Source organism: Taudactylus pleione, unplaced genomic scaffold (assembly GCF_031769625.1).
Source record: "Taudactylus pleione unplaced genomic scaffold, aTauple2 ptg000199l, whole genome shotgun sequence".
Classification (NCBI taxonomy): domain Eukaryota; kingdom Metazoa; phylum Chordata; class Amphibia; order Anura; family Myobatrachidae; genus Taudactylus; species Taudactylus pleione.
Window position 1 is genome coordinate 2,901,114 of NW_028284601.1, and position 144,179 is coordinate 3,045,292.

A 144,179-nucleotide genomic window follows, 5' to 3' on the forward strand; every position below is an offset into this window, starting at 1 on the left:
CAAACTAGACTGTAGAGACCTGACCTTGACTAAAGGGTATTTTTAAACACACTTAGCTGCAGCTGCAATTCACCCATAAATGCCTTATATATTAACGCTAACATGGGAGCAGACAAGTAAACAATAAACTGCTGTGCTGGGGAAGAATACTGATGTGTGGTGGGAACAGTTGTCTAGGGGGGGATGAGGAGTAGCAGAGGGACAGGAGACTTCTGAAGTGACAGGAGATGGGCTCTGGAGGTGATGGTAGGTGATGAGACAGCCCAGCTGTTGTGGATGTACACACAGGAGAGGGGAGGTGTAGAGAGACACAGGTAAAGGACAGACAGCTGGGGGGTGTCACATGGTGACATTCACAGTGCATCGTGCCAGCTATATAATCTGCAGCACAAACAGACTCTGCAAACTCTGGACCAGGCTCCCTGCATCCTTCCTGTGAGCTTACATCTGCAGCCCCCCACCTACATCAGAGCCCCGGTCTGCAGCCTGGGCTGGGATTAGCTGCACATCCAGGATGGGTCCTGTGAAATGTTTACTGCTTGCTGCTGTCTGGATGCAAGGTAAGATGGAATGCAGTGTCAGGCAGGATCTATTACTGCTCTGTTTCAGTCCAGACCCCTTTCCTTAGCCTCACTACAAGGTGAGATCTCCATCAGCAATAGTGCAAAATGAGAGATTCATCAGCAGATGGACTGATTCTTATTTCCCTGTCAATAAGGTCTAATTAATTCCATAATAATTTTTTTCTCTTCATACTGTATTTAATTCTGTAATTACAGATGATGTATGTGACCTCACTATTAATGTGGCTTTTTGGGGGAACCCTCATGATATATTATAGGATCAATGATTCTGTGGGGTCTTACGTACATCTTCTATGATATAATGGAGGTAATATCATTGTGATCTCCCTCTCTGGTATTTACACCCACTTATTTAGGGGATTTGTTAAGGTATAATGTAATTATCAGTTTTATAGCTTCTGTGGCTGTACGATATAAAGCCCCCCCATACATCAGCGGCAGATTGTCACAATTCTCCGATCCCCAGGCATCGGGGTCTTGGCATTAGTGAAATCCAAAATGTTGGATTTCCCTGATTTGCCAATTCCGACCAAAATATGATCGTGATCAGCAAATCATAGATCTTTCACATGAAGGATTTCAGTGATTCCCCAACGGATCAGCAAACATCGATGGCCTTCAATTGGCGGTTTCCGGTCGGATTGAAGGAACTGAAGTCTGATGTATGGGGCCCTTTACACAGTCCTGTCCTATGACCACTTTTACAGCTGGCTGTTTAATGCCCTGTTGTTTCTCTCTTATCATTAGTGTCGGCCATTCCCCTGTCCAGCAAGCTCTCTGAGGAAGAAGAAAAGGTGAGAGGTCTTGTTCTAGATATGTACATGTATTACCTGATGAGGGAGGATACATGGCTGATCTCAGGTGCATAGTATGTACATCAAATATACATATAACTAAAAACAGGGTAGTTCAAAAGGGTTGGGTATGGGATACCGGCACTCAGGATCCCAACACCTACTGGCAAATAAGATAACCCTACTCCTAAACTTAATCCTCCCTGCCTGCAGCCTAAACATAACCCTCCCCTTACTTCCTAACCCCTAAACCGAAGCCTTTCCCCGCAGCCCATCCCTCCCCCTAGTGCCTAACCCCTAAACCTAACCCTCCCCCAAAGCCCAATACTTACCGTCGGGATGTCAGCGGTCTGGATGCTGTGCCCGGATTCTGACGCATGTCGGGATTCCAGCGCCGGTATTCCGACCACCAGGATCATAACTTCATAGAGGTCCCATTCTAGTGAGGATTAGAGACTGTTGTGGTATAAAAAGACAGGTCCAGAGATTGGTGTGGTAATGGGCGGGATGCATCCCGCCACCCTTCCCATGAATGCCGGCGTTAATTACACCGGTATGCATGAAGAAAATCACAAAGGACTGCTCTCTCAGTAGGATCTGTGCTTTGTGAATGAGGGACTTACGTGTCTATGACCCAGAAGTCGTTCTGGTGTAATTCTGCACATGCGCAGAAGGACGCACGGCACAAGGGGTGTTGGGAGGGATCCTCCCAGGGAGGAAGCCGCAAAGAGAAGCCCATAGGCTTCTATTGGGCAACACCATCTGAAGATGGCGTTGCCCACCGCATCAATGCCCCAGAATATATCACATCCTGGGGCTTGATGCATATGAGAAATGCGGTCTGACCCCCGAAAACGGCATTTTCGGGGGTTTCACCGCATTATTTACTTTGTTGCATCCCGCCCATAGTACGACTGGTGTGATAGATTGATGTGGTATAAAGATACTGGTATAGTGAGACTGGTGTGATAGATTGATGTGGTATAAAGACACTGGTATAGTGAGACTGGTGTGATAGATAGAGATTGGTGTGGTATAAAGAGATATGTGGTACAGTGAGATGAGAGTAGTGCGATATAGTGAGACTGGTGTATTAGGGAGGATGGTGTATTAGGGAGGATGTTGTGATATAGAGAGACTGGTGTATTAGGGAGGATGGTGTGATATAGAGAGACTGGTGTATTAGGGAGGATGTTGTGATATAGAGAGACTGGTGTATTAGGGAGGATGGTGTGATATAGAGAGACTGGTGTATTAGGGAGGATGGTGTGGTGTAGTGAGACTGGTGTGGTATAGAGAGACTAGTGTATTAGGGAGGATGGTGCGGTATAGTGAGACTGGTGTATTAGGGAGGATGGTGCGGTATAGAGAGACTGGTGTATTAGGGAGGATGGTGCGGTATAGAGAGACTGGTGTATTAGGGAGGATGGTGCGGTATAGAGAGACTGGTGTATTAGGGAGGATGGTGTGATATAGAAAGACTGGTGTATTAGGGAGGATGGTGCGGTATAGAAACACTGGTGTATTAGGGAGGATGGTGCGGTATAGAAAGACTGGTGTATTAGGGAAGATGGTGCGGTATAGTAGACTGGTTTGGTATAGAGAGACTGGTGTATTAGGGAGGATGGTGTGGTATAGAGAGACTGGTGTATTAGGGAGGATGGTGCGGTATAGTAGACTGGTGGTATAGAGAGACTGGTGTATTAGGGAGGATGGTGTGGTATAGAGAGACAGGTGTATTAGGGAGGATGGTGCGGTATAGAGAGACTGGTGTATTAGGGAGGATGGTGCGGTATAGAAACACTGGTGTATTAGGGAGGATGGTGTTGTATAGAAACACTGGTGTATTAGGGAGGATGGTGCGGTATAGAAAGACTGGTGTATTAGGGAAGATGGTGCGGTATAGTAGACTGGTTTGGTATAGAGAGACTGGTGTATTAGGGAGGATGGTGTGGTATAGAGAGACTGGTGTATTAAGGAGGATGGTGCGGTATAATAGACTGGTTTGGTATAGAAAGACTGGTGTATCAGGGAGGATGGTGCGGTATAGAGAGACTGGTGTATTAGGGAGAATGGTGCGGTATAGTAGACTGGTTTGGTATAGAAAGACTGGTGTAGTAGGGAGGATGGTACGGTATAGAGAGACTGGTGTATTAGGGAGGATGGTGCGGTATAGAAAGACTGGTGTATTAGGGAAGATGGTGCGGTATAGTAGACTGGTTTGGTATAGAAAGACTGGTGTATTAGGGAGGATGGCGCGGTATAGAGAGACTGGTGTATTAAGGAGGATGGTGCGGTATAGTAGACTGGTTTGGTATAGAAAGACTGGTGTATTAGGGAGGATGGTGCGGTATAGAGAGACAGGTGTATTCTGGAGGATGGTGCGGTATAGAGAGACTGGTGTATTAGGGAGAATGGTGCGGTGTAGAAAGACTGGTGTATTAGGGAGGATGGTGCGGTATAGTAGACTGGTTTGGTATAGAAAGAATGGTGTATTAGGGAGAATGGTGCGGTATAGAGAGACTGGTGTATTAAGGAGGATGGTGCGGTATAGTAGACTGGTTTGGTATAGAAAGAATGGTGTATTAGGGAGAATGGTGCGGTATAGAAAGACTGGTGTATTAGGGAGGATGATGCGGTATAGAGGGACTGGTGTGGTATAGACAGACTGGTGTATTAGGGAGGATGGTGCGGTATAGAGAGACTGGTGTATTAGGGAGGATGGTGCGGTATAGTAAACTGGTGTATTAGGGAGGATGGTGCAGTATAGAGAGACTGGTGTATTAGGGAGGATGGTGCAGTATAGAGAGACTGGTGTATTAAGGAGGATGGTGCGGTATAGTAGACTGGTGTGGTATAGAGAGACTTGTATATTAGGGAGGATGGTGTGGTATAGAAAGACTGGTGTATTAGGGAGGATAGTGCGGTATAGAGAGACTGGTGTATTAGGGAGGATGGTGCAGTATAGAGAGACTGGTGTATTAAGGAGGATGGTGCGGTATAGTAGACTGGTTTGGTATAGAAAGACTGGTGTATTAGGGAGGATGGTGCGGTATAGAGAGACAGGTGTATTCGGGAGGATGGTGCAGTATAGAGAGACTGGTGTATTAGGGAGAATGGTGCGGTGTAGAAAGATTGGTGTATTAGGGAGGATGGTGCGATATAGTAGACTGGTTTGGTATAGAGAGACTGGTGTATTAGGGAGGATGGTGTGGTATAGAGAGACTGGTGTATTAAGGAGGATGGTGCGGTATAGTAGACTGGTTTGGTATAGAAAGACTGGTGTATTAGGGAGGATGGTGCGGTATAGAGAGACTGATGTATTAGGGAGGATGGTGTGGTTTAGTAGACTGGTGTGGTATAGAGAGACTGGTGTATTAGGGAAGATGGTGCGGTATATAGTAGACTGGTGTGGTATAGAGAGACTGCTGTATTAGGGAGGACGGTGCGGTATAGTAGACTGGTTTGGTATAGAAAGACTGGTGTATTAGGGAGAATGGTGCGGTATAGTAGACTGGTTTGGTATAGAAAGACTGGTGTATTAGGGAGGATGGTGCGGTATAGAGACACTGGTGTATTAAGGAGGATGGTGCGGTATAGTAGACTGGTTTGGTATAGAAAGACTGGTGTATTAGGGAGGATGGTGCGGTATAGAGAGACAGGTGTATTCGGGAGGATGGTACGGTATAGAGAGACTGGTGTATTAGGGAGGATGGTGCGGTATAGAGAGACTGATGTATTAGGGAGGATGGTGCGGTATAGTAAACTGGTGTATTAGGGAGGATGGTGCAGTATAGAGAGACTGGTGTATTAAGGAGGATGGTGCGGTATAGTAGACTGGTGTGGTATAGAGAGACTTGTATATTAGGGAGGATGGTGTGGTATAGAAAGACTGGTGTATTAGGGAGGATAGTGCGGTATAGAGAGACTGGTGTATTAGGGAGGATGGTGCAGTATAGAGAGACTGGTGTATTAAGGAGGATGGTGCGGTATAGTAGACTGGTTTGGTATAGAAAGACTGGTGTATTAGGGAGGATGGTGCGGTATAGAGAGACAGGTGTATTCGGGAGGATGGTACGGTATAGAGAGACTGGTGTATTAGGGAGAATGGTGCGGTGTAGAAAGATTGGTGTATTAGGGAGGATGGTGCGATATAGTAGACTGGTTTGGTATAGAGAGACTGGTGTATTAGGGAGGATGGTGTGGTATAGAGAGACTGGTGTATTAAGGAGGATGGTGCGGTATAGTAGACTGGTTTGGTATAGAAAGACTGGTGTATTAGGGAGGATGGTGCGGTATAGAGAGACTGATGTATTAGGGAGGATGGTGTGGTTTAGTAGACTGGTGTGGTATAGAGAGACTGGTGTATTAGGGAAGATGGTGCGGTATATAGTAGACTGGTGTGGTATAGAGAGACTGCTGTATTAGGGAGGACGGTGCGGTATAGTAGACTGGTTTGGTATAGAAAGACTGGTGTATTAGGGAGAATGGTGCGGTATAGTAGACTGGTTTGGTATAGAAAGACTGGTGTATTAGGGAGGATGGTGCGGTATAGAGACACTGGTGTATTAAGGAGGATGGTGCGGTATAGTAGACTGGTTTGGTATAGAAAGACTGGTGTATTAGGGAGGATGGTGCGGTATAGAGAGACAGGTGTATTCGGGAGGATGGTACGGTATAGAGAGACTGGTGTATTAGGGAGGATGGTGCGGTATAGAGAGACTGATGTATTAGGGAGGATGGTGCGGTATAGTAAACTGGTGTATTAGGGAGGATGGTGCAGTATAGAGAGACTGGTGTATTAAGGAGGATGGTGCTTTATAGTAGACTGGTGTGGTATAGAGAGACTTGTATATTAGGGAGGATGGTGTGGTATAGGGAGGATGGTGCGGTATAGAAAGACTGGTATATTAGGGAGGATAGTGCGGTATAGAGACACTGGTGTATTAGGGAGGATGGTGCGGTATAGAGAGACAGGTGTATTAAGGAGGATGGTGCGGTATAGTAGACTGGTTTGGTATAGAAAGACTGGTGTATTAGGGAGGATGGTGTGGTTTAGTAGACTGGTGTGGTATAGAGAGACTGGTGTATTAGGGAAGATGGTGCGGTATATAGTAGACTGGTGTGGTATAGAGAGACTGCTGTATTAGGGAGGACGGTGCGGTATAGTAGACTGGTTTGGTATAGAAAGACTGGTGTATTAGGGAGAATGGTGCGGTATAGTAGACTGGTTTGGTATAGAAAGACTGGTGTATTAGGGAGGATGGTGCGGTATAGAGACACTGGTGTATTAAGGAGGATGGTGCGGTATAGTAGACTGGTTTGGTATAGAAAGACTGGTGTATTAGGGAGGATGGTGCGGTATAGAGAGACAGGTGTATTCGGGAGGATGGTACGGTATAGAGAGACTGGTGTATTAGGGAGGATGGTGCGGTATAGAGAGACTGATGTATTAGGGAGGATGGTGCGGTATAGTAAACTGGTGTATTAGGGAGGATGGTGCAGTATAGAGAGACTGGTGTATTAAGGAGGATGGTGCTTTATAGTAGACTGGTGTGGTATAGAGAGACTTGTATATTAGGGAGGATGGTGTGGTATAGGGAGGATGGTGCGGTATAGAAAGACTGGTATATTAGGGAGGATAGTGCGGTATAGAGACACTGGTGTATTAGGGAGGATGGTGCGGTATAGAGAGACAGGTGTATTAAGGAGGATGGTGCGGTATAGTAGACTGGTTTGGTATAGAAAGACTGGTGTATTAGGGAGGATGGTGCGATATAGTAGACTGGTTTGGTATAGAGAGACTGGTGGTATAGAGAAACTGGTGTATTAGGGAGGATGGTGTGGTATAGAGAGACTGGTGTATTAAGGAGGATGGGCGGTATAGTAGACTGGTTTGGTATAGAGAGACTGGTGATATAGAGAAACTGGTGTATTAGGGAGGATGGTGTGGTATAGAAAGACTGGTGTATTAGGGAGGATGGTGCGGTATAGAGACACTGGTGTATTAAGGAGGATGGTGCGGTATAGTAGACTGGTTTGGTATAGAAAGACTGGTGTATTAGGGAGGATGGTGCGGTATAGAGAGACAGGTGTATTCGGGAGGATGGTACGGTATAGAGAGACTGGTGTATTAGGGAGGATGGTGCGGTATAGAGAGACTGATGTATTAGGGAGGATGGTGCGGTATAGTAAACTGGTGTATTAGGGAGTATGGTGCAGTATAGAGAGACTGGTGTATTAAGGAGGATGGTGCGGTATAGTAGACTGGTGTGGTATAGAGAGACTTGTATATTAGGGAGGATGGTGTGGTATAGAAAGACTGGTGTATTAGGGAGGATAGTGCGGTATAGAGAGACTGGTGTATTAGGGAGGATGGTGCAGTATAGAGAGACTGGTGTATTAAGGAGGATGGTGCGGTATAGTAGACTGGTTTGGTATAGAAAGACTGGTGTATTAGGGAGGATGGTGCGGTATAGAGAGACAGGTGTATTCGGGAGGATGGTACGGTATAGAGAGACTGGTGTATTAGGGAGAATGGTGCGGTGTAGAAAGATTGGTGTATTAGGGAGGATGGTGCGATATAGTAGACTGGTTTGGTATAGAGAGACTGGTGTATTAGGGAGGATGGTGTGGTATAGAGAGACTGGTGTATTAAGGAGGATGGTGCGGTATAGTAGACTGGTTTGGTATAGAAAGACTGGTGTATTAGGGAGGATGGTGCGGTATAGAGAGACTGATGTATTAGGGAGGATGGTGTGGTTTAGTAGACTGGTGTGGTATAGAGAGACTGGTGTATTAGGGAAGATGGTGCGGTATATAGTAGACTGGTGTGGTATAGAGAGACTGCTGTATTAGGGAGGACGGTGCGGTATAGTAGACTGGTTTGGTATAGAAAGACTGGTGTATTAAGGAGGATGGTGCGGTATAGTAGACTGGTTTGGTATAGAAAGACTGGTGTATTAGGGAGGATGGTGCGGTATAGAGAGACAGGTGTATTCGGGAGGATGGTACGGTATAGAGAGACTGGTGTATTAGGGAGGATGGTGCGGTATAGAGAGACTGATGTATTAGGGAGGATGGTGCGGTATAGTAAACTGGTGTATTAGGGAGGATGGTGCAGTATAGAGAGACTGGTGTATTAAGGAGGATGGTGCTTTATAGTAGACTGGTGTGGTATAGAGAGACTTGTATATTAGGGAGGATGGTGTGGTATAGGGAGGATGGTGCGGTATAGAAAGACTGGTATATTAGGGAGGATAGTGCGGTATAGAGACACTGGTGTATTAGGGAGGATGGTGCGGTATAGAGAGACAGGTGTATTAAGGAGGATGGTGCGGTATAGTAGACTGGTTTGGTATAGAAAGACTGGTGTATTAGGGAGGATGGTGTGGTTTAGTAGACTGGTGTGGTATAGAGAGACTGGTGTATTAGGGAAGATGGTGCGGTATATAGTAGACTGGTGTGGTATAGAGAGACTGCTGTATTAGGGAGGACGGTGCGGTATAGTAGACTGGTTTGGTATAGAAAAACTGGTGTATTAGGGAGAATGGTGCGGTATAGTAGACTGGTTTGGTATAGAAAGACTGGTGTATTAGGGAGGATGGTGCGGTATAGAGACACTGGTGTATTAAGGAGGATGGTGCGGTATAGTAGACTGGTTTGGTATAGAAAGACTGGTGTATTAGGGAGGATGGTGCGGTATAGAGAGACAGGTGTATTCGGGAGGATGGTACGGTATAGAGAGACTGGTGTATTAGGGAGGATGGTGCGGTATAGAGAGACTGATGTATTAGGGAGGATGGTGCGGTATAGTAAACTGGTGTATTAGGGAGGATGGTGCAGTATAGAGAGACTGGTGTATTAAGGAGGATGGTGCTTTATAGTAGACTGGTGTGGTATAGAGAGACTTGTATATTAGGGAGGATGGTGTGGTATAGGGAGGATGGTGCGGTATAGAAAGACTGGTATATTAGGGAGGATAGTGCGGTATAGAGACACTGGTGTATTAGGGAGGATGGTGCGGTATAGAGAGACAGGTGTATTAAGGAGGATGGTGCGGTATAGTAGACTGGTTTGGTATAGAAAGACTGGTGTATTAGGGAGGATGGTGCGATATAGTAGACTGGTTTGGTATAGAGAGACTGGTGATATAGAGAAACTGGTGTATTAGGGAGGATGGTGTGGTATAGAGAGACTGGTGTATTAAGGAGGATGGTGCGGTATAGTAGACTGGTTTGGTATAGAGAGACTGGTGATATAGAGAAACTGGTGTATTAGGGAGGATGGTGTGGTATAGAGAGACTGGTGTATTAAGGAGGATGGTGCGGTATAGTAGACTGGTTTGGTATAGAGAGACTGGTGATATAGAGAAACTGGTGTATTAGGGAGGATGGTGTGGTATAGAGAGACAGGTGTATTAAGGAGGATGGTGCGGTATAGTAGGCTGGTTTGGTATAGAAAGACTGGTGTATTAGGGAGGATGGTGTGGTATAGAGAGACTGATGTAAGGGAGGATGGTGTGGTATAGAGAGACTGGTGTATTAGGGAGGATGGTGTGGTATAGAGAGACTGGTGTATTAGGGAAGATGGTGCGGTATATAGTAGACTGGTGTGGTATAGAGAGACTGCTGTATTAGGGAGGACGGTGCGTTATAGTAGACTGGTCTGGTCATATCTCCCAACATTACCCTCTCCAGGAGGGACACAATGCTCTGGTCCTGGACTTCCCTGGTAAGAGGCGGGGCTGCAGCGCAGTTTAAAATTCAAATAGGGGAGTCACACCAACTGTCATTTCATACCCTGCCCAACATCACTGGCTGGGACTCACTGGCAGTTAGTGTGACTCCCCTATTTGAATTTTGGACTGTGCTGCAGCCCCACCTCTGGAGCCGCCACCAATCATAAATTACCAGGGAAGTCCAGGACCAGAGCATTGTGTCCCTCCTGGAGAGGGTCATGTTGGGAGGTATGTATTAGGGAGGATGGTGTGGTATAGGGAGACTGGTGTATTAGGGAGGATGATGCGGTATAGTAGACTGGTGGTATAGAGAGAATGGTGTTTTAGGGAGGATGGTGCATTATAGAAAGACTGGTGTGCTATAGAGAAACTGGTGTATTAGGGGGGGATGTAGTCAGGAAGCCGACGGTCTAAATGCCGACCACCGACTTCCTGACTAATCCCGGCAAAGAAGTAATGAAAGGCGTCGAAATCCCGATGCCTGTCATTAGACCTACGCCGGCAAAGCGAACGAAGGTAAGCCGGGCGTGGACAGCTGCTTGCGGGGAGGGTTAGGTTTTAGGGCTCCCAGGGGGACTTAGGGTTGGGCACCCCCCCCGGGAGGGTTAGGCACCCCCCCGGGAGACTTAGGTTTAGGCTGCGGGGACAGGGGGTTACGTTTAGGCACTCAGAGGGGGGAATGGTGCGGTATAGAGAGATGAGTTTGCTATAGAGAGACTGGTGCAGTATAGGAAGACTAGTGTATTAGGGAGGATGGTGACAGCTAATGGACTCTGGTAAGTCTGAAGTTATGGTACAAAGCTTAGCCCCTGGCAATGTGGGCTGCAGGGTAATAATTGCCACTTACCCATATCGATGTGGGCTTTCAGCATATGGTGATGCCAACAGCATTTATCTGGTGTTTAGAGGTAGCACTGTACATTGGTACGTCCTTACGCTCCTTCCTAAGGGTGGAGCCCATCCATCTCTCCGGGGATTCTCTTCTTATTCCCATGTCGGAATTTGGGTGGCTCAGGTGATGAGGTGCTTTCTGATTAGTATGTACATGACATCCCTCTCATAGTGTAGCAGTGCTCTACACAGAGACTGCAGGAGGAGGTGCTTTCTGATAAGTATGTACATGACATCCCTCTCATAGTGTAGCAGTGCTCTACACAGTGACTGCAGGAGGAGGTGCTTTCTGATAAGTATGTACATGACATCCCTCTCATAGTGTAGCAGTGCTCTACACAGTGACTGCAGGAGGTGGTGCTTTCTGATAATTATGTACATGACATCCCTCTCATAGTGTAGCAGTGCTCTACACAGTGACTGCAGGAGGAGGTGCTTTCTGATTAGTATGTACATGACATCCCTCTCATAGTGTAGCAGTGCTCTACACAGTGACTGCAGGAGGAGGTGCTTTCTGATTAGTATGTACATGACATCCCTCTCATAGTGTAACAGTGCTCTACACAGTGACTGCAGGAGGAGGTGCTTCTGATAAGTATGTACATGTCATCCCTCTCATAGTGTAGCAGTGCTCTACACAGTGACTGCAGGAGGAGGTGCTTTCTGATAAGTATGTACATGACATCCCTCTCATAGTGTAGCAGTGCTCTACACAGTGACTGCAGGAGGAGGTGCTTTCTGATAAGTATGTACATGTCATCCCTCATAGTGTAGCAGTGCTCTACACAGTGACTGCAGGTGGAGGTGCTTTCTGATAAGTATGTACATGACATCCCTCTCATAGTGTAGCAGTGCTCTACACAGTGACTGCAGGAGGAGGTGCTTCTGATAAGTCTGTGCATGTCATCCCTCTCATAGTGTAGCAGTGCTCTATACAGTGACTGCAGGAGGAGGTGCTTTCTGATAAATATGTACATGACATCCCTCTCATAGTGTAGCAGTGCTCTACACAGTGACTGCAGGAGGAGGTGCTTTCTGATAAGTATGTACATGACATCCCTCTCATAGTGTAGCAGTGCTCTATACAGTGACTGCAGGAGGAGGTGCTTTCTGATAATTATGTACATGACATCCCTCTCATAGTGTAGCAGTGCTCTATACAGTGACTGCAGGAGGAGGTGCTTTCTGATAAGTATGTACATGACATCCCTCTCATAGTGTAGCAGTGCTCTACACAGTGACTGCAGGAGGAGGTGCTTTCTGATAATTATGTACATGACATCCCTCTCATAGTGTAGCAGTGCTCTATACAGTGACTGCAGGAGGAGGTGCTTTCTGATAAGTATGTACATGACATCCCTCTCATAGTGTAGCAGTGCTCTATACAGTGACTGCAGGAGGAGGTGCTTTCTGATAAATATGTACATGACATCCCTCTCATAGTGTAGCAGTGCTCTATACAGTGACTGCAGGAGGAGGTGCTTTCTGATAAGTATGTACATGACATCCCTCTCATAGTGTAGCAGTGCTCTACACAGTGACTGCAGGAGGAGGTGCTTTCTGATAAGTATTTACATGACATCCCTCTCATAGTGTAGCAGTGCTCTACACAGTGACTGCAGGAGGAGGTGCTTTCTGATAAGTATGTACATGACATCCCTCTCATAGTGTAGCAGTGCTCTATACAGTGACTGCAGGAGGAGGTGCTTTCTGATAAGTATGTACATGTCATCCCTCTCATAGTGTAGCAGTGCTCTACACAGTGACTGCAGGAGGAGGTGCTTTCTGATAATTATGTACATGACATCCCTCTCATAGTGTAGCAGTGCTCTATACAGTGACTGCAGGAGGTGGTGCTTTCTGATAAGTATGTGCATGACATCCCTCTCATAGTGTAGCAGTGTTCTATACAGTGACTGCAGGAGGAGGTGCTTTCTGATAAGTATGTACATGTCATCCCTCTCATAGTGTAGCAGTGCTCTACACAGTGACTGCAGGAGGAGGTGCTTTCTGATAATTATGTACATGACATCCCTCTCATAGTGTAGCAGTGCTCTATACAGTGACTGCAGGAGGAGGTGCTTTCTGATAAGTATGTACATGACATCCCTCTCATAGTGTAGCAGTGCTCTATACAGTGACTGCAGGAGGAGGTGCTTTCTGATAAATATGTACATGACATCCCTCTCATAGTGTAGCAGTGCTCTATACAGTGACTGCAGGAGGAGGTGCTTTCTGATAAGTATGTACATGACATCCCTCTCATAGGGGCATATTCAATTGTGTGCGAGAATTGCAAAAAACCCGCACCTGCAAGGTTTTCCTGCAGGTGCAGGTTTTTTGCTATTCTATTAGGTGAGTGTTTTTTTTTTTAAAAACACGCACAGTGAGGTTTTTTTTCACGCACCTCCTGAGCAAGCGTGATTTAAGGAAAAATCATCGGGACTTGCTCTGACAACCCCCCACGGCACCCCCCTGAGGACTAATTAAGCAATTGGAAGTATCCAATTAGCTTAATTTGTCCTTAATTACTCACCTTCCTCAGCACTGTCTTCTGATTCTTCTTCTGCATCCAGCGTCGGGAGCCGGCTCTTCTGCAGTAGGGTATGTCAGTGTGTGCGGTGTATGTAAGTGTGTGTGTGTGACCCGCGGTGCGGGGTGTGTGCCCCCCCCCGTAATGGGCGCTGGGAGAACTACATCTCCCAGCAGCCCTTGCTCCTCCCAGCAGCCCCCACTCCAGTAACAAGAGAGAGGGGAAGCCACTGGGAGCCGTGGAGACCCCCTTTTTTTATTTTTCATTTTACACGGCACGGGCTTTTCAGAGCTGAAAACCACGCGACCACTATTTTTTTAATTGAAAGCTGCGGGTAGCGGGAGCGCGCATACCCGCGGTATTCCGGAATTGGGCGTGAGGTGCGCAAGGTTTTTAACTCGTAAAGCCTCGTGCCCAATTGTATATACCCCATAGTGTAGCAGCGCTCTATACAGTGACTGTAACTGATAAGTATACATGACATCCCTATCGTAGGTTAGCTCCTCACAGTGACTGTAGGAGGCAGGGGTGTAGTGAGGGTGGTTCCAGTGGAGCATGAGCTCCAGGCGCCAGAATGGACAGAGGGCGCCATCCAGAGTTCCGGAATTCATGGGGCACTACATAGTATGACGGCCACCTGCTCGTTTTATCTCGGTTTGCTCTATATCCTAAATAAGTTACAGATTTTGAAAAATATTAGAAGACCTGGAATAATAATAATAATGGTGGTTGACAGAACATGACATGATTATTAATACTCACCAGTGGTGTATCTATAATGGGTGCAGAGTATGCGGGGCACACGGGCCCTCGGGTCCAGGGGGGCCCCGCACCGCACACCCTGCACCCATATTAGTTTAAACTAGGGGTGAGCGGGTTCGGATTTCTGAAATCCGAACCCCCCCGAGCCCCCCCGATCCGAGTCCGATCCGAGTCAGGCTCGACTTTTCCCGCCTGACTCGGATTCTGAAATCGAGGCAAAACGTCATCTTCCCGCCTTCCTAGTCTCGCGGGTTTTGGATCCTATATAAGGTACCCACGTCGGCGCCATTTTCTCACTCGGCTGTGGACAGTGAAGAGGGAGGGTGGGAGTTAGGGCTGTGTAGTGTAGTGTAGTGTAGTGCTGCTGTTGTCCACTACTTCAAAGTCCATAGGGGCTGGCTGTGTTGTGCTGTGCTGCTGTTGTTAATAGGGGCTGTGTCCACTACTTCAAAGTCCATAGGGGCTGGCTGGACTGTGTTGTGCAGTCAGTTCTCCATAGGGGCTGTGTCCACTCCAAAGTCCTGTGCAGTGGCCCAGTCCTAAAGAGGTGCTGTAGTGTTGTCCAGGGGGTGCTCTGTCCATCAGGGGTGCTCCCCCCAAGTGCTAAAAAAATAATATATTTTCTGTGTTTGTGAATTGTGTGCGCAGTAGCCGCACGTGCATCAACAAAGTAGTGCCAAGCGTGCGCCTGTGTCATAAGTAAAGGGCCGGCTGGCTTGACCGTTAAAGGGTGCTGTAACCCCCGAAAGTACACTCCAGTCCAAACCAAAAAAAAATTATTTTCTGTGTTTGTGAATTGTGTGCGCAGTAGCCGCACGTGCATCAACAAAGTAGTGCCAAGCGTGCGCCTGTGTCATAAGTAAAGGGCCGGCTGGCTTGACCGTTAAGGGTGCTGTAACCCCCGAAAGTACACTCCAGTCCAAACCAAAAAAAAAATTATTTTCTGTGTTTGTGAATTGTGTGCGCAGTAGCCGCACGTGCATCAACAAAGTAGTGCCAAGCGTGCGCCTGTGTCATAAGTAAAGGGCCGGCTGGCTTGACCGTTAAGGGTGCTGTAACCCCCGAAAGTACACTCCAGTCCAAACCAAAAAAAATATTATTTTCTGTGTTTGTGAATTGTGTGCGCAGTAGCCGCACGTGCATCAACAAAGTAGTGCCAAGCGTGCGCCTGTGTCATAAGTAAAGGGCCGGCTGGCTTGACCGTTAAAGGGTGCTGTAACCCCCGAAAGTACACTCCAGTCCAAACCAAAAAAAAATTATTTTCTGTGTTTGTGAATTGTGTGCGCAGTAGCCGCACGTGCATCAACAAAGTAGTGCCAAGCGTGCGCCTGTGTCATAAGTAAAGGGCCGGCTGGCTTGACCGTTAAGGGTGCTGTAACCCCCGAAAGTACACTCCAGTCCAAACCAAAAAAAAAATTATTTTCTGTGTTTGTGAATTGTGTGCGCAGTAGCCGCACGTGCATCAACAAAGTAGTGCCAAGCGTGCGCCTGTGTCATAAGTAAAGGGCCGGCTGGCTTGACCGTTAAGGGTGCTGTAACCCCCGAAAGTACACTCCAGTCCAAACCAAAAAAAATATTATTTTCTGTGTTTGTTGATGCACGTGCGGCTACTGCGCACACAATTCACAAAGTAGTGCCAAGCGTGCGCCTGTGTCATAAGTAAAGGGCCGGCTGGCTTGACCGTTAAAGGGTGCTGTAACCCCCAAAGTACACTCCAGTCCAAACCAAAAAAAAAATTATTTTCTGTGTTTGTGAATTGTGTGCGCAGTAGCCGCACGTGCATCAACAAAGTAGTGCCAAGCGTGCGCCTGTGTCATAAGTAAAGGGCCGGCTGGCTTGACCGTTAAAGGGTGCTGTAACCCCCAAAGTACACTCCAGTCCAAACCAAAAAAAAAATTATTTTCTGTGTTTGTGAATTGTGTGCGCAGTAGCCGCACGTGCATCAACAAAGTAGTGCCAAGAGTGCGCCTGTGTCATAAGTAAAGGGCCGGCTGGCTTGACCGTTAAAGGGTGCTGTAACCCCCGAAAGTACACTCCAGTCCAAACCAAAAAAAAAATTATTTTCTGTGTTTAGCCGCACGTATATATCAAATCGATATAACATAAATGGAGGACCAAACTTTCTCCGATAAAAATAAAATAGAGAAAGATCAAGAACCACTTCCTCCTAGTGCTGAAGCTGCTGCCACTAGTCATGACATAGACGATAACATGCCATCAACGTCGTCTGCCAAGGCCGATGCCCAATGTCATAGTAGAGGGCACATACAATCCCAAATGGCAAAGTTCAGGAAAATGACCTTGAAAAAGACATTTAAATCAGCTGAAGAGAAACGTAAACTTGCCAATATGCCATTTACGACACGGAGTGGCAAGGAACGGCTAAGGTCGATCCCTAGTATGTTCATGACTAGTGGTTCAGCTTCACATGACGATGGAAGCCCTCCTCCCACTAAAAAAATCAAAAGAGTTAAGCTGGCAAAAGCACAGCGAAGAACTGTGCTTTCTAAGAAGATATCACAAATCCCCAAGGAGAGTCCAAGTGTGGTGGTGGTTGCGATGCCTGACCTTCCCAGCACTGGACGGGAAGAGGTGGCTCTTTCCACCATTTGCACGCCCCCTGCAAGTGCTGAAAGGAGCACCCACAGTCCACTTGCTGATATGCAAATTGAAGATGTCACTGTTGAAGTACAACAGGATGAGGATACTGGTGTAGCTGGCGCTGAGGAGGAAGTTGGCGAGGAGGATTCTGATGGTGATGTGGTTTGTTTAAATCAGGCTCCGGGGGAGACAGTTGTTGTCCGTGGGATGAAAAAGCCCATCACGGTCATGCCTGGGCAGAAGACCAAACATTCCACCTCTTTGGTCTGGCAATATTTCTATCCAAATCCGGACAACAACTGTCTTGCCATATGTACCATATGTAAAGGTGAAATAAGTAGGGGTAGGGACGTCAACCACCTAGGAACATCCTCCCTTATACGGCACCTGCAGCGCGTTCATAAAAAGTTACTGTCAAGTTCAGAAACTTTGGCTAAGACCGTAAGCAGTCCAGGGACACCTAAATCCCGTTGTCCTGTTGTATCCAAGCGCCTGCAAACCACACCGTCAACTCCCTCCTCGTCAATTTCCTCCTTAGTCAGGATCGGAAGTAGTCCTGCAGGCCATGTCACTGGCATGACTGACTCTCCTATCCGGGATTCCTCTGGAGGATCCTGCATTGCTACGCCTACTGCTGCCGCTGCTGCTGTTGCTGCTGCTGGGAGTCGTTCATCATCCCAGAGAGGAAGTAGGAACACCACTACTTTTACTAAACAATTGACCCTCCAACAGTCCTTAGCGAGGAGGATGAAGTACGACAGCAGTCATCCTGAAGCAAAACGTATAACTGAGGTCTTGACTGCTATGTTGGTGTTAGACGTGCGTCCGGTATCTGCCATTAGTGCAGTGGGATTTAGACAATTGATGGAGGTAGTGTGTCCCCGGTTCCAAATCCCGTCTAGATTCCACTTCACTAGGCAGGCGATACCGAGACTGTACAGAAACGTCAGAAAAAGTGTCCTCAGTGTCCTGAAAAATGCCGTTGTACACAATGTCCACTTAACCACGGACATGTGGACAAGTGGAACAGGGCAGACTAAGGACTATATGACTGTGACAGCCCACTGGGTAGATGTATCACCTTACGCAGCAACAGCAGCAGCGTCACCAGTAGCAGCATCTCAGAAACGCCAGCTCGTTACAAGGCAGGCTACGCTGTGTATCACCGGTTTCAGTAAGAGGCACACCGCCGACAACCTCTTAGAGAAACTGAGGGAAATCATCGCCCAGTGGCTTACCCCACTTAGACTCTCCTGGGGATTTGTGATATCTGACAACGCCACCAATATTGTGCGGGCATTACATCTGGGCAAATTCCAGCACGTCCCATGTTTTGCTCACACAATAAACTTGGTGGTGCAGAATTTTCTGAAAAGCGACAGGGGCGTGCAGGAGACGCTTTGGGTCGCCCGAAAAATTTCTGGCCACTTTCGCCATTCAGCGACTGCGTGCCGAAGACTGGAGCGCCAGCAAACACTCTTGAACCTGCCCCGCCATCACCTGAAGCAAGAGGTTGTGACGCGGTGGAACTCAACCCTCTATATGCTTCAGAGGATGGAGGAGCAGCAAAAGGCCATACAAGCCTATACATCCACCTATGACATAGGCAAAGGAGGGGGTATGCACCTGACTCAAGCGCAGTGGAGAATGATTTCCGTGTTGTGCAAGGTTCTCCAGCCCTTCGAACTTGCCACACGTGAAGTCAGTTCAGACACAGCCAGCTTGAGTCAGGTCATTCCCCTCATCAGGCTTTTGCAGAAGCAGCTGGAGAAAGTGAAGGAGGAGCTAAGACGGAGCGATTCCGCTCGGCATGTGGGACTTGTGGATGAAGCCCTTCATTCGCTTTGCCAGGATTCCAGGGTGGTCAATCTGTTGAAATCAGACCACTACATTTTGGCCACCGTGCTTGATCCTAGGTTTAAAGCCTATGTGGTGTCTCTCTTTCCGGCCGACACAAGCCTGCAGAAGTGCAAAGACCTGCTGGTGAACACACTGTCAGCTGAAGCGGAACGTGACACGTCAACGGCTCCTTCTTCATTTTCTCCCGCAACTGGGGCTGCCAGGAAAAAACTTAGGTATCCTAAGCAACCCGCTGGCGGTGATGCAGGGCAGGCAGGACCAAGTTTGGACATCTGGTCCGGACTGAAGGACCTGGCAACAATTTCTGACATGTCTACTGTCACTGCATATGATACTGTCACCATTGACAGAATGGTGGAGGATTACATCGGTGACAGCATCCAAGTAGGCATGTCAGACAGTCCATACCTGTACTGGCAGGAAAAAGAGGCAATTTGGAGGCCCCTGTACAAGCTGGCTCTATTTTACCTGAGTTGCCCCCCCTCCAGTGTGTACTCCGAAAGAGAGTTTAGTGCAGCCGGGAACCTTGTCAGCGAAAGGCGTAGGAGGTTGCTTCCACAGAATGTGGAGAAGATGATGTTCATCAAAATGAATTATCAGCTCTTCCAGGGAGACCAGCCTCCAGAAGGTACAGAGGGACCTGTGGTGGTGGATTCAAGTGGGGACGAGTTAATACTTTGTGAGGATGAGGATGTACACACTGAAGAGGGTGAGGAATCGGTGGATGAGGAGGATGAGGATGACATCTTGCCTCCGTAGAGCCAGTTTGTGCAGGGACACATTAATTGCCAGCTTGTTTTGTGGGGGCCCAAACGAACCAATCATTTCAGCCACAGTTGTGTGGCAGACCCTGGCGCTGAAATGATTGATTTGTTAAAGTGTGCATGTCCTGTTTATACAACATAAGGGTGGGTGGGAGGGCCCAAGGACAATTCCATCTTGCACTTCTTTTTTTTTCTTTGCATTATGTACAGTTTGGGGCCTAGTTTTTCTAACTGCCATCCTGTCTGCCACTGCAGTGTCACTCCTAGATGGGTCACGTGTTTGTGCCGCCCACTCGTGTCGCTTAGCATAGTCATCCAGCTACCTCGGTGCAACCTTTTGGACATGAAAACACTATTGTGAGGTGTGAGGTGTTCAGAATAGACTGGAAATGAGTGGAAATTAAGGTTATTGAGGTTAATAATAGCATAGGAGCAGAGAAACCAACAAATTCTGTGATTTTAGCTGTTTTTATGCTTTTTAAAAAAAAAATACAGATCCAAAACACAAAACCCAGAACCCAAAACACGGAAGGGTGGTTTTGGCAAAACCAATCCAGATCCAAAACACGAAGAAAGATCCAGATCCAAAACCAAGACACAAAACACGAAAAGTGGCCGGTGCACACCCCTAGTTTAAACCCACCTGTCCGATGTCCTGCGTCGGGTGTCTGCGCTGCTAAGTACACCGGAAAATGGCCACCGCGGCAATTTTTCCGGCGTTCTGCGAATGCGCAGTAGACTCTGGGCACACTCTAGTGCCTGGAGTCTACTAATGCTCCGGTGGCTGGTCAGTCGGCTGCCGGCCAACGGGGAAAGAGGAGGGGGCCCCGCACAGGGAGTGCACACGAACCCCCTCCTCTTTTAAGACGCCCCTGGTACTCACATTAATATAGGTACAATGTATATTTGTGAAGTAGTAGCATAGCTGAGAAGGGAACTTCCCGTAGGTGTTCCCACTCCAGTGACAGCTGCTTGGGGCAGTAATTGCAGTAATAATCTGTGCACCCTGTGGAATCTCACTCTAGCACATGTATTCTGTCAATTTAAGTTAAATGATTACAATATATAATACAATCTGCTCTATTGACTGATAACAATGATTCAAAGGAGATAAAAGTTAGATCCTAGGTGCTATGCATAAAATAAAGCAGTGTCAAGGCAGCTACTCCTTAATGTCAGATAGTGCATCACTAAAGCATTCCATTCCCCCAATGGGACCTCAATGCCCAGCGTGATACTGCCACTGTTTGCTGTTTTTCTCTTCACTTCAGTATTCCCCTGCAGGCTGGCCATACCCCACTGGCACAGTTCAGTACAGGGAGGGGGCGCTATGACACGCACTTTCTCCGGGCGCCATGGTTCCACGCTACTCCTCTGGTAGGAGGAGATCCTTTCTAATAATTATGTACATGACATCCCTCTCATAGTGCAGCAGTGCTCTACACAGTGACTGTAACTGATAAGTATACATGACATACATACATACATGACATCCCTATCGTAGGTTAGCAGTGCTCCTCACAGTGACTATAGGAGGCGGTGCTCTCTGATAATTATGTACATGACATCCCTCTCATAGTGTAGCAGTGCTCTATACAGTGACTGTAAATGATAAGTCTACATTACATCCCTATCGTAGGTTAGCAGTGCTCCTCACAGTGACTATAGGAGGAGGTGCTCTCTGATAAGTCTGCATGACATAGTTTTGCCAGTGACTGAAGAAAAGTCTCCCTGTGATTATTATGTGTATGCAGGGGCAGAACTATGGGAGACAATGGAGGCGCCTACCGCCGGACTCCATCTCTGAAGGGGCACCTCCTCCATTGTCCACAACATTTTCACCCCATTTAGGGCTGTAACTATGTACCCGGAGTGTACCGTCACGGCCGCCCAATACATGGCACCTCTTCCCAGCACCTGAGAAGCCACCATACGCTAGTGGAGAGCTCTGTGTCAGACCATCAGCTGCTGCCTTTGTCTATCTATAGCCTGTCTGCATGCGAATTGCTACATTACAGTGTCAGTGGCTGTGACGGGGGGCACCAAATTATAACTTGCCTCCTGGCGTCTGGGATGAATTTACGACACTGTGTGTATGATACTGTCATGGAGCAGCAGCATCTATTTAATTTATCTGGATGCCAAGACTCAGATATTTGTGTGGCCATATTGTATCTGTCTTATGAAAAGTAACATGCAGGATGATATAGCTTCTCTCTGTCTCTTTAGGTCACAAAGTGCATCTTGGAGGTTCTAGCAGAGTCATTGGCCACCCCTGGGACAGACAGGGTCAGCAGCAACTGTCTCCGAGTCCTCAGAGAAGGTTCTGTCTCTTTATATTCAGATGCGCAGTACTGGGCTGATTCTGAGTCACATGGATCTCTGATACAGCGCACGCGCGGATAGAAATACGCAGTCTTCTGTATGTCGTTGGCCAAATTGGCTGTTTCAGGGCACCAACAATGCGATGGCACGTAACCATCGTGTCTTGTGGGAGCGTCGTGGGCGTGTACCGAAAGCTGTGTGTGATTGGGTCCTGCATACAGTAAGGGAGGCCTGTGTCTGGCGCATCTCTTGCACATAGCATGGGGCTGGTGCATGTGCCAATACTAATGATGATAGTTGTGGAGGCTGATGTAAAATCAATGGGCGGCACCGGTTCCGTTTACAGACACACGGACCCCCCACATTAGCCCTACGGATGCTGGCATTAGCATAAGGTAGCACATCAGGCTTCCGCATCTACCGGCAACTACACTGTGCGTGTGACTCACAATCAGCCCCGCTGTATACAGCTTCTGCCTGCACACCTATGCACTGTCACTATGTATGTCTCTGCACACCTATGCACTGTCACTATGTATGTCTCTGCACACCTATGCACTGTCACTATGTATGTCTCTGCACACCTATGCACTGTCACTATGTATGTCTCTGCACACCTCTGTACTGTCACTATGTATGTCTCTGCACACCTATGCACTGTCACTATGTATATCTCTGCTGTCTCTGCACACCTATGCACTGTCACTATGTATGTCTCTGCTGTCTCTGCACACCTACACACTGTCACTATGTATGTCTCTGCTGTCTCTGCACACCTATGCACTGTCACTATGTATGTCTCTGCTGTCTCTGCACACCTATGCACTCACTATGTATGTCTCTGCACACCTATGCACTGTCACTATGTATGTCTCTGCACACCTATGCACTGTCACTATGTATGTCTCTGCACACCTATGCACTGTCACTATGTATGTCTCTGCACACCTATGCACTGTCACTATGTATGTCTCTGCTGTCTCTGCACACCTATGCACTGTCACTATGTATGTCTCTGCACACCTATGCACTGTCACTATGTATGTCTCTGCACACCTATCCACTGTCACTATGTATATCTCTGCTGTCTCTGCACACCTATGCACTGTCACTATGTATGTCTCTGCACACCTATGCACTGTCACTATGTATGCCTCTGCACACCTATGTACTGTCACTATGTATATCGCTGCTGTCTCTGCACACCTATGCACTGTCACTATGTATGTCTCTGTTGACCTATGCACTGTCACTATGTATGTCTCTGCACACCTATGCACTGTCACTATGTATATCGCTGCTGTCTCTGCACACCTATGCACTGTCACTTTGTATGTCTCTGCCGTCTCTGCACACCTACGCACTCTCACTATGTATGTCTCTGCACACCTACGCACTGTCACTATGTATGTCTCTGCTGTCGCTCCACACTAATGCACTGTCACTATGTATGTCTCTGCTGTCTTTTCTATGCACTGTCACTATGTACTGTATGTCTCTGCTCACCTATACATTCTTACTATGTATGTCTCTGCTGTCTCTGCACACCTATGCACTGTCACTATGTATGTCTCTGCTGTCTCTCAACACCTATGCACTGTCACTATGTATGCCTCTGCTGTCTCTCAACACCTATGCACTGTCACTATGTATGCCTCTGCTGTCTCTGCACACCTATGCACTGTCACTATGTATGTCTCTGCACACCTATGCACTGTCACTATGTATGTCTCTGCACACCTATGCACTGTCACTATGTATGTCTCTGCACACCTATGCACTGTCACTATGTATGTCTCTGCTGTCTCTGCACACCTATGCACTGTCACTATGTATGTCTCTGCACACCTATGCACTGTCACTATGTATGTCTCTGCACACCTATCCACTGTCACTATGTATATCTCTGCTGTCTCTGCACACCTATGCACTGTCACTATGTATGTCTCTGCACACCTATGCACTGTCACTATGTATGCCTCTGCACACCTATGTACTGTCACTATGTATATCGCTGCTGTCTCTGCACACCTATGCACTGTCACTATGTATGTCTCTGCACACCTATGCACTGTCACTATGTATGTCTCTGCACACCTATCCACTGTCACTATGTATATCTCTGCTGTCTCTGCACACCTATGCACTGTCACTATGTATGTCTCTGCACACCTATGCACTGTCACTATGTATGCCTCTGCACACCTATGTACTGTCACTATGTATATCGCTGCTGTCTCTGCACACCTATGCACTGTCACTATGTATGTCTCTGTTGACCTATGCACTGTCACTATGTATGTCTCTGCACACCTATGCACTGTCACTATGTATGTCTCTGCTGTCTCTGCACACCTATGCACTGTCACTTTGTATGTCTCTGCCGTCTCTGCACACCTACGCACTCTCACTATGTATGTCTCTGCACACCTACGCACTGTCACTATGTATGTCTCTGCTGTCGCTCCACACTAATGCACTGTCACTATGTATGTCTCTGCTGTCTTTTCTATGCACTGTCACTATGTACTGTATGTCTCTGCTCACCTATACATTCTTACTATGTATGTCTCTGCTGTCTCTGCACACCTATGCACTGTCACTATGTATGTCTCTGCTGTCTCTCAACACCTATGCACTGTCACTATGTATGCCTCTGCTGTCTCTGCACACCTATGCACTGTCACTATGTATGCCTCTGCTGTCTCTGCACACCTATGCACTGTCACTATGTATGCCTCTGCTGTCTCTGCACACCTATGCACTGTCACTATGTATGCCTCTGCTGTCTCTGCACACCTATGCACTGTCACTATGTATGCCTCTGCTGTCTCTGCACACCTATGCACTGTCACTATGTATGCCTCTGCTGTCTCTGCACACCTATGCACTGTCACTATGTATGCCTCTGCTGTCTCTGCACACCTATGCACTGTCACTATGTATGCCTCTGCTGTCTCTGCACACCTATGCACTGTCACTATGTATGCCTCTGCTGTCTCTGCACACCTATGCACTGTCACTATGTATGCCTCTGCTGTCTCTGCACACCTATGCACTGTCACTATGTATGCCTCTGCTGTCTCTGCACACCTATGCACTGTCACTACGTATGCCTCTGCTGTCTCTGCACACCTATGCTATGCACTGTCACTACGTATGTCTCTGCTGTCTCTGCACACCTATGCACTGTCACTATGTACTGTATGTCTCTGCTAACCTATACATTCTTACTATGTATGTCTCTGCTGTCTCTACACACCTATGCACTGTCACTATGTATGCCTCTGCTGTCTCTGCACACCTATGCACTGTCACTATGTATGCCTCTGCTGTCTCTGCACACCTATGCACTGTCACTATGTATGCCTCTGCTGTCTCTGCACACCTATGCACTGTCACTACGTATGCCTCTGCTGTCTCTGCACACCTATGCTATGCACTGTCACTACGTATGTCTCTGCTGTCTCTGCACACCTATGCACTGTCACTATGTACTGTATGTCTCTGCTAACCTATACATTCTTACTATGTATGTCTCTGCTGTCTCTACACACCTATGCACTGTCACTATGTATGCCTCTGCTGTCTCTGCACACCTATGCACTGTCACTATGTATGCCTCTGCTGTCTCTGAACACCTATGCTATGCACTGTCACTACGTATGTCTATGCTGTCTCTGCACACCTATGCACTGTCACTATGTACTGTATGTCTCTGCTAACCTATACATTCTTACTATGTATGTCTCTGCTGTCTCTCCATACCTATGCACTATTATTATGTATGTCTCTGCTGTCTCTGCTCACCTATACACTCTTACTATGTATGTCTGTCTCTTCTCACCTATGCACTCCCACTATGTATGTCTCTGCTCACCCATGCACTCCCACTATGTATGCCTCTGCTGTCTCTTCACACCTATGCACTCTCACTATGTATGCCTCTGCTGTCTCTGCACACGTATGCACTCCCACTATGTATGTCTCGGCTCACCTATGCACTGTCACTATGTATGTCTCTGCACACCTATGTACCCTATGTATGTCTCTCCACACCTATGCACTGTCACTATGTATGCCTCTGCTGTCTTTGCTCACCTATGAACTCCCACTATGTATGCCTCTGCTGTTTCTGCACACGTATGCACTCCCACTATGTATGTCTCGGCTCACCTATGCACTGTCACTATGTATGTCTCTGCTGTCTCTGCACACCTATGCACTGTCACTATGTATATCTCTGCTGTCTATGCACACCTATGCACTCTTACTATGTACGTCCCTGCTGTCTCTAAACACCTATGCACTCCCACTATGTATGTCTCTGCACACCTATGTACCCTATGTATGTCTCTGCACACCTATGCACTGTCACTATGTATGCCTCTGCTGTCTTTGCTCACCTATGAACTCCCACTATGTATGTCTCTGCTGTATGCCTCGGGATGTAGTTATGAGACCTCTGAATCCCGACACCGGAATCCCGATAAGGGATTTAACATAGGTGTCGAAATACTGACGCCTATGTTAATCCCGATGCCGGAACGCTGAGGACGCCAGCCAGAACGAAGGTAAGTCCGGGGCGCCCTTAGCATTAGCCACAGGGGGGGAGGGGGAGGATTAGGTTCTCTAGCGGGGCTAGAGTTAGTTTTTTGGTGGGGAAATTAGGGTTAGGCACCCCTAGGGCGAAGGGTTAGAGTTATACACTACCGGAGGGAGGTTAGGGTTAGGCGCCCCCCAGGAGGGTTATGTTTAGGGTGTAGGGAGGGGGCTTAGGTTTAGGCCCCCCGAGGGGAAATTTAGGGTTAGGCACCACCGCGGGAGTTTAGGATTAGGCACCCCTAAGGGAGGGTTAGGGTTAAGGGGGGGAGAGGGGAGGGTTAGGTAACTTATCTGACGCTATCGGGATTTGAGCCGGCGGCATTTTAATCCCATTCTGTATGTCTCTGCTGTCTCTCCACACCTATGCACTCTCACTATGTATGTCTCTGCTTTCTCTCCACACCTATGCACTCTCACTATGTATGTCTCTGCTTTCTCTCCACACCTATGCACGCTCACTATGTATGTCTCTGCTGTCTCTGCTCACCTATGCACGCTCACTATGTATGTCTCTGCTGACCTATGCACTCCCACTATGTATGTCTCTGCTGACCTATGCACGCTCACTATGTATGTCTCTGCTGACCTATGCACTCCCACTATGTATGTCTCTGCTGACCTATGCACGCTCACTATGTATGTCTCTGCTGACCTATGCACTGTCACTATGTATGTCTCTGCTGTCTCTGCACACTTCAGTTTATCAAGCTTGACCCCCCCTGATAGCTAATGTCATGTTTTCACAACATTTTTGCCAGAGAGGGAGATTCAGGACCTTTACCAGCATGTACTTGCACATGCTTGGACCGAAGGACACACGTGCAGTACATAAACTAGGTTCAAAGCCAGTCATAAATTTATGGTGTAAAGTGATAGTGTAAACAATCACTTTACTTTTGACTATTCGTCGGGATGGGCTCTTATCTGATCCACTGTCCCGCGATATACTGATATTTCGGGGCTCCTACTGCCACCACTGATACATAGGTCATAAAGTCTGCTTTTGGAAATAGTCCTTGTAATTACCATAGGGTACAGATAGTGACTTTTAGTTGCGGCATTGTGTATGATAAGCTAAGTCACATGGTCTGCAACCTGTGTGATCCCTAGGGGACCAGTTAGCCAGGGGACTTTTAGATTGTATAGCTTGTCCTATAGAAATCCATTGGTAACAGAACATACAGGGCCTAATCAGAGATCCATGTTATTGCAGCCGTGACTTCGAATTCTCACAGTCGCCATGGCAGTAATATGCGAATGCTAGTTTCAACCGTCCCCTTGTGTACTAGCGAGCGCCAGAGAGTGCAGTCTTTGATATGTCCACATTTAATGCCCATGGATGGTGCAACTCCGCTTGTGGTTCTGAATAATCCACAATCGTCGCACCATCGTAAGCCTATGCAGATGCATGTGTCTCCATCACAACTCTGTATAAACATGGCCTCTGTGGCTGCAACTCTGGAACTGAGGGTCTAATTCAGAGCCGGACGCTATTTGCGCTCGCTCGTTCAGAAAAAGTGGGTGGCTATTTAAATTAACTGTTCACTCTTTGCGGTCTGTTCACGCCTCTAGGTCTGAACGAGCGAACAAAACATGCAGACTTTTTTTGTAAAAAACGCCCCCTTGCCGCTCGCATCATATGTCATGTCCGCTATTTATTATATTAATCGAGTACATCGAACAGCGTATGAACTGCTCGCTATTCTTGTGGTTGGTTTTTCCTACTGCAATCATGCGAGTAGTTCTGGCTAAAAGACACCCAACTGACGTGGTCGATGACGCTGCTTTGTTAATTATGCACACCCTTAAAACGCCCGTTTTGACCTTTAGGCACGCCTGCGTTCGGATCTCCACTCCCCGTTTTTAAGCACCTTCCCCTGTTACCACCCACAAACTCCTCATCCTGTCACTCAAAATAGCAGGCATTCGCTATATTGCGAGCACACGATTTCTGACCGCACTGACTGGTTCGCGCATGCGTACTAATACCTATACGCATGCGCAGATGTGCGAACATCGCTCGGAACGAACGAGTGGCCGCTTACAAGCGGCTCTGAATCAGACCCTGAAAACACAGCCGCGTTCACTGGACATGGCTGCGTCCTTTGGACGCTCCAAGCAGCTCCTCAGTAGCCCCATGCAGGTGCCGTGGGGGAGCAACGGTGCCGCCCCTAGGGCCCTGTGCGATGGCACCTCTCCCACACCCCTAGTTACGTCCCCTGACTGTAGCTCTCCCTTTGTCTCTTCACACCCACATACTGTCATTCTCTGCTTCCAATCACTATCATTATGCCTTTAAGAGCATACTGTGGGGTAAATGTAACAGCCTGTGACTTGCAGGCATCAACGATATTCCGGCGGGTCTGCCCGATATTTTAAAGTGGCAATCATTTAAAAGGCAAAACCTTTTAAATGATTGCCCCTTTAAAACCTCAGGCAGACTTGCCCGGTATCTCGCCGATGCCTGTAAGTCACAGGCGGGTACATGTCCCCCTGTGAGTGTTCACTACACACTGATGGATGTGCCTTGTGTTACAGTCTGCAATGTTTGGATTTTACAGATGAGCGACTGATCTCCATCCTGCGTCACCAACATCTGCTCAGAGAATTGGAGGATCTGACCCATCGAGGTAACCAGAACAGTCGGAGGACACTGGAGGCTTTGTAGCTGAAAGGGACTGGGGAAATTTAGGGATCACTGGTTGCAAGACCAGTGCAGAGGAGCCAAACTTTGCAGAACAGCATATCCCCTGATAGTGTCCCTGTGGTTATGGTGATTGCATCTGTCCCAGCTTTCTGCAGAGGGGACCCATAAGTGGCCCTAGTTACACGTTTGCACTATCCTTAATGCCTTAACTCCAAAATTGACCATGAAAATGGATATAATTGTTTAACAAATCTGATTATTTATGCTTCTGTCCTTCAACTTAATGCACTTTGTCCCCTTATCCTACCTGTATTAGCTTCTACTTTCCCATGGTTTTCATAAACCGCATCCTACAGTATCTAAACTAAACTCTCAATCTAGTATATTACAAAACCACAATCCCTTCTATCTACAGGCTTATTATTGCTTAATATGCTCTTATGTTTTATTCTCATTCCTAATTCTTTAATCAAAGGCATGACTACCATATTGGCAGGGGGTGCAGGTGTACCTAGGTCCGCTGCTGTACAATGCATTATGTTTTTCCACCCTTGGCTGCACATAATGGGCTGGATTCTGAGTTTGGAGCAAAGCAAAGAAAGCAAGTTACTTTGTGTCTCAAGCAAATCATGTTGCAATGTAAGGGGTGCAAATACATTTATTGGTTTTGCATGCAGGGTAAATAACGGCTGCTTTTGCATGTAGCCCATAAATGCTGGGCAGCCTTATTTTTACACTATTATTTAGAGTTAAGTTTTGACACGACGTCCCAAATGTAAATCTCTCAGCACCTTTTACATCTGCCCCCCCCCCCCCCCGCACAGGGCCATAGAGTGCCAGCCAAGGCACGGGGGAAGGGGCGTGGCCTAATCAAGGGAGTTGTGGCCACGCTCATATAGGGGGAAGAAAAACGTTTTACAGTAGTGTGATCTCCCCCCCCCCCCCCCCCCACACAGGCAGAGGAGACTGCTGCTGGTCAGCAGCAGCAAGCAGTCTCTCACGGCAGCCCAGCACACAGCAGCATGTGCTGTACTGCTCATAGGTAAGAGGGAGGGGGGACGGCATCGAACGCGGGCCCCTTCACCAAGCCCGAGTAATTAATAGTGAGAGCGCCTCTGCCCCTACATTGCAGCATGGTTTTGCCAAGGTGTAAAGTTACTTGCTCTTACTGCATTGCTCCCAAATAGCTCCAGAGGCTCTTTAAAAATGCTTTTAATGTTTATTTCATGCTTGCCTTGTGGGAAGGGGCAGCCAGTACAGCTCAGCGGGGAAGGGTTGGCGGGAAAGGTGGGCGGACTTGTGAGCATGATGATGTAATTACGTCATCATGGCCTCGCCCCCGCGACACAAGCGTCATTGTGAAGCAGGGGCAGGGCCACAATAACGCGATTCACTGCATATCGCGTCATCAGCCACCTGGACTACCCACTGTTGCTTGGTAAGTGGGGGGCTGCGGGCAGCTGTGGGATACTTGCCCACTCTTCCTTGTGTCTGGGAGCGCCACACGATTTTCGAGAGCCTCCCATTCCAGGAGAGTATGTTTTGTTTGTTTTTTTGCATTATTTATGTGCATTATTCTATCTACACTTTTATTATGTGCATTTTACCCTCTCATTACACTTTATTATACCAACACCACACCCTATGATCTCTAGCCTCCCCTCCCACTGCAGTTATCTCACCTGTGCTGCACTGTATCCTGCCTGCTGTGCCCTTTAACGACTTTTTATTCTATCTACATTACATGCAGCCCTATTTACTTTTCCCTCTTATTACTTTATTCTACCACAGCTGCCGTGTATAAATACCTTCTGCTCTCAGTGCCCGTATTTCACTTTATATTCCCCTTACATCAGACTTTATCTGAACAACCTTTTATCTAAATTACCTTTTCAGTGTACTTTATGCTCTCAAATGACCATTTATTTCTTATTGCACTCTACAAGTATATACTGCTCACCCCTCTCTGTATTTCCATTCAGCAAACTGCTCACCCCTGGCTCTCATTCCAGTCTCTGTGTCCTCTATTATCTATTGCCCCAGACACCACTCTTTGGGTCTGACATTGAGTTGGACGCAGAGCTGATTTTTACGCAGTTGAGTGATTATCGGTGGTCTGCGCATACATATCGGTCACACGGCGCATGCGTCGAGTTTAATTATCGATGTCGCTCGCAGTGCGGATTTATTCACAAAGTGATTGGCAGTCAGGGAACGTTTGTGGGCGGCAATGGCCGTCAACTCAAACGCAGGCTTGTCACAACCGTTTTGGGGCGTGTTTCTGCCTGCAATGTAGATCCCATAAAATTGTCTCCGGCTTCTCTGATCCTGTGACCATTCTGCGCAACCATAGGGTGCTGCGATCGATGCTGCGTCTTTGTACGCAGTTGCTGGGATTTGTGAAGCCGCCTGTGATCAAATCCCGTGGGTTGCGACATTTGTGTATAAATTTGCGGCTGCAGCGTCAGCATTAGCGTATATCTCTGATATCTCTGAACCAGGCCCCCAACGGCTCATCCTGGCTCTAATTCCAGTCTCTCAGTTTCATCAAATTACTGTTGCCTCAATACACCACTCTTTGGGCCTTATTCAGAGGTGCACGCAAACCGGGCGCAATGCCGATCTTAACGTAATTAAGCGATTATTTTCTACTGCGCATGCACAGAATATTCTGAAAACACCTACGGCACATGCATTACCCTGAGTGTACACACAAAGGCATTGTTGTGTATGCGAGAGAAGGTGTCAAGAACATGGCCGTTCCTGGGAAGTGAACGCAAAAAAATCCGTCACGTGGGCGTTTTAAGGTAAAAACTCCACCTGCTATAGAGCAGGTGCAAGTGGCGATGATGCGCTGATGGTGGATGGGCCAGAACCACCAGCGGTGTTGCAGCTTGCACGGTCAGTGACAGTGGGCATCCAAGGGCCTGCTCATTGCGGCACACGCTAGTACACAAGTGGAGGGCTGAAACTAGCATTTGCATATTAACGCTCCCACATCTCCGGCAAAATACGCAGCCGCGGCCCCAACTGTGTGCACCTCTGAATCAGGCCCTTTGTCTTAAAACCTGATCCAAATATATTTCTGGACGACCTTTGTAGCACAGATGCCCAAATGGAAGTTCTACTGTGCTCTCTATGCTGCCCTACTAGCTGCACAGTGACCAGTGTCACCCTCTTAGAGCTGTCTCTAAACTGTTCACCCTCTCAGAGCAGTCGTATCATTAGAGGGGTGTGGGCCGCACTGAGTGACACCATCCGAGGGGGTAACACCAATAACAGATATTGCTATTGTTATTTTGGTGTCACCCCCTCGAATGGTGTCACCAAGCAGCGGTGTTAGTGGTGATGGGTGAAGCGCATTTACCCGTCATCCACATGTCCCGAGAGGCTGAAGGCTGCCCAGCAGCTCCCGGAGCACTGGGCAAGCCCCCCGTGTGACAAGAACGGGGATGTTCTTTACAGGCATGAGGCCATGCCCTTTTCACAAATGCACGCGCGTAAGGAAACCAGTGCTAATGGGGTGAAAGGGTGAGTAGGCGCACTGGGTGACACCAACCCCAGCAATGCCACTGTCTCACAGCTTCCTGTCTCTGTATTACCTCTATACTTCTCACAGCTTCCTGTCTCTGTATTACCTCTATACTATTCATCCTCTCTGTTGTTCCCGTTTTTGGATTACCTCTTGCCTACATCCTCTCAGTGCTTCCTGTCTCTGGATTGCCCCTATACTATTCACCCTCTCAGTGCTTCCCGTCTCTGGATTACATCAATACTTTTCACCCTCTCTGTGCTTCCTGTCTCTGGATTACCTCTATACTACATCCTCTAAGTGCTTCCCATCTCTGGATTACATCTATACTTTTCACCCTCTCAGTGCTTCCTGTCTCTGGATTACCTCTATACTATTTACCCTCTCAGTGCTTCCCATCTCTTGATTACCTCTATACTATTCACCCTCTCAGTGCTTCCCGTCTCTGGATTACATCTATACTATTCACCCTCTCTGTGCTTCCCGTCTCTGGATTACATCTATACTATTCACCCTCTCTGTGCTTCCCGTCTCTGGATTACATCTATACTATTCACCCTCTCAGTGCTTCCCGTCTCTGGATTGCATCTATACTATTCACCCTCTCAGTACTTCCAGTCTCTGGATTACCTCTATACTATTCACCCTCTCAGTGCTTCCTGTCTCTGGATTACCTCTATACTAGTCACCCTCTCAGTGCTTCCCGTCTCTGGATTACCTCTATAGAATTCACCCTCTCAGTGCTTCCCGTCTCTGGATTACCTCTATAATATTCACCCTCTCAGTGCTTCCCGTCTCTGGATTACCTCTATACTATTAACCCTCTCAGTGCTTCCCGTCTCTGGATTACCTCTATAGAATTCACCCTCTCAGTGCTTCCCATCTCTGGATTACATCTATACTATTCACCCTCTCTGTGCTTCCCGTCTCTGGATTACCTCTATACTATTAACCCTCTCAGTGCTTCCCGTCTCTGGATTACCTCTATACTTGTCACCCTCTCAGAGTTTCCCATCTCTTGATTACCTCTATACTATCCATCCTCTCAGTGCTTCCTGTCTCTGGATTACCTCTATACTATCCATCCTCTCAGTGCTTCCTGTCTCTGGATTACCTCTATACTATCCATCCTCTCAGTGCTTCCTGTCTCTGGATTACCTCTATACTTGTCACCCTCTCAGTGCTTCCTGTCTCTGGAATACCTCTATAGAATTTACCCTCTCAGAGTTTCCCGTCTCTGGAATACCTCTATACTATTCACCCTCTCAGTGCTTCCTGTCTCTGGATTAACTCTATACTATCCATCCTGTAGGTGCTTCCTGTCTCTGGATCACCTTTATATTATCCATCCTCTCAATGCTTCCTGTCTCTGGATTACCTCTATACTATTTACTCTCTCAGTGCTTCCTGTCTCTGGATTACCTCTATACTATCCATCCTCTCAGTTCTTCCTGTCTCTGGATTACCTTTTTTACTATCCATCCTCTCAGTGTTTCCTGTCTCTGGATTACCTCTATACTATTTACCCTTTCAGTGCTTCCTGTCTCTGGATTACCTCTATACTAGTCACCCTCTCAGTGCTTCCTGTCTCTGGATTACCTCTATACTAGTCACCCTCTCAGTGCTTCCCGTCTCTGGATTACCTCTATAGAATTCACCCTCTCAGTGCTTCCCGTCTCTGGATTACCTCTATAATATTCACCCTCTCAGTGCTTCCCGTCTCTGGATTACCTCTATACTATTAACCCTCTCAGTGCTTCCCGTCTCTGGATTACCTCTATAGAATTCACCCTCTCAGTGCTTCCCATCTCTGGATTACATCTATACTATTCACCCTCTCTGTGCTTCCCGTCTCTGGATTACCTCTATACTATTAACCCTCTCAGTGCTTCCCGTCTCTGGATTACCTCTATACTTGTCACCCTCTCAGAGTTTCCCATCTCTTGATTACCTCTATACTATCCATCCTCTCAGAGTTTCCCATCTCTTGATTACCTCTATACTATCCATCCTCTCAGTGCTTCCTGTCTCTGGATTACCTCTATACTATCCATCCTCTCAGTGCTTCCTGTCTCTGGATTACCTCTATACTTGTCACCCTCTCAGTGCTTCCTGTCTCTGGAATACCTCTATAGAATTCACCCTCTCAGAGTTTCCCGTCTCTGGAATACCTCTATACTATTCACCCTCTCAGTGCTTCCTGTCTCTGGATTAACTCTATACTATCCATCCTGTAGGTGCTTCCTGTCTCTGGATCACCTTTATATTATCCATCCTCTCAATGCTTCCTGTCTCTGGATTACCTCTATACTATTTACTCTCTCAGTGCTTCCTGTCTCTGGATTACCTCTATACTATCCATCCTCTCAGTTCTTCCTGTCTCTGGATTACCTTTTTTACTATCCATCCTCTGTGTTTCCTGTCTCTGGATTACCTCTATACTATTTACCCTTTCAGTGCTTCCTGTCTCTGGATTAACTCTGTACTATCCATCCTCTCTTGGGAATTAGAAGCAGTAAATGGCAGCCGGGATGAGTACTAATATAATGATTATAATCACTGCACCATTACTGCAATGACCGGTTGCTTATCACAGGGCACTGCTAATATTTTATTTAGACTTAGATTATTTTATCACAGACTGGTGTAGGCACGGTGCCTGTATAGTCTACATGTAATATTTCATGGCAGAACCTTTTTCATGTGTTTCTGCTGTCTCTAGAAAAGTCACAGCAGCACGGAGGACAAGAGAGCAGCGAAGAGGAAGAACTTAGAAAGAGAACCAATGAGACGCCGATTTCTGCACCCAAACGGGAGACAGGAACTAAAAGGTCAGAGAGTGGGGAATCAAAAGAGTTTGAGAAAATAGAGAAGGTTGAGGTCAAGGAGAAAGAACATGGTGCATCAGCTGAGGAGAAAGCCAAGGAACTGCTTGAGGAAGAGGAGGAGGAGAAGAGAAATGTTCCCATGAAGAGAGCTGAAGGTCAAGAGAAAAGAGCCGGGAAGGAGGTCCGAGGTGATGCTGCCACAAAGAGGAAAGAGAAAAAAAACTTTAATGATGAGAGTGAAGAAGACAGCTCAGAGGAAGGCGAGCATGACCGGGGATACCACGGGAACAGCAACGGGTGGTACCACAGGGACCACGAAGGGTGGGAAGAGAAGAAACGAGGATCACAGAGGAGGATGGCAGAGGATCCCAGTCAGGAGGAAACCGCCCAGTTTGAGTCTGAAGATAAAGGCATGAAATACTTCAACACCAAGACTCACATGCAGGGTTACCATGGGGAAGAGAAGAGGCATAGTCACCACCCAGAAGGTGAGGTGGACAGAGAGAGGAACTACTACGGTCCAGAGGAAGAGGAGATAGGGAGGGAGAGGCACCACCACAATGGGAGGCCAGAAGACCATGAGCACAGAGAGGAGGAAGAAGAACGGGAGCTGGAGGAAATGGAGGAACACAGATCTCAGGTGAGGTCATGACATTGTAGACATGATGTGTACATTGAGTTTAGTAGTAAGTGGTGGAGGCATTACATGGAGGAGTAATAGGCAGTACTCACATGCTGTAATTGGGGTTATCTGTGAATGTAACTGTAATGATAGGAACATATTGTACCAGAAAGATATATAAGAGCATACTTATGATATTACCCTGTCGATAATCTGCACTTTGGAGGTGTGAGTTTAGATTTATTACAGCGTAAGGATAATAACAATATCTCTGTGTTCATTATACTTCTGTCTGTTTGTTATAACCCCAATTTATGGCTGTAGTTTAGAGAGACTGTTGGACTTTAGTAAATTCATAGTCATGAAAAGGTCACCCACCATAAACCTTCTAATCACAAACACTTTGCACCGTGAGCTCTGAATTCTGGCGTCAACCGTAAATTAGCCAAGATCATGTTCTTGATTAGCCCTATTGCACTCATAATACAAAACAGTGCGATCAATTAAAGTGTACCTTTCACTTACTGACTCAGCTTGGATCGCAATTGAAAACATCAACGCAGCAGATCAATTTTTATCCTGTGCGCATGCTTGTATGCAGAATAGCGATCGCATTGCGATGGCACTCTCAAGCCAGAGAACACGCGGAAATGATTGACAGCTAGCAAGACTTTGGGGTGGTCTTAAAAACACAGGTGTGTCTTACCGTTTGGTCGCCGTTTAATGGGCATCCATAATTTAGCCAGCGCGATCACCCCCGCAGCACACAAGCTCTCTGCATGTGCAGAGACTCGCAGAATTAGAGACAGGTCGGACTAGCCGCGAGTGGTCGATGGTGGCCGATGTCCCAGATGTGTACGCTGGTCCGCTTGTGCGCTTGCAGAAGAGAAGGCAGCAGTGGGCGGCTTTGTGCACGGATAATGTTGTGGCTGCATCTGCATATATTAGCAGCTGCGTTCCATTAGGATTCACAGGTGCAATTGCGATCCAAACAGAATCAGGCCCTTGGTTACAATAGAGGACGGAATAAAATGTGGGATGGACCAATATTCAGTTGACATGATGACCTTGGTGCCTCTTACCATGGAGAGGTAATTAGGTCCTAGTGAGTTGATAGGCTCAAGGATCTACAAAATGGCTTTTTTATGGCTTTTAAGAAGCTAGAAAATACCTGTCGTGATCTATGGAGCTCATTCAGACCCGGACGGTAAGCTGCGCTATCTCGCAGCTAAAAGGGGCCGGGTATGCAAATGCCACGATCACACTGTCTGGTGAATGGACGCCCTCTATGCCTTAGAGAGCGACAGCGGTGAGCGCACGCCGGAGTATAAAGATGCCCGTTTTTCCCTCTTAGCACACGTCATCTCCAGGAAGTGTATGAACAATCGGAACCATCGAGAGCCATCGTAGCGGCACGCAGCGCTTGAGGTAGACCTTACCCTGCCTCAAGCACTGTGATCACTGTAGGCTGAAAAACAACCAAGTGACGTCTACAATGACGCCTCCATGCTAATTATGCACACCCATAAAACTCCGTTTGGACGACCAGACACGCCTGCGTTCGCAGCACCACTCCCCCGTTCACAAGCACCTTCCCCTGTTACCACCCACAAACGGCGCTATCTACCACTCAAAGTATCGTCCAGTCTGTGTACTACGAGCGCACGATTCCCGGCCGCAGTGACTGGTTCGCGCATGCATACTTTGACGCATATGCATGAGCAAATGTGTGATAATCGCCCATAGCGTGCGTCCGCAGCTTAGCGAACGGGTCTGAATCAGGCCCTATATCTCAAATCTAAAGTCTATGATGGACAATAACATTGTTTGCCTATTTTGGTGTATCGTTCAGGAACGGGACATCCAGGAGGTAGAGGAAGAACTTCGGAAGGCAGCAGAGCGACTGCAGGAGATTCACCAGGGCTAAGAGAAGAGGAAGGAGATTTTACCCTCTGTCTTCCAGACTATAACCTGCACACGCCTTGCACGTTTTCTTGTATCCTGTATATACACAATCCCTTGGTATTCTCCCACTACTGGCTGTATACTGTTTTGAAGATAGAGGGTTGTATTGTTGTGGCTTTACTACAGTGAAGCTTTAACCTGCTGGGAACAGATCCTGGCTTCAGGGTATCCAGGAATCAATATGTCCGTATATTACATTAGTTTCCGTAACGCAGTGAATGTGGTTCTTCAGAAGTGTCCGTCATTGCGATGGGCCTCCAAGAAGATACAGTGGAGTTGAGTTGTCATAGTCTACCGATCATCGCTAATAATAATGTTACACTTGTTTTGTCTTACACAAATGCTCTTTACAGAAATGTTTTGTTCATTAATTAAGTTACAATTACTAAGGGAGGAAATGTCAGATGAGGACAGAGGAATGGGGTCTTTGGGAGTCACCTACAAATGTACATACGCGTATTTCAATGGGCAAAGATGTCATTTCAGTGTCTGCTTTGTGATCGTTTTCATATCTTGCTTTGAGAAACAGAATAAAAATGAAAAATTCCAGTCCACGTTCTTTATGTATTGGCGATCGGTGCGAGTCTGGATTAATAGAGGTTCCGATTTCTCAGGTATCGTCCGCTGGCAGTCAGTAGAAGAAGTGACTCTGCTATCTGACACGGTCTCCGTGCAATAGGAGTAATCCCAGAAAAGCTAAAAGGTTGTCCATGTTGAGATTAATAGACCACTAAAAAAAAATCCACGGAGGTGGATGACTTATTTGTCACAGATCAGCTGACAAGGCCGCTGTACGCATAGTGAAATAAGATTTGCTGCTAATCTGTCTCTTACAAGCCTCTGGCAGTGATCTCCGTTTTATTGACCGCTCTTCGCACTGGGCGACATCGGCTGGGTGATCTGAATTGGAGGTAGGTTCCTCCTGCAGGATTTTGTCCACATGTGAAAGCAAAGCTGGGAAAAACTCAGTGACCCCTTCGTACCCTGAAAAAGAAATGCAGACAGCAAGGCATTTTATGAGAACATGTAAGGAAATATAGGTCACACTGCAGGACACTTGGGTAGTGGGAACAGAAAGTGGAAGGAGGTAAAGTACCAACCAACAGCACCTAGCTACAATTTTTCAAACATAGCCTGAAAAGTGACAGGAACTGATTGGTTGGTACTTTATCTCCGTCCACTTTATCTCTCTCCAAGGCTACCCCATTATCCTAGGCATTCTAACCCCAGCCTTATGTGATATAGTTGGGGTAGGGGGTCCCTCTCCTGGGGTAGATGGACACCTCCTTACACACAGCAGTCAGGAAACAGCACACCAGTCCAGGGTTTTCGTGCAAGCTGGTCGGAACCAGTTTTATCGTGCAATATAAGCAACAAAATAAACAAAACATAAAAATAAATCCTAGTCCGTCTGGGCACTAACTAGACAGGTTATTCCATCTCTACAAGTGGCAGCGCCTACTGCCTTACCACAAACACAGCACTTTCAAATATCACAGTGTCTCTGAACAAACCTCAGTGTCTCCCCAGGGTATGTGAGACACTCAACCAAAACCTAACACAGCTTATCTGAGCCACTCCAGGTGCAACTACTAATCAGCCTGCTCTCAGACTGAAAGGCCCAACACCTGGATTGGCCTGTGGATGGAGCCCTCCCTTCTCTTCTCACATCCACACCCCTAGGACCCATTTTCCGGCTTTTACCATAAGCCGACACTTCTGGTCTGTTTGGCATTACAGACTTTTCCTGGGGTTTTTAAAACACATATGATAGGAATCTGGGACACACATATGTGCCATCCCAGACTTCTCCAGTGCTTCTACCACATATCCCCCCCCCCCGACCTGTGGGGCGGAACAACTGCAGCCCCCAAACAATGAACACGCGACAAAGCACCTGCATTGGCCAGCTGGCTTCCTGGCCTGTGTTCAACTGTAAACTTAAAGTTCTGCAATGCCAAGAACCACCTAGTTATTCTCCCATTGTTCACTTTGTTCTCTGATATCCATTTCAAAGGGCATGGTCAGTGATCAGCCTGAACTTCCTTCCCATCAAGTAGTACCTGAGAGTTTCTAATGCCCACTTTATGGCCAACGCTTCTTTCTCGACCGTAACATAGTTTCTCTCATGTACATTCAACTTCCTGCTTAAGTAACAAATAGGGTGTTCTTCACCTTCTTTACTCTGGAACAGGATCGCTCCTATGCCTACATCTGATGCATCAGTTTGCACAACAAACTCCCTGTCAAAATCAGGGGGTCATCAGAACTGGTTGGGTACACAATGCAATTTTTAACCCCTGAAAAGCCTTCTCTGCTTCAGGACTCCATTTAATCATGACTTCCTGTTTGCCTTTGGTAAGGTCAGTTAGTGGGACTGGAATGATGGTAACACTGGGTATAAATCTCCTATAATACCCAGTGATCCCTAAGAAGGCTCTCACCTGCTTCTTATTCAGGGGTCGTGGCCAGTTTTGCATTGCCTCAATTTTATTAAGCTGTGGCTTTATCAAACCTCTGCCAATGGCGTATCCAAGTTACTTTACTTCCATCCCTAGGCAACATTTTTTTGGGTTGGCTGTCAATCCTGCCCTAGAGATGGAGTCCAACACTGCTTGCACTCTGGGCAAGTGAGACTGCCAATCAGGACTATGAATGACCACACCATCTAGATAAGCAGCATACTGTCTATGGGGCCTTAGAATTCTATCCATCATCCTTTGAAAGGTAGCCGGTGCCCCATGTAACCCAAAGGGCAACACCTTGTATTGGAACAACCCTTCTGGTGCAGAAAAGGCTGTCTTTTCTTTGGCATTCTCAGTTAACGGCACTTGCCAATACCCTTTGGTTAAGTCTAGAGTGGTTAAATACCTGGCTGTTCCTAGTTTTTCAATTAGTTCATTCACCCTAGGCATAGGGTAGGCATCGAACTTTGACACACTGTTCAATTTTCGGAAATAATTGCAGAAACTCACACTCCCGTCAGGCTTTGGAATAAGCACAATGGGACTTGACCACTCACTAGGTGATTCTTCAATTACACCCAATTCCAAATTTTTTAAAATATCTTTAGATACTGATTCTCTTTGGGCTTCTGGTAACCTATAGGGCTTTAGGTTAATCTTAACCCCTGGGTCAGTGATTATGTCATGTTTAATGACTGTGGTTTTGCCTGGTTTATCTGAAAACAAAACTCAATTTCTGCTAAGAAATTCCTTAACTTCCTGCTGTTGAACTGTCGACAGGGTTTTAGCTACTGTCACTTCGGGAACCAAGGGCCTGGGTTTACTGGAGGGGCTGGGACGGCTGACAGAGCTGCTCTATCCTTCCAAGGTTTTATAAGATTTACATGGTATATCGGTTCTGGCTTTCTTTTCCCAGGCTGGTAAACTTTATAATTAACCTCCCCCACTTTTTCCCTGGCTTTTACCAGAGTAGGGTCATTTAACTGCTCCACGGCAAAGACCTCTTTTCTGACTTCAAGATCAGGCAGACGACCAACTGGCTCAATAATGTTTCCCATCTCAGTAGGACGCACATCACTTGGTGAGCCACCATCATTCTCAGACACTGAAGAAACTTCCTCTGCTACTGCATCAGTAACCTTCTCAAATGGGTCGGGATTATTTACTTCTATAACAAATCGGCTTTCCCTCAACTTCCAGAAGTGAGCAAAGTCTCTCCCCAATATTGCCTCATACATCAAGCCATGCACCACACCCACAGAGACTATCGCGGAACCACATTGTGTTTCTATGTTCACCTCTGCAGTAACATAATAGCGAGTATCCCCATGTATGCAGGTCACACCAACAGTTTTTCCCATGCTTCAAGGGGTTCACCAATTCAGCTTTCACAAGTGTAACCAGGCTACCAGAATATAACAGAGCCTCTACTCGGTTGGCTTCTACAGTATGTATACACATTTGCTTATCTGTCCCAGCCTGTCGATCAGCAGTACAGGCTGGCTGAGCAAAGAAAGACATTCTGCAATCGACGTAAGCATTATCACATTGCACAGATTCAGAGGTAAGTGAACAATTAGCAGAAATATGGCCCAAATCACCACATCGGAAACACTGAATCATACTATTACCAAGTCTATTAGGGGGTAGGAACCTTCCTGGCCTGGCTGGGCTCTCCATGTTCTAAACCCTCAGTCTTAAGTACATTCCACCGCCCAGCACCCTTCTCCCCTGGAACAGTCTTACCAGTTGTCAAAGTCAGATATATATTAAATACAAAGTAATAATGTCTCATAGGCCAAATCCTATGCAATAAATGGCATAGTCTCACAGATTCCAAATGCAATAGATAATTATAAGTTAGCCAATAACCTCCAAGGAAGATGAAATCGTGTTTGCTGGCCCAGGTTGAATAGGTCTACTCAAACAAGCATGGTGTCATAAAATGTAGAATTTCTATTCACCAACATTTCCCTGTATTTGATGTACAAACAAGCATGTGATTATAATGCAAATGGTGAAATTCACCGTGATAGACTCTGCAGCGCTGTGTTAAATGTTTAAATCTAATATTATGTAGCAGATCACTATACACATAAACCACATAAAAAAAACAAAGAGAAAGAATCATGTGTCCATAAAGTCAAAAAAATGTTCCTTGTAATGAACAATAGTGAAAGGTATTCTTTATAAACAACACTACATAGCGTCTGATGATGTTTTATGGATACTGTCCGAATGAGTGGTAACTTCTGTATACCACTTTAACGTTATCCTGGATGGTTTTATAGTCACAAAAACAACGTGAGACTCTGTTCCTTAAAACAATATTCTAGCAGGTGAATCGAATGATTGCAGTTCACCCAAGACAAAGATTTTAAAAGTGTCGATGTTCTCCCAAAACAAATACTTTTAATAAAACTTCAAAGACAGTCACAGTAAAAACAAAAAACAGATTCCAAAATAGATCTTCTTTAGAAAGAGTATATCTCTTTCAAAATACACTAATGTCATTCAATGATGTTAGCTCCGTGTACGACAGGACTTGGAGTAGCTTACCGGACCTGCAGGGACCCACCGAATAGCAGCGTTATGAGCTCCGTCTACGATAGTAGGGATATCCCAGAGGAAATCCTATATCACCTGATGATGTCAGATTGGTAGATCCTCTGGGCAGTAGATGATATTCAGGGCTCGGCTCTCACCCGGTACCTGTCTGCTCTCCCCACTATCTCCGACGTGCTGTTCTCGGCTCTCACCCGCGGCTCATGCGCTGTGTATTACCGTCTAAGCGTGTGGGTTCTAAACTGCTCCGGCATCCAGCAAACATCTGCCCCCTGTCGGCTGGGTTCTCCTAATCCCGCGTAACTGCAATGGCTAATGTAATTAGAATCTCCGTCTCCAAATCAGCTTACCAACGCGTTTCTACCCTGTATGGGTCTTTTTCAAGGCATCATTGAATGACATTAGTGTATTTTGAAAGAGATATACTCTTTCTAAAGAAGATCTATTTTGGAATCTGTTTTTTGTTTTTACTGTGACTGTCTTTGAAGTTTTATTAAAAGTATTTGTTTTGGGAGAACATCGACACTTTTAAAATCTTTGTCTTGGGTGAACTGCAATCATTTGATTCACCTGCTAGAATATTGTTTTAAGGAACAGAGTCTCACGTTGTTTTTGTGACTATAAAACCATCCAGGATAACGTTAAAGTGGTATACAGAAGTTACCACTCATTCGGACAGTATCCATAAAACATCATCAGACGCTATGTAGTGTTGTTTATAAAGAATACCTTTCACTATTGTTCATTACAAGGAACATTTTTTTGACTTTATGGACACATGATTCTTTCTCTTTGTTTTTTTTATGTGGTTTATGTGTATAGTGATCTGCTACATAATATTAGATTTAAACATTTAACACAGCGCTGCAGAGTCTATCACGGTGAATTTCACCATTTGCATTATAGTCATTATTCACACCCAGCTGACGGGTGTTAGTGCTAGATGCAGCAGCAGTGTGAAGCGCTCTATTGATTATTCTTTGTACATTTTCCAAACAAGCATGTGATGCCTGAGGTCTCTTGGCACCAATATATGCATATAACTCCTTATCGGACCCTCACTGGACAATGGATGAACTGGTTTAATGACCTCCCCAGGTCTGCTGCACTGAGATTTGATCTTAATTATACGTATCGCCTACACACATCTGTGCAAAGAGTGGCTAAGCCCATTGTTCTGTAACATAGACAGAAAAAACCTGTTCAAACTGCCTTCCTAACAAACTAATATATTTGATGTACATTAAATTCAAGAAATTCCCTATTTGATACATGTATACCTACAAACACATATGAACTCCTTGCTAAGAAATATATATACTGTATAAACTCGAGTATAAGCCGAGTTTTTCAGCATATTTTTTGTGCTGAAAAAGCCCCCCCTCGGCATATACTCGAGTCATGCCCGCATGGTACACAGCTGAGTAGCGTACCATGCGGGGCGCGGTGCAGACTGTGTCTCTGTGACACAGCTGCACCGTGTGTGTAGCGCTGACCGCACGGAGTTCGGTCATCACTACACACTGCCAAACACACAGCCACCAGAGCCGGCAGCTGTGTGTTTGTTGTAATCAGCAGCCGATGAGAGTCTGTCAGACTCTCATCGGCTGCTGCTGCTCCCACTGCGGGAGCCATCTTCCAGCTCCCACAGTGGGTAATGGGAGAGACGTCATCATGACGACGTCTCTCCCATAATGCAAAGCGGCCGGAGGAGCCAGTAGCAGCGTCGGGACCAGGAGCGGGGTTTCAGGTAAGTGTTTTTTTTTTATTATTACATCTCTCTACTGGGGGGGCTACTACTGGGGGCACTACCAGGGGGGATATTGCTACTGGGGGCACTACCGGGGGGGTATTACTACTGGGGGCACTACCAGAGGGGGAATATTACTACTGGGGGCAGTACCAGGGGGGGATTACTACTGGGGGCACTACCAGGGGGGGATATTGCTACTGGGGGCACTACCAGGGGAGGTATTACTACTGGGGGCACTACCAGGGGGGGATTACTACTGGGGGCATTATCAGGGGGGCATTAACACTGGGGGCACTACCAGGGGGGGGTATTACTACTGGGGGCACTACCAGAGGGGGAATATTACTACTGGGGGCAGTACCAGGGGAGGGGTTACTACCAGTAGCTGCTGGATTTCCCACCCTAGGCTTATACTCGAGTCAATAAGTTTTCCCAGTTTTTTGTGGTAAAATTAGGTACCTCGGCCTATATTCGGGTCGACTTATACTCGAGTATATACGGTACTTGGTGAAAACTACTTTTTATCATTATGGTCTATTAATTTAAACAATTTCCCTTTTAAATCCTAGGGTTATTCAAGTATATTTGGGTTTGTATTTGATTGCTAGCTGCAGTGACAAGGCTCCCCCCTTGTGGCCGTAATTGGACACACATTAATCTTCTAACGTAGTTATATTCAAAATAGACTTCCCTTAGTTTACCCTTTAGTAATTTCAGTATATATGTATATAGGAAGAATTAGACATTTATATTACATTTATATTATATATCCCAGCGTTCGGGGCTCATACAATACATATAGTCCAGGAACGGGATCACATATTAATATCGTGTTTAGTATCATATTGTGCAGAATTGTGTTAGCAGTATTCCGGTGATTGCGAATAGATTGTCGCACATTGCGGCAAGCAGATATTAGCAATGTCAGATTTATGTTTAATATAGCATATGATTTGAACTAAGCTTTTTGTATTGGGACCCAGAGGTGAACTACTGTAACTGCATCATGAGCCTAGACTTCACCCACTGTTTGAAACAACCAATGACCCCCAGTGAACTGTAAACATCCCACCCCTGGACCAATGGAATACGACACAACTTGCCAATATACACACCCATAATTTAACTGTATAAAATAAGGCTCCCTTGATCCAGAGGGCAGTAGTTGAAATTCTACCAGTCATCTGGTGACGACTGTACTCTCTGGATCCAGGGCGCGCATGCGAACATATGTATACTGGTTTGTAACTATGACTCTTTCTTGAACTGTATTCTACCACTGTATTACTTGTAATAATAATGTTATATATTCATTCAATACAATAATTACTTTTGTGTGTTGGACCACAGAAGCTGTGTGTGTGTGTGTTCACCTGCTTTCACATAAGGTTAATATACTGTGATATATATTACACTGTAATTCACATTGTATTTTGATATGGAGGTAGCAATTATTATGCATACTGTTAGTGTTACAGTAGAGGAAGGCATTGCGTATGCATCACACGTTGTGTACACTGTTCATTTGCGTATCAGCATACGCCAGGTGCATCCACTTGGCGCCAAAAGCCGTAGGGAGATTTAAATGGAATTTCACACAGTGATCACGGGAGATCGCCGTTACAGAATCGGGGCATGTAGAGACCGCAGATATTGATCCATAATAACCCTTTCCACGATCTGTGGTCCTGTTAGAGTCTCTGGCTGCAGCCGTTTTGTGGTAAGATGGACAAGGTCATGCATTTGCAAGCATGGAGGCTTTTCTTTTTGGAACTCCCAGCGGTGGACTCGTTGGGCGCGAACAAATACTGTGACTCCCAATTAAGTTAAGATTTCCTGTTTCAATTTAACATCCTTCGCATCAGCCAGGCACAAGTCATAGTATGCTTTCTGTGGTTCTCCAGACAGGAAGGGTGCCACAAGACTTGCTCACTGCTCTTTAGGCCAATTCTCTCTTTCTGCGGTTCTTTCAAAGGCCATAAGATACGCTTCCACATCACAATTCTGGGTCATCTTTTGCAGAAAGTGACTGGCCCGTATGGTGTGAGTGTGAGTTGGAAGAGCAGGGGAAGCATCTCCAGACCGGACTACTAGCTGTTGTACCACCTCTCTTAAGGCCTGGCGGGTTTCCTCTATGACGACTTGCTGAGTTCTGGTAGCTTCCTGCTGAGCCCTGTTAGTTTCCTACTGAGCTCTGATAGCTTCTTGCAGTGCTTTGTTAGTTACCTGCTGTTAGCTTGGAGCAAGGCCTTAACATTGTCCTCCATGTTGTCATTAGGTGTAGGTTGGAAGTGGAATCTTGCTGCTCTAAGCATCTACCAATGCCACCTATGTGGATTCCACAAAACACAGGTTGACATCCAAACAACAAATTGGTTTCTGTCTCTTCTTTAAATTTTCAATGCAAAACTTTTCCTCTTGCTGCAGTTTTCAGTGTGTCTGCCCGCATTCTCCACCACTTGTGAGATAGTCTGGGTAGGGGGTCCCTCTCCTGGGGTAGATGGACACCTCCTTACACACAGCAGCCAGGAAACAGCACACCAGTCCAGGGTTTTCGTGCAAGCTGGTCGGAACCAGTTTTATTGTGCAATATAAACAACAAAATAAACAATACATAAAAATAAATCCTAGCCCGTCTGGGCACTAACTAGACAGGTTATTCCCTCACTACAAGTGGCAAGCCTACTGCCTTAATACAAACACAGCACTTTCAAATATCACAGTGTCTCTGAACAAACCTCAGTGTCTGTTCTCCCCAGGGTATGTGAGACACTCAACCAAAACCTAACACAGCTTATCTGAGCCACTTCCAGGTGCAACTACTAATCAGCCTGCTCTCAGACTGAAAGGCCGAACACTGGAATGGCCTGTGGATGGAGCCCTCCCTTCTCTTCTCACATCCACACCCCTAGGACCCATTATCCGGCTTTTACCATAAGCCGACACTTCTGGTCTGTTTGGCATTACAGACTTTTCCTGGGGTTTTTAAAACACATATGATAGGAATCTGGGACACACATACAGTCAGGTGCATAAATATTGGGACATTGACAGAATTTTCATATTTTGGCCTCTATTCATCACCACAATGGCTTTGAAATGAAACAAACAAGATGTGATTTAACTGCAGACTTTCAGATTTAATTTGAGGGTAATTACATCCAAATCAGGTGAACTGTGTAGGAATTACAACGGTTTCTATATGTGCCTCCCACTTTTTAAGGGGCCAAAAGTAATGGGACAAACTAAACAATCCTAAATCTAACTTTCACTTTTTAATAGTTTGTTGCAAATCCTTTGCAGGCAATTACAGCCGGAAGTCTGGAACGCATAGACATCACCAGACGCTGGGTTTCATCCCTGGTAATGCTCTGCCAGGCCTCTACTGCAAATGTCTTCAGTTCCTGCTTGTTCTTGGGGCATTTTCCCTTCAGTTTTGTCTTCATCAAGTGAAATGCATGCTCAATCGGATTCAGGTCAGGGGATTGACTTGGCCATTGCATAACATTCCACTTTTTAGCCTTAAAAAACTCTTTAGTTGCTTTTACAGTATGCTTCGGGTCATTGTCCATCTGCACTGTGAAGCGCCGTCCAATGAGTTCTGAAGCATTTGACTGAATATGAGCATATAATATTGCCCGAAACACTTCAGAATTCATTCTGCTGCTTTTGTCAGCAGTCACATCATCAATAAATACAAGGGAACCAGTTCCATTGGCAGCCATACATGCCCACGCCATGACACTACCACCACCATGCTTCACTGATGAGGTGGTATGTTTTGGATCATGAGCAGTTCCTTTCCTTCTCCATACTCTTCTCTTCCCATCACTCTGGTACATGTTGATCTTTGTCTCATCTGTCCATAGGATGTTGTTCCAGAACTGTAATGTTTTTTTTTAGATGTTGTTTGGCAAACTCTAATCTGGTCTTCCTGTTTTTGTGGCTCACCAATGGTTTACATCTTGTGGTGAACCCTCTATATTCACTCTTGTGAAGTCTTTTCTTGATTGTTGACTTTGACACATATACACCTACCTCCTGGAGAGTGTTCTTGATGTGGCCAACTGTTGTGAAGGGGTTTTTCTTCACCAGGGAAATAATTCTTCTGTCATCCACCACAGTTGTTTTCCATGGTCTTCCGGGTCTTTTGGTGTTGCTGAGCTCTCCGGTGCGTTCTTTCTTTTTAAGAATGTTCCAAACAGTTGATTTGGCCACACCTAATGTTTTTGCTATCTCTCTGATGGGTGTTTTGATTTTTCAGCCTAATGATAACTTGCTTCACTGATAGTGACAGCTCTTTGGATCTCATATTGAGAGTCGACAGCAACTGATTCCAAATGCAAATGTCACACCTAGAATCAACTCCAGACCTTTTACCTGCTTAATTGATAATGAAATAACGAGGGAATAGCCCACACCTGTCCATGAAATAGCTTTTGAGTTGATATTCCCATTACTTTTGGCCCCTTAAAAAGTGGGAGGCACATATAGAAACAGTTATAATTCCTACACCGTTAACCTGATTTGGATGTAATTACCCTCAAATTAAATCTGAAAGTCTGCAGTTAAAGCACATCTTGTTTGTTTCATTTCAAAGCCATTGTGGTGGTGAATAGAGGCCAAAATATGAAAATTCTGTCAATGTCCCAATATTTATACACCTGACTGTATATGCCATCCCAGACTTCTCCAGTGCTTCTACCACACTTATTATTTTATATTGTATTTCGCACAACTTGTAGGAAAACCCTGTTATGTTTTGTCTTTGTCTAGCGGATAAGCACAATATGGTAAGGTGCTATTTTATATTGTTATAGTTCGGGCCTTGCCTTATTGTTTGTGTTACCACCACCACATCACAACAGTGTGACATTCTCCTGCAGCACTCGGCTCCTTCCACAGAGAAGGCACAGTCTCCAGGGGAGGCAGCCCAGCATTTCCGGGGATGCTGGACACGCCCCCAGAGTGATGAATTTTGGGGATTCTGTGAGACCATGCCCCTTTATTTCAGTCAGGGGCGGATTGGGCCGCCGGGACACCGGGCCATTTCCCGCTGGGCCGGTCCCTATGTTCCCTGTAGTGGCTGGTGGCCCTCCTTTACTCACCCCTCCTGCCGGCTGCCACGATCGGAGCTCAGCTCCGATCGGGCAGAAATAGTACACTTTAAATAAAAAAAAAATGGCCGTCGGGGGAGCTACTGCGCATGCCCAGCAGCAGCAGCTCCTCCCATAAGCCTTTGCGGAGCCAGTCAGTCACCACTGGTGGCTCCGCCTCCAGCCCGACCGAAGGCCCGCCTCCAGGACATCTCCATTTGCACTGCAGTGTGGTGTGACTGATCTGCAAGCAGCCATCCCAGCAGCGCAGCCTAGACAGAAGGTAGGTAATCAAAATATACTGTATATGTTGAAATAATACCCAGCTCTCTCCCCCTATCCCACACAGCTCCAAAAACAACCCCCCCAATCGCGGCACCCCCTCCCCCCCACACACAAAGGTCTTCTTTCCTGCTCCTCATAGCTCCAGACACTTCCCCTACCCCCAATAGCGGCACCCCGACCCCCCCCCTCCCCCACACACACAGGACCTCTTACCTGCTCCTCACCTCATTGCTACAGACACTTCCCCCCCCCCAATCGTGGCACCCCCGACCCCCCCCTTCCCCACACACAGGTCTCCTTTCCTGCTCCTCATAGCTCCAGACACTTCCCCTACCCCCAATAGCGGCACCCCCGACTCCCCCACAGACACAGGACCTCTGACCTACTCCTCACCTCAGCTCCAGACACTCCCCCCCCCCCCCCCCCCAATCGCGGCACCCCCTCCCCCACACACACAGGACCTCTTCCCTGCTCCTCAGCTCCAGACACTTCCCCCCCCCAATCGCGGCACCCCCGACCCCCCCCTCCCCCACACACACAGGACCTCTTACATGCTCCTCACCTCATTGCTCCAGACACTCCCCCCCCCCCCCCCAATCGCGGCACCCCGACCCCCCCCTCCCCCACACACAGGACCTTTTACCTGCTCCTCAACTCATTGCTCCAGACACTTGCCCCCCCCAAAAGCGGCACCCCCTCCCCCACACACACAGGACCTCTTACCTGCTCCTCACCTCATAGCTCCAGACACTTCTCCCCCCCCCCAATCACGGCATTCCCCTCCCCCACACACACAGGTCCTCTTTCCTGCTCCTCACCTCATAGCTCCAAACATTTCCCCCACCCCCATCCGCAGCTTCCCCTCCCCTCCACACACACACACACAGGACCCCTTTCCTGCTCTCTCCTTATAGTTCCAAACACTCCCCCGCCCCATCCACGGCACCTCCGACTCCCCACACAGGTCCCCTTTCCTGCTCTCTCTTCATAGCTCCAAACACTTCCCCCACACCCAGGTCCCCTTTGCTGCTCATAGCTGCAAATATTCCCCACCCCCAATCACAGCACCCCCCTACACACACACACAGGTCCCCTAGCCTCACAGATCCAAACACTTTCCCCACTCCCATCTGTGGCACCCCTGACAACCCTCCTCCCCCACACGTCCCCTTTCCTGCTCTCTCCTCACAGCTCCAAACACTTCACCCACCCTCATCCTCGGCACCCCCCCATCCCCCTCCCCCACACAGGTCCGCTTAACTGGTAGAATAGTGTAAGTGACTAGGGTCCTCATTTATTAATGAGTGATGAAACTCGTTGCGTATGATAATAGTTCTCCAGCCAATCACCCTCCCAACTGTCTTCTGTTTGAAAAATTACAGTTGGGAGCTGATTGGCCGGAGCACCATTATCATACACAATGAGTTGTATCACTTGTTGTGAATGATAGAACTCGTTAATAAATGAGGCCCTTAAAAAGATTAACTTTTTCTGAAATGTGTACAGTATGTCCGTCAGTGAGGCGGTGATGTGCTGTTATTTTGTCAGTAGTGTCTCTCTGGGGGCGATTCAATTCAGCGTGATGTTGAATAGCCCGGAAAGGAGCTATTCAATTTACCGTTCTGTTAAGTCCGACTGAGAGGATTTCTGCTTGCACCCTCCTGAGGTGAGAGCAGAAATCCTACAGCATTGTGGCCGTTACTTTGGTCGGAGGATGCCAGTTAGCACGACTAAATACCCAGCTTAAGGCGCGGTCACTGGCATTCCCGACTTAAGTGGTTTTAGTGAGACTTAACAGTGCGGTCAATTGAATAGCTCAAGTAACTAAATCCCGGGGCTATTCAACATCGCACTGAATTGAATCGCCCCCTGTGCTAGTGTATACAGGTGGATCTGTTTACAGGTTATGCTTGAAACTGCGGTCGGGGAATAATGTGCAGTCATGTGATCTAGCGTTCCTACTAGACTGTTTCAGCCGTGCTCTGTGCCCTGCCCTATTTCTAAAGGGCAGAAAGCACCCTGCCCTCCGGCGCAGCGCCCTTCTGAAACAAGCCTGGGGGTACTGTCCCCACCCGCGGGCCGCAGTGTCCCGCGGGTGGGGTAAATGGTGGTGCAGCGGTCAGCGTCGGTGAGTGGATGCCGGGCGCATGCTCCCGGCATCCATTCACAGTGACCGCAGCGCTTGGGGGCACGCCCCAAAGACTGACATAAAGCGGATGTGTCATAAAGACACGCCCCCTTTTCCTTGACTATGGCTCTTTTCGGACGCGCGCCTTAGGCACGCGCAGAAGTGCCCTTTCTCTAGGTCCGGCACCGGATCTAGGGCCTGATTCAGACCCGGTCGCAAGCGCTGTGTGCTTGCAAGCAGCCCGATGTTTTAGGCACTGCGCATGCGCTGAGTCCAGCGTGCGCGAGCCCCGCCGAGCGACTGAAGTTCAGTCGCTATGGGGCTCGCAACAACATGGGGCGGCTGTCGATGGTGAGTGACAGCTCGCCCCGTTTTGTGGGCGGTTAGGGGGGGTGGCTGGACAAACGAAGGCGTTCCCTTAGGAATGCCTGGCATTTGTAGGGAGGCCTTACTGACATCACTACTGATGTCAATAGTGGACTTCCTGCTCTGTTAGAGCAGGAAGTCCACTCGGCCTTGCAGCAGCCTAGACCCTACCGTAGGGTCTCGTCGCAAGGTCGATGGTCGCGATTATCGCGATTGTCTCCTGGCCGATCGCACAAGCTGTGTAGGAATTGGTATGATATCCCGGCTGCTGCATGGCTGGGAGCTCGAATCCCAGCAGCGGCAGCCCGACAAACCAGCAGAGCCCGGCAGCGGAAGCCCGACAGCCCTGGAAATTCCCGATCGTCCTAAGGTAAGTATCTACTAACCTAACCTCCCTAACCCTAACCCTCCTTAGGGGTGCCTAACCCTAACCTCCCCCCAATGTGCCTAACCCTAATCCCCCCTCTAAGTGCCTAACCCTAACCCCCCCCCTTCTCCGCTGCCTAAACCTAAGTTCCCCGGGGGGTGCCTAACCCTAACCTCCCCCCGGGGGGTGCCTAACCCTAACCCTCCCTCCCCCTAGCCTGACCCTAATACTCCCGGGGGGGTGCCTAACCCTAAGTCCCCCCCGGGTGCCCTAAACCTAACCCTCCCCCCCCCCCGCAGCTGTCCGCTCGCGGCGCCCGGCATCCCTTCGATCGGGATGCCGGGCGCCTGTCTCCCGGCGTCGGGGAAATGACAGGCGTCTAGATATAGACGCCCGGCATTTCACCCTCGCCGGGATATGATAGGCGGGAAGCCGGCTGCCGGTAGTAAGGCAGCCGGCTTCCCAATTGTATACCGCTGTGGGTGGTCTCCCACAGCTTTGCGAGCGCCTGGAGAACAAAAAAAAAAAAACCGCCCACAATCCCAGCGTGCGGGCAGCAGCAGAGAGCGGGTCTGAATCAGGCCCTTAGAGTGAACACAGGGCCTGATTCAGACCCGCTCGCAAGCGCTATGCCTGCCGTTTGGGGGCGGCCCCACTGACATCACGAGTGATGTCAGTGGTGAGCTTCCGGCTCTATTAAGAGCCAGAAGCTCACTGGGGCTTGCTGGAACGAGACCCTACCGCAAGGGTCTCGTCGCAAGCCCCGATGGTCGAGACCTTCGCGACCATCATCTGGCCGCTCGCAATAGCTGTGGGTGGTCACCCACAGCTATGCCAGTGGCCAGGAGGCCGCACAAAAAAAAAATGCCCTGATTCAGAGCGAGCGCTCTTTCAGAGTGTCCGGCTCTGAATCAGGGCCACTATGATCCAACCATGTTAGTGAGTATTAGTAAATATGAATGTCCCTTTTGTAGTTATATTATATAGCAAGCACCAGTATGACATAGTATACAGCATTGTGGGCCTTATTCTGAGTCAGACGCAGCAGCAATGTTGGACGCAGTGGAGTGGTGTTTGTTGTCTGAGTTACACCACACATACATACTGAAGGTATTTGTACAGATATGCAGTACAGATTTGGACACACACAAAGAAGTGCATCAGAAATGTGTTGGCCGTTCCTGTTTGGTTACACAGGATTGGCTAATCAGATGCAGATGTAACGATGGGCGTGTTATTGGAGTGACACAGGAGTGCTGAGGAAAGTGGTTGTGTACAGAGACGCTGAATCGCTCACATTGGAGGCCATACTTATTTGGATGATCTGCCCCTAGCATAGGGCTGGTGCAAGTTTCAATGGCGCGACTGACGTTGGCGTCTGAAGCTGCACAAAGCATGATTGCAGCATCCGTGCACACTGACAGTGGGTGTCTTTGTCCTTGCACATTCAGATGCATGGATGTACACCAGGGAAGGGCTTTGTTGGCATTGGCATTAAGTCGCGGACGCAACTGCATCAAAAGATGCATGGACGGCCTCTACGGGAGGGAGTATCCCGCTCCCCTCAACAGTCCCCGCCCCCTCAGCAGACCCACCCCCATTAGGGCTGCTACCAGAATTTTCCCGGGCTGGTTTTTCATCCCAATCCGCCCCTGATTTCAGTACACGCCCCCTTTTTGAGCACATGCGGCTTTCAGGGGGAGTTTGCAGCAGGTGTCACGAGACCCGGTGACGCCACTGCAAGCATACACACTAGGGTTTTGTCAGAAGCCAATTAACCAACCTGTACGTTTTTGTACTGTGGGAGGATTCCTGAGCACGGGGAGGAAACCCAGATAAACCACACAGACGGTGCTTTGATCAGAAATTGAACTCATGACCTTAGGGCTATGAGGCAGTATTGCTAACCACTACAAAATCAATGTCAATTTAATAAGTGAGTAAAAAAGATTAAAACAAGCATAAAAAACCAAAATAAATGAATACAGGTAAATACTGATATGCCATCCGTGCTTTGATTTTTTTTTTTTTTTTTTACATGAAATCTAGTGACAAGAACATTTGAAACCAAGAGTCCCACCAAATCCACACAAATATTTCCCCAGTAAGCAGAGAGTATTGCTTGATGCTTTCTTCTCACACCATGCTCATAATGATGGGTTTGGGGTTCTCAAAGCATTTTTTATACTCCTGTCAGTGGAACATGTGAATAACCAATGCTAAAACATACCTGGAAAAGCGTTAACATCAATAACAGCGCAACGACCAGACTGTGTGTCCACAATTAAGTCCACGCCAAAGAGGGACATTCCTAGAGCTTCCTGCAGTCCTTTAACCACCTGTCGGACAACATCATCCGATGGAGGAGGTGCTTCTGGGTACATGGGTGTCTGGAAAGAGAGAAGAGCATAATTGAAACTAGCCCTCCTGTACTTAATGCCAATGTGTTGCCAGCAAGCCATGTCTTCAGGATGTCCAGAGGAACGGTGTCATCGGGGGATCCAGTCCCTATCCACAAATCCTAGGGAGTCACATCCTGTAGTTCCATGTTGTCTAAGTATTTATACAAAAATTAACAAACATTTGTTTTACTGAATTGTTGCTGGCCGAATGCTATTCAAAGAATACTGTCACACAATATACATTTTTATTAAAAGTAGTGAAAATTGCTATATTTAGCAATCTTTCTACACGACGGGACACACCTGATTGCCTGCTTTTCTAAAGAATTCTTCATTTATATTAGAAGTTCCCAAACTCTGGGCCTGATTCAGAGCCGGACGCTCTGACAGTGCGCTCGCTCTGAATCAGGGCCGGCCTTCTGTTTTTTTAGAGCGGCCTCCTGGCCGCTCGCATAGCTGTGGGTTACCACCCACAGCTATAGCCAGCGGCCAGGAAGATGGTCGCGATGGTCAAGACCATCGCGACCATCGGGCTTGCGACAAGACCCTTGTGGTAGGGTCTCATTCATCGCAAGCCCCAGAGAGATTTCGGCTCTGACAGAGCCGAAATCTCTACCACTGACATCACTTGTGATGTCAGTGGGGCCGGCCCCAGACGGAGGCGTTCTCATGGGAACGCCTCCGTTTGGGCAGCCACTCCCCCGGGCCGCCCACCAAAGGGGGCGTGCTGTCACTCAACATCGACAGCACGCCCCCTTTGGTACGAGACACGGAGCGATGGTTTGCCCGTCGCTATCCGGGTCTCACGCATGACTGAGCCGTCTCAGTCATGCGCATGCGCACTGGGCCACCATCGACCCGCTTGCGAGCTCATAGCGCTCGCGAGCGGGTCTCAATCAGGCCCTCAGTCCTCAAGGCACCTTAAGCTGGCCACACATCAGACCAACTTTCCTCCAACCAACCAAAAGACCAACCGTCCAACCTGTCTGTCCAACTAAAATGCTTCCCCACACACCTAACCAACTATTCATCCAACCAGCCAACCTGCCAACTTTTTCTTTTATCAGACAAGCCAACTTCTGTCCAACTTGTGATGTCACAGAAGTAGGCGGAGAGTGCCTGCCTACTTCTGCATGTTTTGAATAAATATATTGATTGCACATATATATCTGTATATATATACTGAATGTACTGGAAATATACTGTGTATATATATATATATATATATATATATAATTGAAACTGGACAGCGCCGAGTGTGGGGAGGAGAATCGGGATGGATCGATGGGTGCGGAGCTGTGATGATCGGGGGGAGGGTGGCCAGATGCAGTAGAAGTCAGGATGGTCATTGAAAATATATAGGGGCCCATTTATCATTCAAGATTTGCGGTGTATTTCTTGAAAACACCCGTTTTCGGGGGATAGCCACAGATATTAAGTAGTCTCTGATATCTGCTGCTGTCCCGTCATTTCCGCCGGCAACGCAGGCCCCATAAGTATCTATTGCGGATGCGATGCAGTCAGATTAATCAAGTTTCAGAATGCAAAACATTCCGGCCTTGATGCGCACAGCCGGCGCCATCTGAAGATTGTAGCCTATGGACTACACATCACAAATCTGTACGGTAGAGGGTACCATAGGAAACCTCCCTCGGCAATGGCCGCAGCGCATATGTGGTCTGTAGACCGTGCATGTGCAGGATCCCTTGCACATGAGTGAAGTGATTGCGGTTTCTGTGGGTGCAAATTCATACATCCAGGTGGTATGATCGCATTCTGCAATGTGATCATGGGTGTTAATATGGCACCTAGATCGTATTGCAAATATGATCATTGATAAATGGGCCATATATATATATATATATATATATATATATATATATATATATATATATGTGAGACCAGATCCCCTTCATCAAAGAAGGGGGAACCAACCTCTGAAGCCAGCACACCAGACAGTTAATCAATAAAAAAAAACATGTATTTGAAGTACAGCCAAATTACATCGGGAAAAAATTGCATGTCACATCTGCGATGCAGTAGATACTCAACAGTGCCTGGTGACCAAATGCAGTATGCTAGGTGAAGCGCCCGACCGCCGTTTCGGTGGTACAACCACCTTCATCATGAGCACAAGCTGAATACAGTAACCTGGCCTAAAAATAGGAAAAAAGGGCGCCGAATCAGACATATAATTAACACTCTCACCTGATGCCGGGGAGCCAAGACTCGTTCTGGGCTTCACATACCGGACTTGGACGGCTGTTCATACCAGACCGCGGGATACAGGCACTCCCCGCAGGACATCATGCCGCAAAAAGACCAATGCCGGCGCGTGATGCGAGGGGCGTGTGGCAGGCACAAAGCCCGTGCAGTGGACAACCGGAGACACGTGGTGCAAATGCATCACGTGTCCCAAGAACCCGGAAGACCAGTCCTACAGCGGTTACCAAGGTAACCGGAATACAAACACAAATCTGTGGAGAGTGAAACTAAACGTCTGACAGGCCCCCTTTAATCCCTCAATTCAGCAACAAATCACTAAAGGACACAAACATATAAAAGATACATGAACAAAATAGCATAGGAAAAAATTATTACCTTAACAAAAACATCTCTCATTAAATGTCCTGCTAAATACCAATCTTAGAAAAAAAATAAAAAAAAGCAAAAAAGAAAAATATTTTTTTATATATACAACCTAGAAAAAAAAGAAACATGAATCAAAAAAATTCTGACAAAAAATAGCATAATATTACCATCCTGTAAATATCAAATAAGACGGGATTAATTAATCATATTACCTAACCAAAAACAATAGCCAAATCCATTAACTATGCCAAGCAGTCCCCAAAATGATCCATCCTGCAAGCTGGTTACAAAAATACATTAAAGGATAGTTCATCGTTGAGGCCAAATGGACGAAGAGTACCCAACTGATATATTAGTTCACATTCCTTTTGCAACAGCTTTTTACCCCGGTCACCTCCCCTTCTCAGGGGTTTAATTTGATGTATAGGCATAAAGTGGAAATCACCCATATTATGTCCTTTATCAACAAAATGTCTTGCCACTGGTGGCGTGTTGACATCAACAACTGAAAAAGCTTTTTTGATCGATGATCGGTGCATGGCAATGCGTTCCTTTAACATTCTAATTGTCTTGCCAACATAAATCATTGGACAAGAACATTGTATGACGTACACAATATAACGGCTTTCACAATTCATCCTCTGATGTAGATAATATTTATAGCCATTAATTGGATGGACAAAAGTGTCACCAGTCAAAATGTATTTACAATTGACACAGCCACTACACCGAAAGGCACCATTCTTTGGCATAAGCCAATTATCTGTCCCACCTCCAGGTCGTATATCAGCATTGGTCACCAGGTCTTTTAAATTGTTGCTCCGTTTGTAGGCAAATAGTGGCTTATTTTCACATGCATGTTTGAGGATGGGGTCTGAGCTGATGATATGCCAATGTTTGAGGATTGATTCTCTTAGCCTGCTTGATGAAATAGAATAGGTCGTGGGAAAAATCAACCTTTCAGGTGTCAGTGTAGGCTCACTGTTGGTTTTTAATAAATCATGTCTATCCAAAGCAAGACATCTTTTGATGGCATTGTCAACCTCAGACAGATGACACATAAGGGTGGGGGAACTGTTGTAATGAACAGAACAGATTATGTTAATGAGATATACAGGCAATTAGCTGATGTTTCTTGCTATAAGGAACTCAGGTTTGACCCCACGAGTTCTTTCAAAAAAGAAATCGATTCGATTATTTCCCTAGGAGCGGCGAATGGTTGGCTGGATGACAATACTGTGGTCTTTTTGACACAGGATTTTCCAGTTATACCACTCCTTTATGTATTGCCAAAGATACATAAATCTTTGTCCAAGCCACCAGGAAGAACCATAATCTCTTCCAGGGGCTCCCTATGTCAATCACTGTCGCAGTTTGTGGATTATTTTCTCCAGCCCATCGTCGCTAATATTCCCTGTATATTAAAAGACACCACAGATTTTCTTCTTAAACTTCAGAGTTTCGGGGCCCCTCCCCCTGACTGTTTGTTGGTGACTCTTGATATTGTAAGTCTCTATACAAACATTGAGCATGATGGGGGGCTATCAGCTATTAAAAAAGCGATTATAGACAATGCAGTCTATATAGGTCCACCATGTTATTTTCTGCTTCTTTTGATTGATGTAATTTTGCATAAAAATTATTTTCTTTTTGAAAATCATTTTTATTTGCAGCTACGTGGAACAGCAATGGGGTCGAACATGGCCCCATGCTACGCCAATTTGTACATGCATGAATATGAACAAGAACACATTTTTTCCAATCTGAGGTTTTCAAATCACATAAAGTTCTATACCAGGTTTATTGACGACATCTTTTTAATTTGGGCGGGGGGTCCGTTTGCCTTAGACCAATTTGTCGATTTTTTTGAACAACTTGGCGAGTTCCATTAGAGTAACATGCTCTAGCAGTCCCCAATGTTTACAATTTTTGGATGTTTCAGTTTCCATTGACCAGGAGAGATTTGTGACTGATATTTTTAAAAAACCCACTGATTTAAACACAGTACTCATGGCAGATAGTTTTCATCTGACCCCACTCAAAAGAGGTTTGCCGTTTTCCCAATTATTACGGGTGACGAGAATTACTTCTGAAGTCAAGAAGCTACCCCAAGCACTCCATAAAATGGGCAAGGACTTCATTGATAGGGGCTATAATCAGTCTGAGGTGGACGATGCCATCAAAAGATGTCTTGCTTTGGATAGACATGATTTATTAAAAACCAACAGTGAGCCTACACCGATACCAGAAAGGTTGATTTTTCCCACGACCTATTCTATTTCATCAAGCAGGCTAAGAGAATCAATCCTCAAACATTGGCATATCATCAGCTCAGACCCCATCCTCAAACATGCATGTGAAAATAAGCCACTATTTGCCTACAAACGGAGCAACAATTTAAAAGACCTGGTGACCAATGCTGATATACGACCTGGAGGTGAGGCAGATAATTGACTTATGCCGAAGAATGGTGCCTTTCGGTGTAGTGGCTGTGTCAATTGTAAATACATTTTGACTGGTGACACTTTTGTCCATCCAATTAATGGCTATAAATATTATCTACATCAGAGGATGAATTGTGAAAGCCGTTATATTGTGTACGTCATACAATGTTCTTGTCCAATGATTTATGTTGGCAAGACAATTGGAATGTTAAAGGAACGCATTGCCATGCACCGATCATCGATCAAAAAAGCTTTTTCAGTTGTTGATGTCAACACGCCACCAGTGGCAAGACATTTTGTTGATAAAGGACATAATATGGGTGACTTCCACTTTATGCCTATACATCAAATTAAACCCCTGAGAAGGGGAGGTGACCGGGGTAAAAAGCTGTTGCAAAAAGAATGTGAACTAATATATCAGTTGGGTACTCTTCGTCCATTTGGCCTCAACGATGAACTATCCTTTAATGTATTTTTGTAACCAGCTTACAGGACGGATCATTTTGGGGACTGCTTGGCATAGTTAATGGATTTGGCTATTGTTTTTGGTTAGTTAATATGATTAATTAATCCTGTTTTATTTGATATTTACAGGATGGTAATATTATGCTATTTTTTGTCAGAATTTTTTTTGATTCATGTTTCTTTTTTTTCTAGGTTGTGTATATACATTTTTTTTTTCTTTTTTGCTTTTTTTTCTTTTTTTAATTTTTTTCTAAGATTGGTATTTAGCAGGACATTTAATGAGAGATGTTTTTGTTAAGGTAATAATTTTTTCCTATGCTATTTTGTTCATGTATCTTTTATATGTTTGTGTCCTTTAGTGATTTGTTGCTGAATTGAGGGATTAAAGGGGGCCTGTCAGACGTTTAGTTTCACTCTCCATGGATTTGTGTTTGTATTCCGGTTACCTTGGTAACTTCTGTAGGACTGGTCTTCCGGGTTCTTGGGACACGTGATGCATTTGCACCACGTGTCTCCGGCTGTCCACTGCACAAGCTTTGTGCCTGCCACACGCCCCTCGCATCACGCGCCGACATTGGTCTCTTTGCGGCATGACGTCCTGCGGGGAGTGCCTGTATCCCGCGGTCTGGTATGAACAGCCATCCATGTCCGGTATGTGAAGCCCAGAACGAGTCTTGGTTCCCCGGCATCAGGTGAGAGTGTTAATTATATGTCTGATTCGGCGCCCTTTTTTCCTATTTCTAGGCCAGGTTACTGTATTCAGCTTGTGCTCATGATGAAGGTGGTTGTACCACCAAAACGGCCGTCGAGCACTTCACCTAGCATACTACATTTGGTCACCAGGCACTGTTGAGTATCTACTGCATCGCAGATGTGACATGCAATTTTTTCCCGATGTAATTTGGCTGTACTTCAAAATACATGTTTTTTTTCATTGATTAACTGTCTGGTGTGCTGGCTTCAGAGGTTGGTTCCCCCTTCTTTGATGAAGGGGATCTGGTCTCACTTTTATATATATGCTATTAAGTAGCACCCTGTGTTGTTCACCAAAGTGTGTGCGGTTCTATCTTGGAGTTTCATATATATATATATATATATATATATATATATATATATATATCCAGCGTATCTTCTACAAATAGAAGCAGGCGGCACTCATCCGGACTTCTTTCAAAGAAAGCAAATTTATTGTGCCATACAAGCCGACGTTTCAAGGCCTGAACGGCCTTGTCATCAGGGTATATATACACTCATTTATTTATATATATATATATATAAATACTAGCACAGTCTGCCGGCACTCTGTAAATAACAGAACAACTTGCTCCGGTGCACATGAACGATCACTATCCAAAATCCAGAAAAAATGGCACTCAGGAGACAGCTTCAATGGCAAATAATTAGTGTATTCACATCAAACGTTTTCAGGGTCTCAGCCCCGTCATCAGGACAATACACACATACAAACACAAAACACTTACCACACCTCTATATACCCCACAAAAAGCCATCAGCTGTGCACCTGTTGCTTTGGACGCTAGGGCCTCCCACCGGAGCCGGCTACTGACGCACTTCCGGAACCTGCTTCAGCCGTCACTATGGGAACGACCCGCTTGCGTTCCACCAGCCGACCATCTGCATTCCATCACCCTGCAGCCAATCTCCTGAAACCGGGGGTCGCCATGGCGTCCAAAGCAACAGGTGCACAGCTGATGGCTTTTTGTGGGGTATATAGAGGTGTGGTAAGTGTTTTGTGTTTGTATGTGTGTATTGTCCTGATGACGGGGCTGAGACCCTGAAAACGTTTGATGTGAATACACGAATTATTTGCCATTGAAGCTGTCTCCTGAGTGCCATTTTTTCTGGATTTTATATATATATATATATATATATATATATATATATATATATAGGTACAGGTGGTTCCCTGAGGAAGGCAATACGAAACGGCTGTTGAAACCAGCTGGGTTCAGAGCATGGCTCCCCGGGTCTTTTGCAACTCATTTGATATGTGCTAAGTATCTAAATACCTTTATGGCTTGTTTTTTACCCTATTGGTGATACACTAAAATATTTTTTCAATGTGAAAGGTGTTCTGGATTTTTGTCTGGATTGGACACTTTGCTTTATATACATATATATATATATATATATATATATATATATATATATATATATATATACATATATATACACACAAACCTCAGTTAATTTGATTTAACCACCTGTGCTCAACCGTGGATATCTTTAAATTCTGAACTGTTGGGGAGCCTTGAGGACCGTGTTTGGAAACATCTGATTTATATTCTACTACCTTAGTGGTTCTCAAACTCGGCCCTCAGGACCCCACACAGGTTATGTTTTCCAGGTGCACAGGTGTATTAATTACTCACTGACACATTTTAAAATATCCACAGGTGGAGCTAATTATTTCACTTGTGATTCTGTGAGGAGACCTGAAAAACATGTACTGTTTGGGGTCCTGAGGACTGAGTTTGAGAACCTGTGAACTACCTGTAACAGCTGTTATCACACTATTCCAGTGTTTCCCAACTCCGGTCCTCAAGGAACTCCAGTCAAGGTTTTCCATACTGCTTCAGCACAGGTGTATTCATTACTGACTGACACACATTTTAAAAGATACACAGATGGCTCTAATTATTTCCTTTATGATTCTCTGAGGAGACCTAGAAAACATGTACTGTCAAGATTTCCATGGGGAATGGAGTTGGGAAACGCTGCACTATTCTCACATGGACTCTCACGTGTGGTAGGTAAGGCGGTGTATTTATTAACCTTCCATATACATTTACCAGTACTAGATGTAATCACACTTATTCACCTCACATGGACAATCAGGTGACCATATTAATCTTATACAGGCAGAGAGTAATGGCCCCCATACATCAGCAATTGATTGCAGCAATTGTGCAATTTGCAATCGATTGTGTATAAAAATCTTTCCCTTTTCAATCGATTGCAGAATTGCCACAATCGATTGAAATAGGGAAAGATTTTTTATACACAATCGATTGCAAATCTCAGAATTTCTGCAATCAATTGCTGACGTATGGGGGCCTTAACCTGCAGTAGCTGTGACCAGATTCATTCACCTCATCCAGGGGCAGATGTGTCAAAGCTTGGAGAGAGATAACGTACCAGCCAATCGGCTTCCTAGCTGTCATTTTTCAAACACAGCCTGTAAAAAGGCAGCAACAGTGATTAGTTGGTACTTTATCCACTTTACCTCTCTCCAAGTTTTGATGCCTCCCCCCCTCCAGTCAATCACCTGTAACAGGTATGATCATATTAACTTACCTCCAATAAAAACTCACCTATGTTAGCTATTATCTCACCTAGACACTCACTCATAATAGTTTTGACAAACTATTCACCTCAGCTAACAACTAAAGTGACAGGTGGGGCCAAATGTAATAGGGTGAGAGTTTAGCAGTAAACTCTCACATTGGTCAAGTTTTTTCTTCAAAATGGTAAAACATCTGGATGAGAGTTTAAATCGTGAGAGTTTTTTGAATCTGAAAACATGCGACTGTGCACGTTCTCGGACATTGGCCGAGTTTAAGAAGTGTGATAGTTTACTACTAAACTCTCTCATTTTCTAAACTTTCCCCTTATTACATTTGGCTCGTGGTGTCATAAATTCACTTCAACTATACAGACCCCCCCTTCTGCATGTAACAGACGTTTATGTGGAGCGTACATGCCTATGCACCTGGGTTATTATTAGCAGTGTCACAAACCTGTTTTGAAAGCTACACACAGAACAACAAGGTGACAACATCTCAGCCTCACACACTCACCTGTGACAGGTGCGAACAGGATTCTGCTTTGGAAACCTGGTGACTGTTGAAGAAGATTGTTGCTTGATCTGGGGATAGAAAGGACAGGAGGGAAAGAATGTTTCAACGTTCATGACCTTGGGCTCTATTTATCAACATTATTTTTACTAAAATAATGTGAAAAAGGGTGTTTTCACACCCTTTTCACATTATTTTAGTATCACCTATAGTTATTACAGGGCAATTGGAGTAGAATTCGTAAAATTCTACTCCAAGCCCTAAGTATCACTTATTTTTAGGAAAGCAGATCGCATTTCCCATAACTGTAATGGGAAATGTGATCCGACCATAGTTACTAAAAATAAATGTGAAAAAAATATCGGGGAAAGCCCTGTGATAATAACGCCAGCTGGAGGTGGCGTTATCCAGGGTCTCCCCCGGTTACCGGACTCCTGGCCTGCTCTAACGAGGAGAGCAGAGCCGGGAGTCGGTCCCTGTAATCAGCTGTGTGGTCTAAACAGACCGCAAGCTGATCACTGTAAAAAAAAAATTACTTACCTGACTCCAGGGACCGGTGATCGGGCCTCTGGTGATGTCTCCCCTCCGGTCAGCTGGTCTCCCATAGTACACTGCTGCCCGGTCATCAGGTGATCGGGCACCAGTGCAGTATGGGAGATCACCTGACCGGAGAAATGGAGAACATCACCGGAGGCCCGGAGCACACAGGTAAGTGTAAGTAAGGGAGAGGAGGGGTCGCGTGGGGTGGGGTGGGGCGGGGCTTAGTGCCAGGGGGCGGGGCTTAGCGCCGGAGGGGGGGTAGCAGCGGCGACCGGTCGGCGCATGCGCGGGCACTTAATCACGGTATTTTTTGCAAAAATACCGTGATAAGGCTCCGAAGGGGATTTGCAGGGACAGAGCTTTATCGCAAGCGCTGTCCCTGCAAGGGATTTGTAGTAAATCCCTGTGATATTGCCTGAATTCGCAATGCGAATTCACTCGGTAATATCACACTACAATCTGCATTCAATATGCGGATTGTAGTAAATAGAGCCCAAAATAATGAGTCATTCTTCCCTATAACTGGCATACAGGTAATAACAAGATACATCTACTTCCTCATTATTGCTGCTGTATAAAGAGGATTTTACTGCATTGGTATACTGTAGGGTCATGTTTTCTAAAGTTTACATAATACAAGGACAATGCGAAGATTAGATTTCCGTTTTGACAAGTCATATGGGGCCTATTCATCTCACCTAATATGGCCCGTTAACCATGTAGAAACGCTAGCTTACGCATATTTAAGTCAACGGACCATTCAGCATCAGGGTTTTCCGATAGGACTACCTGATATTCAGCAAACTCCAAAAACTGAAAGATGGTCTTCAGATGGCATTTGTTCTCGTAGCCCCACTCCTTCCTATGGGAAGGAGTTCCGGGGATGCGAAGAGGGATCCGAGCAATCCCTCTGCCGCTACCTCACTGTCTCCCCGGTGGCTTTGCGCAACCTCCGGTCACAATTGCGAAGAAGCCAGCGTCGGGGACAGGTAAATGACGCTGATTTTTGGAGCAGCTGTCCAAAAATAAATTGCTCCGTTGTTAAATATCCCCCAATGCGAGGTGGATAAGGGGGTCTATGTATTAATAATCATGGACCAGCCTCGATTATTATCTATCCATATCGCTTGGGATATTTTCATTTTTAATGAAAATATTCCTGCTATGTACAAAGGGGAACTCACAGGGACAGCGGTGGCAGTAACCACTGTCCCTGCAAGTTATATCCCCGCCATTTAGTAGAAGTCTTTTGCAGAATTGAAAGAAGCTTACAGTGCACAGTGTCAGCTTCCGCTGCTGGCCAGGGGGCTGCGCGAGAGAGATCGAAATATCTCTCTTCTGCTCCTGGAGCATCCATAGGCTTACAGCAGGTTACATCATCTGAAGATGGTGTAAACTACTGGGGCTAAACTCCGAAAAGCATCACTTTTTGGAATTTAGTACACAGGGGTCAGGTCGTAGTCCCCATTGATAATAATGGGGACTGCAATCTAAAGTGCTAAGCACTTTGCCAGAGATTTCTGTGAAATCTCCTGCATTGTGCTTTTAGTACATAACAACAATAACTAGAGTTCACGCAGGTGGACAAAGCCCCGGCATCTGGCGGAAGGAGCTGGACAGGAGCGGAGGGATCCAAAAGGAGCTTGGTGAATATAGGTCCCCATACTAGTGTATGGGGACAGTGGGCCACTTCAGTAGAGCAGGAGATATCTGTGATACTAGTGTATGGGGACAGCGGGCCACATCGAGAGAGAAAGGTAAGCAGGAGATATCTGTGATACTAGTGTATGGGGACAGAAGGCAACTTCGGGAGAGGAAGGTAAGCAGGAGATATCTGTGATATTAGTGTATGGGGACAGCGGGCCACATCGGGAGAGAAAGGTAAGCAGGAGATCTCTGTGATATTAGTGTATGGGGACAGCGGGCCACATCAGGAGAGAAAGGTAAGCAGGAGATCTCTGTGATATTAGTGTATGGGGACAGCGGGCCACATCGGGAGAGAAAGGTAAGCAGGAGATCTCTGTGATATTAGTGTATGGGGACAGCGGGCCACATCAGGAGAGAAAGGTAAGCAGGAGATCTCTGTGATATTAGTGTATAGGGACAGCAGCTCACTTCAGGAGAGGAAGGTAAGCAGGATATCTCTGTGATATTAGTGTATGGGGACAGCGGGCCACATCAGGAGAGAAAGGTAAGCAGGAGATCTCTGTGATATTAGTGTATGGGGACAGCGGGCCACATCGGGAGAGAAAGGTAAGCAGGAGATCTCTGTGATATTAGTGTATGGGGACAGCGGGCCATTCCGCCAGAGGAAGGTAAGTAGGAGATATCTGTGATACTAGTGTATGGGGACAGCAAGCAACTTCGGGAGAGGAAGGTAAGCAGGAGATATCTGTGATACTAGTGTATGGGGACAGCGGGCCACATCGGGAGAGGAAAGTAAGTAGGAGATATCTCCTGCGTTACATTTTTGATGAATGGCCCAATAACTTCATTTCTACAAAAATAGGTGAAAATTTTCATTTTCACCTGCTTTTGTAGAAATTAATTGATAATGAATAGACCCCTCAGGGAGAAGTAAAGCAACTTCTGTTTTGGGAGTTTTTTTAACACCAATAATTATATTCTGCCTAGTTTGTTGGAATTCTTAAAACAAAAAACAAATACATGGACACATCGTTGTGTAAAATGGGTCACATTCGGACATATTCTGTATATTTTAATGAATTCCAGCTACATTTGTTTTAGTTTCCTTGAACTCATGAGCAGTTGTCCCAGGCTAGTGCCACATAAATCAACAAAATAAACCCTAGCGCAAACCTAAGCCAAGAACCTATATATGTCCACCGAAATTAAATAGATGCAACTCCCAGCTTGGCAATACTGTTTTGCCAAATGCACCAAAGAACAAACAAGATAGGTAAAGTTATGTTCACACGAATATATATATATATATATATATATATATATATATATATATATATACATAAGTCGATAAAGTGAATGGTGAGTAAAGCGCCTATAGCCTTAATTTCACTCCGCTGTTGGGATCAAGATATTTGTCATACTGGGGAAAGTTCAAAGTCACCAGTAAAAGGTGCAAAGTGCTGTATTGTAAACAACCTTGATTATATGTCCTGTAGCACTTGTCGGAAAGTAGAGGGAGGTAGCTTGACTTCACTGCAATTATTAGTCTCTATCCTGTGCTTGATCTCCAAATTATAGGTTGTCAGTACGGGGGGGGGGGTAGAGTGACGGACCAAATGCATAATGGACCCGGCACTATTCTCAACCTCATGCAGTCTCGTATAATGCAATAAGCCGGAAAGAGGGGAGGGGTGATTAGATCCTCTCTTATGCTGGCCATGCACGGGACGATTGATCACACGATTTGGGCAGTTTTTACAGGTTGGGCAGACCAATCTTATGAAAATAGTTGTATTTTGAGTCTTCTGCGACCCCGCCCTCATCTAGTTGGATCGCAGATCAGATGGTTTTGCAGAGAGATCTCAACTGATCGTGTAGGAGTTGACACACATTATGTGATGTGATTGAGCAAATCGTATGGTCTTACGTGAAATAGTTGCATTTTAAATACAAATCGTCCTGTATCTGAAGGGAATAATTTCAAGGGAAATCGTACAACTGATCTGACCAACTTTTGAATCTCACCGTGTATGGCCACCTTTACCCTCCTTTTAGAAGCTGGCGTTCACGTATTATGCAGCCACGGCAGTGCCAGTGTGGTAGGTATAGCGCTTGGTCTCACAGTGTTTTAAAGGACAAATCAAGGTACCATATGCTGGAGCCCTGGAGGGTAGTAGTCCTAACCGGTTTCTCTGCCAATATTCAGGGGCAGTTTCATCAGAGGGTCATATTCTGTATATTTTAATGACGTCCAGCTACATTTGTTTTGGTTTCCTTGAACTCATGAGCAGTTGTCCCAGGCTAGTGCCACATAAATGTCTCTGTGCTCCAGCAAAATCTTGCAATAAACATCAAATATGACTAAAATAAGTGCTTGATTGTGTCCCTCTAAAGTCTAGAAGGACTTGTATCTCCTCTGTAGACATACACCCCAACACCGAGGCTCGTGATCTGTCTAAACTCCTGTCCACATCCAACCAAAAACCAGCCAAACCATCTAGACTGTATATGCGTAGTTACTATCATTTTAAAGGTATTTCCTGGGATACTTGCCATTGAGCCAGTGGGACAAATGTTCAAGAGCAATGTACTGCCCTTAATGTTACATAGATTACTTGCATTTGATTATGATGTGCATATTCAAAAGAAATAATCCCGCACCAGTTTGGTTATATGTTTGTTATGCTCTTCGGTCTTTTTCTCATCTAATAATTTTTTATACGGTATTTAAACCGGAATCAGTATGAATGACCACCGGCCCTCTGGCAGGGGATTAGGTAAGTATAACTAACACTACGCCCCCCGCCTAACCCTAAACCTCCCTTAGGGGGTGCCTAACCCCCCTAAGTGCCTAAACCTAACCCCCCCCTTTCCCCGCAGCCTAAACCTAAGTCTCCTGGGGGGGTGCCTAACCCTAACCTCCCCCCGGGGGTGCCTAACTCTATCCCCCCCCTTCCCCTAGCCTAACCCTAGCCCTCCCAGGGGGGTGCCTAACCCTAAATCCCCCCTGGGAGACCCTAACCTAACCCTCCCCCTCCCATGGCTGTCTGCGCCCGCCACCCGGCTTACCTTCGTTCGGTATGCCGGGTATCGCGCTCCCGGCGTGGGTGTAATGATAGTCGTAAGGATTTCGATGCCTGTCATTAGTACCCTGCCGGGATTTGACAGTCGGGGAGCCGGCGGTCGGCATTTCGACCCTTGGCTTCCTGACTGCATCCATTTAAACCATTCTTAGATATTGATGAGGTGCTACCCACTACTCCACCGAGACCATAAACACCAACACAAGAAAAAGGTGCACTAAAGGCCTAATTAATAATAATAATTAATGAATCTTTATTAGTATACGTTAAATTAATCTTATATATAAATTCATTGGTCTGTTTGTCTGTCTATCCAGTTGTGCATTTGGACACCCCTACACCGATTGGGGTGAAACCAATGCAAGGTGGCCCAGTTGGATCCTGGCCAGGTTTTAGGGGTTTAGGGTCCCAGTCAGACCATCTGCTGGCGTAAGCTGGACAGAACGTTGAACCGGGGAGTCTGTTCTGAGCCTTCCACTGGATGAATTTGTACGATATCACATAATAAAACTAAATAACTTGAAGATTTAAAGCCAGACAATGTCGGGAACTTCAGCTATTAAAAAAAATATATATATATATATATATATATATATATATATATATATATGAGAGAGAGAGACACAGATTTCCAAATGGTGGCGCTCAAAGAAAAAAATGAGACTCAGTCACATAGGTAGGCCAGCGTTTCAAAACTCTATGGCGGTATTTTCATCAGGGTGCAAGTGAGGAAAATACCGCAATAGAGTATTGAAACGTTGGTCTACCTATGTGACTGAGTCTCATTTTTTTCTTCCAGCGCCACCATTTGGAAATCTTTATTTAGGCTATATATATATATATGTATATGTCCATAAAAGAAAGTAATGGTACTCGGTCTTTTTTAAATGCAAAAAATACTATATTTCAAGTACGGTTCATAAATGCATATAGTCGACGTTTCGGTGCTCGGTGGCACCTTTGTCAAGACAATTAGCAATAATAAAAATCCTACAGCTTTTTTATTACTGCTAACTGTCTTGACAAAGGTTTATTTAAAAAAGACCCTGAGTGTCGTTCCTTTCTTTTATGAACATTGTATGTGGGTGTCTCACACCACTCTTGGTTCAGGACACCTGGGCATATTGGGACCATCGATATGTGAGTGCCGGAATTTTTTGCAGTTATATATATACATATATATATATATATATATATATGGAATTGAATTGCCGGCGGCCGACAGTGGATGGCCGACAGTGGATGGCCGACAGGATCAAGATCTCGACAGGGGTAGGTAAGTACCCTAAGCTCCCCTGTCCTCCCCTAACCCTCCCTTAGTGGTGCCTACACCTAATCTCCCCCCTAGTGCCTAACCTACCCCCGCGGGTGCCTAACCCTAATCCCCCCTAACCGCTCCCTAAACCTAACCCTCCCGAGGGGGTGCCTAGCCCTAATCTCCCACCCCCCAAACCTAACCCCAACCCCGCTAGACTCCCTAATCCTAACTCTCCCCGGTATTTTGACGCCTATCATAAATCTCTAGCCGGCATTCCACTGTCGGGATTGTGACCGGCCGGACATAACTACATCCCATATATATATTATATATATATATATATGTGTGTGTGTGTTTCACTGCTGCATATGGCTTCTACTGGAGATCACTTCTCCCTGTTTCCAGCTGCGTGACACAGATGTGTGTTTAGAATGACAATTAGAATAAACAGAGTTGTATTGCTGCAGCCACAGGGATGCTAACGTACGTTTCACCTGCAGCTGCTTTCTCAAGGCACCAGATGATCTTATGATGACTTGAGAAAGCAGCCGACGGTGAAACGTACATTGGCATCTCTGTTATTATTATCAGGAACAAGTAAATATTTGTTTAAGCTATACTAGATTTTTCTCTCTCACCCATAAATAACAAGTGGTCTGGGAATGAAATAGGCAGTTTTTATAATGACTGTATTGCTGCATTGTAACAATTCAGTGTATCTTTATAAATAAACTGCTACATTAAGATCATAGGTAAAATCATATTCTGTTTCCCAGTATCCCTTGGTGTGGGATATTATATTTTAACTACTATTCTAATACCATAATAAATATCCTGAACACAACACACAGGGAACAGGGTCCTTTGAAAACTAAAACAAATTTTCCTCATTGAGAATATATTCTATGTGAATGTCAAAAGGAGACTAAATATTAAGAGCTATTTAAGTTTTACTATAAAACAGAGACAAAAGGCACAAGCCACAGGTTTTTCATATATTTGAATACAGGTTAAGTCTCCCATATCCAAATATTCCAAAATACGGAATTGTTTTAGCATGACTGAGATAGTGACACCTTTGCTTTTTGATGGCTCAATGCACACAAACTTTGTTTAAGGCACAAAATTATTAAAAATATTCTATAAAATTACCTTCAGGCTGTGTGTATAAGTGTATATAAAACATACATGAAATTCATGTATGTACACAAGAGCCACAAGATGATTGAAAATACTGTAGAAAATTGCCTGCAGACTGTGTGTATAAGGTGTATATAAAACATAAATGCATTCTGGGCCTGATTCAGAGCCGGATGCTCTGACCAGAGCGCTCGATCTGAATCAGGGCCCTCTTCCCTAAAAATGGAGCGGCCTCGGGCTTGCGAGGAGACCCTGCGGTAGGGTCTCGGTGACTGCAAGCCCTGGAGTGATTTTGGCTCTATCAGAGCCAAAATCACTCCCACTGAAATGACTAGTGATATCAGTGGGGCCGGATCCAGACGGTAGGCGTTCCCATGGGAACGCCTCTGTCTGGCAGCCACGCCCCCGGCACGCCCACCAAAGGGGGCGTGCTGTCAGTCACCATCGACAGCACGCCCCCTTTGGTGCGAGACCCCGAGCGACGTATTTCTTGTCGCTCGCCGGGTCTCGCGCATGCGCACGACGGAGCTCCCTCCATTGTGCGCATGCGCATTTGCCCAACATCGACCCGCTTGCGAGCGACCTTCGCTCGCGAGCGGGTCTGAATGACCCCCTCTGTGTTTAGATTTGGGTCCCATTCCCAAGATATTTAATTATGGTATGCAAATTTTCCAAATTACGGAATATTCCGATATCCAAAATACCACTTGTCCCAAGCATTTTGGATATGGGAGACTCAACCTGTATACACATTCTATTTTTTCGACACCATCTATATTTTAATATTTCACCATTTTGCAATTATCTATATATTATTTTAAAGTATAATAATAATAAAGATTCATTAAGTTTTATTATTATTTTTATTTAGGTCTTTAGTGCACCTACACAAACACATATCAATGGGGACAACGAGCTGACCCCTATGTACCAGACTCCAAAAAGTGAAGCTTTTCGGCGTTTAGCCCCAGGAGTTAACACCATCTTCAGGTGTGTAAACTACTGTAAGCTTACGGAGGCTCCAGGTGCAGGAGAGAGATCTTTCAATCTCTCTCTCGCAGCCTCCAGCCAGTTCCGGAAGCTGACACTGTGCGCATGTGTAGTGTCAGCTTCCCCCAGGGAAGTCTTTAACTTCTTCTAAATGCTGGGAATATAACTCTCGTGGACACTGATTACCGCAACCGCTGTCCCTGCGAGTTCCCCTTTGTACATAATGGGGATATTTTCAATAAGCGGTCTATTCATTATCACTTAATTTCTACAAAAGTAGGTGAAAATTAAAATTTTTACCTGCTTTTGTAGAAATTAAGTTTTGGGGCCATTCATCAAAAATCCTTCTAGCCTTTCTCTCATGACATGGCACGCTGTCCCCATACAATAGTATGGGGACAGAAATTCATCAAGCTCTGAAAATACAATATCTTCAGTGCTAAGTTTCACTGCTCTGAAAGGAGCAGCGAATACGTTTGAGGAGTCAGCTGATTTTCAGATCAGCTATCTCCGCGCTGGAGCAATGATGAATTGCTCCGACGCTCACCGTGAGTAGGAACGTTAATTATCGGGGTCCGACCCCGATAATTAACATAATGAACAGACCGCTAAATATGAATATATCCCCGGCGATATGGATAGATAATAATGGCGGCTGGTCTTTGTTTATTAGTACCTAGACCCCTTTTTCTAGTGTTGGTGTTTTTGATTATGATGCTTTTGCATTTTAACTACTGAATACCTTTAATAACTACGAATGTACATATTAACTTTTATAGTCAAAATAATTAGAACATACGGCAAAAATTGACTATTCTGTGTGTGCAATTGGTCAGTATTGAAAAATAGGGACATTCCCGGGGACAGCCATTTCTAGTGACACGTTTAAACTCGGGACAGTCTCTGGTATAGTTGGCTTCTATGCATAAAGAATACACAACACACCCACATCCCTTACAGAATTAACACCAATCTTACTGACCTGTCTCCCCAAGAGGGAAATTGCGTATGGAAGGTCTCTGCACCACAAAACGCTGCGATCCCACCACAAACACCTTATAAAGAGTGGCACTGTGGTTAATGAAGCTCTGTAGGAGGCAGGGAGGAGTCACTTCATTTAGGCCCTGCTCATTAAATATCAGGGACATCTGCAATATAAGAGCACAGTGGTCACACAGACCCTCGGAAAGGATTGGCAAAAGCAACCTCAACACCTGAAGCGGGTTAAAGAGCCATTTAACCTAATATACAAACTGTTACGTGAAAGTGAAAGAGCTACTAATAGCATTCACATTAGACTATTCAACATTTGAGAGTAGCATTAATATTCAATAACACACAAAGTTAATAAAATAACTCAATCATAGTAGTCTGTGAAGGAAGTTATGCAAAGGAATTCCTAGGTGTAGCCTATGGGGCCCATTTATCAACGTGCATTTGAGGTCAATTCCCCGAAAACACCTGTTTTCGGGGGTTTACCTCAACTACTTAGTATCCCCGAATGTATGAAGGAGGGACCGCAGCAGGTATCTCCGATACCTGCTGCGATCCCTCCATTGCCGCCGGCAGCCGCCTCCCCCATAGGTTCTATGGGGGATGCGATGCTGCCAAATGTATCAATATCGGGAATGCGAAGCATTCCCGATATTGACCCCAGCAGCTAACGCTATCTGAAGATAGCGTTAGCCGCTGTGTCCTATGGACACTTACCGCATTTCAGCCGGCGGAGGGATCTTCCAGATCCCTCCGCCGGCAATGGGCGCCGCTCATGTGCAGTCCTCGGGACTGCGCATGCGCAGTAGCCCGGAATGCGCTCCGGCCACATCGCAGGGACGGGCTCTTTTCGGAGCCCGTCTACCTGCATGTGCCGGGTCATACATTCGGCCGGTATGATCGCATTTTGCAATGCGATCATGGGCGATACTGCATGCCCTGATCGCATTGCAAAATGCGATCCTTAATAAATGGGCCCCTATATCCGACAATGACTGGCCTCTAACTACATTCCCCTTTTGGGTCATTACCTAATCTACAAAATGTCTGAGGGGTCTCTTTACTAAGCTGTGTTAGGAGACAGAGTGAAAAGTGATAAGGTGCCAGCCAATCAGCTCCCAACTGTCATTTCACAGGCTGTGTTTGAAAAATGACAGTTGGGAGCTGATTGGCTGGCACCTTATCACTTCCTTATCACTTTTCACTCTGTCTCCTAACACTGCTTAGTAAATAGACTCCTGAGTTCCAAATGACCTGCTCTAATTCCATGTATCATATTAGTTTACTTATCTTAATTATCTTCTCTTTAGCATTGAACGCCTGGGGGCTGTTACCATTGGTTATTCTACTTTTGTGCTGCATCGGTAAACCAGGAGTGTTCTCAGTATGTGATCTACTTGATATCACCTTGTTCTTTCTATTGTATAACCTTCCACCATATTCCCACCATAGGTGTTTTTGTTTGCTGAGGTTGTAGCGCATGAGGTGGTGCCTGCTTCCCTGTCTGCGTAATTTGCTGGTCGCACGCCTGAGACTTAGTTTATGCAAATACCGCTACAATGCCCTTCCCTGGTGTACACCCGTGAGTCTGAATGTGAAAGACTGAGACGACCACTTTCATTGTCTATAGATGCTGCAATCCTGCTTTCATCATCTTTAGTCTCCACCATCGGTCTGAGACGACCACTGTCAGCATCCATACATGCTGTAGTACCAATTGGTGTGTCTAAAGACCCCACCATCGGTCGCACCAACTAAACTTGCACAAGCACTATGGAAGGGGCAGATTTTCTATCTGACAATGGCCTCCCATGTGAGTGATTAAGGGGTCTATTTACTAAGCAGTGTTAGGAGACAGAGTGAAAAGTGATAAGAAAGTGATAAGGTGCCAGCCAATCAGCTCCCAACTGTCATTTTTCAAACACAGCCTGTGAGATGACAGTTGGGAGCTGATTGCCTGGCATCTTATCACTTTCTTATCACTTTTCACTCTGTCTCCTAACACTGCTTAGTAAATAGACCCCTAAGCCTCTGTGTTCGCAAGCACTTCAGCGTCATGCCTGCAACACTTCCATAACACGCCCATAAGACTGACAAGCTCTCTGCGTCTGAATAGCCTCCCCCCAGTTAGCGCCCAGGAATGCAGAATACATTTTCTATGTACTCCTCCGTGCATGCACCTGACATTGCAGCTGCGATATTGTAGGGTTACAGTCGGGCGCATTAGCCTTAGTGTCTGTATGAGAAATTGCTCTGCTGGAGCCTGGATGAGTCTTCGGGCTGGTATCCTGGTAGTCTGATACTACCTCCGTGCTATTTTACTCTTGCCATGGCTTGTCTTCTCATGGGAACCCCAGATTCTGCCTGCAGTGCCTTAGATGCCAAACACACTGCATTCGCACACTGCAGCCCTAATAGCAATTCAATACACGAGATGGCTTTAAATTAAAATAAATTCCTATCACTCACGCAAAGCGTTTTTTGTGTTTCTGCCTGAGACCTAATTCTCAAACTTCTTTTAAATATATACAGCACCCAAATATTGTGCATAAATGTATTTATCCAACTGAGACACCCAAACCAAAGGAGCACCGGTCATTCTGCATAACATATGCAATTTGATTTATACATTCCAAATATATTCACCCTAACAGGCCCCATATTATCTTGGTAGGAGAACCATATAGCCAGAAAGTCAGATTTGCCTCAGCCTCTCCAATACAGTATTTTAGAACATATTTTCTTACGCCTGCACATATTTCGAGAAAGTCGCATTATCGTAGGAGACTGTAACAGGACATTGCACATTAGATAAAACTCCATTCCTACTCAATTAATGGTTAACTGACTCCAAGGCTCGGCTAAATCACCTACAACATAATGGCTTAGCTCACATCTCTTGGACAATGACATTACTTTGTACTTACATCCTCACCAAGCCTATTCCATAATGGATTTGATGTTTGCGGACTGACAGTGTACACATTACATCAGATGCTATAATTCAGTACGCTTTTATGCATCCCATATTCTGGCTGTGTGGACACTGCCTGGCACTGAGCGATGCTATTCAGCTTCTTTCAACTACAGAGTCCTAACAGTTTTTCCCAATCGTGCTCAATTTAATGTGCACATAGCCCTACAGGATCTTACATCAGCAGATATGGACACCTTATGTTCTAGGCCTGAACTAAGGCCATTCATAAAAAAAGATTGAAAATACTGATCTTTTTGGTTCAAGCTAATGATAGTAGCCCAGTGTAAATGTGTAAAGTATATAACTATCCATTGTCTTCTATACCTCAGTCAGTTCTCTCTCCATGTACATACCCTTGTCTTATGAAACGCTTTTGGAAAACTTAAATCTATAACATCAACAGATCCAACAAAGCTCTAGTTTGAACCTTACTTCCTTATAAAAGTAAATCATATTTGTCTGGCAGACTGGATGCACCATAAGCCATGCTGGCATTCATTATGCAGCGGACTCTGGGGAAAGCTTCCCCATGCCAGAGGCGGATGAAGCCTTCAGGGGGCCCGGGACACTTAAGAAAGGGAGGACCACCTCCACTCCTCTGGCCCTCCCCCTTTAGTCAGCACTGCCAGTACTTGTCATACGGCCCGCCCCCACTTGTCATCCAGCTCACCCCCACTTATCGTACGGCCCACTCCCACTCATCAACCGCCCTGCCCCCACTTGTCATCCAGCCCACCCCCACTTATCGTCCGGCCCTCCCCCACACGTCATCTGGCCCTTAGAAAATGCATGGGAGTGCAGCAATGTGTTCTGGAGCACCGTGTCCCACGTACCCCATTAATCTGGCTCTGACTGAGGCAGTACAAGGGGATGGTAATAGCAGCAAATAATCATATGAAGCATTTGTTCTTTTCTGAATGGCAGCAGATTCATGCATGCACAGAGACTTTCAGGACAGGCTGGTGAAGAAATAAGAGTCCAGCTATTATTAACACACAGTCCCAATTTGAGGGGCTTCTGGTGTATGTGCAATAAAATGGTGAAATGCATTATTACAGTACTTTATGGTGAAGAGACGACTTCCATATAGTATTGATTTATTCCATTTGTTCTGTTCTATTAGTGATGTTTTTCGTTTTTTTCTGTTACTTTGTTTATTTGCAAAATGTAAAGTATATGCAATCTTTTATCTGACAGAGCCATGGGCACGCCCACTAAGATGCAGCGACACCCCTATTATGCCACAGCCACGCCCCCATGCCCCAATCCAAACTTCCAAATGGTGGGGTATGTGTAACATGAATTAGTCTATGTAGGCTATATCCCCACAACCTTTTCCTGGCATTAATTCCCGCTGTGATTACAGAAGAGTATAACATCAGCTATTTCTGTATTTCCTACAGTTATTGTACTTTATCATTTAATGGCTAATTATTATTAGTTTCTTACACTTTTTTTGCTGTGTATGCACTGGAAATACATATTGTCACTTGAGATGGATTAACCATTTCCAGACACCACACGTTATTGTAAAATAATACATGAAGATACAAACCTCGTGTGAGCTTGGCCCGTGAGCTACTTGAGTTTTGCAGACTGCAAGAGAGATAATGGCATATTATTTATATGCTGGATAAAGTGGCTATACATGTCAGTATTTGTTCTTATCCTGTATTTCTGAACAACTCCACTGCATCTCTTTACATGCTTTTATTTTCTATGTGCATGTATAAATGCATAGTACTACTTTTCTTAATCAGCATGTTGGGTGCAACTCTCACTCTCTGGGCCTGATTCAGAGCCGGACGCTCTGACAGAGCGCTCGCTCTGAATCAGGGTCAGGCATTCTTTTTTTCAGAACGGCCTCCTGGCCGCTCGCATAGCTGTGGGTGACCACCCCAGCTATAGCGAGCGGCCAGGAAGATGGTCGCGATGGTCTTGACCATCGCGACCATCGGGCTTGCGACGAGACCCTTGTGGTAGGGTCTCATTGCCGTAAAAGGCCCAGAGAGATTTCGGCTCAAAGAGAGCCGAAATCTCTCCCACTGTGTCAGTGGGGCCGGCCCCAAATGGAGGCTTTCACATGGGAACGCCTCCGTTTGGGCAGCCACTCCCCCGACCCGCCCACCAAAGGGGGCGTGCTGTCACTCAACATTGACAGCACGCCCCCTTTGGTACGAGACCCAGAGCAACGGAGTGCCCGTCGCTATCCGGGTCTCCCGCATGCGCACGACGGAGCCGGCTCCGTCGTGTGCATGCCTACTGGCCTACCATCGACCCAGTTGCGAGCGCACAGCGCTTGTGACCGGGTCTGAATCAGGCCCTCTGTCATTAGTTTACATATAGTAGGCGCTGCACAGTTAACTTTCCCTTCGGCTTCTATGCTGGGTGTAATTCTCAGTGTTTTCCATCAAACATAGGAACTGGAGAAGAGCAAATATAACAAGGCTGTATTATGATCATGCTGTATTGTGTCACATTCATGGGCTCATTGTCCTGTCTGACACATGGGATTTATAGAGATCCACCTGCCGGGCAGCAAATAATGCACTAGGAGCACAAATAACAATTGTCCACCCACAGAAGCAGGTGATGTACTGCAGAATAACTTGCTGCGCACACAGTAACACACCTCAAGAACTTTGCCCTCTTAAGTCTATGTTACTCAGATCCCCACCCCTCACCTGAGATAAGGAGTCATTAAGCCAGGGAGGGAGCTGCCACCTCCCTGTGCCCACAGACAGGTGACTGTACACACTCACCTGGAAGCCTAGAGGACCTCTCTTGGGATCACTGTACATGTCATTTTATAAATAGGTGTAAATTATAAGGGCACAGACGTGCCCTTATATTAAGGCTGAATCAAAAAAAAACTGAATTCTCCCATAGAGAACTCCCGAGGGGGGCATGGTGTTTAAAGGGCTACACCTCAAAAGCTATTGGAGGTAGCAAGCTGAAATTTGGCATGGGCGGGTAGAACTGTCACTGGGTGCTGCCTGCCAAATTTCAGTGCAAAAACTTTAAAAATTGGGATTTGGGAGTAATCTAAATTTCCAACTGTCAGTTTTTTCTGACACTCAATCAGGACCACTTTTCTGCTGTTCTCTATGGGGCATTTTTGGGAAGACATAACTCATGGTAGGGGGCGAATTTAGACTTGGGGTTTGTTTTATTAGGTAGCTATTGTTCCAGGGTAGGTGCTTTTGGGGTTTAGGTAATTGAGAAAGTTACAGTTTTTAAACTATTACCTCACAAATCTGCCGTTATAGAGATAGGAAGTTTCAACTTGTTGCACAGCCTCAGTAGAAGCATCCAGCAGGTGTGCACACTGTGGCTTCACTTGGGTGCACCAAGATGACTGCCTTTTGGGGGTGATAGAGGTGGAGCGACCCGGCAATGGCAGTGGGTGGAAGCGGGGACACGGCAGCGGTGGAGCGGGCAGTGGTGGTGGATCGGGCGGCTGCATGGTTCGAGCTACAGTGGTGGTGGTGATGGTGTGGCCTGCGGGACCCGGCAGCGGTGGCGGGACCCGGCGTCTGTGCCGGTGTTGGCAGCGGGCCTGGATCCGAGAGGATCTAGTCCCTGCCAGCCATTCTTAAAAGGGTTAAGTTAAAAAAAGAAATTATGTAGTGTCCCCTTCCCAAAAGCATAACCAGCCCCGGGCTGCTCAGCCAGTCCTGGTTCCTAAAATTACAGGGAAATCTACATGTAGGGTTCCCCCATAATTTAGGAACCAGCACCTGGCTGTAGGGTCAGTACTGGGTTTAAATATAGAGGGGAATAAATGTGTAGGGGGTCCCCCTATATTTAAAAACAGCACAGGACCCAAACCGACTGGGGTGTAATGTAACAGCCAGGAGTCTCTATCATTGGGTCTCCAGGGCCAAAACATTAACACCCCAAGCTGGTCAGCCCAAGCCGGGGATCTCAGGGGAAGTGGAGAAGAGGACCCCCTCTCTGAAACCTCAGGCTTAGGCTGAAGCCCGGGGCTCTTCCCCACACCCCTGGCCTGTGGGTAAGGGGGTAATAATGTGGAAAATAGTTCAAAACTATTGTATTTTACAGTGGAACTACAGGTGCCAGCATGCCTGCCCTTTTGCACTTGTGGAACTACAAGTGCCAGCAGGCAGCCGGCACCCATACCTCCACTGTAAAATAAATAGTTAAAAAAACACCCATCTGCATCACTTTGGCTCCCCCCCTCTGTACTGCTTAATCTTCCCCCCTCTACATGCCTTTGTCTCACCCATCCACGCCGCTCTGTCTCTTCCCCCATCCACACCACTCTTATCCCATCTGCGCAGCTCTATCTTCTGCTCAGACCTCAATTCAATAGACTGCATGTGTGTATTCCAATGAGCACACAATTCTGTGAAATAGCAGCTCCACCATTTTGTGAGTGACAGCACAGTGATGTGTATTCTGATTAAGATGGATGTATGGAGTGAGAAGGATGTTGGAACCTACTGAGATTGTTGTGGTGATCCAATGGGAAGATTGTGGGCACTGAGTGGGATGTGGGAGCCACATAACTGCTCAGACCTCAGTTGCATAGACTGCATATGGGTATTCCAATGAGCACACAATTCTATAAATATGCAGCTCCACCATTTTGTGAGTGACAACAATCTCACACTGTGAGAGTGCTGAAACTGCCGGCAGTGGCCGGCAGTGCACTGAGCTGTGCGCGGCCAGCGCCGGAGTTATAGACTCTGGGCACTAGAGTGTGCCCAGAGTCTATAGTGTCTGCACACGTCACCGGGAAAATGGCTGCGGCTGCCATTTTCCCTGTACTGCGCCGCGGCCATTTTCCAGACGTTTTACAGCACCGGACCCAAGCCGACGTGGGACTCCGGAGAGGTAAGTAATATTATGGATGCAGGGTGTGCGGTGCGGGGGCCCCCTTGACCCAGGGGCATGTGTTCCCCGCACACCCTGCACCCATTATATATACGCCCCTGTTTTCAATGTACAATGTTATAGGTCACAAACACACGGCATAAATGTGTACACATGTTTATATGGGTTCCATACAAAAGGTCGACAATGAAAAGGTTGACAATGATTTGGTCGGCACCAGAAGGTCGACACGGAAGAAGGTCAACATGACAAAAGGTCAACATAACAGAAGGTAAACAGGATCAAAAGGTTGACAGTTTCAAAAGGTCGACATAAAAATGGTCGACACAGAAATGGTTGACATTTTTTTTATTGTTTGGGTTAGGGTTAGGCACTTTTCCATGATGACCTTTTGGTGTCAACCAAATTATTGCTGACCTTTTGTATCACACCCACTTATATAACGGTGCGGAGGCCAGATATCCTTACTGATGGGGAAGGTGAGATGGGCTCTGGCTAGTGCTACCACATCACTACGTTTGGTCTTCAGCTCCACACATGGAGGGGAGAACACACTGACCCCTGCAGGACACAAAAAATAAAACAATTAGCGATGAATGATTATCATGCCTGGGTTCATCCAACTGCCACCTTGCACTGCTGCCCTGGCTCGCCGATCTGTCATGAAGGATTGTGCTACAGATGCCCTGGCTCAATGAACTGCCATCTTGCATAGCCCCACAGATGCCATGACTTAAGAGATAACTATCTTCGTGTGGTTTAGAATTTGTTGGGTCTTGGCCAGTTGTGTGGCCTTGAATCAACTAGCAGAGAGTTCACTTATAATTGCTAATGCTAATAAAATAAAATACTAGTTTTACATTTTGGTTTTGGACACCGACATCTCAAAAGAAAAAAAAATTACAAAAATTAGTTTATATAATTTTGCACCATAAACAATTTTTTTTTAATGCTAAGAACTTCTTAAAAGAAATGTGGATCAATTTGGTAGGAATACACCTACTGGCCCAATATAGCAAATAATAGCAACTGTAATTGTAACTGTTCTCCTGACCTTGGTTGTGGGTCTCCAGGCTGCGCAGTAGGTGGTATGACTGGAAGCGGTCAAGCAGTGTGTGCAGAGCAGGTAAAGGATCCAGGAGGATGGTATAGGGGTGTGTGTCCAGATAGACCTATGGAACCCAAATAATAATTGGCACTGTAAGGCAGCAGTTGTTACTAGAGAAGTGCGAGCAAATGGTATTTCAGCGGCATCACTAGACAAGTAAGGGCAGAAGGCATAACTAGATGAATAAGAATGGCTGGCACCACTAGGCAAGTAAGAGCAGCAAGCATTACGTGACGAGTAACGATAGCAGGCTTCACTAGGCAAGTAATGGCAGTAAGCATTAATAGTGGATTTATTACCGATCGCAACTGTGATCACACACGCAATTGGTCAATTGTTGAGTACTGCTCATGCATCGCAGTGTGCGTGTGCAAACCGGCCACTGCGATCTGGACAGTGTTCACAAAGACCCATCGAAGTGATTGACAGGAAGTGCCGTTTGTGGGAGGTGACGGAGGGAGGGGTGTTCAGTGAGATGCAGGAAGCCAGTGACGTTGCAGGGGCGTGCATAAATTAGCCACTGCGATGCCCTTCGCAGCCTGTAGACTCATAGCGTGCGATGAAGTTAGCAATTTCTGAGTAAGGTCAGACCTTGTGCAAGTGTGCGTGAAGCTGCGATGGTACTCGATTGTACCAATGGTTTTGCAGTCTTGCTAAACATTACGGATGTGTGCTAAGTAAAGTGGGTATCCTTATGTTATGCTGCGGCGGCATAGAGATCGCAATGGATTAGCATACTATCGCAGCTGAACTGCGTGCGTAATCGCTATTGCATTTGTAGTTGCGATCGGTAATGTTAAATCAGGCCCTGAGACAGCTACTTATTGGAGCCACTGTCCTGGTATTAATACATAGCCTCCAAAAAACCATTCCCTATAGCTGCGATATGCGTCACTAAGGAATGATATTTTGGGGCCCTCACTGCCCCCAGAAATAAATAGGCTCCTCAAAGTTTTTAGATACACTTAGATTTTGTACCATAAAATGTCGCAACTCCTTTATATGTCATTCATGCTTCTGTATTTCAATCATTTATTTGTTGCGGTTTCTAGTGTTCGGCAAAGACAGGGGAAAAACATTTTTAATGTATGGTGACCATCACTGTCCTTGAGGTTCAATTAAGGACGTTTATTAATTACAGATTGGGATTTACTTAGTGCACAGCAGTAGTAAGTTGCACATGAATGCGCTTGTATTCTATACTCAGGACGAGGCCTTTGTGTGCGTTAAGACGTTACTTATGAGAGTGCCACCGATAAAATCATCTACTGGATCCAATGATATCACTACAGCACAAAGGAACTGCCTCATTGATACCCTGGCTCCTTGTGGACTGGGGCCTGATTCAGAGCCGCTCGTAAGCGGCCGCTCGTTCGCTCTGAGCGATGTTCGCACATCTGCGCATGTGTATGGGTCATAATGCGCATGCGCAAACCAGTCATTGCGGTCGGAAATCGTGCGCTCGCAAAACAGCGAGGGGCTGCTAATTTGATTGACAGAATGTACCGTTTGTGGGTGGTAACAGGGGAAGGTGCTTGAAAACGGGAGAGTAGAAATCCGAACGCAGGCGTGCCTAACGGTCAAAAGGGCGTTTAATGGGAGTGTATAATTAGTAAAGGAGCGTCATCGACCACGTCACTTGGTTGTCTTTTAGCCTGAACTGCTCGCAGTGATAGCGGTAAGAAAAACCTACCACAAGCACTGCGGGCAGTTCAGATGCCTTTCGATGTACCCGATTAATCTAATAAATACCGGAGATGACGTGTGATGCGAACGGCAAAGGGGCGTCTTTACAAAATAGCGAGCGAATGACAGACATAGAGGCGTCAACAAACCGCAAAGAGCGAGCGCTCAATTTAAATAGCCGGACCCTTTTTTGGAACGACCGTCCGCAAATAGCGTCCGGCTCTGAATCAGGCTCTGATATTCTGCATACAGATGAATATTGGTCTATCTCACCAGTATGCAAACTGGGGGCCCATTATCTGACATGTGAGTCCACTGGGAATGTCTCTGCAGTGTCCTAATTCCCATCTTAAATAAAGGTGTGCATAGGCAAACGCAGGGGGATTTCCATCTGCCTGGAAACCCCCCTCCCTAGCACATACTATGACCACAATAGAAATAGTAATATAATAGAATGTTACTAGTGCTGCATGTTCTTCTCAGTGTCACAAATTAACTGATTAGCACCAACTGTGGATCTTTCAAAATGTGTCAGCCAGTAATAAATATACCTGTGCACCAACTAGGAGATGTGGAAAACATGCACTGTTAGGGGTGCCATGCTATAGACCATAAATAGGGTTAATTATTAATACTGTATAATACACTATACAGTACATAAGGAGACCAATATGTACATATATGTCCAGGGCAGTGCTAGGTTATTCTGCTGCTCCCCCAGACTTGCTCCAATGCTCTGGAATGGTGCCCACATCTGAAAAAAAACACACTGTGCTCAGACAGGATGGACCTACAGCCGCATCTAATGGCTTACTGTGATCGCTGGTCCTGTATATGCTGGGATTATGACACACAATACACTTTGTATGTAACATATTAAAGCTGTATAAGTGCTAATTCTGCCCTCTTCATGGACTGGCCACACTCGCTCTAAAATCAAGAATTTGGAAACCCCCCTCTAGAAATCCTGCATTTGCCACTGGTGTGTACATGAGAGATGCACTTTAACAATCTAATACACATTTATGTTTAACTTCAATATTTACACATTTAACTTACTGCAAGTAATGTACACACCACTAAGGTATACATAAAGAGATTGCAAGGGAGTGAGGTTGTGTCTGCTGAAAGGACAATGGACCTCATTCAGAGTCTGTCGAAGCGGCCGCACGGTCGTACGCCACCGATGTTCGCTATACTGCGCATGCGTAAAGTTCGCAATGCGCGTGCGCAAACTAGCCGCTACGATCAGAAATTTCTCTCTCCTTGAACACAGCCAGGTCGGTAGTTTGAGTGACAGATTGAGGCGTTTGTGGGTGGTAACAGGGGAAGGTGCTTGAAAACGGGGGAGTGGAGATCCGAACGCAGGCGTGCCTAATTATGCGAACAGCGTTTTGTGGGAGTGCATACGGGTTATGGGAGTGCATAATTTACAAAGTAGCGTCATGGCACATGTGACATGGGAGGTTTTTATACTGACATGATCGTAGAGCTTAAGAGAGGGTATGGTCAACCTTAAGCTCTACGACCAGTTCCGATGGTATCCGATGGTCTTGATTAATCCTTATATGCCCAGAGATGACGTGTAATGCGTACGAGAAGGGGGCGTATTTTTTTGTCTTCCGACCGCTTCCTCCCCTTGGTCGGCCAGCTACCGATCCGAACTTAGGGACGCAACTTGCGAGGGAATCATTTGCATATACGGTCCCTTTTCCCATACGACCGAGCGGCCGCTTCGACTGACTCTGAATGAGGTCCAATATTCCCCTGAATCACAGTGCAGGGAGTATATAAACCCTTTACTGTGTCTCTCTCCGCTGTCCCACTGCGCTTGGCGAATGTGGATCGGTTACTGTGTACCTGATTTTCAAAGTCATATAAACATATGATACTGAAAAAAACGGGGACGACAGGCAACTTAAGGCATTCTCCTCTACAAATGTATGTGTTCCCTCTCAATGTAGGACAGGTATCAGCTAAATATGTCAAACATATAGATTATACTTACTGAATATACATTTAAAGGGGATTAAAAGTCCATGGGAACATCCTAGTATTTACCATGATTGGCCGGACAACTTGTCAGCAGTCGGGTGTACCTGGCTGTAGAGGGTTACAAAAGATTGTATGTGATCGTCTTACATCCTAACCTGGGACACCCTCTTCATCCAGGTATGCTCCACTGCTGCTGGGACAACCAGAAATCAATGAAGCCTCCCCCCTCTAAATTACAGAGAAATCAAGAAGATGACATAATAAATTTGAGTGCTGCAGGTCTTATCAGGCGTTTGACAGCAGACCGTGACATTTAGGTTTAGACATCAATAATAAAGTAGGAGCATTAGACGTTACTACATGTTTATTTTTTATTTTAGTGTTACCTGAAGTTTTTGGACGAGGTGGTGGGAAGCCAGGTCTTGACCAGCTTCCACCAGGAGATCTGACAACTTGTGGATGATCAGATCAAATGGTCCTTGGCTATTGAGGCATTTGGTGAGGTCAACCTGAAGAAGACATGACAAAGACTAGTCCCAGGAGAATCTTGTAGAATGGAAGAATGAAAAGAATTGCAGATTAATATGGCCACAGACAGTCCAGGCAATTTGCTAAATTTTAACCATAATGGTCAACCATTGCCCCACCCTAAACTATCAATACCCAATTTTTGATCCAGATGGATGGAAATCCGATATGACTGGTGATCATATAAGCAAGTGTTTGCCATCACTGACTGATCTAGCTGTGGTAGGGTATTGGTGGTATACATCTAGGTTCTACTGGTGTTTGAAATATGATCAGACCTGAGAATGTTAACCACTCACACAAACATGTGTCTGGCCAATCTCAGCAGATTGCCGTGATACAATCCAAATAGATTGTGAAGTGTGTGGCCTGTAATGAGTTATGTCAGAAGGTAAACCAAAGACCCTTGCTCTAGAGTGGTGGGATAACCAGACTCGTACTACAAGACCAATGGCAAAGCCTGCTGTGTATACCTCCCCCCACATACACATACATTTCTTCACAACCCTACTGAGCAGTTTAAAGGTAGTGATGACAGGGGGTCAATACAATTACAATAGCAGTGATAGCAGTCTGGACCACTAAGCCACAAGGACCCATAGTAGTATGCTCTGTGGGTTACAAGCTTGGTTTAGAGCCATCAGGAATTCTGCGTGTCAGCCTATTGGAAAACAGATTATATTATGAGTGTCCAAGGCTCTTTTATTCCCAAGAATATGGCTAAATGAATATGGGCAGTTTATCAGCAGTATCGGCATTGTCATCTCTTGTAGTCGTCTCTCAGTTATCTGTCATTGTTAAATTATGTCACCTGAAAACACCTCATGACACTACAGTCATCACAGATCCTCTGTTACTGTCTACAGTATGTGCTAGCAGCACTCACGGGGGAATTGGTATGATTTACCGCCGGACCCATGCCCGGCGGTTGGAATCCCGACAGCGGCATCCCGGCAGAGGAGGAAATCCCGATTGTCCAAGGTAAGTATTCTATTTTCTAACCTAATTCTACCCCTTAACCCTCCCTTAGGGGTGCCTAACCCTAACCTTCCCCCCCCAGTGCCTAACCCTAATCCCCCCTCTAAGTGCCTAAACCTAACTCCCCCCTTCCCCGCCGCCCAAAACCTAAGTCCTTTGGGGGGGTGACTAACCCTAAGTCCCCCCCGGGGGTGCCTAACGCTAACCCGCCCTTCCCCTAGCCTAAACCTAAGCTCCCAGAGGGGTGCCTAACCTTATGCCCCCCCCCCGGGAACCCTAAACCTAAGCCTCCCCCCCGCGGCTATCTGCGTTCGGCGCCCGGCGTCCCTTCGATCGGGATGCCGGACACCGGTCTCCCGGCGTCGGTAAAATGACGGGCGTCTAGATCTAGACGCCTATCATTTAACCCTCGCTGGGATTAAGCAGTAGGGAAGCCAGCTGTCGGGATTAGGTCCGCCAGCTTCCTGACTGCATACCCTCACGGGTAAAGGTGTGACCCTCACCATGAGGATACAGGCCTGAACGTCAGATTGCCACAGGTCTCATAAAGAGGAAAGAAATACCGGGACTTACCTCTGTTACATCATAGCCATGATTCCTAGAAAACAAACACAAGGAACCAGATCATTAACCTCAAATGAACATAAATAGAAGGGCAGAGAATTCTCTGAAATAACAAAATAAATGCCACACACTTAAATGAAATAATACTGTATATACAATTATACAAAATAGATTACACTTAATGGAATTCTAATATCATCAACTAAAAGGACTAAACTAGATAGACACCTGGGGCCAAATGTAATAGGGTGAGAATTTAGAAAATGTGAGAGTTTAGCAGTAAAACTCTCACACTAATACACTGATTTAGTTGTATTTTCAATACAGGAAACACCTGGATGAGAGTTTAAATCTTGAGAATTGTTTAAATCTGAAAAACATGCAGGTTTCCATGTTCTGAGACTTTCTTACATTGGCTCAGTTTTCTCTCACATTTTCTAAACTCTCACCTTATTAAATTTGGCTCCAGATGTTAGACAGACAATGGGTCGACATGGACAAAAGGTCGACAATGACAAAAGGACGACACGCTAAAGGTCGGTGTGTAAGAAGGTCGACAGGTACAAATGGTAGACATGGTCAAAATTTCGATGCAAAAATGGTTGACATGAGTTTTTTACACCGCACACCCTGCACCCGTTATAGATACGCTCCTGATTGACAGGCTGAGGTCTCTTGGTGGTGGTGAAGGCGTGTCGGCCCCAATTTTTGGCCATGCCGATGCCTGTGTCTGCGTCTGCAGTTGCCTAGACCGTCAATATTCAAGGGGCATTTAAAACACCGAATGAGTGGACATTACATCCCCGATTTAGGTGGCGATGTATCATATCTTCTAAATAGGACAAGTGGAGTCACACATAGCAACCAGTCAGCTTATAGCTATTGTTTATCAAGTACATTCTAAAAAATGAGAGCTAGAAGCTGATTAGTTGCTATGGGTAACGTCTCCAACTCTTCTCTTTAGAAGGTTTGATACTCTCCCCTGTAGTGTTTTTATTTTTCCTGGCATCCCTGCACTGATTGCCAGCTGTCTTGGACATTACAATTAAACAAAGTCCCTTCCTCATTGGCTGACAATGCAAAAAGGGGAGGTATTTAATTGTATAAATTAACTGGTGTCCCACCAATGGGAGGAGAGGGCATTTTAAGGGGAAGGGGCACCTAGATGTAAAGTTGGGTACACACCAATAGAATCGTTGGGCCGTTCTTTCCATTTTGACCCGTTCATGCGATATCGCAAGATGCTATACGCACCTTCGATCATATTTTTTTGGATATTATGTGAAGTTTAATATTCATCCAATTCAACCGGGTGAGATCGGACCGCAGTGTGTACGCACCCCAGACCGTTCTTACGATTCTACACCAGCAGCGGCGCCGCCTCTGTGGGTGGTACAATCATTTTCTTTTGATATTTTAGCAGTTGGGGATCGAAGGTCGGCAGTATGAATGTGTAGGACGGTGTGTACTCGCGTATCGGCACCGTGGGACTATCGTCTGGGAGTGAAACATCACATCGAAAGAGTGACTGCAAAGGTGTGTACCCAGCTTTAGTCTGCTCTGCTATTCTCAGATGAACATACACATTACTTTACACAACAAGAGTCTCTACACAGCACTGAAATTTTATAAATTATAGGATAGATACATTTATTAAGCAAACAAACATCATTGGTAATCAATAAAGAAGTTTGCCCATCAGATTAAAAAGAGGGACACTTAAGAAGAAATGGGGGATTAGCGTCCAAAAAAGAACGGTGAACTTGTTAAGCAACTGCATAGGGAGCTGGCAATTTATAAAGACCCATGCCACAATGGGTCTGGAACTGAGATGGCCTCCACTACAGTCGTGTTGTGATATTTGGGAGTGTCATATCGGCGGTAATATGCAAATGCTAACCAGAGAGTGCTAGCCCTGAGACGTCCACGTTCAATGCCTGTGGACGATGAAACCCAATTGGTGGTTCCAAACACTCCACCACCGGAGCACCATCATGTCCACCATAGACACTTGCACCAGCCCATGGCAGCCGCGTGTCTCCTTCTCAACGCCATATAAATATGGCCTCTGTTATTGTGATTGCATAGACACGCACTTGACACTCCCATAACACGCCCCTGAGACGGACGTTTTATGCGCACACTTCAGGCCACCTCCCAGTCACCACCCGGGAACACCCATGGGTTTGACTTGCAGTTCCTAATGCCAGTAATCCCATATGCAAAAACGCATTTGTGCGTACACTCAGGGTAACGCCTGCACCATGGGGGTTCTCAGAATATTTTGCGCATGTGCTGTAGCAAATAATGGCTCAACTCCGCCAACATCGGCATTGCGTTCAACATGCGTCCATCCCTGTATATATCTACACTAAGGGGCTAAGGGGGGAGATTTAATAAAGCTTGGAGAGAGATAAAATTGGAGATAAATAGCACCAACCAATCATACAGTGACTACGCAGACCCATTTTAGAGTGATCGACAGGAAGTAACGTTTGGGGGAGGTGACGGGGGTGACAGGGGGGTAGTCGGCGAAATGCAGGCGTGCCAGTGCGCTTGAACGCTGTTGCAGGGGCGCCACTGTGATGCCATATGCAGCTCGGGCTTTCACTGTGTGCGATGAAGTTAGCATTTCCTGAGTAAGGTCAGAGCTTGTGTAAGTGTGCGTGAGGCTGCGATGATTCTCGATGTTGCCGATGGTTTTGCAGACTTGAAAAGTATTACGGATGTGTGTAAGGTAAGGTGGGTGTCCTTATGTTGTGCTGCGGCCTCACAGCGATCGCAGAGTATTAGTATATCATCGCAGTGAGACTGCGTGCGGAATCACTATTGCAGTTGCGATCCGTACTGAATCAGGGCCTCTGTCTATGTCTGTGGACTGGCCAAACTTGCTCTAAAAACAAGCATTTGGATATTCCCCTCTGGAAATCCTGTGATTAACATTATTGTGACCATGTATGTGCCATCGTGCTCTTTATAGCACACAAGATGGAACCTACTAAATAACCAAACCTATATGAATGTCGGGCATGTGGGTTTTATATTCACTGAAGGAGTGAAAGGGAAAACCTATGGGTGTGTCTTAACTGTGGGCATAACCACGGGGATGGGTGTGTCTTAGCTGTGGGCATAACCACGGGGATAGCACAAATAGGATCATACATGTAGTTACTCTAGGGCAAAGGTACTATAAATACAGTAAATCTAACAAGTGGATGAAAGGCAATAATGCTCTCCTTCCACAAGTGTGTGTGTGTATATATATATAGATATATATGTATATATATATATATATATATTAGGGATGTTTGCCAACCCCCATGTTTTGGTTTTGGATCTGGAACTCCCCTGGTTTTGGATCTGGATTGGTTTTGCCAAAACCTCACCTCCGTGTTTTGTTTTCGGTAGAGATGTGCGCCGAGTCGACCCCCTTGTTTTGGTTTTGGATCTGGATCTCCCCTGGTTTGGGATCTGAATCTGGTTTTGGATTTTTTCCTTGGTGTTTTGTTTTTAGGTTTTGGATCTGTATTTTTTCCAAAAAATATATATAAACAACTAAAACCACATAATCTGGCCCTGTTTTTGTTCCTACATTATTATTAACCTTAATAACAATAACTTTCAATCATTTCTAGGCATGTTTAACCACCTCACAGCTCACAATATTGATTTCACTATTTTTCACCCATATAGGCCAAAGGCTGCAGCGAGCTGGCTGGCTAAAGTAAGCGACAGAGCAGCGGCAGAAACACACGGCAGTTTAACAAAATATAGGAAATCTATGAAACATTGCCACACAGCAGTGGCAGACAGGATGGCAGTTTAATAAACTATAATAATGTCAGTCGGCAATGCCCCAAATTGTGCCAAATGTAAAGGAAAAAGGTGCAAGATGGAATTGTCCCTCCCACCCACTCTTATGTGGGATATTACAAAGGACATGCACAGTTTAGCAAACCAAGCACTTTAGCCACTTATTAAGGAGGAGGTTGATGATGAGGGTGTTGGTGGTGGAGATTGCATGTGCTGGTCCAAACTGCTGGTAGCTGATACTGGACTGCTTGTTATTAATTTACAAATTATAATTTTGTTAAACAAATTGCATGAACTCGCTGCAAATGATGTAACAGGGAGGATGTGCCTAGATGGTTAACGTACCTTCCTCTGCTAACTTTGGCTTTACAAATGGAACAGATGCCTTCACAACTGTTGTCAGAATTTAGATTAAAATAATTCCACACCCAAGAAATTGCTTTTCTGGCTTTCTTTTTATCAAGAGCAAGAACTGCTGCCACTGGTGGCTGATTTACACAAACCACATCCTTATCATCAACATCCACATTAGCGTCAGATAGGACACAAATTTCCCCCTCATCCTCCTTTTGCACTTCCTCCACACTATCATCCTCATTTTTTATTATTTCACCATCTAATACTAGCACAGCCGTCATGGCATCAGTGATCCGCTGTGAAACTGGGTGACCGTTGTTATACTTACTTCCTCTATCAAAGGACTGTTTAATAGTCAATTGTTTTTTTAAATTACTTCCGATCACGAATGAGGATGTTGGATGCAGGTGTTGGTGATCGAAGGCGCTTGGATCCCACAGAGAGGGAGCAGGTAGGTGACACTGGACTTGTTACATTTTGAGTTTTGGAACTTTGCGACATACACTCTGATATTTGATGAATGTGCTCCAAGTGACGTAACAAGGATGAGGTTCTTAGGTGGTTTAGGTCCCTCCCTCTACTCACTCTTGCTTTGCAATGGTTACATATGGCTTGACAACTGTTGTCCGGATTGGGGTGGAAATAATTCCACATGTGAGAAGTGGATTTTTTTGTCTTTTGCCCCGGCATGACAACAATGGGCTTTGGCAATTTCAATCCATGGGCAACAGCTGTTGCCTTACAAAGGCATGCTTGGCATTAACAACCTCATCACCAACATCTTCGTCATCGACATCCTCATCATCCTTAGCACCTTCAACTACCAAAATATCCTCCTCCTCCATGTTCAATTCCACAGAAGTATCCTCACTGACTATGTGTGCAAGATGTTGACTGCCCCCAGCAGAATGAATTCTGAAGTGTTTCGGGCAATATTATATGCTCATATTCAGTCAAATGCTTCAGAACTCATTGGACGGCGCTTCACAGTGTAGATGGACAATGACCCGAAGCATACTGCAAAAGCAACCAAAGAGTTTTTTAAGGCTAAAAAGTGGAATGTTATGCAATGGCCAAGTCAATCCCCTGACCTGAATCCGATTGAGCATGCATTTCACTTAATGAAGATAAATCTGAAGGGAAAATACCCCAAGAACAAGCAGGAACTGAAGACATTTGCAGTAGAGGCCTGGCAGAGCATCACCAGGGATGAAGCCTGCACATCCCTAATATAAATATACATATGTGTGTGTCAAGGGGGAGGAAGACTTTTACAGACTATTTACTAGACCATATAGTAATAATCATTATAATCATAATACTGAAAACATTTAGAAAAACTTAAATCTAATTATTACATGAAGCTATATAATCCTCATATATTATCCGCAGTATATATGTTTTCATCCATACATATATCCTAATTTGGATTAAATGCAAGTGTACTCATTTTTGGATTATAAAATCTAATTTTTGGACTCTAAGGGGACCATTCAATTGTCCCTGATGTGCTGTGGCATGCTGCCGGTATACTACTCCATGGCAATGTATCTAATCATATTTCCTTGCTGCAAAAAGCGGTAATGTGCGCAGTCGGATACATAGCAGTGTTGAATGATTTGCTAATGCTCCACCACTCAAGTATACATAGGCAGCTCTCCATCACCCAAACATGAGGTGTCTCATTGATAAGAGCATATAGCACTGTTTTCACTCACAAGAAGGTAGTAACCAATAGTAATCTAGTAATAATCCTTTAAACTTAACATGTTCATTGTCATAATTTTTTTTTTACTGTTATGATAACCTAAATTACACACAACACACATACAGTAATAATAATATACTATTTATACGAATAATACAAACAACACACATACAGTAATAATAATATACTATTTATACACATAATACACACAACACACATACAGTAATAATAATATACTATTAATACGAATAATACAAACAACACACATACAGTAATAATAATATACTATTTATACACATAATACATACAACACACATACAGTAATAATAATATACTATTTATACACATAATACACACAACACACATACAGTAATAATAATATACTATTTATACACATAATACACACAACACACATACGGTAATAATAATATACTATTTACACACATAATATACACAACACACATACAGTAATAATATTATACTATTTATACACATAATACATACAACACACATACAGTAATAATAATATACTATTTATACACATAATACACACAACACACATACAGTAATAATAATATTATACTATTTATAGACATAATACACACAACACACATACAGTAATAATAATATACTATTTATACACATAATAACACACAAACACATGTACAGTAATGCTAAACACACACACAGAGTAATAGTGTATGTATATATACTTTATGATACAGAAATACACGCGTGTACAGTAATGCTATATATACTGTGTGGTACACAAACACAATATAGTAATACTGTATTGTGTGGTACTAAACATATTAATTAATACTATACATACAGTCATATGGTTACATACATGTGCAGCAATACAATATATATACAGTATATATATATATATATATATATGCTGTGTGATACAGTAACACACATACAGTAATACTATATGAGTATACAAAGAGTAATATAATCTACACTTTTTGATACAGAAACACACACATGTACAGTAATGTACAGTAATTCTATATATACTGTGTCACACACATGTACGGTAATACAGTGTATATACTGTGTAATACCGAAACACACAGTTGTACAGTACCACTATATATACTTTGTAATACAGAAACAGACACATCTACAGTAATGTACAGTAATATTATATATACTGTGTCACACACATGTACAGTAATACAGTATATATACTGTGTAGTACCGAAACACACAGATGTACAGTAGTACTATATACTGTGTGATACAGACACATGTGTACAGTAATTCAGTATATACTGTGTAATACCAAAGACACACAGATGTACAGTACTACTATATACTGTGTGATACAGTAACTGACACAAATATAATAATACCATATACCTGTGTTGTACAATCATGTATATGTACAGTAATACTATAAATATATCATTTGTTATACATAAACATACATACAGGTAGTAGGCTTGTTTACAATGCATCATCATATCATGTAATATACAAGCACACTCAATAATAGCATACCCGCCTGTACATATAACAATAAACCGAGAGTGAAATACACCTGTGAAGAGAAAGATTTACCTGCATAGCTCCTCAAATATATGAAAATTAAGTTTTCTTTTCTTTTTCTCATTCAAACAGACACCAATCCTCTTCCTGGTCTGCAGTGCAGGCATGATCACTGTGCCTGCTACCAGTCCCTATACTGGAAACCAGTCTGCTCAGTTAGCACCAGCCAGTTCCAGTCACCTTTGACCCCCCCAACATCATTCCGAATTTCCGCCTGTCCTGTGCTGAGCAGGGATGGTTCTGGCAGTGGATGACGAGGACTAGAGCTGGGCACAATGCACACACTTCGCTATCAGCTGATTGCCATAAATATTGATTAGGTAACAGTAACCAGGGATATTGTGAGTGACACTCCTTGTAGTGACAGCAACAGTAAGGGCTGAGCTAGGGGATAATGAACTGAGATGGGACTGGATGAATGTCGTACACACTGTATAATGTGTGCGCTCATGGTATAAGCTGAACATATTATAACAGCAAATAAGTTTTTGTGTAATGTGGATTTAAGTAGAAATAAAACAGGTACTTGGGAAAAAGAAGGCGGTGTGGACCAGACATATGGTATAGCTTGCAAAATAGTACTGGGGAGAGAAATATAACACTTGTTATTTAGAAATAAAGCCACTTAATTCTCTGGAAAACATTTGTCTGCACCTTAGCTGCCTGCTGAACCACTATAGTATATACAGCTAAATAAATACATTTAAAAACCACAAGAACGTTAAGAGAGGATGTCACAAAGAATGGGCTATATTTACGAAGCGGCTCAGACATTCAGTGTAAAGCACGCCGGTCAGCGTCACATTAAATTTTCCCCTAAAACACACCGAGCTCAGTATCTTATAAAAGTTGCTGCTTCGTAAATGTAGCCCAATATGTCAGTTAATCAACACAGAATTATACCTTAGAGTCTATAGTAGGGCTGGATTTGGGGGAGGGGGCAATGGGGTTGTTCCTACAGGACCCCTGTACAGTAGGGGCCCCCACAATTTTTTCTCACTACTGGCAACTCCATTTTGCATTTCAGCGTGACGCTCGCTTGATTAAAAGGCCAGTGCCAGCGCTCTTTTTACTCACCCATATCCCTGTTAAAAGATAAGATATAGGGAACCCTTTTCACTATGTGTATGTGGCTCTTGGAAGGAGCTAAGCGAATGTATAACTGGGCGTTTCAGGGCTGCTGCAGTCACATCATTAGTCAATGTTATGATAGGAGTCTCCGACGTGACTTGTTCTGACTACAAGCTCTTGAGGCCTCCATAAACCATAATCCAGCCCTATAGTGTGAAAAAAAAACTTGGAAACTTGGGTTCAAATGAGGCGTGGTCCATCCATGAGAAGGCCATTAGAAGACATACATGTATTTACTAGAGATGAGCGGGTTCGGATTTCAGAGATCCGAACCCACCCGAACTTAGGGGATCCGAGTCGACTCGGGTTTTCCCCCCTCACTCAGATCTGAAAACGAGGCAAAACATCATCATCCCGCTGTCGTTTTCTCACGGGTTTTGGATTCTATAAAGGTCCCGCGATCGCCGCCATTTTTAATTCCGGCTGTGGAGAGTGAAGAGGCAGGGAGTGGGGAGCTGTGCTGTGCTGTGCTGCTGTGCATAGGGCTGGCTACAGTTGTGTTGCTTAGGGGTCTATTTACTAAGCAGTGTTAGGAGACAGAGTGAAAAGTGATTAGAAAGTGATAAGGTGCCAGCCAATCAGCTTCCAACTGTCATCTCACAGGCTGTGTTTGAAAAATGACAGTTGGGAGCTGATTGGCTGGCACCTTATCACTTTCTTATTACTTTTCACTCTGTCTCCTAACACTGCTTAGTAAATAGACCTATTAATGTCAATAGGGGCTAGCTGTTGTCCATATAGGGGCTTGCTGTTGTTGTGACTGAGGTTGTCCTGTCCATCCATAGGGGCTGTCTGTCTGTTGTCCATGTATAGGGGCTGGCAGGCTGTTGTCCTGTTCATAGGGGCTGACTGGCTGTAGTCCATAGGGGCTGGCTGTTGTCCATAGAGACTGGCTGCTCTGCTGTGTTGTCCAGGGGTGCTCTGTCCATAAGGGGTGCTCTTCACCCCCAGTGTGAAAAAACAATTTTATTTGTGTGCGTGATAGCCTGCCACATACTACCAGCGTTAAAATAATAACAATTTTTTTTGTGTGTGTGGTTGTGTGCGCTAGCCGCAACTTAGCTACACTATAATTGCTTGGTGACACTGCTGTAAGACTGCAGTGAGTATGGAGGACAGTCACATGACAGGAGAGCAGGGTCCACATACCAGTCTTGTAGCTGCCGGCAGCAGTCATGATGACGATGCAAGGCCGTCAACATCATCTATGAAGGCCGATGTACCAGGGCTCAAGTCAGGCCAAAAAGTCAGGCTAAAAAAATCAACTTTTATCTTGTTAAAGAAAAAAAAAATCGAAAGCCAAGTCAGCTTTAGAGAAAGAAAAATTGGCAAAATGCCATTCACTACACGAAGTGGCAAGGAAAGAATAAGGCCTTGGCCTTTGTTATTTATGACTGGTGGTTCAAGTGATGATTTAAGCCCCTCTGCTTGTAGGAGAGGTACAAAAGAAATGTAAATTGTTAAGACAAGTAAGACACCGAAACCAACTGTGTGCTCCGAAAAATCACAAATTCCCGAGGAGAGTCCAAGTGTGTCCGCGGTTGCCATGTGTGAGCCTGATCTTTCTAATACATTACTTGAAGAGGATCCTCCTTCCACCATTTGTGTGCCCTCTGCAAATGTGGGGATGAGCAGCACAAATCAACATGCTGATGTAGAAATCGAGGATGCTTCTGTGGAATTGCACCAGGAGGATGATGAGGATATTTATGTAGTTGGTGATAACAACAAGGATGATGAGGATGTTGATGGCGAGGATGTAAATTAGGCAACAGTTGTTGCCCATGGTGGGAAAAATACCATTGTTAGCCTGGGCAAATTACCAAAAAATCTACATCTCGTGTGGAGTAATTTCCACCCAAATCCGGACAATTTCTGCCAAGCCATTTGTAACCATTGCCATGTAACAGTGAGTAGAGTTAAAGACCTTAAGCATCTTGGAGCCTCCTCCCTGTTACGTCACTTGCAGCGCATTCATCAACTTGGAAAAGGTATTGAAACTTTGAGGACAAAAAAACGAACAACAATCAGTCCAGTGTCACCTAGCTGCTCCCTTCTATCTGCATCCAAGCGCCTGCAATCTCCACCACCAACACCGGGATCATCATCAACATCCTCATTCGTGATTCAGCAACTGCGTGTCAAAGATTGCAGCACCAGCAAGAACTGTTGAATTTGCCCTGCCATCAGCTGAAGCAAGAGGTAGTAACTAGGTGGAATTCTAACCTCTATATGCTTCAGTGGATGGAGGAGCAGAAAAAGGCGATCCAAGGCTACACTGCGGCCTATGACATAGGGAGAGGAGCGGGAATGCACCTTAGTCAAGCGCAATGGAGAATAATTTCAGTGTTGTGCAAGGTTCTCAAACCCTTTGAACTTGCCACATGTGAAGTTAGTTCAGACACTGCCAGCTTGAGTCAGGTCATTCCCCTAATCAGACTTTTGCAAAAGCAGCTGGAGAAAGTGAATGAGGAGCTGAAACAGAGTGATTCCGCTAAGTATCCAAGCCCTTCATTCGCTTCGACAGGATCTAAGGGTTGTCAATCTCTTGAAATCAGGGGGTCATTCAGACCTGCTTGCGAGCGCAGGACGCTCGCAAGCGGGTCGATGGTGCGCTACTGCGCATGCGCGAGACCCGGCTAGCGACGGGATAGCCGTCACTCCGGGTCTCGCACCAAAGGGGGCGTGCTGTCGATGTTGATTGACAGCACGTCCCCTTTGGTGGGCATGGCTGCCAGACGGAGGCGTTCCCATGGGAACGCCTACCATCTGAAGCCGGCCCCACTGACATCAGTAGCGATGTCAGTGGGAGTGATTTTGGCTCTGATAGAGCCAAAATCACTCCAGGGCTTGCGGTAGGGAGACCCTACCGCAGGGTCTCTGTCGCAAGCCCGATGGTCGCGATAGTCTTGGTCACCCACAGCTATGCGAGCGTCCAAGAGGCCGCTCCATTTTCATGTAGTAGGGCCCTGATTCAGAGCGAGCACTCTGGTCAGAGCGTCCGGCTCTGAATCAGGCCCACAGATCACTATATTTTGGCGAGCATACTTGATCCTATGTTTAAGGCATACCTTGTGTCTTTCCGACGGACCTAAATCTGAAAAGATGCAAAGAGCTGGTGGTGAAAAAATTGTCAGCTCAAGCGGAACGTGACACGGCAGCATCTCCTTAATTTTCTACAGCTGCCAGGAAAAAATTACATTTTCCTAAGAGACCCACTGCTGGTGAAGCAGATCAGTCAGCAAAACCTCATGACATCTGGTTGGGTCTGAAAGAACTGGCTACAATGAGTGACATGTCTACCGTGACTTTGTCTGATGCGGTCACCATTCAGAGAATGGTGGATGACTATTTTAGGGATAGCATCCAAATAGGGATGTCAGACAGTCAGTTTCATTACTGGCAGGAAAAAGAGGCAATTTGGAGTCCCTTACACAAACTGGCTTTGCTGTACTTAAGTTGCCCACCCTCCAGTGTGTACTCTGAAAGAGTTTTCAGCGCAGCCAGGAACCTTGTCAGTGATCGTCATAGGAGGTTACTTCCCCAAAATGTGGAAAAGTAGATGTTCATCAAAATGAATTACAAATTCCACGAGGAAGACCTTTACCAGCACTTACGTCCAAAAAATACAGAAGCATCTGTAATGGTGGATTCCAGCGGGGACAGTGGGGCAGTTGCGTAACTAGGGCAGGGCGAGCGGGGTACGATCCCTGGGCGCCGTGGGACTGGTGGTGCGGGGGGGGGGGTGCCGCCGGCCACGGTACCAGCTCGCCCTAGTTAGCCAGTGTAGCGCCGACCACAGTGTGGGCCTGATTCAGAGCCGAACGCTCTGACCAGAGCACTCGCTCTGAATCAGGGCCCTCCTCCATGAAAATGGAGTGTCCTCCTAGACGCTCGCATAGCTGTGGGTGACCACCCACAGCTTATGCGAGCATCCATGATGATGGTCGCGATGGTCAAGACCATCGCGACCATCGGGCTTGCGACGGAGACCCTGCGGTAGGGTCTCACTGCCGCAAGCCCAGGAGTGATTTTGGCTCTATCAGAGCCAAAATCACTTCCACTGACATCACTAGTGATGTCAGTGGGGCCGGCTTCAGACGGTAGGGGTTCCCATGGGAACGCCTCCGTCTGGCAGCCACACCCCCGGCACGCCCACCAAAGGGGGCGTGCTGTCAATCAACATCGAGGAGAGAGCCCGTCGCTATCCGGGTCTCGCGCATGCGCATGACGGAGCTCCCTCCATCGTGCGCATGCGCAGTGGGGCAACATCGACCCGCTTGCGAGCGTCCTGCGCTCACGAGCGGGTCTGATTGACCCCCAGTGTGCGGTCAGCGCTACACATTTACACAGGACCGGCGCTAGGCTTCCAGCGCCGGTCCTGTGCTGCACAGCTGAGCCCCTTCCCTCCCCCTGAGCGCTTGCCCAATAGTGCCAGGAGGAGGGTGGCAGGCGGGCTCAAGCTGTGCTAACACACACATTGCCGCCAGCAATTGGCTGCTGCTGCACACACATCCTCCGCCAGCGCTGGCGGAGATGTGAGTGAATCAGCAGCCAATGAGAGTCAGATAGACTCTCATTGACTGCTGCGCGCCCACTGCAAGAGCCGGGCTTCCGTCCGGCTCCTGCAGTGGGTAATGGGAGAGACGTCATGAGGTCATGATGTCTCTCCCATAATGCATAGCGCGCCAGCGCGGGAGGACTGACGTGCGGCGGCGGGAGCGGTGGCCTGAGCAGGAGCGTGGATTCAGGTAAGTGTATTTGTTTTATTTATGTTTTTTGTAACTTGTGTGTCTGCACTACGGGAGGGGGGGGCTACTACTACTGCGGACACTATCACTTGGGGGGGCTGCTACTACTGGGGACACTATCACTTGGGGCTACTACTACTGGGGACACTATCACTTGGGGGGGGCTTCTACTACTGGGGACACTATCACTTGGGGGGGGCTACTACTACTGGGGACACTATCACTTGGGGGGGCTACTACTACTGGGGACACTATCACTTGGGGGGGCTACTACTACTGGGGACACTATCACTTGGGGGGGCTACTACTACTGGGGACACTCACTTGGCGGGGCTACTACTACTGGGGACACTATCACTTGGGGGGGCTACTACTACTGGGGACACTATCACTTGGGGGGGCTACTACTACTGGGGACACTATCACTTGGGGGGACTACTACTACTGGGGACACTATCACTTGGGGGCCTGCTACTACTGGGGACACTATCACTTGGGGCTACTACTACTGGGGACACTATCACTTGGGGGGGCTGCTACTACTGGGGACACTATCACTTGGGGGGGCTACAACTACTGGGGACACTATCACTTGGGGGGGCTACTACTACTGGGGACACTATCACTTGGGGGGGCTACTACTACTGGGGACACTCACTTGGCGGGGCTACTACTACTGGGGACACTATCACTTGGGGGAGCTACTACTACTGGGGACACTATCACTTGGGGGGGCTACTACTACTGGGGACACTATCACTTGGGGGGACTACTACTACTAGGGACACTATCACTTGGGGGGGGCTACTACTACTGGGGACACTCACTTGGGGGGGCTACTACTACTGGGGACACTATAACTTGGGGGGCTACTACTACTGGGGACACTATCACTTCGGGGGCTGCTACTACTGGGGATACTATCACTTGGGGGGGCTACTACTACTGGGGACACTATCACTTGGGGGGGCTACTACTACTGGGGACACTATCACTTGGGGGCCTGCTACTACTGGGGACACTATCACTTGGGGGGGCTACTACTACTGGGGACACTATCACTTGGGAGGGGGCTACTACTACTGGGGACACTATTACTTGGGGGGGCTACTACTACTGGGGACACTCACTTGGTGGGTCTACTACTACTGGGGACACTATCACTTGGGCTACTACTACTGGGGATCCTATCACTTGGGGGGCTGCTACTACTGGGGACACTATTACTGGGGGGGCTGCTACTACTGGGGACACTATCACTTGGGGGGCTGCTACTACTGGGGACACCATTACTGGGGAGGCTACTACTACTGGGGACACTATTACTGGGAGGGGCTGCTACTACTGGGGACACTATTACTGGGGGGGCTACTACTACTGGGGGGCTGCTACTACTAGGGACACCATTACTGGGGGGAGCTACTACTACTGGGGACACTATTACTGGGGGGCTACTACTACTAGGTACACTTTAACTAGGGGGAGCTACTTACTACTAGGGGACCACTACTGGGGGCACTATCACTTGGGGGGGCTACTACTACTGGGGACACTATCACTTGGGGGCCTGCTACTACTGGGGACACTATCACTTGGGGGGGCTACTACTACTGGGGACACTATCACTTGGGAGGGGGCTACTACTACTGGGGACACTATTACTTGGGGGGGCTACTACTACTGGGGACACTCACTTGGTGGGGCTACTACTACTGGGGACACTATCACTTGGGCTACTACTACTGGGGATCCTATTACTTGGGGGGCTGCTACTACTGGGGACACTATTACTGGGGGGGCTGCTACTACTGGGGACACTATCACTTGGGGGGCTGCTACTACTGGGGACACCATTACTGGGGAGGCTACTACTACTGGGGACACTATTACTGGGAGGGGCTGCTACTACTGGGGACACTATTACTGGGGGGGCTACTACTGGGGGGCTGCTACTACTAGGGACACCATTACTGGGGGGAGCTACTACTACTGGGGACACTATTACTGGGGGGCTACTACTACTAGGTACACTTTAACTAGGGGGAGCTACTTACTACTAGGGGACCACTACTGGGGGCACTAAATAGGGAGGACCACTACAGGGGGGCCTGTATAGGGGCACTGGATAGGGGGGATCACTGCTGGGGGCCTGCATAAGGGGGACCACTACTGGGGGAACTGCATTGGGGGGCTACTGCTGAGGGCACTATATAAGGGGTTTACTACTAGGGGACCACTACTGGGGGCACTAAATAGGGAGGACCACTACAGGGGGCACTGTATAAGGGGCACTGGATAGGGGGGGATCACTGCTGGGTGCCTGCATAAGGGGAACCACTGCTGGAGGCACTGAATAAGGGGAACTAATGAGGGGCTGCATAAGGGGGACCACTACTGGGGGTACTGTATAAGGGGCACTACTATGGGCCTGCATAAGAGGGACCACAACTAGGGACATTGCATACTGGGGGTACTGTATAAGGGGCACTACTGGGGTTATGGTACATATGGTAAGTAATGTGATGATAAAGGGGTGTGTCATGTTGACGCCACATTTTTAGGTGACCACGCCCATTTTTCACAGCGCGCGCTTAAGGCACGCGCACATAGGGGGCTCCATTTTTACATTTGCCCTGGGCTCCAAATACCCTAGTTACGCCACTGCAGCGGGGACAAATTAATATTGTGTGAAGAAGAGGAGTATGCACACACTTATGGGGGTGACAATGACCTGTTAGGATCTGCGGTTTAGGAGATCATTTTAGTTGCTACTGAGACACTGCATGCATTCCTGTTTGTCTGTGTGCTGATCCCAAATGTTAATTAATTGCTCTCTGTCTCAGTCAATTAGTGTGCAGCTGATATTGTACAATCTTGTCTGTGTGCACAGGTCAGATGCAGGAGTCTGTCATTAGGGAGGCTTACAGGGTGTGCTCGGATTGGGCCCAGTGTGTGTGTTAAACTGCAGCCAGTCCTTCACTCCATGCCGGTGATAAAGTTTTTCATACTTCCGGTTGTTCTAGTTTCTTGATTCTCAGTCGAGTTCCTGTGTCAGTTTACTGTGTTTGTCTACTGCCGTTCGTACCATCTAGGTGGTGCAGTCTGCATTCCTCCTGCTCATGCTGCTCGTGTCATCCAGGCGGCACGGTGTGCTTCCTCCTCCGGAAGAAGCACCAGTCTAGCCAGGCGGCTTGTGTCAACCCGGCGACATTGGCCACAACCCAGCATTCCGAGTGCGCAATTCTGTGTACCGTCGCCAATGTCATCCCGGCGGCATTGGTAGCAACTTAGCGTCCTCAGGGGGTCATTCAGACCCGCTCGCGAGCAAAGTTCGCTCGCAAGCGGGTCGATGTTGTGAGAATGCGCATGCGCATGACGGAGGGAGCTCCGTCGTGCACATGCGCGAGACCCGGCGAGCGACTAGGGGGTCGGGGTCTCGCACCAAAGGGGGCGTGCTGTCAATGGTGACTGACAGCACGCCCCCTTTGGTGGGCGTGCCGGGGGCGTGGCGGCCAGACGGAGGTGTTCCCGTGGCAACGCCTACCGTCTGAGTCCGGCCCCACTGACATCAGTAATGATGTCAGTGGGAGTGACTTTGGCTCTGATAGAGCCAAAATCACTCCTGGGCTTGCGGCAGTGAGACCCTACCGCAAGGGTCTCGTCGCAAGCCCGATGGTCGCGATGGTCTTAACCATCGCGACCATCATCATGGACGCTCGCTTAAGCTGTGGGTGGTAACCCACAGCTATGCGAGCTTCCATAAGGCCGTTCCACATTTAAATAGGATGGTCCTGATTCAGAGCGAGCTTTCTGTTCAGAGCGTTCAGCTCTGAATCAGGGCCTCAGTGCGCAAGCCAGCCCACCGTTGCCAGTGTCATTGGTAGCAACTTAGCATCCCCTGTGCACAAGCCAGCGCACCATCGCCAGTGTCATCCCGGCGGCACTGGTAACCACTCAGCGTTCCCTGTGCGCAAAGCAGCACACTGTCGCCAGTGTCATTCAGGCGACATGGTAGCAGCGCTGTGTCTTTGAACTTCCACCACCTAAGACTCATCAGTCCAAATGCTACATCTAACCCTGGGGCTCCAGATCATAACTTGCCAAGACAAACCAGCCCTCAAGGCTGCATCACCAGCCCAAAGGCTGCATCTTGTCCCATGCCCTCAGGCCACTACCAGCCAAGGCAAATCAGCCCTCAAGGCTGCTTCACCAGCCCAAAGGCTGCATCTTGCTCCAGGCCCTCAGGCCACTACTAGCCAAGGCAAATCAGCCCTCAAGGCTGCTTCACCATCCCAAAGGCTGCATCTTGCTCCAGGCCCTCAGGCCACTACCAGCCAAGGCAAACCAGCCCTCAATGCTGCTTCACCAGCCCAAAGGCTGCATCTTGCTCCAGGCCCTCAGGCCACTGCCAGCCGAGGCACTCCAGCCCTCAAGGCTGCTTCAACAGCCCATTGGCTGCTTCACACCTTTGGTCCTCTGGCCGTCACCACTTACAGCTAAATTGGCCCTCAAGGCTGTTTACCAACTAGGTCCAACCAAGACTAACCCTCAGCTCTTAACATGACCATGGCGACATCTAATCTAATGTATTGTAATACAGTTTGTGTATGGGATCATTGCCACCAATGTCCACTGTGCATTGGCAGCTTGTTTTGTGGGGGGATCCAAACAAACCAATCATTTCAGCCACAAGTGGCAGTCCCTGTCACTGAAGTGATTGGTTTGTTAAACTGTGAATGTCCTGTTTCATATATACAACATAAGGCTGGGTTGGAGGGCCCAAGGACAATTCCACAATTCCATCTTGCACCTTTTTCCTTTCCATTATGTGCTGTTTAGGGCATTGCTGCCTGACATTTGTAATGTTATGGTTTATGAATGTCCAGAAATTGTAATGGCCACAGACAGCATCTCCTGCATGCCCCTTTCATTTTTTTAAAGAAACTTCTGAACCAACTGCTGCTTGTTGTTTCAACCTGGCGGCACAAGTTGCACAACAGTGACATTCAGGCAAAGGTTCTCAGTCCTCAAAGCTGCTACATGGCCTAAGGGCCGCATCCTGCTTCACAGCCCAAAGGCCACCTGTTGTCACTCCTCACCAGCCCTCAAGGCTGTAACGGCCGCCACTTGCCAGGAGTTCCAGCCTTCAAGGCTGTTGCAGGACTGGTTCATTCCAAATCTGTATTCCACTACTACTCAGCCCGGAGGCTGCATCAACAGTTAACTATCAACTATCAATTCTTCAGCCAATGGCTGCACCAATTATCAAGTATAAACTCTTCTTTCTTCAGCCAGTTGCTGCAAGAATCATCAAGTATCAACTCTTCTTACTTCATTCCAGTGTCTGCGCCAACTAGCAATTCTTCAGCCAGCGGCTGCACCAGTTATCAAGTATCAACTCGCCTTACTTCAGCCAGTGGCTGCACCAATTATTAAGCATCAACTCTTCTTACTTCAGCCAGTGGCTGTACCAATTATCAACTATTCTTACTTCAGCCAGTGGCTGCACCAACTATCAACTATCAATTCTTCAATCCTCAAGCGGTACCCCAACCATCATCTTTGCACAGTCCTTTACTCTATTTATCACTCAGTTTTGAGTCAGCAAGCTGGATGCAACCTTTTGTCCCATAACTACATGAACAAATCAATATTGTGAGCTGTGAGGTGGTCAAAATTTACTGGAAACGAGTGGAAATAAATGTTAAGGAGCATAATAATGCAAAAACAGACCCATTTTAAGTGATTTTAACTGTTTTTATGATTTAAAAAAAAAATCCAGATCCAAAACCAAAACCGAAAAACAAAACACGGAGGTGAGATTTTGGCAAAACCAATCCAAATCCAAAACCAGGGTAGATCCAGATCCAAAACCAAAACATGGGGGTCGGCGCACATCTCTAGTATTTACTGGCATGAATTCGCTCTATGCATGCCAGAAGTTGCCGAGCACACACATGCACCAATGTAGATTTTCATGACTCCTGCATGTATATCTCCCTGACAAGGCGGGATGGGAGAGGGAAGAGACGTTTTGATGAGCTGGATTACAGTACGGGTGTGCTTGTCACATTTAAGGTTTTTAGATCCGAGTCAGAACCCGTGGACTAGGCTGATGGACTGTAGCAGAATGATAGTTGTGGAATCAGCGGTCTACTCATGGATGAGACCCATGTGGTAAATGCCTGGTGCCTTCAGGAAGGTCAATGATACCTGCAAGGCTCCTAGTCTGCCCCTGGAACCAATTGAGTGGAACTCACCCCCTTTCAGGGGCATTTCTATAATGGGAGGCCCACACCGCACACCCATATTTTTAATACTTACCTCCGGAGTCCCACGTCGGATCCGGTATCAACGCTGTTAAAATTGCCTGGAAAATGGCTGCCACATCTTGTGTATGCGCATTAGGGAAAACACAGGGAAAATGGCTGCGGTGCCATTTTCCCGGTGACCTGCGCATGTGCTTTAGACTCTGGGCACACTCTAGTGCCCAGAGTCTACTGGTACAGCACTGTGCTGCTGACCACCAGAGTTAGAGGAGGGGGCCCCGGACAGAGACTCCACACACGCCCCTTTCTCTCTTAAAATGCCTCTGCCCCCTTACCATGAATATAGCGAAAGGGGGCTGAAACCAGTGTTTGAGAACTCAGGAGACAGAGCAGTGAGTAATTCGGGTATTCGGTAGCCCGCCTGGAATCTGCAGACCAGAACAGATGTGGCAGACCAATTATCAGAGCTGGATTATTGAAGCCTAAATCCGCAAGGATGTCCTGACACCAGACATTATATCCCACTAGACCCTCAGAACTCCACCCCCTCCTTTTCTGGACCACCCCACCCCATCCATCTAACCAACTCTGTTATTCTTCTCCTCTGTATCTGGAGGGGAAGTCATGGCTCTCATCTAGTCCTCCCCCCCTTAAACCTTCCTGCTTTCCCTTCCTGCCTCCACTGCTACCTCTCTCCTGATGTCTGTTAACATCTTGACCACCCGCTCAATCTCTCCCTCTCATCTGGCTCTGTCTCTTCTCCATTCAAACATGCCCTTGTCTCCTCCATTCTTAAAAAACTTACCCTCGATCCTGTCGAAGCTGGATTATTGGCTGAGACAAGATCAGTTTAAAATTAAATCGCAGCGACACCATCTTGCGACTGACCGCAAGACGCCATTTTGCGAATGGCAGCTTAAGCACCATTTTAGATAAACTCACTCATTAGTACATGTGGCGCTATTACTAATAGCATCATGCGATTGCATCTGTGACCATCACCATAAGTTACAGTGATTCACCAAAAGCCCATTTCATGACTTTACGTAGTTTGGGTGCTCTGGATAAAGTGTATATTATTATAATTCCCCTAAAGGATATATTTTCAAAATTGGATTGCATTAGCTAAACAGAGCAAATGGCCACGTGACAACTAGCCTGTGTAGACAAGCTTTCTGGATATAACGTCTGCTCTCACTCCAGGTGGCCCTGCTCGAATACACACCTTACATTAGCAGGCTTCCTGCAATAAAATATCTTCAAAGCCAAGAGTGTTATCTTAGGTTTTGGGTCTTGTAGCTGTGCTAATTTGCATTTACACAAGAGCCTGGGAGAACAAAGGACTTTACTTTTGAGCCTGGGAAGGGTGGGGGCTGCTGAGAGAGGGGGCGTGTGGAACTATAAGGCTCAGCATTCCACACTGCTAGGTGTTCACTTAGTTTAAGTGAGATTTAAGTTAGGGGTGAGCGGGTTCGGATTTCTGAAATCCGAACCCCCCCGAGCCCCCCGATCCGAGGCCGATCCGAGTCAGGCTCGACTTTTCCCGCCTGACTTGGATCTGAAATTGAGGCAAAACGTCATCATCCCGCTTTCCGGGTCTCGCGGGTTTTGGATCCTATATAAGGTACCCGCATCGGTGCTATTTTCTCACTCGACTGTGGTCAGTGAAGAGGGAGGGTGGGAGTTAGGGCTGGCTGGGCTGTGTAGTGCAGAGTAGTGTCGTGCTGTGCTGTGCTGCGCTCTGCTGCTGTTGTCCATAGGGGCTGTGTCCACTACTTCAAAGTCCATAGGGGCTGGCTGGACTGTGTTGTGCAGTCAGTTCTCCATAGGGGCTGTGTCCACTCCAAAGTCCTGTGCAGTGTCCCAGTCCTAAAGGAGTGCTGTAGTGTTGTCCAGGGGGTGCTCTGTCCGTCAGGGGTGCTCCCCCCAAGTGCTAAAAAAAAAATATTTTTTCTGTGTTTGTGAATTGTGTGCGCAGTAGCAGCACGTGCATCAACAAAGTAGTGCCAAGCGTGCGCCTGTGTCATAAGTAAAGGGCCGGCTGGCTTGACCGTTAAAGGGTGCTGTAACCCCCAAAGTACACTCCAAACCAAATAAAAAAATATTTTCTGTGTTTGTGAATTGTGTGCGCAGTAGCCGCACGTGCATCAAAAAAGTAGTGCCAAGCGTGCGCCTGTGTCATAAGTAAAGGGCCGGCTGGCTTGACCATTAAAGGGTGCTGTAACCCCCAAAGTACACTTCAAACCAAATAAAAAAATATTTTCTGTGTTTGTGAATTGTGTGCGCAGTAGCCGCACGTGCATCAACAAAGTAGAGCCAAGCGTGCGCCTGTGTCATAAGTAAAGGGCCGGCTGGCTTGACCGTTAAAGGGTGCTGTAACCCCCAAAGTACACTCCAAACCAAATAAAAAAATATTTTCTGTGTTTGTGAATTGTGTGCGCAGTAGCCGCACGTGCATCAACAAAGTAGTGCCAAGCGTGCGCCTGTGTCATAAGTAAAGGGCCAGCTGGCTTGACCGTTAAAGGGTGCTGTAACCCCCAAAGTACACTCTAAACCAAATAAAAAAATATTTTCTGTGTTTGTGAATTGTGTGCGCAGTAGCCGCACGTGCATCAACAAAGTAGTGCCACGCGTGCGCCTGTGTCATAAGTAAAGGGCCGGCTGGCTTGACCATTAAAGGGTGCTGTAACCCCCAAAGTACACTCCAAACCAAATAAAAAATATTTTCTGTGTTTGTGAATTGTGTGCACTGTGGCTGCACGTGCATCAACAAAGGAGCAGCGCCAAGCGTGCGCCTGTGTCCCATAAGTAAAGAGCCGGCTGGCTAATTTCTTAAAGGGTGGTGTAACCCACAAAGTGCACTACTCTCCAGCAAAAATAAAAAATATTTTCTGTGTTTGTGTGCGCCTTAGCCGCACGTATATATCAATATAACATAAATGGAGGACCAAACTTTCTCCGATAAAAATAAAATAGGGAAAGATCAAGAACCACTTCCTCCTAGTGCTGTTGCTGCTGCTGGGAGTTGTTCATCGTCCCAGAGAGGAAGTAGGAACACCACTACTTTTACTAAACAATTGACCCTCCAACAGTCCCTAGCAATGAGGATGAAGTACGACAGCAGTCATCCTGAAGCAAAACGTATAACTGAGGCCTTGACTGCTATGTTGGTGTTAGACGTGCGTCCGGTATCCGCCATTGATGCAGTGGGATTTAGACAATTGATGGAGGTAGTGTGTCCCCGGTTCCAAATCCCGTCTAGATTTCACCTGCATCCTCAAAGCAGCAGCGACAAGCGTGCGTCTGTCTGTTAAAGGGTGGTGTAACCCTCAAAGTGCACTCCACAAACAATAAAAAAATTCTTTTTTTTTCTCTTTGTGAAATGTGTGGGCTGTAGCCGCACCTGCATCCTTAAAGCAGCAGCAACAAGCGTGCGTCTGTCTGTTAAAGGGTGGTGTAACCCTCAAAGTGCGCTCCACAAACAATAAAAAAATTATTTCTTTTTCTCTTTGTGAAATGTGTGGGCTGTTGCCGCACCTGCATCCTTAAAGCAGCAGCGACAAGCGTGCGTCTGTCTGTTAAAGGGTGGTGTAACCCTCAAAGTGCGCTCCACAAACAATAAAAAAATTCTTCTTTTTTTTTCTGTCTCTGTGAAATGTGTGGGCTGTTGCCGCACCTGCATCCTTAAAGCAGCAGCGACAAGCGTGCGTCTGTCTGTTAAAGGATTACATCGGTGACAGCATCCAAGTAGGCATGTCAGACAGTCCGTACCTGTACTGGCAGGAAAAAGAAGCAATTTGGAGGTCCCTGTACAAACTGGCTCTATTTTACCTGAGTTGCCCCCCCTCCAGTGTGTACTATGAAAGAGTGTTTAGTGCAGCCGGGAACCTTGTCAGCGAAAGGCGTAGGAGGTTGCTTCCACAAAATGTGGAGAAGATGATGTTCATAAAAATGAATTATCAACTCTTCCAGGGAGACCAGCCTCCAGAACGTACAAAGGGACCTGTGGTTGTATATTCCAGCGGGGACGAATGAATACTCTGTGAGGATGAGGATGTACACAACACTGAAGAGGGTGAGGAATCGGTGGATGAGGAGGATGAGGACGACATCTTGCCTCCGTAGAGCCAGTTTGTGCAGGGACAGATTAATTGCCAGCTTGTTTTGTGGGGGCCCAAACGAACCAATCATTTCAGCCACAGTCGTGTGGCAGACTCTGGCGCTGAAATGTTTGGTTTGTTAAAGTGTGCATGTCCTGTTTATACAACATAAGGGTGGGTGGGAGGGCCCAAGGACAATTCCATCTTGCACCTCTTTTTTTTCTTTGAATTATGTACTGTTTGGGGCCTAGTTTTTCAAACTGCCATCCTGTCTGCCACTGCAGTATCACTCCTAGATGGACCACGTGTTTGTGCCACCCACTCGTATCTCTTAGCATAGTCATCCAGCTACCTCGGTGCAACCTTTTGGATATAAAAACACTATTGTGAGGTGTTCAGAATAGACTGGAAATGAGTGGAAATTAAGGTTATTGAGGTTAATAATAGCATAGGAGCAGAAAAACCCACAAATTCTGTGATTTTAGCTGTTTTTATGCTTTTTAAAAAAAAAATACAGATACAAAACCCAAAACATGGAAGGGTGGTTTTGGCAAAACCAATCCAGATCCAAAACACGAAGAAAGATCCAGATCCAAAACCAAAACACAAAACACGAAAAGTGGCCGGTGCACACCCCTAATTTAAGTGCACCATTTCTCATACACACATTAATACGCACAATTGTGCTGGTAACTAATCGCATATTAGCGAATGCATAAGATCCTATATTAAAACGCTGTTCATTAGCTTTATGCGCACGCATCTGCTCCAAGTTAACTAGCATCTTTATATCAAACCTTGCATACTCACACATTACATATTTCCATACAACGTTCCATAAGCTTTAAGGTATAAGATTTAAGTTTGTTCATTTAGTATAAATGCTGTGAAATAAAGATTATTTGGTAACTAAGGTTTTATACATGCTAAGTAAGCCGTGTTTGGTTTTGTACTGATGCGTACTCTTTCAACAGAATTCCGGTATTATCGTGTGGAGATCGCATCATGCATTCTCAACTTATGGACCGCAGAGACTTCAAGCAACAAAATGTATATTACGAACAACTGTTAGGATGTTGCATGGGGCGGGAAACCAGAGACCCTCAGTTGTTGGAGGCTGGGTTGTGTCTATTTGAATCAGCCTGTTAAATGCTCTGTAACAGATACATCCCCTTGAGGACCAATGGCATCAGCAACAAACATCTCTATTGTTTTGTCTATTTCTGGGGGGTATAAATATGTGTGCTCCAACACTGGGTCTTAGTCTTCTTGCTGAATGCTGACTGACAGGGGTTTCTTGCTGATGCCTAACATCTGGACCAGAGAGCGCTACGTATGTATACTGTACTTGGGACTGTATAATTCCTTTGCGCTGAATTGTGTATGGATCAATAGCGTGTAACTGACTGTACTTTTACTTGAATAATACTTTGTGCTTTGGAACAACACGTTCCAAGTCTGGAGTCTTTATTTACTGTATGACTGCGTACGCAAAATAGTGTCATCCTTAGAGGTTTATAGGTAGGATATTAGAAGGTATAGGCAGGGGTATATAGAGGTTCAAATATAGATTCCTTAATCCTAACACTCTCTCCAACTACCTGCCCATCTTTCTCCTCCTTTTGTCTCCAAACTCCTTGAGTCTATTGTTTACAACCACCTTACCGCCTTTCTTTCCTCCCACTCCCTTCTTGACCCTTCTCAGTCTGTCTTCCATTCTCTCCACTCCACTGAAACTGCACTCGTGAAAGTCAGCAATGACCTTCTTGCTGCCACATCAGAGGTGCACTACTCTCTGCTTATTCTCCTTGACCTCTCTGCTACTTTTGACACTGTGGACGATCCTCTCTTCCTGTAAATCCTTCATTCCCTTGGTCTACGTGACACTGTCCTATCCAGGATATCCTCATATCTCTCAATGTTCCCTGTCTGCTTTCTTGACTCCTCTTCCCCTCTACTTCCACTTACAGTAGAAGTCCCCCAGGTTTCTGTTCTTGGACCTCTCCTATAGTCCTGTCTAGGTAAACTCATCAGCTTTTTTGACCTCCAATATCATCTCTATACTGATGATACTCAGATTTGCCTTTCCTCCCCTGACCTCTCCCCCTCTCTCTTAACTTGTATCTCCACCTGTCTCTCTGCTATCTCTTCCTGTATGTCCCAGCGATTTCTTAAACTTAATATGTCTAAGATTGAGCTGTTTATCTTCCCACCCTCCTGCAAAACCTCAATTCCCACAATTTCATTATCAATTGACAGCACAACTATCTCCTCTAGCCCCAAAAGTGCACTGTCTTGGAGTTATCCTGGACTCCTCCCTCTCATTCAAACCACACATTCAGCACCTCTTGCAGTCCTGCCATTTCCATCTCAAAAATATTTCCAGGATCAGACCCTTTCTCACCCAGGATGCTCATATAAGCCTCATTCACTTACTCGTCATATCCATATTGGACTACTGTAACCTCCTCCTATCTGGCCTCCCCAACTCCATCTCTCTCCTCCCCAGTCTGTCCTCAATGCTACTGCTTGATTCATCTTTCTCTGCAAGCATTCTACATCTGCCTCCATTCTCCTACAATCCCTCCACTGGCTCTCCTTCCCCTTCAGAACCCAATTCAATGTTCTTATACTCATTTAAAAAGCTCTCACCCAATCCTCTCCTATTTACATCTCTGATCTGATCTCCCTTCACACTCCTGCCCGCCCACCCTCTTCACCATATGATTACTTCCTCCCACTCCCGCCTCCAAGATTTTGCTGCTCCTTACCTCTGGAATCCTCTCCCTCTCTCCATCAGCCTCTCCAACTCTCTACAAATCTTTAAACGGGCTCACTACTTCATCAAAGCCTTCCAGCTCTCACCCTAACCCGCTGCTACATGCTTCTTCCTCCTGGTCTACCCCACCTGTATCAAACCTGTTTGTCTGCTCCTCCTGTTTAGAATGTAAGCTCTCACAAGCAGGACCCTCTACCCTCTTGTGTTTCCCTTATTATGACCGATAATGCAGCAATGTGTATACACCGTGTCCTTGACCTGCATTGTATTGTACTGTAAGTTGCTGGTCTCTAGTTCATTTAGTTGTTTATGTACTTTGTGAGGCACTGCGGAACACTTGTTGCGCCATATAAATAAAGGATAATAATAATAGGTCCAGCACCCAGTGCCCAACAACAGGAATGAATGCTGTAGCAGAAACTCAGCAGGAACCCCAACACTCTAGGAGAGGACCCACAGAGCAATAACCACCGCACCATTCATAGTGGTACCAATCAATGGTATAGTGAGTAGTGAGTCCCAAAGTAGACCAGGTGCTGCAATGCTGAGTATAAGCAATATAATGCAGGGACAGAAGTAAATTGAAGTGCAGCGAGGATAAAGTCCACTTGAACTTGTAATGAGCCAGTCAGATGTACTCAGGGGACTTGCTAGTAGATGAGGTCACTGTGGCAGAAGACATGGCACTGGAAGCACTAGAAAAGTCTTTGTAATGCCCAGGAGACTTTAGAATACAAGCAGGCCGGAATCACAGAATAACTCACAGACTTCGACGGTAGAAGAACCGGAGGTTGCGGGGGGCGTGGCCTGACCACCAATGGAGGAAGCTGTGTCTCATCGGAGCTCCGGGCCAGCTTAGCGTGAAACCAGCTTCTATAGCCCCATCCCGGCCAGCAGAGACCTCCAGACACCTACTTACCCCCCCCTTGCTTGCCTCTGGTCCAGCGGGTGAGAGCTGCGGAATTGGGAAGCGCAATAGGCGCTTCCTCGGGTTGCAGCTGGCCTGCCTCCCTTTGAGCCGGGGACTGGAGTGCTCGGACTGGCGGCCGCGGGCTTCCGGTGGCGACATCTCCATGGTGGGCGCCCGACGGAGTCCTCCCTGCCGCACTCTGCGTGACCTCTCTCCGGCCCTCTAGCTTCGGCTGCCCCGCTGCTGTATCAGGGCTGGTGTTTCTGCTCCTGGGGACTCCCGGGAGACAACTCTGGGCAGAAGCCCCAGCGTCCTGAAGCCTCCGGTGGCCATCTTTAAATCTGCCCACACGCTGCTGCTGGTCATCTCAGCCGGGCTGTTAGCTGTGAGCCCCGCTTGCTGACAGGAACATCGGCCGCATGTGACTCCCTGGAGTAAGGGGAGGGTGGTGAGTCCCTGAGGGGAGATTATATTGCATCTCCACATACCACTGCTTTTCCTGCTCCACTGTCACGTGACCTGTTGGCCCTTTTCTCTGTGTCTGGAATTCCTGTATAACGATCTGCACATACCCAGTTTTTCTTTCACTAGCCTAACAGGATTAACTTTTCTCAGCTACTTTGCTTACTCTTGCCCTGACATTTTTTACTTTTGTGCTGGTGGATATTTGCCATTTACTCAGTACTGGCCCCCTCTTGTGGTCTTTTGTGATAATTGCATCAAGCATATAAGTATCTCCTGGATGGTGCATCTCTGGAGTTAAAGATGTTCGCTTAATATTATCACCCAGCTTGCCTGGATTATTATTGTAGAGCCCTGTGTCTCACTTTTTATACCGTGGTTGTTTTTTTTTTTTTTCTCTCTATTTTTATCATTTCACTATGTCGCAGAGAGGTAAGAAACCTCCACAATCTTCTGCGAATTTCTTCGGATCTAAATCCAAGGGCTCTCAGAGTTCGTCATTACTCCCAGAATCCCCCCCCCCTCCCCTTGCTTATCTGAAGCTGGCATTGATCCCCAAATTCAAGCGGTTATGACTGGTTTGTTGGAGGGAGTTCAATCCGCATTCAAGCAAGAACTGTCAAAAGCTATAACAGAATTTAAATCAGAATTGACATCTCTCGGCAACAGAACGGACGCGCTGGAATCTAAATCGGACGACTTATGCCGTTCCCAAAATCGTCTTGATAAAGAACTCTCTAGACTTCATGACGAGGTGGAGGCACTCAAAGAAAGACAAGAGGACCAAGAGAATCGCTCTCGTCGCAACAACTTACGCATCCGTAATATAGCAGAATCAGTCCTTAGCTCCTCCTTACCGTCATTTCTAAAAGACTTTTTTCAACACTTAGTTCCAGCTCTTACCAATGAAGATTGTTTATGTAATAGAGCCCATAGAGCACTCCGATCGAAGCCTTCTCCTACTCAACCTCCTAGGGACTTTATAGTTCGCCTGCACTATTTTCGTTCAAAGGAACAGATTTTGTTAGCTACTCGGGACTCTCCAGTGATACCATTCCAAGATATGCAGTTACAAATCTTCCAGGACCTGGCCCCTTCTACTATTCAGAAACGGCGGGATCTTCAGCCAGTCACTAAGATTCTACGGCAGCATCAAATCCGATATCGCTGGGGATTCCCCTTTATGCTTCATGTTTCAGCAAACAACACTGTGCATAGTGTCAAGACTCTCACTCAAGGTCAAGATTTATTAGCCAAGCTTAACCTTCTTCCGACACCGACTTCTGATCCGGTGACTGCTGCAGCCTCTCCCAAACCTCAACGCTCCCAACCTCCTTCACCAGACTGGACCAGGGTGTCCCGTCACCATGTTAAGGATGGTGACCCCACTTGAACTGTTCGGTCACTCCCTGATGTTTATTCTCTTTATAATAGGGTTTAAAGCTCCCTACAATGTTCTTTTTGAAGTTTGCTAGGAGGAACAGTCCTCCCCTCTTGGTTCTTTGCGACATATGTAGTTATTATTTTCATGAATATTACGATGTTTAGATAGTATTTCTCTCTGTCCCTTGTCTTTCCCATTCTCCCCCCTCCCTCTTTTTGTTTGTTTTGTTTCTATATATTGACACAGGTTTATGATCCCTGTACTACAGGGATTTTTGTTTGATTTGGTTATAGCTGATCTTGTATTTAAGGGTCCAGGCAGTCCTGATTCTATTGGACGGTCATTCCACTACCCCCCATGCTCCCTTTAATATATTTGAATAATGTTATGCTGATTGATATTATTGCGGTCCTTGTTTGGGACCCAACTTACCAGGGTTGTTACCCAAATGGGTTCTCTGTTTCTTTCTTTTTTTTGTTTGCTTTTCTTTCTCTGTGGCTCTATTATGCTTTTCTTCCCCATTTCTTTCCTTTCTGTCCCCAAGGGTGGCTCTACTTGGGCCAAATTTTTTAATTATTATATTTGTGTGTTATGTCTGTAGTACTTCCCTATATATTTTTCCATGTCTCTTAAATTGTTATCCATTAATGTAAACGGTCTTAACTCTCCTAAGAAACGTACCGTTTTCTTGGGGGCTTGCAGAAGGGAGAAAGCCGATGTTGCATTTGTACAAGAGACTCATCTTACGGGCCCGCATTCCCAGCTTCGAGGTAGGTGGTTCACCCAGACCTTCTTTGCTTCAGCGAATTGTAAAAAGCGTGGGGTAGCCATTTTAATTAGGCGTAATATCCCTTTTGTCCACATTAAAACTGTGACAGACCCAGAGGGTCGATTTCTTATAGTGATCGGTACCTTCCGTACTGAGATTTTCACTCTGGTGTTAGTGTACGCTCCTAATCAAGACCAACCCCAATTTTTTGATTCTCTGTTCAGGCGTATCAGCAGAGTTGCGCAGGGCCATATTATTTTGTGTGGGGATTTCAATACCATTATTGACCCCCTGTTAGATAGATCTAACACACCTTCACACTCCTCCGGGATGTCTCTTCCAAGAGCTTCTCGTACTCTCCTGGCTTCCCTTAAACACTATGGCCTTTGTAATTCCTGGCGTCTTAAACATCCTCACATTAAGGACTTTACTCATTTTTCAGCTCCACATCAACATTATTCCAGGATAGATATGATCCACATTTCCTCCACTATTACCTCTCTGGTTACGGAAGCAGGTATTTCCCCCTTTACATGGACAGATCATGCAGCTGTCTATATTCTTTTAGATGTACAGCGTTCTCCTCGTGGGAAGCGTAACTGGCGTCTTGATGACTCCCTTTTACAACATCCCTCCGCTCTGCTAGAAATAAAATTGGCGGTGACCCGCTACTTTGAGGAGAATACCTCTCCTGATATTACCTCTGGTATCCTCTGGGAAGCCCATAAGGCTACGATACAGGGTTTTCTCATTTCTAAAACCTCAGCGGTTAGGAAAGCGGCTGCACAGGAAATCCATTCCCTTGAGTCACAAATTTCAGTGCTATTGATTCAACATAAGGCATCCCCTAGCGTCTCTGTGTTAACCCAAATTGAGAAACTACGGTCAGCTTAATGCCCTTCTGTCTCGCCGCGCTGCGCTTATCTTGCAAAAACTTTGTCAACGCTTTTATGATAAATCTGACAAAATCAATTCTTTATTAGCCAATAAACTGCGTCGCAGACAAGCATCAGGTGCGATAGACAAATTACACTCTCCGTTCTCTGGTTCTCTTACCTATGAGGGCTGAGGAATTTCTGACCTTTTATAGTTCCCTTTATAATTTATCAGACTCTTCCTACCCCACTTCTGCTGGAGCCGAGGGAGTGCGCTCATATTTGTCCTCTACTTCCCTACCCAGTCTCTCAGAATCCCAATTATCTACTCTCAATGACCGTATTTCAGATGAAGAGACAATAGCTGCTATTAGATCAATGCATTCCTCTGCCGCCCCAGGCCCCGATACGTTTACAGCACAATATTATAAACTGTTTACAAAAGAACTTGCCCCACATCTTACATCTTTATTTAATGATATCTTGGAAGGCGCTTCTTTTGTTCCTGATACAACTCGGGCCGACATTGTCGTGATTCCTAAACCTGATCGTGATCCTACTCATTATATTAACTATAGACCGATTTCATTATTAAACGTCGACCTGAAAATTTATGCTAAAATCCTAGCGACTCGGTTAGCTCCTTTGCTTTCTTATTTGATACATCCGGATCAGGTCGGGTTTATACCTGGACGTCAGGCATCGGACAACACCAGACGTGCCATTGATCTGATACATTCTATTCATAAAAGGAAACTTCCTTCCCTGATTTTAGCTCTAGACGCGGAGAAAGCCTTCGACCGTATTTCCTGGCCCTTCATATTTGCTGTCCTAGACAAAATGGGATTTTCAGGCAAATTTTTAGATGGCGTTGTGGCACTTTACCGTTCTCCCACAGCACGGGTTTCGGTTAATGGTGTTTACTCCTCCAGTTTTGGGATCACTAACGGTACTCGGCAGGGTTGTCCCCTCTCCCCCTTAATATTTGCTCTTATTATGGAGCCCCTGGCGGCAAGGATCCATTGTAATAGAGCTATCTCGGGAGTATCCACTGGCCCCTCTGAATATAAAATCGCATTATATGCCGACGATATTTTAGTTTCCCTCACTGATCCAGCCCAATCCCTAAATTCACTTTTAGAGGAAATAAATTCATATTCCCAACACTCGGGTTATAAAATTAATGTTACCAAGACTGAAGTTCTCGATTTCTATATCCCTGCTACCCTAAAGCAAACCCTAGAGGCCATGCTCCCTTGTACCTGGCATAAAAAAAAAGATCAAATATCTTGGTGTTTTTTTTAACTCATCATCATCATCATCATCAGCTGTTTCAGGCAAATTTTCCCCGCCTTCTAGATTGTATTAGGTCTGATTTGCATGAATGGTCCAATTATTTTATTTCTTGGATAGGTAGAATACATTCAGTTAAGATGAGCGTTCTCCCTCGGCTCTTGTATCTATTTCAGACCCTTCCGATTTACATCCCTCCATACGTGTTCAAATTTCTTCAGTACCAAACCTCATATGGAACCGGAAACGCCCGCGGATCAGTCTAAAGTTGCTTCAGCGGCCCTCCAGGGGTGGGGGTTTGGGTATTCCTGATTTTAAAAAATATTATTATGCTGCGCAGCTCTCTCATTGTGCTCAGTGGTGTAACTTCAATGCGGGGAAGGTCTGGGTTGCTATCGAGGCTGAGGAGCTGGGACTGGCTACTGTATCCCCCCTCTTATGGTTACCTAAGATTCATCGCCCCCGGACAGTTTCTTCCCACCCTGTAATTTCCCGTTCTTTAGCAATTTGGGATTTAACCAATAGATGTTTTAAATTAGCTCCTGCCCCGTCCCCTTTGATACCACTACTTCATAATCCATCTTTTCCTCCTGGTTTATGCAAATCATCTTTTACTGCCTGGGCATTGGGTAATATCTATTATGTAAATGATATCACTATAGATACTAATTTCCCACAATTTTCTGAAATCTGGGATAGAGTAGCAATTCCACCCAAAGACTTTTTCCGGTTCTTACAAATTAGACACTTCCACTCCAAAATTAGCTCGAGTCTGATTAGCAGACCTTTGACTTCTATTGAGTCTATATGTTGGAGACGACCCTCCACTAAGGGTCTTATTTCTACTATTTATTCCTTACTAGGGGATGAAGTAAGCTCCAATCGGGATTCTCATGAGTTGGCGTGGGAACGAGATTTGGGGCACTCTATAGATGCTGAGGATTGGACGGAGATCTGGGACAACGCTGCCGCCAGTTCTATTTGCGTCAAAATCAAGGAAAATATCTATAAATTGCTATATAGATGGTACTATGTACCATCGCGGCTACAAGTAATGTTTTCCGATGCTTCAGATAGATGCTGGAGGGGTTGTGGTGGCGAGGGCAATTTTTTGCACATCTGGTGGACTTGTCCCAAACTGGCTAGTATATGGCAGGAGGTTTTCAATCTCCTCTCGCGCCTCTTTGAGATCACGATCCCCTCTGATCCTCAGCATTTTCTACTTCCCTTAAATTTACCCTCTCTATCCCGATTTCAGAATAAGTTATTCCGACATATAGTATCTGCTATGACCTGCCAAATTGCAGCGGACTGGAAAAACCCTCATCCCTCTCCAATGCAGGCAATATTATCACGTATCTGGTATATATACAAGATGGAATACATGACCGCTTTATTACATAATACATCCAAAACTTTTGATAAAACATGGTCCCCTTGGCTGACATACCAAAATATTTCCTCTCCATTCAACAATTAAATTTTCCATTTATGGTTTTCTTTTTTTTTTCTACTATATCTAGATTAAAAGAGAGTGATTCTATATAGAGTCCACCCATCCTTTTCTCCTCTTATTCTCCTTTGTCTTTCTTAAAGTTTTTTCTTTTCCTTTTATCTCTTTATTCTTTTTTGTTTCTCTTCTATTTTTAAACGGATTGCCACACCGTTGCAGCAAGATACTTCTCTTGCTTCTATATTCTTTCTTTTATTATACTGAGAAAATCTACTATTATATTATATTATTGTTCTGAAATAGTACAGTTCCTATTATGAAAGTATGTTATGTGCTGTATTTTATTTTTGTTTTTTGGAATGTACTGTTCTTATGTGATTTGCTCAATAAAAAGAGTTTATAAAAAAAAAAAAAAAATACTAAATAAATCATTGTCATGTTAATTTGAAAAAAAAAAAAAAAAAGAACCGGAGGTTGCAGATGTGGAACTGGAATGGGACCGGAGACTTGAACTGGATTGGGACCGTAGGTAGCAGCAGAGTAGCCGGAGTGGTACTGAAGACTTGAACCAGAATGGGACCAGAGGTAATAGCAGAGTAGTCGTAATGGAACCGGAGACTTGAGCCAGAATGGGTCCGGATGTAGCAGCAGCCAGTTGGAGTGGAACAGCATGCTTGAACCAGAATAGAACCGGAGAGAGCAGCAACCAGCCGGAGTGGGACCGCAGGCTTGTACCGGAGTGGAACCAGCCAGCTGGAGTGGGACTGCATGCTTGTACCGGAGTGGAACCAGCCAGCTAGAGTGGGACCACAGGCTTGTACCGTAGTGGAACCAGCCAGCTGGAGTGGGACCGCAGGCTTGAACAGGATTGAAACCTGAGAGAACAGCTGCCAGCCGAGTGGGACCACTTGTACCGAAATGGGACCGGTGAGAGTAACAGTAGCTGAGCGGGACTGAGTGCCAGCACAAGTGAACCATTTCTGAATGAAAACAAGGGTAGTAGGTGGCGCTTATCACACACAGCAAGGGATGGTATATAGAAATTTATTTAAAAAAAAAAGTTTTGTTCATAAATAATAAATAAACATTGAACACTGATAAAACTCCCGGGAGTGGGATTATATATACATTAATATAATTGCAATAAAAAGAAAAAACATTTACATCAAATAAAATCCACAAATATGAATAAACTTGTTGCAGACAGCTTTCAAAGTGACATCAACCACTATGAATGCACTGTAACTATCCAACAGTCTTTGACAAATAGCAATGTTATTGTGTAACAGTTCTCACTAGAGACATAAATATTGCTGATAGATGGCAACAGTTGTAGGAAGTTGCTATTGCTGTTAGATGCTCCCAGCCAGAGCTCAATATTTCCAATCTTCAACGATGTTCCAATAATAAGATTCAAGATAGTCAGAGTATGTATTGTCAAACCCGGATAATCAGCTGAGACAGAATCTGTTTACAGTCAGAATCTGCGCGATGCCATCTCACGAATGGCGACAAGACTCCATCTTAGAAATAGATCACAACGCCATTTTGTCAAAACCACAGAGTAACAATCTTCTCCAAACACATACCGACAGTGTTTAACATACATAAAAAATGACTTATTAGCATTAGAACACTTTTTAGTAATCCTTCCAGAAATCATGCCCTGATGTGCACAAAGCCCATTCTGGGGACAACCTTGATACCATAACAAACACAGTATACTAGGAAAACAACTAACAATACACCAGAATACTGTGAGAATTTTACATATAGTGTATGAGCTGCGGCAATTGTAATATAACCCAGACATTGATCTACACAATTGAATTTGTCTGACAGGTTTTAGTCTCACTATCAGACAGAATGGCCCCAGCTTCACAGCTGGGGGTCTCCACCCTGTTTGAGAGTGAAGCTCACTGCCCATAACACATTTGCATTGCAGTTTGAAAATGTTAGTAAGAAATTATATATATATGTGTGTGTATATATGTATATATATATATATATATATAAATATATATGTATTAAATCCATCATAAATAGAATCACATGACGCACATTAGCGAATGCACAATATCCTGCATGCGAACGCTGTTTATTAGCTGCATGCGTGCATATGAGCCACAGTATATTGTAAAATGTTTATATTATCATTAAGACTGACATTGTACCCTCAGTTTATATAAGATGTTGCTTTATGATATATACTAGTTTGATGATATTGGTATAAGTGTATACTAATGTGTTTTCTATTTATATACTGTCTGATATTGTTTGGAATTGCTTTAGATAGTTATGCACTCTGGGTGCTTTGGCATATAAGATGGTATTTATTTGTTTGGCACACATATATGTGTGTTTGAATATATGAACACCTGTTTGGTAGATATATAGGTTTATGTATTTTCAGATTCACATCAGGTGCTTGCATGACCATGTATGTATGTGTTCACATATATGGGTATATACATGTACATTTATATTTGCATATATCTTCATTTGTTCTTTATAGGTGATGTTAACACGTCCATATCCTCATTGTGCCAGGCAGCGATTCTGATACAGTATGTTGAACATACATATGATTTCGACGTATGTAATGATTATTTGCTCATTATCTTGTAGGATGGGGCCAGATAGACATTGTCACCATTTCACTTATTATGTTTATTTGTTTATTCATTTGTAGATCTATAAACTTGTGATTTGAAAGACAATAGTCTTGAAAAAGGTCATAAATTGGACCGAAACGTCGATACAACCAAATATGGTGTCTGACTTTAACATCTAAAAGTTTTTTGAAGAAAAATGTCTCAATAAAATCAATAATTTTTAAGTGAGTGCCTTCATCTGAGAAATTCACAGATATTTCTTATATATATATATATATATGTGTATATATGTATATATATATGTATTAAATCCATCATAAATAGAATCACATGACGCACATTAGTGAATGCACAATATCCTGCATGCGAACGCTGTTTATTAGCTGCATGCGTGCACATGTGCCCCAAATCAGATAAACCTAACTAGCATCTTTTCCCAAACCCCTAATACTTACATAATGCACACTCACACAAAAGGTTCCATAGCTTTAAAGTATAAGATCCAAGTTTTATTCATTTATTACAAATGCTGTGAAATAAAGACTATTTTGGTATCTAAGGTGTAATACATGATAAGTAAGCCATGCTTGGTATTATACTGATCTGCACTTTCTCAACAGCTTCCCGGTATCATCGGTGTGAAGATCACAACATGCATTCGCAACTTATGGACCGTAGTTTTGTGAAACCAACAGCCTAGATTTGCATGCAGGGGGAATAGAGGAGGCAACAAGCTGTTAGAGGCTGTTCTTTGTCCATTTGAATCAACCTGTTAAATATCCTGTAACAGATGCACCCGCACTGGTAACCAATGAGATCAGCAACAAACCTCTCTATTGTGTTGTCTGTTTCTGTAAGGGTATAAATGTGTGTGTTGTGACCCCAGTCTGGAGTCTTCTTGCTGCTTGCTGATTGACGGAGGTTTCTTGCTGATGCCGGTATATGGTCCACAGCGCATGCGTATGTATGACTGTATCTTGGGTCTGTATAATTCTTTGCGCTAAATTGTACTTAGATCACAGCGTGTAACTGACTGTACTTTACTTGAATAATACTTTGTGCTTTGGAAACACATGTTCAAGGTCTAAAGTCTTTATTTTACAGTATGACTGCGTACGCAAATAGCGTCAATTTTAGAGGTTTATAGGAAGGTTTTAGAAGGTATAGGTAGGAGCATATAGAGGATCAACTTCAGTATCCTTAGTATATACAACGTAAATTGGGGACAGCTTAAAACCCAGCTCTCCAGACAAAATAACAAATATTTAACAATAAACCATAACAAAAAGCTTATACACATCATGCATATATTAGCAGAATATACATAAAATAAAGACACAAAAGGTTAGCGCTAGGGTAGCACTGTTTAGGTGCAAAAAAAAATTTTGTACGATATTTGTACACATTATAGTAATGTATTGAAGGGTCACAGTTATGATTCAAAATACAGATATTTGTTGTGTCCACTTAAGAAATTAAATAGGAAACGTCTTTGCTACAACAGCCCATATTGAAATATCATTTAAGTGATGTGAATAGATAACTGCAACCTCATATAATTTATCAGCCACACTAATGATTTAAGTACTATAAGTAGGAGGGGGTCCGTAACGGAATCAGCTACAGTGACCAGTGCTGCTTATCATCATCATTGAGTCTCGCGGCACAAACCTGCCAGGACCTGCAAGAGATGCACCTGCGTCTGCCGCCAAGTCTACTTGCGCAATTATGTGAATTACGCACTGTAGTCTGCTTGTCCGCCCCTTCCCAAAGGCTGCATGTGAATGTATAAGCAGGTTTCTTTGTAAGCATGTGCGGCAAAAACACATTCACAATTTTACACAAACAAAAAAGACACATGTCCCACTGTACATGCATTGATCTACGTTCAGTTTGTTCATTTTTGCCTCACTGCAAATTGCTGTGGAAAATGTTGGCACCATATAATAATGGTATCTTAGAGCACAGGTTCTCAAACTCGGTCCTCAGGACCCCAAACAGTGCATGTTTTCCAGGTCTCCTCACAGAATCACAAGTGAAATAATTAGCTCCACCTGTGGATCTATTTCAGTGAGTAATGAGTACACCTGTGCAGCTGCTGGGTGACCTGGAAAATGTGACCTGTGTGGGGTCCTGAGGCCCGGGTTTGCGATCCACTGTCTTAGAGAATTGTATAATGGGGATGTAGTTAATAGACAGGAGGATTACATGCCGCCGGTCTATATCCCGACAACTAAAGCCCGACGGGGGACTTAAGATAGGCATCAAAATACTGACATCTATCTTAATCCTGATGCCGGAATACAGAAGGATGCCGGACCCATCGAGGTAAGTCCGGGCATCCTAGGCCCCCCCCCAGGGAGGGTTAGGTTTAGGGTGCGAGAAGGGAGGGTTAGGTTTAGGCATCCCCGGGAGGGACTTAGGGTTAGGCACCACCCAGGGGAGTCTTAAGGTTAGGCACCACTAAAGGAGGGTTAAGCTAAACAGCCGCCGGTATTTCATACCCATTCCGTATAATGTCTGCATTCAATATCATACCTGTTCTTACACCCTTGTGGCACCTGTGCTAGATGGCCGTAGGATCAGGACAATGGAGGTAGACCTGTCTGCTGCCATGGAGTTTATTATACTACAGTAGGATCCAGGGTTTGTTTTAGGGCAGAGCAAAGAGGACATTTACCCTGGGCCATTAGCTTTCATTTTCTCCTTGTTACTCATATTTTATTTTTCAAGGTAATACATTTATTTTAAACTTCCATCTAAGGGCCTGAGAGGACGGAATTGCAAAGTCACACACAAGCAGCTTTGCAATTCTGTCCTTGCTAAAATGCAGGTACAGCAGTAGGTGTCTGATGTATCCTACTACATCTGCGACTGAAGTTGCAGCCTGGGATTACCATCCTGACCATCGGTCATGATGATGGACGCAGATTCCTGGCCTCGCATGCCAGCCAGCTTACTCAGCTGGCCAACATGCAAGACCAGGATTTGGCGTCCATTAAAGTAATCCTGGCCTTGCCACTCCCGGAAAACGAGGGCGACAAGCACCGCCACATGGCGTAGTTCGACCAGGATTAGCTTTTTGCCTAGGTATAAACTTCATCAGGGCCAGTGGCGTCACAAGGGGGATGCGGACTGCAGCAGGGTGTCACCCACCAAGGCGGGTACAGGAGGATAGAACCGTGAGGCCACACCCCCTGTCTGCAAGACCACGCCCCTGCCCATTAGGTCACGCCCATTTCCGGAGGAGCACGGCTATGCCGCGTGCACATTGTCCATCCCCCGCAGTGAGTGACACCACAGGGCCACACTGTCACACAATCCCTAAAAATGGGGACACTTTAATTACACAGGTTCCACTGCTGGCTCAAGTGGAAATTGGCAGTCTGCCAAAAAACTGTGTGAAAGGTACAAAAGTTTCCTTTTAACCTCACAGTCCTCGTATTAAATATAGAGTTATCTTTAAAGTGACCTTATATATTAGTCATCCCCTGTGTTTGCATGCAAGGGCATAACTAGAACATTTGGGGCCACATAAGAAGATCTTAAAAGGGCTCCCAGGGGTACAAAAAACAACACATACATTTGCCCCCACACAGAGCCATTAATGTTATGCCACACAGTAGTACCCTTTATACACATTATGCCATACAGTAGTAGTGGCCCTTATACATTATGCCACACAGTAATGTCCCTTACACTACACAGTAATGCCCTTACACATTATACCACACAGTAATGCCCTTTACAGATGATGCCACATAATAGTAGTGCCCCATGTAACACATTATTCCACAGAATAGTAGTGCCACACAGTAATGTATCTTATAACACTATGCCACACAGTAATGCTCCTTACACATTATGCCCCCCTCCCAGCAGCTCACCTCCCCATCTCCCTCCAGCAACCTCTTGCCTCCCCATGTGCTATCAGCAGCCAGCAGGTGTGGATTTGGGCCCTGGGCCGCCAGCTAATAACAGCTGGCTCACTGGCAGGCAGCAACAAACATGGACAGACAGCCCGGGCGCACTTTGAATCTGGCTCCAGTCGCAAGCCAATCAGAGCTCGCGGACTGGAAGCCAATCAGGAGCCGCCACCGCTGATTGGCTGCCAATCTATGAGCTCTGATTGCCTCGTAACTGGTGGCACCATCTCTCCAGGTCTGAATGCCGGTGCACCAGCTGTAAAGCTAGCGGGCGCCACAAAATCAACACCACTGCCATCCGGGACCCCCCCCGTTGACCCTGATGGGACCGGTCCACTTTGTGTACGTGACTGGGTGCAGGGGGAGTGCTGGGCCACAGAGGCAGCTCGGGCACCATACCAGCTGCACCCCTTGCACCCACAGTAGTTACGTCACTGTTTGCATATGTTAGCAAATGGTGGGGTCCTTTTCAGGATCACTGGAATGGGGTATCCCAGCTAGATCAAAATACTATAGCGGGTTCGGAAAGTCCCTCCACAGTGACTGGGTGAGCGGATTCGGTTCTACTCGGTTCCGTTCGGTTTTAAAAACCGAATCTTATTGGCTATCCAAAACTCGTGACAGCTGATACCCAATAAGATTCGGTTTTTAAATCCGAACGGAACCGTGTAGAACCGACTCCGCTCACCCTGCCGCCCGCCTGCTAAGTGTGTGACAGTCACTGCGGAGGGTCTTTCCAAACTCCTTGTAGCAATCTCAATGCTAGTGTGCATACCTGGCTGCATCTGATTCTTCAAAGTCCTATTAAATTACTTTATAACCATGACACCACCCGTGGGCAGCACGGATTGTGTAATGGATAGCATTACTGCCTCATAGCACTGATGTTGTGGGTTCGATTCGGTTTCCTCCTATAATCCAAAAAATTTACTGGTAGGTTAAGTGGCTCCCAACAAAAAAAAAAAGAACCCTAGTGTCTATGTGTGTGCGTGTACAAGTGGTAGGGTATATAGATTACAAGCTCCACTGGGGCAGTCACTGATGTGAATGGGCAAAATATTCTCTGTAAAGCGCTGCAGAATATGTGTGTGCTATATAAATAACTGTTAATAAATTAATAATTCTCTGTGTTATGTCCACTACCTGTTATGTGCGCAATTCTGATCTCACACCGCCCTCTGCTGGCTGAATAAACTCTTGCAACTAGAAGTACATTGTCCTTATGAGAAATACTGTAGATATGCCCAGCCAGTAACTTGTAGCAAGCAGAGTATCATAGCTCCTGCTTTGCGCAATGTCACCCTATTATTACTATTAATCATTAGCAGATTATTAATTTTTCAAACCTCAGTAGTAGCAATCTGGAGACTATTACATGTTTCCAATTATCGCAAACATGAAGGGGGAAACATGATGGAGTGTTTTTTGCTCAAACATTATTGATCTTCAATTGTCCTTTTAAACACTGACAGATGTATTAAATGTGAAGCCTTTCGAAAATTGACAGAAAAAAAATATTTTAAAACATGACTAGCCATCCTGATTTGTTTCAGTGTTATGAGAATTTATCAATATTATTTTACTCAATATTATTTTTACTAAATAAAAAGTGAAAAAGTGGTGTCAGCAGCGGCGGCGGCAGGGGTGTGTGTGTGACAGAGTGCGGGGATCGGGACAGCGGAGCCGGGCAGCAGCAGGGGGAGTACTGCGGTGGAGGGTCAGTGTCGGCAGCTTCGGGGGATAAAGGAGGGCAGCAGATTTTCCAAAAAATACAGTGTGAAGTGTGCGGATGGGATTCGCTGGGACATAGATTTATCGCCAGCTATGTGTCGGCGTTTGGATGTTGATACATCCATGTGATAAGGTAGATTATCGCAATAATCGTTATTAGCACTTGATGACTGCAATTAAATTGCAGATTTTGATAAATAGGGCCCTACATCTTCAAATGTAATAAGGTGCAAGTTTGCAACCTGTCGATACACATGCTCGCCCACCCCCTCAAAAATAAAATAGGAGTGCGTCTGGCAAGTGAAAATGTGCAAACTGCTTGGTAGGTGTGCTTATTTGGCTGCTAGACAGAATTCAGACTACAGCTAGTTCTGTGGGCAGCACAGTGACACAATGGTCAGTACTGACATCATGGAATCAGTTCTAACCATGGCCTTACCTGAGTGGAGCTTGCATGTTCTCCCAATGTTCTCCGTTTAATATGTGTGCGCTAATCCACACATCCCCCAGATGGATGAAAAAGGAATATGAAAATCAATACTTTTGTCCCTCTCAGAAACCAGTGCGATGACCTTAAGTGTCCTGTTACTTGTCGGGTCTTAGGGACTTATTTATTATTAAAACTCTGATGTTTAAGTTGCTCCGCAGTCTCAAATGATGGAACATAAATAATGAGTGGTCCACTAAACCATGAGTGATTGAAAGCAAACTATTTTGCTAAAATTTACGGCATACTTGCCTACGTTACCGGGATGGCCAGGAGGTTCCTGAAAATTGGGTGCCACTCCTGGCTACCTGGAAAGGTGGACAAGTCTCCTGGGGGCTAGGGTCACCCAGCCAGGGTCGCCCACTTCCCCAGTGAAGTGGGAGACACAGGTGGCCGATGATGCAATTTGCGTTGAATAGCGTCATCGCGTCTTTGCCCCCTGCTCCACAATGCCGGTAATCATAGCATTGCATAGCGGGGGCGGGGCTACAATGTCATCTAAAACATCATAGGGAAAGTTGGCTGCAGAAAGACATACAATTAGCAATATGCCAGTTTCACCACACGAAGTCGCAAGGAAAGGCTAAGGCCTTGGTCTTTATTTATGACTGGTGGTTCTGCCTCATGATGATGTAAGCACAAGTGAACATGCTGACATAGAAATTGAGGATGCTTCTGTGGAAGTTCACCAGGATGAGGAGGATATTTGTGTATCTGACGCTAATAAGGATGCTGATGATGAGAATGTTGATGGTGATGAAGATGTTGTTTGTGTAAATCAGGCACCAGTAGGAGAAACAGTTGTTGCCCATGATAAGGAAAAGCCCATTGTCATGCCTGTGCATAAGACAAAATAATCCACTTCCTATGTGTGGAATTATTTCTACCCGAAAATGGACAACAATTGTCAAGCCATCTGTACCCTTTGTATAGCCAGAGTAAGTGGAGGTAGGGACCTTAAATATCTAGGAACCTCCTCCCTATTACTTCATCTGCAGCGCATCCATCCATCAAAAAAGTTTTTGTAAAATTCAGAAACTTTGGCTAAAAAAGTAACAACAAGCAGTCCAACGTCAGCTAGCTCCCTTCTCTCTGCTAGTGAAGTGATTGGTTTGTTTTAGCCCCCAGAAGACAAGCTACCAATGGGCAGCTGACATTGCTGGCAATGATCTCTACATGCATGCACAAACTGGCTTTACAGAGGCTAGATGTTGTCGCCATCATCATCTGATTCCTCATCCTCATCAGTGTCTACATCATCTTACTTCACACAATATTAATTAGTCCCTGTTGGAATCCACCATTACAGGTACCTCTGTAATTTTTGGACGTAATTGGTGGTAAAGGTCTTCCTTGTGGAATTTGTAGTTAATATTGATGAACATCATCTTTTCCACAGATTAACGAAGTAGCCTCCTATGCCGATTGCTGACAAGGTTCCCGGCTGTGCTGAAAACTCTCTTGGAGTACACACTGGAGGGTGGGCAGCTCAAGTAAAGCAAAGCCAGTTTGCGCAAGGGCATCCAAATTGCCTTTTTTTCCTGCTAGTCAAACAGACTGCCTGACATGTCTATTTGGACGCTATCATTAAAAATAGTCCTCAACCATTCTTTGAATGGTGACCACAACTGAAGGAGGAGCCATCGCTGCATCACATGCTTGCCAACAGGTCTATGCATCTCTTCAGATCTGTGTCCGTTGGGAAGAAAGACACAACATATGACTTAAACCTAGGATCGAGCACAGTCACCAAAACGCATTGCTCTGATTGGAAGGTCCTGACAACTCTTAGTTCCTGGTGAAGTGAATAAAGGACTTGATCTACAAGTGCTACGTACTTTGTAGAATCGCTTCATTTCAGCTCCACCTTCAGTTTCTCAAGTTGCTTTATCAAACTGTCTAATTAGGGGAATTGTAAATTAGGTGGCTTGTGTCTAATTAACAGCACCACTGGAACGCCCGCCAAGAAGCTTTACACCATCAGGCGCTAGCGGAGGACAGGAGGGGAAGCAGGAGATGGGGAGGCACTTACCACATCACAGCCACACGGATGTGCGGTAATGTAATCCAGACAGCACGACACATCGACAAGACTAGGTAGGAAGGGTATGCACCCATCTGAACCAGTTGCAACAGTGTATCTATTATCTCCAGCTGACGAGCTGGGATCACAGAGCTGTGACCTGAATATTCTATTGACTTAAACCACTATTTTTTTTATCATCTTTACAATATATGCCAGGATCTGGACTACTTACTTTTTAATCAGTACACTCCTGTCTATATATATATGTGATTGTATTCAATTGATTGTTATATGACCATTGTTTTATTATGTACATTGTATTACACATTACTGCTTTTAAACTATAATATTAAACAATTGCATATACCTCACTATACATCGATATATCAACTTCTTGCTGCGGTGTTAATTAGACACAAGCCACCTAATTTACATATCTCCACTCTGGTGACAACGGGAATAGTCACCTGTGTCTATAGCTGCAGCATATCCCCTCCCCATATTTTCCCCACATCCTAACCCCCAGTAGCGCACCACACCATTATATATACTCTAATTAGGGGAATTACCTGACTCAAGCTGGCAGTAGCTGAACTCACTTCACAGGTGACTACATCGAAGGGTTTCAGGCTTTCAGAACTTTGCACAACAAGGAAAGTATTTTCCACTGAACTTGAGTAAGGTGCATTCCCCCTCTTCTTCCTATATCATAGTTCGCTGTGTAGCTTTAGATGACTTTTTGCTGTTCTTCCATCCACTGAAGCATATAAAAGGTGGAGTTCCACCTTGTAACTACCTCTTGCTTGAGTTGGTGGCAGGGCAAATTCAACATTTGTTACATGTGCAGCAATCTTCTACATGCGCCTGCTGAATGGTGAAAATGTCCAGAAATTTTTCGGGGCACAGAGAGCCAGACTCTGACAGACTCTCATCGGCTGCTGCTCCCACTGCCAGAGCCGGACATCTTCCGGCTCCCGCAGTGGGTAATGGGAGTAACATCATGACGTGATGTCACTCCCATAATGCAAAGCGGTGGCAGAGGAGATGATATCGGCGGCAGGACCAGGAGCGGGTTTCAGGTAAGTGTTTTTTTTTTTTTTTTAAATTACGTCTCTACTGGGTGGTGGGGGGGGAGGTGGATTACTACTGGGGGCACTACAAGGGGGGATTACTACTGGGGGCACCACAAGGGGGGCTACTACTGGGAGCACTACAGGGGGGCTACTACTGGGGGCACTACAAGGGGGATACTAATGGGGGCACTACAGGGGGGGATTACTACTGGGGCAACTACAGGGGGGGTATACTACTGGGGGCACTACAGGGGGGAATACTACTGGGGGCACTACAGGGGGGGAATACTACTGGGGGCACTACAGGGAGGGAATACTACTGGGGGCACTACAGAGAGGGAATACTACTGGGGGCACTACAGTGAGGGAATACTACTGCCCTACCCTAGCTACGGCCCTGACTGGGGCACTGCACAGGGGGGACCACTACCGGGGGCACTGTAAAAGGGGCACTGCATAGGGGGGGCGCCAAAAAATTTACTCGCTTACCTAAAACTTTGGGCTAGGGCTGGCCCTGGTTGTCAGCATTATGGGGGTCATTCAGACCCACTCGCAAGCGGCAGTATGCTCGCAAGTGGGTCGATGTTCCCCACTGCGCATGCGCATGACGGAGGGAGCTCCGTCATGCACATACGCGAGACCCGGACTGCGACAGCCAAGCTGTCGCTCCGGGTCTCGCATCAAAGGGGGCGTGCTGTCGATGGTGACTGACAGCACGCCCCCTTTGGTTGGCATGCCGGGGGCGTGCCTGCCAGACGGAGGCATTCCCATGGGAACACCTACCGTCTGAAGCCGGCCCCACTGACATCACTAGTGATGCCAGTGAGAGTGATTTGGGCTCTGATAGAGCCAAAATCACTCCAGGGCTTGTGGCTGGGAGACCCTACTGCAGGGTCTCTGTCGCAAGTCCGATGGTCGCGATGGTCTTGACCATCGCGACCATCTTTTTGGACGCTCGTATATGCTGTGGGTGGTGACCCACAGCTATACAAGCGTCCAGGAGGATGCTCCATTTTAATGGAGGAGGGCCCTGATTCAGAGCGAGCGCTCTGGTCAGAGCATCCGGCTCTGAATCAGGCCCTAGGTCTCTTAGTGAACCCTGTGATACACAGATTAGCCTGCCTCTGAATGAGCTGCTGTTTCTTAGATGCTGCTGCTGTTGGTGCCACTGAAGGCAACGCACCCACCCAGTGGGCTGTACAGTAATGTAATCTTGCATTTGCTCTGTTCGCTTGTCCACATATCTGTGGTTAAGTGGACACAATGGCATTTTGGAGGACACTAAGTTTTTTTTAACATCCATGTAGAGGTTGGGATTTCTTTTTCTAGTTATGTTGAATCTAGAAGGGGTTTGGTAGCAGGGACAAAGGACCTCAATTAACCATCTAAAACCCACTGCATTATTGGCGGATAGTGGACGCACATCTAATACCAGCATAGATGTTATGGCGTCAGTGATCTGCTGTGCAACTGGGTGACTGCTGTCATACTTGCTCCCTCTTGCAAAGGATTGTTTAACAGACAATTTTTTTTAAAGTACTGCTAGTAGTCTTCCTGGTCCCCTTCTGGGATGAAAATCCACTCCCAGCATCAGCAGGCATAGCGCTCAAGGATTCTTCAGGGGCAAGGACTGATGTGAATGATTTAAATATTTTTTGTAGATGCCTCCCCTCCTCCCCTCCTCTGTCATAAATTTGCTTCGGAATCAAAAAATGTAATTAAATTTACTACTAATCAAATCTTTTTCCTGCCTTCAACTACGTACATACTCCAACTCCCCCAGGCCTCTTGAATAATAAAACCATTTGTTTCCTGATGTGCCATGTTGGAAGTTGAACTGCCACAGCTGCTACAATCTTTGACATACAGTGGCTGAATGCCAAAAATGTCCAGAAATGTTTATGGCCACAGACAGCATCTCCTGCATGCCCCTTTAATAAAAAAAATATATATTCTGAACAACCAAACTGATTTTGTGGGCAAAATTTGCGACATATTGTTCACCCATGCTCTCCCCTTCTCCCTCATAAATTTGCTTCGGAATCAATTTTTTTTTAATTAAATTTACTACAAATCAACCCCTCCTGTCCCTACCTTCAACTACATACATACTCCATCTTCCTCAGGCCTCTTGATTAATGAAAACATATGTTTCCTTTTGTGCCATGTTGGAAGTTGAACTGCCACATGTTTGTGCCGCCCACTGCTGCCGCTTAGCTTAGCTTGGTGCAAATTTTGGGCCTAAACTGGATGAAAACCATATTGTGAGCTGTGAGGTGGTCAAAATTGACTGGAATTTTGTGGAAATTAATGTTATTGAGGTTAATAATACTGTAGGAACAAAAAATTGGCCAAATTATGTGATTTTAGCAGTTACAGTTCCAAAATCAAAACACGCAAGGGCGGTTTTGGCAAAACCAAATCCAGATCCAAAACACAAAGGAGATACAGATCCAAAACCAAAACATGGGGGTCGGCGCACATCCCTAGTAGTTAGTATAAAGCCAATGGTTTGCATGTCAGGTTGACACAGTATGACCATGGTGTATGCAGTAACTGCTGTGTATACTGAGGCACTGCTTATCGTGGGGCTTCAGTCAGAGTTGTACGCCGTTCACACGCAGCTGCTGTGCAAGAATACATAAACGTCAACCCCCACTGTATGCTGTTGTGATCCGCTGCTGCGTGCAAAAATGGAGCATTGGATCATCTGCGTGAACAGCTGTCATCCGAATAACCCTCAGGTTACTCAGGATGGCCGTGTATTCCATGCTTCCAGGGCCAGTGAAGCTGCGTCCATTGCCACCCCTTAGCCACCAAAAAAGGCCGCAGCATGTCAATCAGGCTGTGGCTTAGGGGTCACTGCAATCAAGGGCACCGAGAGAGGCGGGAGTGGGTATACTAATCACTTGGGCCTGGGCTTGATGGAGGGGCCCGGGTTCACCACCGTAAGATTTTTGTACCTGCCAGCGCCGCTGCAGCAGCCTCTCTCTCCAGCCCAGCAAATGGAGAGAGGCTGCTGCCACTGAGCAGTAGCAGCAGTCCTCTCTTTGCTTGCTGTGTGGGGGGCCCCCTGGTCCTGCCCCTGGGTGAAGGGCGCTCGGTACCCCCCTGTGCAGCGAGCGGTGCCAAGCATCATATTTTCGTGTTTTAGTAGGGAGCATGGCCATGCCTCCACTATTTGGCTAGCCCCCTCCAGTACCCGGGCCCATCCCTGCTCTCTACGGCCCTGACTGCAACCGTCGTCCCAGGAACAGATCTGCACATATGCAGTCCAGAGCCTGCGCTTGTGCAGATCGCCAAACAGCGGAGATGTATGTAAACAATCGGGTTTGTGTACAACTCTGAATCAGGCCTAAAGCATACTTACCGACATTCTAAATCCCCTCCCCGGGAGAAGCCCCGGAGAGGAGATACTTTGACATCTTCAGGGGGCGGGCCGGACTGTATAATTTATTAGCCTGGGCTGGGGCCAAATGATGTGACTCGCGTAATTTTAGCCACGCCCCCTACTCGCGAACCCGAAAATCCCGTAAAATCTCCCCATCCTGCCCACTTCAGTAGGAAGTGGTCGGGATGCGGGATATGTGCCTACTCTTCCGGGGATGGGGGAGTTACCCGAAAAATCGGGAGCCTCCCGCAACTGGAGAGTAGGCATGTATGACCTAAAGTTTAATGCGTATCCATGTGTACTACCAGCAAATTAACTCATTAGTACAGTAAGCTATCATGTACAATCACTTCATGTGCAAACTGTTACTTATAATTAGGGGTGTGCACCGGCAACTTTTCGTGTTTTGTGTTTTGGTTTTGGATCTGGATCTTTCTTCGTGTTTTGGATCTGGATTGGTTTTGCCAAAACCACCCTTCCGTGTTTTGGGTTCTGGATTTTGTGTTTTGGATCTGTATTTTTTTGAAAAAAAGCATAAAAACAACTAAAATCACAGAATTTGTGAGTTTTTCTGCTCCTATGCTATTATTAGCCTCAATAACCTTAATTTCCACTCATTTGCAGTCTATTCTGAACACCTCACAATAGTGTTATGTCCAAAAGGTTGCACCGAGGTAGCTGGATGACTATGCTAAGAGACACGACGTGGGCAGAACAAACACGTGGCCCATCTAGGAGTGACACTGCAGTGGCAGACAGGATGGCAGTTTGAGAAACTAGGCCCCAAAACAGTACATAATGCAAAGAAAAAAAAGAGGTGCAAGATGGAATTGTTCTTGGGCCCTCCCACCCACCCTTATGTTGTATAAACAGGACATGCACACTTTAACAAACCAATCATTTCAGTGCCAGGGTCTGCCACACAACTGTGGCTGAAATGATTGGTTAGTTTGGGCCCCCACAAAACAAGCTGGCAATTAATCTGGCCCTGCACAAACTGGCTCTACGGAGGCAAGATGTCGTCCTCATCCTCCTCATCCACCGATTCCTCACCCTCTTCAGTGTTGTGTACATTCTCACCCTCACAGAGTATTCATTCGTCCCCGCTGGAATCCACCACCACAGGTCCCTCTGTACGTTCTGGAGGCTGGTCTCCCTGGAAGAGTTGATAATTCATTTTTATGAACATCATCTTCTCCACATTTTGTGGAAGCAACCTCCTACGCCTTTCGCTGACAAGGCTCCCGGCTGCACTAAACACTCTTTTCGGAGTACACACTGGAGGGGGGGCAATTCAGGTAAAATAGAGCCAGTTTGTACAGGGGCCTCCAAATTGCCTCTTTTTCTGCCAGTACAGGTACGGATTGTCTGACATGCTATCTGGATGCTGTCACCGATGTAATCCCTCCACCATTCTTTCAATGGTGACAGTATCATATGCAGTGACAGTAGACATGTCAGAAATTGTTGCCAGGTCCTTCAGTCCGACCAGATGTCCAAACTTGGTCCTGCCCTACCCTGCATCACTGCCAGTGGTTTGCTTAGGATACCTAAGTTTTTTCCTGGCAGCCCCAGTTGCGGGAGAAAATGAAGAAGGAGCTGTTGACGTATCACGTTCCGCTTCAGCTGACAGTGTGTTCACCAGCAGGTCTTTGCACCTCTGCAGGCTTGTGTCGGCCGGAAAGAGAGACACCACATAGGCTTTAAACCTAGGATCGAGCACGGTGGCCAAAATGTAGTGGTCTGATTTCAACAGATTGACCACCCTGGAATCCTGGCAAAGCGAATGAAGGGCTTCATCCCCAAGTCCCACATGCCAAGCGGAATCGCTCCGTCTTAGCTCCTCCTTCACTTTCTCCAGCTGCTTCTGCAAAAGCCTGATGAGGGGAATGACCTGACTCAAGCTGGCAGTGTCTGAACTGACTTCACGTGTGGCAAGTTCGAAGGGCTGGAGAACCTTGCACAACACGGAAATCATTCTCCACTTGCACTTGAGTCAGGTGCATACCCCCCTCCTTTGCCTATGTCATAGGTGGATGTATAGGCTTGAATGGCCTTTTGCTGCTCCTCCATCCTCTGAAGCATATAGAGGGTTGAGTTCTACCGCGTCACAACCTCTTGCTTCAGGTGATGGCGGGGCAGGTTCAAGAGTGTTTGCTGGCGCTCCAGTCTTCGGCACGCAGTCGCTGAATGGCGAAAGTGGACAGAAATTTTTCGGGCCACCCAAAGCGTCTCCTGCACGCCCCTGTCGCTTTTCAGAAAATTCTGCACAACCAAGTTTATTGTGTGAGCAAAACATGGGACGTGCTGGAATTTGCCTAGATGAAATGCCCGCACAATATTGGTGGCGTTGTCAGATATCACAAATCCCCAGGAGAGTCTAAGTGGGGTAAGCCACTGGGCGATGATTTCCCTCAGTTTCTCTAAGAGGTTGTCGGCGGTGTGCCTCTTACTGAAACCGGTGATACACAGCGTAGCCTGCCTTGGAACGAGCTGGCGTTTCTGAGATGCTGCTACTGGTGACGCTGCTGCTGTTGCTGCGTAAGGTGATACATCTACCCAGTGGGCTGTCACAGTCATATAGTCCTTAGTCTGCCCTGTTCCACTTGTCCACATGTCCGTGGTTAAGTGGACATTGGGTACAACGGCATATTTCAGGACACTGAGGACACTTTTTCTGACGTTTCTGTACAGTCTCGGTATCGCCTGCCTAGTGAAGTGGAATCTAGACGGGATTTGGAACCGGGGACACACTACCTCCATCAATTGTCTAAATCCCACTGCACAAATGGCGGATACCGGACGCACGTCTAACACCAACATAGCAGTCAAGGCCTCAGTTATAGTTTTTGCTTCAGGATGACTGCTGTCGTACTTCATCCTCCTCGCTAAGGACTGTTGGAGGGTCAATTGTTTAGTAAAAGTAGTGGTGTTCCTACTTCCTCTCTGGGATGATGAACGACTCCCAGCAGCAGCAACAGCAGCAGCGGCTGCAGGAGGCGTAGCAATGCAGGATCCTCCAGAGGAATCCCGGATAGGAGAGTCAGTCATGCCAGTGACATGGCCTGCAGGACTACTTCCGATCCTGACTAAGGAGGAAATTGACGAGGAGGGAGTTGACGGTGTGGTTTGCAGGCGCTTGGATACAACAGGACAACGGGATTTAGGTGTCCCTGGACTGCTTACGGTCTTAGCCAAAGTTTCTGAACTTGACAGTAACTTTTTATGAACGCGCTGCAGGTGCCATATAAGGGAGGATGTTCCTAGGTGGTTGACGTCCCTACCCCTACTTATTTCACCTTTACATATGGTACATATGGCAAGACAGTTGTTGTCCGGATTTGGATAGAAATATTGCCAGACCAAAGAGGTGGAATGTTTGGTCTTCTGCCCAGGCATGACCGTGATGGGCTTTTTCATGCCACGGACAACAACTGTCTCCCCCGAAGCCTGATTTAAACAAACCACATCACCATCAGAATCCTCCTCGCCAACTTCCTCCTCAGCGCCAGCTACACCAGTATTCTCATCCTGTTGTACTTCAACAGTGACATCTTCAATTTGCATATCAGCAAGTGGACTGTGGGTGCTCCTTTCAGCACTTGCAGGGGGCGTGCAAATGGTGGAAAGAGCCACCTCTTCCCGTCCAGTGCTGGGAAGGTCAGGCATCGCAACCACCACCACACTTGGACTCTCTTTGGGGATTTGTGATATCTTCTTAGAACGCACAGTTCTTCGCTGTGCTTTTGCCAGCTTAACTCGTTTGATGTTTTTAGTGGGAGGAGGGCTTCCATCGTCATGTGAAGCTGAACCACTAGTCGTGAACATAGGGAAAGACCTTAGCCATTCCTTGCCACTCCGTGTCGTAAGTGGCATATTGGCAAGTTTACGTTTCTCTTCAGATGATTTAAATGTTTTTTTCAAGGTCATTTTCCTGAACTTTGTCATTTGGGATTGTATGTGCCCTCTACTATGACATTGGGCATCGGCCTTGGCAGACGACGTTGATGGCATGTTATCGTCTATGTCATGACTAGTGGCAGCAGCTTCAGCACTAAGAGGAAGTGGTTCTTGATCTTTCCCTATTTTATTTTTATCGGAGAAAGTTTGGTCCTCCATTTATGTTATATTGATATATACGTACGGCTAAGGCGCACACAAACACAGAAAATAATTTTTTATTTTTGTTGGAGACTAGTGCACTTTGTGGGTTACACCACCCTTTAAGAAATGAGCCAGCCGGCCCTTTACTTATGGGACACAGGCGCACGCTTGGCGCTGCTCCTTTGTTGATGCACGTGCAGCCACAGTGCACACAATTCACAAACACAGAAAATATTTTTTTATTTTGTTTGGAGTGTACTTTGGGGGGTTACAGCACCCTTTAACGGTCAAGCCAGCCGGCCCTTTACTTATGACACAGGCGCACGCTTGGCACTACTTTGTTGATGCACGTGCGGCTACTGCGCACACAATTCACAAACACAGAAAATATTTTTTGATTTTGTTTGGAGTGTACTTTGGGGGTTACAGCACCCTTTAACGGTCAAGCCAGCCGGCCCTTTACTTATGACACAGACGCACGCTTGGCACTACTTTGTTGATGCACGTGCGGCTACTGCGCACACAATTCACAAACACAAAAAAAACAAGAGATATGGTAAGAACTTACCTTTGTTATCTCTGTTTCTACGAAGTCCATAGGGTCCAGAGGGTTGACCTTGGGGTATAGGTTGGGAACCAAATCTGGGCACCACGCAGTTAAAGCTTTTAGCTCCCAGGATGCACTTGGGTCCACTCTCCCTATAACCCCTCCCCCCAGCCAGAGGCACCTGAGTTTGTAAGTAGCCAAAGGCCGGAGGAGGAGAGAAAAAGAGAGAGAAAACTGGAACACTCAAGAACCATTCTCACAGAAAAGGAGACGGGAAACCGGTGACCAGTAACACAGCCCATATGAAGCCAGGTGCGTCAGGGCGGGTACCCTGTGGACCCTATGGACTTCGTAGAAACAGAGATAACAAAGGTAAGTTCTTACCATATCTCTTGTTTTCTACTTCAGGGTCCATAGGGGGTCCACAGGGTTGACCTTGGGGATGTCCCAAAGCAGTTCAACCAAGGGTGGGGACGCTCCTGTGCTGAGAGGAGAATCCGCCGCCAAAAAGGAAGCATCCTGAGAGGCAAAGGAAACCAATGCCTAGAACCTTAAAAAAAGGTGTGGACAGAAGACCACGTGGCCACCTAGCAAGGCAAAACAGCCAAGGCGCCACAGCGAGCCGCCCACACGGGTTACATGACCCGAGAAAAAACAAGCATCAACAACAGAAAAGCCTACCCATGTGTAGGCCCCTGAAGAAGACATACGAGGCCATCCAGCCAACATTTGTCCATAGGCCGGCCATCCTTTCCTGTTTAAACCAGAAATCTCAGACCACCAATAAGGAGTCCGATTTCCGTAAGGAACCTGAACGGATCACATAAACCCACAGAGGCCGGACCACAGTCAATGAGGCCACAGCAGCCGAGAGGACTGGGGACTGAATGGCCGTACCATAAGTTCCAGAATAATATGGAACCTAAAAATCACTAAGAAGAAACACAGGGCGAGAGCAACTCACACCCTGACATGATGCCCTCCAGAAGAGGGAGCCACATGAGAACGCTCCCAATTCCGACACTCACCTGGTCGATATAAACACCCTGAGAGAAAGAGAGAGCCAAAGCAATAGATCATGTAATGGCTATCACAACCAGCGGTTCTTTTGACTGTCCCCGGAGGGAACGAAGAACCACTACCAACTCCCAAGGAGCCCCTAGGGAGGATAAATGGAAGCATAATCCAGAAAAACACTCCAAAGGATGAACTGGATACCAGAGTGGAGCAATTCCACATCTTAACCATACTGACAGTGTAGAGATCCGCACTGTCAGGAAGGCCATGCCGAGGGTGAAACCCAAGCCAGCCGGAAGGAATGCCAGAATATCTGGAAATCCTGGACACTGGAGGATCGTATCGACAGGTACGATACCATAAGAATAATGTATGCCACAGTCCGTGGCAGATGCCAGCAAAGTCTGGCCTATCTGATCTAAACATCTCAATGAAGACAGAGCCAGGGAAGCCCTAGGACCACAGTAGGGGCACAGTCAAAGACAAACGATCCAGGTCTAGGGAA

The 144,179-nt window shown here is 46.0% G+C and overlaps 2 protein-coding genes across 2 annotated transcripts; one reads left to right on the forward strand and one right to left on the reverse strand.

The window, feature by feature from the left end:
• Positions 1 to 229: 229 nt before the first annotated feature.
• CCER2 (coiled-coil glutamate rich protein 2) lies at positions 230 to 38,602 on the forward strand. The gene is made up of 6 exons (XM_088477030.1): positions 230 to 560; positions 1,332 to 1,378; positions 21,759 to 21,852; positions 29,021 to 29,089; positions 35,361 to 36,106; positions 37,941 to 38,602. The coding sequence occupies exons 1-6, from the start codon at positions 515 to 517 to the stop codon at positions 38,013 to 38,015; spliced, it is 1,077 nt and encodes a 358-aa protein (XP_088333156.1). The 5' UTR covers positions 230 to 514; the 3' UTR covers positions 38,016 to 38,602.
• LOC148518704 (inositol-tetrakisphosphate 1-kinase-like) lies at positions 38,201 to 96,828 on the reverse strand. The gene is made up of 10 exons (XM_088477029.1): positions 96,594 to 96,828; positions 89,156 to 89,180; positions 87,463 to 87,585; positions 83,342 to 83,459; positions 82,756 to 82,848; positions 78,983 to 79,023; positions 74,440 to 74,605; positions 64,803 to 64,870; positions 55,309 to 55,468; positions 38,201 to 39,037 (listed from the first exon to the last, which is right to left on the reverse strand). The coding sequence occupies exons 1-10, from the start codon at positions 96,686 to 96,688 to the stop codon at positions 38,820 to 38,822; spliced, it is 1,107 nt and encodes a 368-aa protein (XP_088333155.1). The 5' UTR covers positions 96,689 to 96,828; the 3' UTR covers positions 38,201 to 38,819.
• Between the last annotated feature and the right edge of the window lie 47,351 nt (positions 96,829 to 144,179).

Bases quoted from the DNA above. Each gene is read 5' to 3' on its own strand.
- CCER2 (XM_088477030.1), top strand. From the start codon at position 515: ATGGGTCCTGTGAAATGTTTACTGCTTGCTGCTGTCTGGATGCAAG. The intron at 29,090-35,360 runs GTAACCAGAACA...TGCTGTCTCTAG, and splicing joins GGAGGATCTGACCCATCGAG to AAAAGTCACAGCAGCACGGA. The intron at 36,107-37,940 runs GTGAGGTCATGA...TGTATCGTTCAG, and splicing joins TGGAGGAACACAGATCTCAG to GAACGGGACATCCAGGAGGT.
- LOC148518704 (XM_088477029.1), bottom strand. From the start codon at position 96,688: ATGCCTGCACTGCAGACCAGGAAGAGGATTGGTGTCTGTTTGAATGAG. The intron at 55,469-64,802 runs GTGAGTGTGTGA...CTCTCTTTCCAG, and splicing joins CCTGTTCGCACCTGTCACAG to ACACCCATGTACCCAGAAGC. The intron at 39,038-55,308 runs GTATGTTTTAGC...TTTCTTTTTCAG, and splicing joins TGATGTTAACGCTTTTCCAG to GGTACGAAGGGGTCACTGAG.